The sequence below is a fragment of the Neopsephotus bourkii genome, unplaced genomic scaffold, assembly GCF_033783945.1.
Source record: "Neopsephotus bourkii isolate Nb327-2 ecotype Australia unplaced genomic scaffold, CSIRO-AGI_Nbou_v1 NB_1399, whole genome shotgun sequence".
NCBI classification, from domain to species: domain Eukaryota; kingdom Metazoa; phylum Chordata; class Aves; order Psittaciformes; family Psittacidae; genus Neopsephotus; species Neopsephotus bourkii.
The window spans coordinates 45,864-182,507 of record NW_026901876.1 but is presented as its reverse complement, the minus strand read 5'-3'; the positions used below and the strand labels follow the sequence as shown (position 1 = coordinate 182,507).

The 136,644-nt window shown below is 53.6% G+C and overlaps 9 protein-coding genes across 18 annotated transcripts in view; 5 read left to right on the top strand and 4 right to left on the bottom strand.

Moving 5' to 3' along the window:
- The window catches only part of ARHGEF10L (Rho guanine nucleotide exchange factor 10 like), a 23,303-nt gene extending 17,868 nt beyond the window's left edge, over window positions 1-5,435 (bottom strand). For 2 of the 3 annotated variants that reach the window (XM_061367826.1, XM_061367828.1), the window contains exon 1: window positions 4,646-4,905. The gene's annotated coding sequence lies outside the window, so the exon portion shown is untranslated. Of the gene's footprint in view, window positions 1-4,645; window positions 4,906-5,324 lie in introns of those variants that run through there. The other variant, XM_061367827.1, reaches the window with a different exon arrangement.
- Window positions 5,436-9,964: 4,529 nt separating this feature from the next.
- RCC2 (regulator of chromosome condensation 2) lies at window positions 9,965-20,552 on the top strand. Its single transcript, XM_061367832.1, has 14 exons — window positions 9,965-10,046; window positions 10,127-10,201; window positions 10,982-11,310; window positions 13,453-13,546; window positions 14,184-14,327; window positions 14,429-14,560; window positions 14,666-14,754; window positions 15,038-15,152; window positions 15,415-15,581; window positions 17,183-17,363; window positions 17,443-17,548; window positions 17,650-17,722; window positions 17,857-17,934; window positions 19,125-20,552. Exons 1-14 carry the CDS (start codon window positions 9,980-9,982, stop codon window positions 19,227-19,229), a joined length of 1,755 nt encoding a protein of 584 aa, XP_061223816.1. The 5' UTR covers window positions 9,965-9,979; the 3' UTR covers window positions 19,230-20,552.
- A 1,252-nt stretch (window positions 20,553-21,804) lies between these two features.
- Window positions 21,805-28,157, bottom strand: LOC133220042 (protein-arginine deiminase type-1-like). Of its 3 annotated transcripts, none has more exons than XM_061367801.1 (16): window positions 27,348-28,156; window positions 25,578-25,758; window positions 25,434-25,506; window positions 25,299-25,360; window positions 25,087-25,204; window positions 24,875-25,000; window positions 24,430-24,623; window positions 24,252-24,355; window positions 24,070-24,181; window positions 23,885-23,992; window positions 23,540-23,688; window positions 23,266-23,410; window positions 23,093-23,186; window positions 22,721-22,800; window positions 22,220-22,348; window positions 21,805-22,141 (listed from the first exon to the last, which is right to left on the bottom strand). In XM_061367801.1, exons 1-16 carry the CDS (start codon window positions 27,437-27,439, stop codon window positions 21,908-21,910), a joined length of 2,001 nt encoding a protein of 666 aa, XP_061223785.1. In that variant the 5' UTR covers window positions 27,440-28,156; the 3' UTR covers window positions 21,805-21,907. The 3 variants fall into 3 exon arrangements, with proteins under 3 accessions (XP_061223785.1, XP_061223786.1, XP_061223787.1); XM_061367802.1 differs by having other exon boundaries at window positions 24,430-24,608; window positions 27,348-28,129; XM_061367803.1 differs by lacking the exon at window positions 21,805-22,141 and having other exon boundaries at window positions 22,225-22,348; window positions 22,721-22,828; window positions 27,348-28,157.
- Window positions 28,158-28,684: 527 nt separating this feature from the next.
- Window positions 28,685-39,412, bottom strand: LOC133220043 (protein-arginine deiminase type-1-like). Its single transcript, XM_061367805.1, has 16 exons — window positions 39,289-39,412; window positions 37,109-37,283; window positions 36,582-36,651; window positions 35,254-35,315; window positions 34,451-34,568; window positions 34,237-34,362; window positions 33,454-33,629; window positions 33,265-33,368; window positions 32,833-32,956; window positions 32,219-32,326; window positions 31,982-32,133; window positions 30,410-30,554; window positions 30,068-30,161; window positions 29,899-29,978; window positions 29,262-29,387; window positions 28,685-29,166 (listed from the first exon to the last, which is right to left on the bottom strand). Exons 1-16 carry the CDS (start codon window positions 39,378-39,380, stop codon window positions 28,933-28,935), a joined length of 1,986 nt encoding a protein of 661 aa, XP_061223789.1. The 5' UTR covers window positions 39,381-39,412; the 3' UTR covers window positions 28,685-28,932.
- Window positions 39,413-45,063: 5,651 nt separating this feature from the next.
- LOC133220041 (protein-arginine deiminase type-2-like) lies at window positions 45,064-56,093 on the top strand. Its single transcript, XM_061367800.1, has 15 exons — window positions 45,064-45,622; window positions 47,023-47,209; window positions 47,290-47,359; window positions 47,530-47,790; window positions 48,397-48,522; window positions 49,251-49,429; window positions 49,718-49,821; window positions 49,907-50,018; window positions 50,097-50,204; window positions 52,340-52,491; window positions 52,757-52,901; window positions 53,994-54,087; window positions 54,814-54,899; window positions 55,059-55,187; window positions 55,860-56,093. Exons 1-15 carry the CDS (start codon window positions 45,492-45,494, stop codon window positions 56,091-56,093), a joined length of 2,118 nt encoding a protein of 705 aa, XP_061223784.1. The 5' UTR covers window positions 45,064-45,491.
- A 789-nt stretch (window positions 56,094-56,882) lies between these two features.
- SDHB (succinate dehydrogenase complex iron sulfur subunit B) lies at window positions 56,883-67,911 on the top strand. The gene is made up of 8 exons (XM_061367799.1): window positions 56,883-57,022; window positions 58,161-58,288; window positions 59,508-59,593; window positions 62,456-62,592; window positions 62,887-63,003; window positions 64,983-65,084; window positions 65,264-65,386; window positions 67,686-67,911. The coding sequence occupies exons 1-8, from the start codon at window positions 56,948-56,950 to the stop codon at window positions 67,761-67,763; spliced, it is 846 nt and encodes a 281-aa protein (XP_061223783.1). The 5' UTR covers window positions 56,883-56,947; the 3' UTR covers window positions 67,764-67,911.
- A 2,604-nt stretch (window positions 67,912-70,515) lies between these two features.
- Window positions 70,516-89,123, top strand: ATP13A2 (ATPase cation transporting 13A2). Of its 2 annotated transcripts, none has more exons than XM_061367798.1 (29): window positions 70,516-70,642; window positions 75,428-75,501; window positions 75,908-76,075; window positions 76,322-76,380; window positions 76,510-76,621; window positions 76,714-76,790; window positions 77,361-77,438; window positions 77,683-77,752; window positions 78,723-78,857; window positions 79,082-79,148; window positions 80,150-80,281; window positions 81,958-82,113; window positions 82,657-82,767; window positions 82,885-82,931; window positions 83,046-83,234; window positions 83,314-83,520; window positions 83,637-83,750; window positions 83,877-84,033; window positions 84,393-84,513; window positions 84,679-84,803; window positions 85,230-85,390; window positions 85,774-85,887; window positions 86,052-86,131; window positions 86,874-87,026; window positions 87,147-87,243; window positions 87,351-87,574; window positions 87,723-87,874; window positions 87,958-88,130; window positions 88,292-89,123. In XM_061367798.1, exons 1-29 carry the CDS (start codon window positions 70,636-70,638, stop codon window positions 88,460-88,462), a joined length of 3,531 nt encoding a protein of 1,176 aa, XP_061223782.1. In that variant the 5' UTR covers window positions 70,516-70,635; the 3' UTR covers window positions 88,463-89,123. The 2 variants fall into 2 exon arrangements, with proteins under 2 accessions (XP_061223782.1, XP_061223781.1); XM_061367797.1 differs by having other exon boundaries at window positions 76,711-76,790.
- A 1,395-nt stretch (window positions 89,124-90,518) lies between these two features.
- On the top strand, window positions 90,519-97,521 carry MFAP2 (microfibril associated protein 2). Of its 5 annotated transcripts, none has more exons than XM_061367793.1 (9): window positions 90,519-91,087; window positions 94,616-94,701; window positions 95,663-95,752; window positions 96,141-96,167; window positions 96,247-96,333; window positions 96,433-96,474; window positions 96,684-96,771; window positions 96,855-96,928; window positions 97,129-97,521. In XM_061367793.1, the coding sequence occupies exons 2-9, from the start codon at window positions 94,665-94,667 to the stop codon at window positions 97,230-97,232; spliced, it is 549 nt and encodes a 182-aa protein (XP_061223777.1). In that variant the 5' UTR covers window positions 90,519-91,087; window positions 94,616-94,664; the 3' UTR covers window positions 97,233-97,521. The 5 variants fall into 5 exon arrangements, with proteins under 5 accessions (XP_061223777.1, XP_061223778.1, XP_061223779.1 ...); XM_061367794.1 differs by having other exon boundaries at window positions 90,520-90,974; XM_061367795.1 differs by having other exon boundaries at window positions 90,521-90,974; window positions 95,666-95,752.
- A 3,220-nt stretch (window positions 97,522-100,741) lies between these two features.
- On the bottom strand, window positions 100,742-116,202 carry CROCC (ciliary rootlet coiled-coil, rootletin; the record flags this gene model as incomplete). The annotated part of the gene is made up of 19 exons (XM_061367796.1): window positions 100,742-101,176; window positions 101,242-101,346; window positions 102,493-102,624; window positions 104,406-104,588; window positions 105,078-105,227; window positions 105,312-105,488; window positions 106,339-106,536; window positions 106,602-106,762; window positions 107,672-107,792; window positions 107,877-108,004; window positions 109,267-109,603; window positions 110,479-110,646; window positions 110,736-110,895; window positions 112,454-112,692; window positions 112,761-112,892; window positions 113,566-113,700; window positions 113,776-113,877; window positions 115,032-115,183; window positions 116,035-116,202. Coding segments are annotated over 19 exons (2,999 nt in total), but the record flags the coding sequence as incomplete, so codon positions are not given.
- Between the last annotated feature and the right edge of the window lie 20,442 nt (window positions 116,203-136,644).

Below are 136,644 nucleotides of genomic sequence, written 5' to 3'. Positions count from 1 at the left end.
GCTGCAAAGCCTTGCAAGGAAGCAGAAGAGTCAGTCCCAGGTTGCAGTTTTCACTGCAAATCCACCCTGTACACAGCAAATCCATCCCCTGCATGGCAAATCCAGCTCCGAGCATCAAGCTTGAAGGTCCTGGAGGGTGGGAAGCGCCACGAATCCTCCTTGGGATCGATGGCTCATCCGCTCCCGTAACCAGAGATGCCCTGCACGAAGGTCACCAAGAGGAAGAGGAAGGACAGAGCTGGGACCCCCATGCCCAAGGGAGGATGCAGTGGAGAGAAATGACCCTGAGAGAGGCTGCAAAGAACCAAACTCTGCTGACTTGTTCCTACTGGAAGCAGCAACTGGTGCACAACAGATGCCACCTCCCTGCTGCAGAAAGCCTGACCCCCAGCACCCATTTCTCCCTTGCCTGGACTTCATTCCCTCTGGGAAGTGGATACAGGGGATGCACTGACCCAGGATGATCCTTAAGAAAAGGATCTATTTATTCCCCCTGTACCAAAACCCCTTAAAGCAGGTAGGGAGGTAGAACCCATGGAAAAGGAGCTGTAAAGCCCTTGCACATGCACAAGCTGATGCTGCAACCCCAACCCCATCCCACTGCAAACCCCTCAAAGCATCGAGCTAAAACTCATCCAACCCTTGCCCAGACATCAAACAATGATAAACCTCTTCTTCCCCTCCTTGACCCGTGTTACTGCTGCAGATCCTCTCCCAGCCACTCTTGCAATGAGCCCATTGCCTCCACACACACATTAATAGGGATTTGTTTGGAACCAGGGACACTTATTTTAACACCTTGAATGCTTTTGCCTGCCCCTCGAAGCAGAAAGCAGCTGGCAGCCAAGGCTGCTCTCAGATGTCACCTAACCTGCTTCCCATGAGCGTGGGAGCAGGCGATTCCCTTCACCCTCCCTTTCGCAAGCTCCGGGTTGTATCCCTATGGATGCGATGCCACCCAAGCCATAAATCCACCACTGTGGGGGGCAATATATCCCGCAGCAGTGCCTCCAAAAAAAGAGCAAAGCAAGTTAAAAGCATTAATAAATGGGTAAAATAAGCCCAGTAGAGAGATTCTGATGGGGTTCATCCAGAAACCAGTTTGCTTACTGGTTTTGTTCACCCTTCCAGCACCACGATGGCTTCTGCATCCAGACAGGGGAACAGGAGGCTGATGCACAGCCAGGCCCCTGCAGCTCGATCCTGATTTTATCCCACTAGCAGGGTAGGAGAAGGTCACATCCCATTTTGACAGTTGACATAAGCTCCCATCAGCCCAATTTTGTCCCAGGGCTGGTTATTTTCCCGGCTGCTCCCAAGGAGAATCACCAGGTCTCCAAAACAGCCCCATGACCTTTAACTGGGGCTGGCTAATTTAAGAGAAAAAGGGTTATTTGGCATCATTTGTCACAGCAAAACTGCTATGAGGGGCAGGAACATCCCAGTAGTAAAATGGGATAGGAAGGGGGGGAAAGCTGGTGGGGAAAAGGGGGTGCCCTACATCAGCGAGATGCTCCAAACCAGGCTGAGACAGCAAAAAGGGGATGCAGAATAACATGAGAAGGACGTGGGGATGCAGTTGTAATCCAAGAAGGATGTTGGGATATGAGATCATCCTCGGAAATACGGGTTTCAAGGCAGCAGGAGCTGCTGGGTCCTCACCCTGTTGGCAGCAAGCTGGAGGCAGCATCACGAGCCCTGGTTCAGCCCCGTCTCCCTCCCAACCTGGGTGGGGAGGGAAAATAAATAGATCCTGGTCTAAATAAAGCAGAAAAGCAGAAGCATGTGCAGAGCCCAGCGACCAACAACTATTTGGCTTTAGTTTGGTTATATTTAGCTACCATGACAGAGCGACAGGTCCCAACTGGTAGGGATGGGTGCCAGCCCCGAGGAGTCATCCCCCCCCCCAGGAAAGCATCTTCCCACCAAATCCCCTTTTTCTTTACTATAGGGGCTCCCAAAAGACAAAACAGACTCAGAAATCCATAAAATCACAGCAGGATTTACCCTGGGAATCCCTCCTGCTCCTGTCTGCATCCCCGCCACTTTAATCCCTCCTTATAAATAACCCCGGCGCTATTTATAAGGGATGGAGGGGAGGTAGGAAATAGAAATAAGAATTAGATTTTTTTCTCCCCAAAGTTTCCCCAACTCCTTATAATTTCTCCAAATGATGATCCCACATCCCAGTGGCAGCTTCAAGGCTTATTTCCCCACCTGGATGGTTTTCAACCATCACCTTGGCCAAAGAAGAAGATAGGAATAGAGAAGATAGGAATAGAGAAGATAGGAATAGAGAAGATAGGAATAGAGAAGATAGGAATAGAGAAGATAGGAATAGAGAAGATAGGAATAGAGAAGATAGGAATAGAGAAGATAGGAATACAGAAGATAGGAATACAGAAGATAGGAATACAGAAGATAGGAATACAGAAGATAGGAATACAGAAGATAGGAATACAGAAGATAGGAATACAGAAGATAGGAATACAGAAGATAGGAATACAGAAGATAGGAATACAGAAGATAGGAATACAGAAGATAGGAATACAGAAGATAGGAATACAGAAGATAGGAATACAGAAGATAGGAATACAGAAGATAGGAATACAGAAGATAGGAATACAGAAGATAGGAATACAGAAGATAGGAATACAGAAGATAGGAATACAGAAGATAGGAATACAGAAGATAGGAATAGAATTCCAAGATTTCCAGCACACAGGATGCCAGGGAGAGCCAGAGTAAAGCAGGAATGTTTTTTCCCTAAATCCCAGTCCTTTACATTAATGACTTTAAATAAGCCAGCAAATATTTGCTCCAAGGTAAGTTGTTTCCCAAGCCCTAAGTGGGTCTATGTGGCAACGTTATCTGAGTTCTAAGGGCTGAGTGGTTTCTTTCCCAGTTTTCCAAGGAATCAATTGTGGAGAATTGAAGTTGGCACAGCGGGAATGCGGGCTCCAATGAAGAAAAGTTCTCCTTAATCCTCCAGATTTCCCCAAATGGGGCATTTTGATGTGGCTGGGGTTGGCAGCGATAAGGGATGGCTCAGTAGGTGGTGGGAATGAAACAATAGCAAAATGATGGGGTTTTCCCCCCCAAGATAAGCCAAAAAATGGATTTCCCCCCCAAAAAAAGGGGTTTACCCAAAAAAAAGCCAAAAGAGGGAGTTCCCCCTAAAAAAAACTCCATGAAAATTCAAGATTCAAGGCAATTTTGTGATGATACCTGAAAAACTCCCACCAAAAGGCATCATCTTCAGGAAAAGCTTTTCCCCCAACACAGTGCTTCCCTCTTTCACCTCAAAATGGTTCTTCTGGGCAAATATTCCAACTAAGGACCCAAAACCTGGAAAACTGCCACCATTTTCCCTCTGATTTTCCTTTTCAACATCACTGATGAACCGGAAAAAATCCATCCCTTGTCCAGCTCGTGCCGTGAGTGCAAATGCAGGGGAAAAGGGGGGAAAATCGGCAAAACCCCAGAATTATAGCACTTATATTAGAAGAAAGAGCCCATTCTGCAAAGATTTCTTATCAAGAAACCCCAAAAGCAAGGAAAAGCCTGATTTAGTGCCAAAAACCTCCCCAGTTTGATGCTTATTCCAATCTCCGCCCTTTAATGCTTTGCAAAGCAATTGCAAAGTTCACCCAGTGCAAAACTATCCCGGAAAGGAATTTGGAAGGGGGAGAATTTAAACAGAAACAACAACAAATGCATTAAAAAATGGGGTTTCCCCCCCCTTATTAGTGCTTCCCAAACAATTCCCAACACTTTGGGGTTTGCTTTACTGCAAAGCACCAAATTAAAACCTTTTGCACCCTTTTAAAGTGATTTTAACTCCTCCTGCTGCTCAGGGGTCACCTTCTTATGGCTGAAAAGGGACCCAAAACCCAGCACCAGGCATTGACAGCACCAGATTTGAGCTCATAGACCCCATTAATCTTCATTTCTCACCCTGTTTTGCAGATCCCCCCTTCTGCTTGAAGTATCAAACATTGCTTTTTTGACCTTCAAAATGCATTTGTGCCCCTTTTTAGGCAGTATTTTGGGGCAAAACGTGCTCTTTGCAACCTGCCATCTCCCTAAACCACATGTAATACATTAAACCCCCCTTAAAACAGATGGGAAATGATACTGCAGGTAATTCACCCCCTTTGCAACCTTCCAGCAACGCAACCTTGCGCCCCAGTGCAACCAATATCCAACTAAATCCCTAAAAAGGGGGAAATTCCCATGATTTGCTATCAAAATTACCCTGGAGGAAGCCCAAACCCCCCCTTAAACTGTGTTTCCCCACAGGTGCCGCAAATCCCAGCTGGGAAAACCCCAGGAGAGATTTGCACCCAATGCAGATTTGGGGTGAAAAAGCCCAGGAATGGGTGTGGAATTAGCGTGATGCAGCAGGAGCCACCTCCTCTCTCTTTATTGCTGCTGCTTTGGGCTTAGGTATTTAACAGTAATTTAGCAAATATAAGGTATTTTGATATAAAACCAAAGCACTGAAGCCCCGGCGGCAGTGGGGTGGCAAAGGGGGACCTCCTATTCCTGCAAGAGGATGTGAGCCCCTATGGATACGAGGCTTATCCATATGGAGACAGGGCTTTATGGGCAAGCAAGGGAGGGGAGATGGGGTTTTGCTGACCTGGGAAGGCCGCGGTTCCTCCGGCTTTGTATCCGCATCGGCCGAGCAGGCCCCCGGCGGGGAGGCAACGTCAGGGAAAACAAGGAGAAATCCCCCCTGGATAGGGATGGATCCCAAAGACCCCTCCAATGGGGTGCCCAGGGTGGGTGACACCCAACCGGTACCCACCCCAGCACCCCCAGATCCCAGCAGCCGAGGGCTCGCAGCCGGATGGGAGCCGCGGTCCAGCGGCTGCACCGAGGGATGCCGGGATTTTGGGCATCTCTCCCCCCCCTTCTCCTCCTTCCCAACCAGCTCTGATTTACACCCCTGGTGCTCCCGATCCTAATAAATAACCCCCAGCAGGATTCAGCCCCGTCCTTGCCTTTTAACCCCTTATATGCCAGAGCAACCCGTTAACCCTCTCATTGCCGACAGTGCAAAACCAGCCTGGACCAGGGGGGGATTTTTGCAGCAGGAGCTTCCAAAATGGCCAGGAAAAGAGGCATTTCTCTGGGATATTTTACACCAAAGCCATCAGCTGCAGTGCTCAAAGTCCTGGAATGTGCCTCCACATCCCCATTCAAAAGCATTTCCCCCACACCACTAAAGAAAAACCCCAAAACACACTATATATTAAACCACTGCAAGGACCCCACACCTGTATGTATTTAAATGCTACAAACTGCCCCCATCTTACCTATTTCATCGCTGTTTGGGGCTGTTTTCCCCACTGGGAAAGGAGTTTCCTGCCGCTGCCAAGGCCAGCACACCCCAGCTGCTGTTGCCCAGCCCTGCTGGAAAACACCCCTGGCAAACACATTCAGTAGCTGTCAGGTTTATTCCAGCTTGGAACCAGCCAAACAAGCCCGACAGAAGTAAGTAAATAAGTATATATATATATATATCCCTATATCCCAGTGCCCTTTGCATGACTTGCAGGCAGCCAGAAAAGCCCACCTTTTCCTTTGGGCTTGCTGCTTATGGAGGGGCTGAGCCCTCCCTGCCAGAGGGAACAGCACCCCAGCATCATGGTGGAGAGGGCTTTATCCCCCCCATCCCATTATCTGGAAGAAGACCATTCTGGGGGTCTGGGTAGCAGGAAAAGCATCTCAGTGGCAGTGATTGATAGACATTAAAGTGAGCAGTTCCGAGTTTTCAGGTGGCATTTGAATCGTGAATCAAGCCCTCTCAAAGGAGCAAATGGGGGGAGTTTGCACCCCAAAACCAGCTCTGCACAAGCAAAGAGAAGGGAGCAAAGAGCACCCAAAGCGCCCACCCCTTTTGCAGGCAGAAACACATCCATGGGGTGCGGACAGCACTGAGGAAGGTCTCAGTGCACCCACAGCTCTACATAGGTACCACGTACCTACAGATCCATGTGGATATACAGGGGCTGACCCACCGGTGAGTCAGTGCTGGCTGCCAATGACTCAGTTTGCCACCACGGTTGCATTGGCAAAAGGGGTGAGATCATGCACACATCGATTTAGAGTGCATCCCCCCCCCGACCTGGGCACCCTACACCTGCAGCAGCACCTTACAACCCCCCTCAGCAGGGTGCACCCCAGTGCATTCACCCCCCTGAGCCCCCAAACACTCACCCCGTGCCCAGCAAAGCTGGGAGCAAGCTGGGATTTGGGTGCTCACAGCCGGCGTGTGGGTGCCTGGGAGCACTGAGTCAGGCAGGGCTGGGCCACCCTGGGGTGCTGGGAGCTGAAACACACCCCACCACCCCCGAATAAACCCATTCTAAATCAAAGTAGATTAAATATAAACCATCACCCTGCAGAGCATCTCCTCTGCGAGCCAAAGGGGCTGGGACCAGTAAAAAGCCCCATCAAACCCCACTTCAGCACTGCATCCTTGCACCCTGCAAGGATTAAGGGTGCTTTTCCAGCTCCTTGCATGGAAGGAATCTCATGCACCTCTTTTTAGCCAAAAGAAGTCTATCAACTTGGCTTTATGCATCCACAAGACACCAGGGATGGAGGTTGTGGGGCTGGAGTCACCCACAGTGATTTACCTCTGCCTACCAAAGGGTGCTTTTTGCATCAAGGATCCAGACCTTCACTCCTCCAGGAACAGCTCCATAGGAGATTTGGGCAAGCAAACAGCTTGCTCCCATGCTCAGCCCTTAAATAAGCAGCAGCCTCCTCCCTCTCTTGCAGTGATGCTGATGGAGCCCAGCTGATGGACCCTCATCCTGCCTCAGCTGCTGGTTCTGGGTTTCCAATGCAAACCCCATGTAAATTACCCCTCCTCCCTTGCTAGGTTCACACCCTCCCCATAAAGCTTTCCAATACGTAGCAGAGGAACCCAATAAACCTGTTTTTATGGGTGTGAACAGAGGCTTTTTCAAGGAACTTGAAGTATTTGGTGTTTAAACATCCGCTGGAGCGCGCTGGGTGCTGTGTGTGACTCAGGTGATGTGCATGGAGGGAGGTGGTGGCTTAAATGTAATCAATCTATGTGAATACATATATATATATTTATAGAGCTCGATGTAATTGGGGTGATGGAGCCGGTCTAGGGATGCCCTCTGCCGGCATCCTCCCTGGGAAGGCTCTGGGACACCTTCTCCAAGAGGTGTCCCCTTGGGAAAGCCTTGCAGGGAGCCCCAAAAGCTGCTGCCCATGAAGGAGCCAGAGCTCTCAGTGCATGGCACAAGGGTGCAGCAGAGCAGCAGGACTGGTTTTCTCACCAGTGTCCCAACAAAACCCCCTCAGAGGTGCACAAACCCGCCTTGCAGGGCGTGTGGATGCAAGCTTGGAAGCACGCACTCATCCGTTCAGCTCATCCCTTGTTTCCTCCACATCTCCCATCCATGCAATTCCCAGCAGAATCCTCCTGGAGCCCCATCTCCCATCAGCATCCCGCTGGCCGGAGGCAAACCAGACCTTCAGTTCCCCCCTCACTTACACTAAATGCTTGGGAAAACTCCACGTGCGCTTCACCAGGAGGATAAATCCCTCCCAAAGCACCCAAAACACTCGCTTAAAGACCCCAGTGGTGCAAAAGGAGTCCGGAAAGGGACCTGGATTCATTGCATCATCTCCCATGGGATGCATCAGCTGGTTTCTGGCTCCCTGGCTGCGGGCAGGGCATGCAAATGCCCCTGGATCCCATTCCCACGCCGCACCCTCTCCCCTGGACACCGGGATTCCTGCAGAGCTCTTGCTGCAAACCCCCTTTTCCCATTGCTGTGGGCGCATCCAAGTATCCCCATCCCCAGGGATACCCCAAATACCATTGGCTGGGGATGCAAACGCGGCCGGATTGGGGATTGCAGGAGGCGAAAGAAGGCCAAGGTTACCCAAGGTGAGTGGCTCCCCATCCCAGACTCCCTTGGGAATCAACAGGTAAGACCAGTTTTTCCTTATCCAAGTTACAAACCAGTTTAACCCGCAGCCTGATGCAACTGCCTCCAAACCTTCCCATCCACCCTGTCCAGCCCAGTGGGCATTCTGGGGGGAAAAACCCCATTTTTAGGAAGAACAGCCCAGGTTGCAGCACTGGCAGCAACTGAGTTACATCATGCTGCTATCGGTATCATGGCAAACCCCTAAAGAAACCAAGTCCCCCATCTCCTACTTGGGAGCAACGCTTTAAAGTTTCATTTTTGGCCAGAATTAGGGCTAAAAGCTGCCAAGTAATTCCTAAAATATCCCAGATTTTCAGGGAAAGGGGCGAGGAGGTGCCTGGGAGGGGAATTTGGCCGGGCGCTCGGGCTGCACGCAGCAACACATCCCATAGGTGAGAGGCATCCTCACCACCAAATTACTCCTCAGCAGCAAAAACCCTTTTAAATCCACCAGGTTTTTTTGGGATGCTGAAGGTCTGAGGCGCCTCTTTCCCTCCTTCCCTTGGGAACACATCCCAGATTTTACCCCATCCAACCTTTGATCTTCCAAACCCAGCCGGAGCATCGGAGGTTGCGGCGCTGAGATGCTTCGTGGATGATCTGGTGAGTAGATATTCATTTATTTATCCCCTTTAAAGCACCGAGGAGGTTGTTTTGTTCTGAAGTCACCCCAGGGTTTTCCAGCAGTTGGGAATTTCAGGGGGGGTTTTGCCAATGGTGCCCACCAGCATCCCGTGGGCCTGGGGCTTCACGTTTGAAAATGCATCACAAAGTGCAAATGCATCAAATACCCATAGAATCCTGGAATGGTTTGGGATGAAGGGAGCTTAAAGCTCATCCAGTTCCACCCCTTCCACTGGAGCAGCTTGCTCCAAGCCCCTGTGTCCAACCTGGCCTTGAGCACTGCCAGGGATGGGGCAGCCACAGCTTCCTTGGAATCTTCCCTTGCTTTTGCAAGGAGATGAACGTGACTTTCCTCCTGTAAAGCAGCCTCCCTTGCAGCAGGGAGAAGTGCTCCTTTCCTTTACAACACCATTGCAATGAAGGCAAAAGGGACATTCATTTGCGGAGGGGAACGGGATGGGACGGGACAGAAATACTGCAATACAGCCAATCTGGACACTTCTTTCTCAGGGAAAAACATATTGCAATAAGCAAATCATGCAAAATGGGCATTTCGTGGGGGAAAAAACACTCGGCAATAACAGCAGTGAGTGCATTTATTTATTGGGGGGCACACTCTGCAATAAAGGCAATATGTCCATTTACTTCACAGGGAAAAATCAGTGCAATAAAGGCAATATATACTTTTATTTCATAGGGAAAGATCACTGCAATAAAGGCAATATATACATTTATTTATAAGGAAAAATCAGTGCAATAAAGGCAATATATACATTTATTTATAAGGAAAAATCAGTGCAATAAAGGCAATATATACTTTTATTTATAGGGAAAAATCAGTGCAATAAAGGCAATATATACTTTTATTTATAAGGAAAAATCAGTGCAATAAAGGCAAAATGTCCATTTATTTCATAGGGAAAAATCACTGCAATAAAGGCAATATATACTTTTATTTATTGGGAAAAATCAGTGCAATAAAGGCAATATAAACATTTATTTATAGGGGAAAATCAGTGCAATAAAGGCAATATAAACATTTATTTATAGGGGAAAATCAGTGCAATAAAGGCGCCATGTCCATTTATTTCGTGGGAGAACCCCCCTTTGCACTAAGGGCAGTGTGCTCATGGGGGGGTGTGAAACCCCTTTGCAACAGAGCCTATTTCCCCCTTCCAACCCCCTCCTGCGCTTTTCCCTTGCCGAAACCCCCTTTTCGCCCTTTTCCCTCCTCCGCTCTCGCCCTCGCCGAGTCTTCCTGTCCTAAAGATGGAGCTGTGCGAGCCGCGCCGGACCCTGCAGCCTCTTCCTTCCCTAAAGCAGGGCGATTTCCCCCCCCTCTCCCTCCTTCCCCTTCCTGCCCGTACATGTGTTTCTGTTTTGTATCGCAGCCTTTTGCGCTGCGGGCTCGTATTTACATTGCAAGTGCATCGGGTGGGTGGGCGCCGAGGGAGGGCGAAGGGGAAAAGAGGGGAAGGGAAGGGGAAGATTTACCTCCTTTCTCTCCACGACAGGAAACACCGCCACAAACATTGCAAAGGCCCCGAGTTGTGGCTTGCTTTATGCTGCGCCCATCGCCCTAAAATCAGGTTTGGAATTTTGGGGGTGGGGAGGGGGGAGGGGAGGGATAAAGGGGGGATGGGAGGGGGGAAAAAGGGATGGTGGGGGGTTAAAATCCTGGGAAAGAAAAGGAATAGGGAAGGGAAGAAAGGAGAAGGAAGGCGGATCCACGTGGTGCTGGGGCCAGACAGGGATCCCATTGTTCCCAGCGATAATAAAGGGGAAATCAAAGGAAGAGTTAAAGTAAAGGGGGGGAGGGGAAAGCGGGGCCGCGCAGGGGCTGGGATTGGGTTTGGACCCCCCCCCACCCCAAACAGCATCAATCCCCCCCCAACACCAACCCCTCCACCCCCCCAACACCAACCCAAGCCAATAGCAAAGGGCAGCGGCAGCCGGAGCACACGCGGGGCCCCCCCGCGAGCAGGTGGGGTTTGGGGGGGGGGGGAGCGGGGACCCCCAACACCATGCCCCCCCCCGCACTGTTGGGGGGCGGGATCGTTGCCTCCGGGATGTTTTGTGCCCCCCCCTTTACAAACAGGCTCTTTGCGACCCCCCCGTTAATCGCGTACCCCCAAACCCTCCTTTGCCCCCCTAAATCCTCCGGTTCCCCCCTTTCCCCATCTTTATGGGTTCTTCCCCAAATCCCCCCTTTCTCCCCCACTTTTTGTCCCCATTTCCCCCCTTCCACCCCCCCCCCCCAGTGCAGTTCGGGTCCGGGGGGGTCCCCCCCCTTGTTCTCCCCCCTCCGCTCCGTTCCGCACCCCCCTGGGCCGGGCCGGGCCTGGCGGTGACGGCGGCTCCCGCCGCAGGCTCCATGCCCCGCAGGAAGGCGGCGGGGCCGCCCTGGGAAGCGGCCCCTGGGAACGGGGCGGCGGCAGCGGGGAGGCGGCGGCCGGGCCCGGCGGCGGGAGCGCGGCGCAGGCCGAGGCCTGAGCGCGGCGGCGGCGGCGCAGGAGCGGGAGGAGGCGGCGGCAGCAGCGGCGGCAGCAGCGAGGAGGAGGCGCCCCGGGAGCGGCGGCCCCGGGACGGGAGCCCCGGCGGGAGGAGGCCCGGGAGGCCCGGCGGAGGGGGAGCGGGAGCGGCGGGACGGGGCCCGAGCGTCGTCATCTGCGAGCCCGAGCACAGCAAGGAGCGCATCGTGAGGGACTCGGCACCCCCGGACCCCCCTTGTAACCCCCAGAGCCCCCCTTGTAACCCCCGGACCCCCCTTGTAACCCCCGGACCCCCCCCTTGTAACCCCCGGATCCCCCCCTTGTGCCCCCCCGGATCCCCCCCCTTGTGCCCCCCCGGACCCCCCCTTGTGACCCCCAGAGCCCCCCTTTTACCACCCTGACCCCCCCCTTGTAACTTCCCCTTGTACCCCCAGCACCCCCCATTGTAACCACTCTGTGCACCCCCTTATACCCCCCTGTACCTCCCCCTTCTATCCCTGGTACCCCCCCTTGAAACTCCCCCTTGTACCCTCTTACACCTCTTGCGTCTCCCCTTTATCCCCCTTGTACCCCCCTGTACCCACAATGCAGTCCCCCCATTGCACACCCCTAATGCACCCCTGTTCTGTACTCACTGATGCACCCCTTAGTACAGCGGGGGGGGGGGCCCCCCTGCATTGCAGCCCCCACTGAAACCCCAATACACTCTAATGCACCCCCCCATTGCACCCCTAATACCCCATATGACACCCCCCTTAGCACCCCCGGTGCACCCCACCATTGTACCCCCATCCAATCCCCCCATTGCACCCCCTTATGGCCCTCCCCTAGAGCATCCCATGATGTACCTCCTCGTGCACCCCGTTATAGTACCCCTTAATGCATCCCATTAACACCTTCCAACACCCCCCCAATGCACCCCCCTTTACCTGCCTTCATCTTGTGCCCCCAGCCCCTCTCCCAAGTTGCACCCCAAAGTCACACCCCAAAGTCACACCCCTTTTGCACCCAGTGCTCCCCCTTATTGAGGCACTTCATTGTGCCCCCCCCCCCAAGCCAGGGTTGCAGAAGAATGGGGTGCACTGGCTTTGGGGGTGGTACTGCAGAATGTCTGTGTCCCCCCCATGTCCCTGCATCCCCCATGTCCACAGCGTCCCCTGCATCTGCCTTGTCCCCAATGTCCCAGATTTCCCCCCATATTCCCCACATCCCAGATGTTTCCCAGTGTCCCCCACATCCTGATCTCCCCCATGTCCCTCAGATCCCCAGTGTCTTCCATGCCCTTTACGTGCCTCGTGTCCCCACGTCCCCTCTGTCCCAGATGTCCCCTCCATCCTCTTTGTGCCCCACATCCCTGATATCCCCATGTTCCTCCACATCCCCAGTGTCCCACATGTCCCTCATTATTCCTCATGTCCCCACATCCCTGTTGTCCCCCATGTTCCCTTCATCCTTGATACCTCCCGTGTTCCAAATAGTCCCCATGTCTCCCATGTCCCCTGCATCCTTGATGGTCCCTCATGTCCCCTGCGTCTTCCCAGTCCCCCATATCCCTGATGTCCCCATGTCCCAGATATCCCCCCCATCCCCAATGTCCCCTGTGTCCTCCTGGTCTCCCATGTCCCTGATGTTTCCCCATGTCCACCCCATCCCCAATGTTCCCCCCATCCTCAATGTTACCCATGTCCCCTGTGTCCTCCCAGTCCCATGTGTCCCTAATGTTTCCCCAATATCTCCCCATCCCCAATGTCCCCATGTCCCAGATGTCCCCCCCATCTCCACTGTCCCCTGTGTCCTCCTGGTCCCCCATGTCCCTGATGTTTCCCCATGTCCCAGATATTCCCCCCATCCCCAATGTCCCCCATCTCCCCTGTGTCCTCCCAGTCTCGTGTGTCCCTAATGTTTCCCCAGTGTCCCCCCATCCCCAGTGTCCCCCATGTCCCTGATGTCCCTCCATCCCCAATGTCCCCCATGTCCCTGATGTCCCCCCATCCCCAATGTCCCAGATGTCCCCTCCATCCCCAGTGTCCCCCATGTCCCCTGTGTCCTCCCAGTCTCATGTGTCCCTAATGTTTCCCCAGTGTCCCCCCATCCCCAATGTCCCCCATGTCCCTGATGTTTCCCCATAATGTCGCCCATGTCCCTGATGTTTCCCCATGTCCCTGATGTCCCCCCATCCCCAATGTCCCCCATGTCCCTGATGTTTCCCCACATCCCCCCATCCCCAATGTCCCCCATGTCCCTGATGTCCCCCCTATCCCCAGTGTCCCCCATGTCCCCGATGTCCCCCCCACCCCCAATGTCCCCCATCTCCCCTGTCCCACTGATGGTTTCCTGCTTCCTTGCAGAAGCTCGAGGGCTCCAAGAACCGGGGGCAGCTCCTCATCTTCGGGGCCACCAACTGGGACTTGATCGGCCGCAAGGAAGTGCCTAAGCAGCAAGGTGAGGGCTCAGCCCGGGCCCGGCTCGCTCCTGGAGTCCCCTTTCCCACCCCACTGTTGTTAATTGATGCTTGATTGTGATTTCATTGATACCTGGGGCTTGTTCCTGCTGCAGTCAGGGCCAGCACTTGGGGCTCCTGCAGAGCAAACGGAGGCATTGCTGCTTCTTGAGGCCTTTATGGGGGATTCATTGTCCTGCTCATTTCCAGTGTGTTTCTATTTAATTGCTTTCATTAATTAGCATCTTGGAGGGGCTGTTCTACAGCTGCACCCTGCAGCCTAGGCCAGAAGTTGAGGTGTGCCATGAACTAAAGGCGCTGCTTATTGGGGGGCATTTCTAGTTCATTACTTTCCCTGCTGCATTTTAGTGCATTTTGGGTTCATTTCTTTGTTTCTGCTCATTTTTAGTGCATTCAGACTTGATTAATTCCTTGACTAATTAATTGGGAGGGGAAGTTGCAGTTGCGTGGGCCACAACTCCGGGTGCACCCATCTTCTCCAAAGCCAGATGAAGGCGCTGCTGGTTTTTGATGCGTTTCGATTGAATTACACATTCCCTGCTCCTTTTTGATGCACTTAATTGTAATTATAGTTTCATTAATTAATGGCTTTGGGGTTGGTTTGGGTTCTTTTTGCAGTTGCCTATCGGAATCTGGGCCAGAACCTGTGGGGGCCGCACAGGTACGGGTGCCTCTCAGGTATTCAGGTGCGGAGCGTGGTGTCGGGACCCTGCGCTGCTCACAGCCTGCTCATCACCACCGAGGGCAAGCTCTGGAGCTGGGGTGAGCACTGGTACCCCAAAACCACCCCCAGCCCCCGCTTTGGGCACACCAGGAGGCTTTGTCTTCCCGTTTTGCTGCGAAAAACACTGATTTTGGGTTAGGTCGCAATGAAAAGGGGCAGCTGGGACATGGGGACACGAAGCGGGTGGAAGCGCCGAAGCTCATCGAGGTGCTGGGGGGTGAAGCCATCGTGCTGGCAGCCTGTGGTCGAAATCACACCCTGGCACTCACAGGTAAGGAAAACCCTCTCGTGTTTAGGATCAGTTGGCTGAAATCGGCTCGTTTTGCCCCAAACACCTCTGCTTTTTGGGTCTTTAGTTGGATTCTTTGCCTTGCAGAGAGCGGCTCCGTGTTTGCCTTCGGGGAGAATAAAATGGGGCAGCTGGGGCTGGGGAACCAGACAGACGCCGTGCCCAGCCCCACACAGGTATCACTGCCCCTTCCCGTGCTTTCCCTCACCTTTTTGGGTGAAAAGACAGCAGATTTGGTGGGGGTTTTTCCGCTGAAAAATAGCCTTAGCAGAGCCCAAACCCCTTTCAGAGCATCCCACTGCGGGAGAGATCCGTTTGCACCTGCAGCTGGATAATAAACAGCAGAAACTTAAAATCAACCCCCAGATCTGAGGAATTTGGGGGTTTCTGTGTGGAAAATCAGCTTTTTGCCTTTATCTGCTTGTTTTTCCTAACCCCTTTTCTTGGTTTCTCCCGCAGATCATGTACAACGGGCAGCCCATCACCAAACTGGCCTGTGGTGCCGAATTCAGCATGATCATGGATTGTAAAGGAAACCTTTACTCCTTCGGGTGCCCTGAGTATGGGCAGCTGGGTACGGTGCTCTTTAGGAGTGGGATTTGCTAATTCCTTGGGCTGTTATAGGGTTGGGAGAGGGGGAAAAGCTCGTTGCCTCAGGTTCCCCATCTGGGCAAGCAAAGCATCACTCCTCCCATTCACCCCCAGCAAAAGCAGTGGGGTGGGAGCTGCGACTAGAAGGCGGTTGCAAGAGAAGGGGATTAATGCAGCTGGTTTGGGAGTAGTGGGATGCAGGGCTGGGGATACCCCGTGTTCATCCCAATACTCATCCCCCCCAGGGCATAATTCCGATGGGAAGTTCATTGCCCGGGCGCAGCGGATAGAGTACGACTGCGAGCTGGTGCCGCGCCGCGTGGCCATCTTCATCGAGAAGACCAAAGATGGGCAGATCCTGCCCGTCCCCAACGTGGTGGTGCGGGACGTGGCGTGCGGGGCCAACCACACGGTAGGCATCGGCTGCAGCAGCGCTAAGGAATGGCGTGGATAAAGGCTTGCAGCCTGGATTGAAGGGGAAAGAAACACTTGTGGGAGCTTTTAAGGATAAATGTTAGCAGGGTGTATGGGAGGATAAAGATCCACAGGGTGCATGGGAGGATAAAGATCTGCAGCACATATTTGAGGCTGGAGATGTGCAGTGTGTGTTTTAAGGAGGAAGTTTTGCAGCAGGCACTGTAAGGATGAAGATCTGCAGCCTGCAGTTAAGGGTCGAGACCTGCAGCCTGCAGTTAAGGGTCGAGATCTGCAGCCTGCAGTTAAGGGTCGAGATCTGCAGCCTGCAGTTAAGGGTCGAGATCTGCAGCCTGCAGTTAAGGGTCAAGATCTGCAGCCTGCAGTTAAGGGTCAAGATCTGCAGCCTGCAGTTAAGGGTCAAGATCTGCAGCCTGCAGTTAAGGGTCGAGATCAACCTGCAGTTAAGGGTCAAGATCTGCAGCCTGCAGTTAAGGGTCGAGATCAACCTGCAGTTAAGGGTCAAGATCTGCAGCCTGCACTTAAGGGTCGAGATCTTCAGCCTGCATTTAAGGGTCGAGATCTTCAGCCTGCAGTTAAGGGTACTGAGATTGCAGCTGTTAAGGGAGATTCAGCTGATTTGGTAGATTCAGTGATTAAGGTAAAGTTTTGTGCTGTGTATTTATGGATAGGTGTTTGCAGGGTGCTTTTAAGGCTTAAGATTTGTGGGGTGCGTTCAAGGGTCGAGGTTTGCAGCCTGCATTTAAGGATAAAAGATTTGCAGTGTGCATTTAGACAGATCTGTGTTGTGCATATACGTGTAAATACTTGCAGTGTGGATTTCAGATTTGAGGCCTGCATTTAAAGACTGAGATTTGCAGCCTGCATTTCAGGACTGAGATGTGCAGTCTGTGTTTAAGGACTGAGATTTGCAGCATGAATTTACGAATACATTCTTGCAGGTTGAATTCAAGGACAGAGATTTGCAGCCTGCGATTCAGGACAGATTTGCAGCATGAATTTAAGGCTGAAGATTTGCAGCACAAATTTAAGGACTGAGATTTGCAGCCTGCATTTAAGGATAAAGTTTTGCAGTGTGCTTTTATGGATGGAGATTCGTGTTGTCCATATAAGTATAAATACTTGCAGCCTGCGTTTCATTACTGAGATTTGCAGCCTGCGTTTCAGGACTGAGGTTTGCAGCCTGCATTTCAGGACTGAGGTTTGCAGCCTGCATTTCAGGACTGAGATTTGCAGCCTGCATTTCAGGACTGAGATTTGCAGCCTGCATTTCAGGACTGAGGTTTGCAGCCTGCATTTCAGGACTGAGATTTGCAGCCTCCGTTTCATTACTGAGATTTGCAGCCTGCATTTAAGGATAAAGTTTTGCAGTGTGCATTTATAGATGGAGATTTGTGTTGTCCATATAAGTATAAATACTTGCAGCCTGCGTTTCAGGACTGAGATTTGCAGCCTGCATCCAGCCCTTGCCGTACTCTGCCGTCGATGCCGTTTGCTGTGGCAGCCGCAGCTTTCCCTGCCCCGAGCCGGTTGGGTCTCAGCTGCTCCCGCTCAGAGGTGATGTTTCTCCATCCCCAGCTCGTCCTGGACTCTCAGAAGCGCGTTTTCTCCTGGGGCTTTGGGGGCTACGGGCGCCTGGGCCATGCTGAGCAGAAGGACGAGATGGTGCCTCGCCTGGTCAAGCTCTTCGACTTCCCGGGGCGCGGGGCAGCGCAGATATACGCTGGGTACACGTGCTCCTTCGCTGTCAGCGAGACAGGTCAGGCCTTGGGGGGGGGCTGAAGCATCAATCTGGGGTGGTTTGGGGGTGCGCTGACCGGGGATGCTGGGCTTTGCAGGCGGCTTGTTCTTTTGGGGTGCCACCAACACCTCCCGAGAGTCCACCATGTACCCTAAGGCTGTGCAGGACCTCTGCGGCTGGAAGATCCGCAGCCTGGCCTGTGGGTAAGTCCAGCCCCCTCCCAAACCCCCCCAGCTGCCTGGGGTTTTGGGGTGTGGGGTGGAATGGGGGGACACGGGGTCACCTTGCCTCGCATCCACTGCAGGAAGAGCAGCATCATCGTGGCGGCGGATGAGAGCACCATCAGCTGGGGGCCCTCACCCACCTTCGGGGAACTGGTGAGAAGGGTTTAGTGGGGAACCCCCAACCCCTTGATCCCCAAACCCCCCCTCAGCTGCTAGTGGGAGGGACTGGGTGCTTCCCACAGCTCCTGCATTGGTTTTCCCCCCTCTCCATGGGATGCACTTGACAGGGCTACGGGGACCACAAGCCCAAATCCTCGACGGCTGCCCAAGAGGTGAAGACCTTGGATGGGATCTACACAGAGCAGGTGAGTGGGGGGAACCCCCCAGTAAGTAAGTGCAGTGGCTGAGGCTGTACATAACTCATCACACCCATGGGGTGCTGGAGAGAGGCTGTGTAAGGGCCTCCCCTTGGCTAAATACAGCAGCTGAGGCACACACAGCTCCTCACACCCATGGAATGCTGGAAGGAGGGCACATGAGAGCCTCCCCTTAAATAAATACAGTGGCTGAGGCTGTACAGAGCTCATCACACCCATGGGGCGCCAAAGGCAGGGTGTGTGGAGGCCTCTCCTTGAATAAAGAGGAGGGCTGAGGCCATACACAGCTCATGACACCCATGGGATGCGTTAGAGGGTGTGTGAGGCCCCCTTTAAATAGCTACAGTGACTGAGGCTGTACACAGCTCATCACACTCATGAGGTGCTGCAGGGAGGGTGTGTGGGGGCCTCCCCTTAAATAAATGTCATCTGAGGCTGGAGACAACTCCTCACACCCATGGGGTGCTAAAGGGATGGCATCTGGGAGGGCCCACCTTAAATAAAGGTGGTGGGTGAGGCTGTACACAGCTCATCACACCCATGGGGTGCTGGAGGGGAGGGCACGTGAGAGCATCCCCTTAAATCAGTACAGCAGCTGAGGCCATACACTGCTCATCACACCCATGGGATGCTAAAGGGAGGTGGAGGGGGGTTCCCATTAAATGAACACAGCAGTTGAGGCAGTACACAACTCATCACACCCATGGGATGCTAAAGGGAGGTGGAGGGGGGTTCCCATTAAATGAACACAGCAGTTGAGGCAGTACACAACTCATCACACCCATGGGGTGCTGAAGGGAGGGCACATGGGAGCCTCCCCTCTAAGTAAATATGTCAGCTGAGGCCATACACAACTCACTACAGTGATGGGGTGCTAAAGGCACGGTGTGTGGAGGCCTCCCCTTAAACAAAGAGGAAGGCTGAGGTCATACACAGCTCGTGACACCCATGGGGTGCATTAAAGGCAGGGTGTGGGGGGCCCCTTTGAAATGCATGCAGCAGCCAATGCTGAATGTGGCTCATCACACCCATGGGGTGCTGGAGGTGGGTGTCGGCTGAGGCCATGCACAGCTCATCACAGCGATGGGGTGCTCAAACATGGCCCTGGGTGGCAGGGGCAGGGCAGGGGATGGGTGCTCGTGGCCCCGTGCCTCAGTTTCCCCATTGCCCTCCCGCAGGTGGCCATGGGCTATGCCCATTCCCTGGTGATCGCCCGTGATGAGACCGATGCCGAGAAGGAGAAGCTGCGCAAGCTGCCCGAGTACAACCCCCGCACCATCTGAGGGACCCCAAACCTGCCGGGACCCCCCAAAACCCAACCGGGACCCCCTCAAACCCCGCTTTTCCAAGCCAGCCATGGATTTAACTACCTGTTATCCCATTCCCAAAGCCTTGGGGGGGGTTACTTCCCCCTTCCCATGGCTTTCTGCATTCCCAACCGTAGCAGGATCTTTTGGCACATCCAGGCTTAGTTTTGGGGGGGTTATTTTTTGTTGGTTTTTTTTTTTGTAATTATTTTGATTTTTATTTGTATTTTTTCCCACCTTTTCTTTATTTTCCCTTTTCCCAGCTCCACATTCCCTGGCTGCGCCACATTCCCTGGCTGCGGGCTCAGGATACCATTGGGGACCTGAAGAGCAGCAGCAAAACGCTTTTTTCCCCCTTCTTATATCCCAATCTTTTAGCATTTTCCCATATTTCCCCCTGCTTTGGGTGCTTTCATTTTAGGGGGGGTCCCCCCTCTCTTCCAGCATCCCTGTTCCCGGAGGGATTCAGGATACACATCCCACCCCCCGCAATGGGTCAAACCCATCCCCAGCATCCTTTTGGGGCTCCCCTCCAGCTATCGCAGCCCTCGCCCACCCCAGGGAGATCTCAGGTATGAAGAGGGGAGCCCCTAAAAGCTCGTTCTTGGCATTATTGATTCATTAGGGTTTAATTACTGTTAACTCTGCCTGGTCTCAAGCCCAAAGCCCCTCCTACGACGCTGTGCACTGTGCTGGAGAAACGAGGTGCCTTTAGCAGAGCCTGGCTCTGCCTCCGCGCAACCCAAGGGTGGTTTTGACTTTGAGTTCTGTCTTTTTAGGGGTTCTTTTGAGTTATTGGGGGTGGGGGGTGTTTGGGGGGGCTCAGGGGCAGCATTTGCCCCGTTTGGGGAGTTTTGCAGTAAAACAAAGTGGGGTTTTTTCGTTTCCTTTGGGATTGGGGGTTGTTTTGGAGGGGGGGGTTTAGAGAGCGAAGATCCAGGATTGGGATTGCAGTTGGGTGGAAAAGAGGAAGATTCCACTTTCTTAGCAATACTCATTTTTGGGGGGTTGCGGCACAAGCGGAGCCGCAGCCCCGATAAAATGGGGTGAAGAAATCACCCAAAGCCCCACTTTTACCCCTCCAAAAAGCATCATTTTGGCTCCATCCTGCCCCGCAGCGACATGGTTTTAGCCTGGTTGAACTCCCCTTTCCAGGGAGGAGGCTCCGGGAAGGAGCCATGATCCCAAGGCAGGAGGATGTGGGAATGCAGGGCCTGGGTTAGTGCTGGAATTGTCTTCTTCATGGTTTGGTTTTTTATATTGGAGGAACTGTTTAAATAAAGGCTGTCATTGTGTACACCCCCTGCTCCCCCCTGCTGGTGATAGCGGAGCTCAATGGAGTGCATTGAACCCAAAGGATGTGGGCAGGGGGATGCCTTTTCTTCCCCAAAACCATTAGAGGGCACCATCCTGCTGCGGACAGCACCCTCCATCCCAAAATACTCCCTCCTCATCCACTATTCCATATTGCCCTGTAATAGGCAGGATGCAGACACATCCTGCACACACAGCTGAGCATTGGCATGCATGTGGCTTTACATGCATGTGCTTCTGTGCATGCTTTAGGGCACACAGGCATGATTCCCTGCATGCATGCACAGTGGCTTTGCATGCACAAGTGATTTCTGCGTCCCTGTAGTGCTGTGCATACATGCAGAGGTGATTGCATGCATGTATGTGGGCTTGTGCACACATGCATGTGCGGTTTAGTGCATGAACATGGATCTGTGCACGCATGCATGTGCATTTTGTTGCATTCACATAGTCTTGTGTGCACAGGCATGCGTATTTCTGTGCATGTTTCTGTACACATGCATGTGCATTTTAGGACATCAACATGGTTTTGTGCACACATGCATTTCTGCATGAACATGGTTTTGTGCACCATGAACATGCTTTTTGGTGCATTAACATGGTTTTGTGCACCCATGCACGTGCATTTCTGCATGAACATGGTTTTGTGCACCCTGAACGTGCTTTTTGGTGCATGAACATGGTTTTGTGCACCCATGCACATGCATTTCTGCATGAACATGGTTTTGTGCACCATGAACACGCTTTTTGGTCCATGAACATGGTTTTGTGCACCCATGGACATGCATTTCTGCATGAACATGGTTTTGTGCACACATGCATGTGTATTTCTGCATGAACATGGTTTTGTGCACCATGAACACGCTTTTTGGTGCATGAACATGGTTTTGTGCACCCATGGACGTGCATTTCTGCATGAACATGGTTTTGTGCACCCATGCGCATGCTTTTTGGTGCATGACCATGGTTTTGTGCACCCATGGGTGTGCACTCTGTACATCCACGTTCCTGGCATGCACACAGCTTTGCACACGTGTTCTGGGACATACCCATGTGCACTCTGCACCTGCACCACCATAGCAGCACCCAGGGCACCATAACCCCACTCTCCCCCTTTAACCATCCTCACTTCCTGGCTGTGCGGGGAGCGCGATGCCCACGTGCTGCACCACCACCAAGAGTCACCCCAGGAGCACCCCTTCCCCTTGAGGCCCCAGCTGCAAACCCTGCACCAGCAAGAGGAGAAACCTGCAGCCCTGCTTTATTTCGGACAGGCCGACGGCCACCACCACTGAAGGCACTTGTGGGATGGGGACGGGGATGCGGGGGCTGAAGCCACCTCAAGGCACCATGTGCCACCATTTGAAGGCAAAGGGCTTACGGCGGACGTTGGTGCCGCAATGGACCTCCCCAGAGAGGACATGGTAGGAGAAGTAGTCATCGATGAAGGTGCAGGTGAGGCCCAGGGGCTCCAGCAGCGCCCGCACCCGCTCCTCCAGGCAGCACTGCCCACCCACCTGCGGTCCAAAGGGCTTGGGGATGCCCAAGTGCCTGCCCAGCACCAGCATGTTCACCTGCAGCCAGACCAAAAGCCAGTGTTTTCCACCCAAAAGGGGTGTTTGCAGCAGAGAGGAGGGTGCTGAGGGTCTCACCATGTCTGGGAAGAAAGCTTCAGCGCCATGGGCAGTGTCACCTCGGAAGAGCTGGGGAATGTCGAGGATGTCCGGCTCGGACAGGCCCAGTGACTGCTTCAGGATGTCCCTGTTCCAGTTGATGCAGCTCTGATGGGAGGGAGGGATGGAGAGGTGGAGGGAGGAATGGGTGGAAAGAGGAAGGGATGAACAGAGGGATAGATGGAGGAAGAGAGAAGATGGATGGATGGATGGATGGATGGATGGATGATGGATGGACAGATGGAGGGATACAGGGTTGGAAGGATGGACATAGCAACAGGTGGAGGAATGGAGAGGCGGAGAGAAGAAGGGATGGGATGATGGAGGGACAGAGGGATGGACAATAAGGAATGAGGGGATGGAGAGATGGATGGAAGGATGGGTAGATGGAGGGAAGAATGAAAGCATGGACAGAGGGATGCGAGGACACAGAGGGAGATAGGGATGGGTGGAAAGGAGGACCCTGCTCCCCTTCCTCACCTGCACATAACCATTGAATTTCCGGAGCCCTTCGTCAGCCAGGATCTCGGTTATGGTTGTCCTGGGCACCCCTTCCAGCCCTGCAGTACAACAACTGGGCAGGAATTCCTCCCCCAACACATTTGGGATGAGACTCCCAGCTCTCATCCAAAAGCTCCCCCCGTTTCAGGGTCACTGCAGTGAGCTCCATCCCAACCCAGGACATCAAATCTGTGCAGCTTTAGACTCAGTTCTGCCCCCATCCTTGCTGCTGGCAGCACTTCCCACCCATCAGATGGGCTTGAGGGGGTTGTGCATCCACCCATCTCACTGCACATTGCAGGAAAAAGGGGAAAATGAACCCACCGAGTCCTATTCTCCATCCCCCCCTACCATGGAACATCGCTGCCTCGCCGAATCCCTCCTCTTGCTTCTCCTTGAGGAGCTGGTAGCAGGCGCTGGGGCTGGCCAGGAGCAGCCGAAAACCCTGAGGAGGGAGAAGGGATGAGGTTGGGGGGGGATATAAAGGTTCCACCCCACTTCTTCCCCATCATGGGACTCGTTACCTTCCGATCGGGCGCAGGGACAAAGCTGAGGAACTCATCCACATGGCCAACAGCGAGCCAGTCCGAGAACAGCTCCACCGGCGCCTGCACCTTCTGTGCAGTGAGGAAGTCCTTGACAGCCTTTGCCATCCTCCTGCCACCGAACCTGGGGGCCACAAGGAGGGAGGTGACATTTTGGGGTGCCCAAGGGGATGCTCTGCTTGTATCCAACCTCAAATGGTCCATAAAAGTCTTTTTGGAGGGTGTTTTTCCTTTGCTTTGACCTGCACCTCACCTGGGGAAGCTGCTGCCGATCAGGATGCGGCCCAAGGGGTACTCCTTGCCCTGCACTGTCACGGGTGGGCTCACCTCCAAATTCCCAAAGGAATCCAGGCTGGAAGAACCCTCTGGTGCTTGCCGGGCCACGTAACCAAAATCAGGGCCCTGGATAGGGGGAAAAAGGTGACAAAGGTTAAAAGGAAAGGTCTGTAAGCATCCAAAGTGCATCATTCCCAAATCATTCTCTGTGCTGGCTCTTCCCTTCCCAAAAGTGCCAGAAAAATCGAGATTTGTCACTTTTTTTTTATGGATTTGCAAAGCTTTATGCATTCTGGGAAGGAAGAAGGAAGGGATCAGGTACCAGGATGCTCTTGACAGGGAAATCCTTCAGCCCCCGGTCACGGGGCGAGTCAAAGACGACAGGGAAGGTCTTGTGGGGAGCTTGCACGTAGCCAAATTCAACTTCATCCTGGAGAAGGAAGGGATGGAGAAGGTGGGCAGGAGCTGCTGCAGTGGGGCTGGGGCTGGGCATCATCCTGCACCCACCTGGATCCAGCGGTCCTGGCGGTTCTCCAGCGGAGGGCACACGGTGAGCGGGCACTTGGCTTTCTCGGCCACAGCACCCACAGCAGCCACGAAATCCTCATTATTGTCCACACTGGGAAGGGAGAGAGGACATAGGATTGATCCAGCATCAGGCAGGATGCGGCCACCCACCCAGCACCCACCTGCAGACAAAGACCTCCAGAGGTGCTGCGGTGTTGGGGGTCATGATCCACGGAGCCATGCGGAATACCACGGTGTCCGTGAAAATGGGAGTCTCCAGCAGCCCCTGATGGCAGAGGGACAGCGTTTGGGCTCTGCTGCCTCCAGCATGGCTCAGCCCAGCCCCACCACTGCTGGTACCTTCTCTGGGCTCTCCAGCAGCGTGACGTGGAAAGCCACCAGCCCTGCAAAGCCAACATCAGGGAAGGCGAGTCCCTCCACGTAGAAGATGCTCTCCTCCTGATGCCGGCTGGGTTTGATGGTGTAGGCGAGCTTTGAGCCCCCCAGGACGTGCTTGTACTCCTCCAGTGCAACACTGTCTGTGGGTACAACCCCTTTAAGCAGCTGAACCTCCTTTCCTAATCGTTGTAGCACTATTTTCCTTGCTAAAACCTTCCCCAAAGGGTGTATCTGATCCCATGGAGCATGCACAGTGGGGAGCATCACCCTGTGCATCAGACAAACTCCAGTGTGGGATGTAGGATGAAAGCTGCAGAAGTGGTACCTGCTCTGCTGCAAGGATTTTGCTTGAACCCCAATAATTAGGGGTGTTTCCCCTCCCCAAACCCCAGTGTTGGGCACTCACTGCCGCCGTAGAAAACACCGACTTTATCAGCATCACTGTAATCCACATGGAGGACGAGGCGGTGGCCGGTGAAGATGGTGCGGGGCCCTCGGGTGCGCAGCACCATCTGTGACATGTCCTTCAGGTCTGGGGTTGGGAAGGGGTGTAAGAAAGGGAAATCTGGGGGGCAAAAAGTAGGAAAAGGAGGTTTGTTTCATGGGATGTGCTGGTACCATCGTAAGAGCGGATGGCGGTGTCGCTGTTATCCAGCATCTTGGCTGTGGGATCATCTCGGTCGCAGTTCACCAGCAGGATGGCCCCGTGTCCATCAGGACCCCATGTCCACGTTGCCTGGGGAAGGGATGGGCAAAGCAGGGCTGGGGGGATCAGTCACCACATTCCCCATCCCACAGCGGTCCTTGGGGGCTCCCAGCCCTCTTCGTACCTTATCCAGCAGCGTCCTGCTCACCGTCCCACCGCGGGTGGTGTCGGCATCCAGCGAGACCTCTGCAGGGAGAGGGGTGCTGAGGGGGCACAGCCCCACCAGCACCGCGGTTTGGGGCTCCCCACGCTCACTTACCCACGCAGGTGAGGTACAGCATGGCTCTGCCCACGGGCACCCCGCCGGCCTCCCCGAAATAGGAAATCCTGACCTGCAACAAGGAGCATGATGCTCAGCATGATGCAAAGCAGGGCCGAATCCTGCAGGGGCACCAGCACCCACCTTTTCATCACCCACATCCTTGCTGAGAGCATCCATGGACAGCAGCACCTCGGCACCAGCAGCCAGGGGCCAGCGGCTCACGGTGGAGGGCATCTTGACGCTCTGTGTATCATGCACCACATAGACCTTCACTCCTGGTGTTCCCTGCACGTGGAAGGTGACGGCATCTTTGGGTGCGGATCTGGGAAGGGAAAGGCAAAGTGAGAGCCCCAGATGGGGCACTGAGGGAATGCTGCAGTGTGCGACCGTCTGCAGGTGATGCAAATCCTGCCACAAGCAGGAAATACTGCACTAGGTGAGGAATCCCACAGGGTAACCATTGGAGAGGGGCTTGGGACAAGGGCCTGTAGGGACAGGCCAAGGGGAATGGCTTGAACCTGCCCGAGGGGAGACTGAGCTGAGCTCTTAGGCAGAAGCTCTTCCCTGTGAGGGTGCTGAGGCGCTGGCACAGGGTGCCCAGAGAAGCTGTGGCTGCCCCATCCCTGGCAGTGCTCAAGGCCAGGTTGGACACAGGGGCTTGGAGCAAGCTGCTCCAGTGGAAGGGGTCCCTGCCCCTGGCAGGGGTTGGGAATGGATGAGCTTTAAGGTCCCTTCAGCCCAAACCAGTCTGTATTCTATGACTCTATGAAACCCTTCAATAAGCAGCAGATCCTGCAATGTGCAATGGCAACAAGTCATGCAAAGCACAACTGCAACCAGTCCTTCAACACACAACCCATCCTGCAACAGGCAGGTGCTCCAGGTCCTTCAATATGCACCCAATCCTACGGAACGTGATTACAACAAATCCCACAAAAGGCAACTGCAACAAATCCCAGCAAAGGGGATTACAGCAAATCCTGCTGGAGGCAACAAATCCTGGAGGAGCAATAAATCCCACAATACGCATTGCAACAAACCCTGCAACTCACACAGGACCTTGCAGTATTCAACTGCATCAAATGCAACAACAACTTCCAATGCAATTCCAACAAATCCTGTAGTTTCCCATTGCAGCAATATGGAGCTGTTTGGGAGTTGGTTTTTATGGCATTGGCCTTTTCAAATAGTCACATTTCCATGCCCTGACCAGTTGCATCCCCTTAAGAGCAAAGCAACGCTGCATGGCCACGCAGGCTGCAGCTCGCATGGCTCCTCCCCGGTGCAAGAGACCACGGGCGATGGGCCAAGGAGCATAAATCCTGACCCATGAGGAGGGAAGCATGGCAAAACCCACCGCAGGGGCAGCGGGAGAGGATGGGAAGCTGTCAGCAGCGGCGGCGCGGTGGGTTTGGATGTGTTAGAGGAAAATTCAAACCTCAAATTGGGCTTTGAGGAAGCTGGGGCAGGGCTTTAAGGAAACAAAAAGCAAAGCCGGCTGCTGAAAAGCACTTGAACTTGGGCTGGAGCCAGTGAGGCAGCTGAAACACCCAGTGCCGGGAGGTGACACCCCGGCCAGCAGCTCCACTGTGGTTTCACCCCATGTTCCCCAGAAACAGGGAAATAATTCCTTATTGCAGGAGGCCCCGGGGCTGGGATGTGAAACTGAGCTCGAGGCATCACTTAAAGCTCCCGGGGAGGTTTGCACCCCAAAATCCCCCTTGGAGGGGTCACTGTTGGTGGATGCATCGCAATTCTGAGCATCCCTGTCCTCCCAGAGCTCAGCATTCCCTGCGAAAAACACCCCAAGCAGTGCAGCATCCCCCCCACCTTGCCCTGAGCTGATTTATCAGCTTGATTAATGGGATAAAAGCAAAAGGTTTTTAATGTGTTTCCCCGTTCCCAGCTTACCCGCAGACATCCAGGGAGAGCTCGGTGCCCAGCACGCAGACGGTGCTGGTGGGACGCTGGGTGGAAAGCTGGACGCGGCGCTGCTGCACCATGCTGGCAGGCCCCTGGGGCACCCTTGGGTGCTGGGACGGGTGGCACGAGGGGATTTATAAAGCCTGGCTGCTGGGAGGAGATCAACCAAAGCCTGGCTTAATCCCACCTCCAGGCTTTCAGCCTCAGGGCTGGGTGTGAGCGATGCCCGGCCGTGCTTCCCGGTGATGGAGCATGAATCAGTGCTGGGGGGAAAAGCACCCCAAGACACCCACAAGAGGGGGGGTGCTTTCATAAGAACCTCGGGGGTGTGTTTTTCTCCCCCCTCAGCACAAAGAGACACTGATGTGACCAACCACCCATAAACCCACGCTGTAAAATATTCAGTGTGACACAGGAGCTGAGCTGGGGCCGTGCCAGCACCGGGCTCGGTGGGGTTTTATTTCCCTTCCTGAAGGGTTGCATTTGCTTAGCTGGGAAATGTGGCTTCAATTCTTGTTCTAGGGAGGGTGGAAGGTGCAAGCTGGGTGCTTGCCCCGTCCCCTGGGTGCTGCATGGGCCAGGGGTGGGTAAGTCACCTGCAGTGGGGACAGCCACAGCATTAATCGCCTTTGTTTTCATGGAAGCCTTGTACCGGCGTGGGATGCCCTTTGTGGATGCAGCTGTCCCCCACCAACTCCTGCAGGGTCATGCGCTGCTGGAATTCAATAGCACTCCTTTGGGGCAGGGGAAACACAGCAGAGCCATAAATGCAGGGAAAATGGTGTTAGAAATCATCTTTGGGGCAAAAAGAGGGGTGTAAAGCGGGATGTATGACCTTTTTTGAGGAGCATTTCCCTCTCCATCACTTGTGGCGTCACAGCAGTTGGTGCAGCTGTGCTTTCACACCTCAAAAAAGTACTGCTTTGGAAAGAAATAGCCCCCCAAAAAAATGTGGTTTTAGCCCTATAATAACCCTCAGGGTTGCACAGGGCTAAGTGATACCCAGGCAGGGGCAGGTTCCAGTTCCTGGTGCTGGCTCCTGCTGGGTGAGGGCAGAGGGGCCAGGTTGGCACAGGGAAATGCTGCGTTTGGGTTGTGATGAAAAGGAGAGAAGGAGCAGTTGGGGTGGCTGCAAAGGGAGAAGGTGTAAAAGGATTTGCACAAGGAGGGGGCTCTGCATCCCTGTCATGCTGGAGAGCTGGTCTCCTCTGCTGGAGGTGAATTTTCAGTGGATATAGGGGAGTTTGGGAGGGATTGGCTACAAACTTGGGACTATGAGACCCTTTAACATCAGCATGGGGTCTCAAAACCCCAAAGCTTACTGACTTGCATGCACCATGCTCCAAAAGTGCTGTCCCTACCCCATAAAACCACCACTCCCGTAACAAAAGCCAGGTTTCAAACGATACTTTCAACCCAAGAGCAGAAGATAAAGGATGGGAGACAGGGAAGAGCTGCACCTTTGGTGTTAATGCAGCTTTATTGGTGAAACCCTTGATTTTGCTGCATCTCTTGATGCAGCAAATGCACCTTCATGCTCCAGTTGCAGGACCTGGGCCCTTTGCCAGGTGCTTCAAGGCACCATGTGCCACCATTTGAAGGCAAAGGGCTTACGGCGGACGTTGGTGCCACAGTGGACATCCCCAGAGAGGACATGGTAGGAGAAGTAGTCATCGATGAAGGTGCAGGTGAGGCCCAGGGGCTCCAGCAGCGCCCGCACCCGCTCCTCCAGGCAGCACTGCCCACCCACCTGCGGTCCAAAGGGCTTGGGGATGCCCAAATGCCTGCCCAGCACCAGCATGTTCACCTGCAGCCAGACCAAAAGCCAGTGTTTTCCACCCAAAAGGAGTGTTTGCATCCGGTGTGGGTGGAAAAAGAGGGGAGGAGGTGCCAGGGTCTCACCATGTCCGGGAAGAAGGCATCTGCACGGGAGCCCCTCAGGATGAAGAGCTGGGGAATGTCAACGATGTCCTGCTCGCTCAGGCCCAGCTCCTGCTTCAGGAGGTCACGGTTCCAGTCAATGCAGCGCTGTGGAGAGAGGGGACCTGGAATTGCCAACCCTGGCTGTGCATGGATCCCTGTGTGCCCCACTGCATCCTGTTTGGATCCTCACTTGCTCCATTGCATCCCACTGCTCAACCCATTCCCAACACAAGGAACCTCTTTTTCTGTTGGTTTTGACATCTCTGCAGTCACCTGGGGCATCTCCCATGATCTAGTTAAAGATGTCTCTTCCCCTTGCAGCAGGGCTGGACCAGATGACCTTTGTAAGTGTCTTCCAACCCAAACTATGCTATGATTCTATAATCTCCCACTGGGACAACGAGCTTGGGATGACCCAGCACCCAAAGGTGCCTGCTCCTTCACGGCTGCTCTTCTTGCCTGCCTGCTTTCACACAGCATGGTGTAACTCATGAACCAGTTTCTTGCTATTCCCCAGGATCTCCCAAAATGCTCCCTGGATCCAGAAATTACCCGGCAGCAACAAGCAAGCATGGAGAGAGCAAATGCACCCAAATCCACAGCCGCAGAGACCCACCTGCACGTGCCTGTTGTCATTCTTCAATGCCTCATCTGCCAGGATCTCATCGATGCTTTTCCTCTCAGCATTCCTCATCCCTGCATGGGGATAGCAGAAGAGAGGTTAGGGACATCAGGAAGGGATGCTGCTGGTCCCCACTGCACCACAGGGATACTCAAATCCTTACCAACAAATAGTGTAGCTTCACCATGGCCCTGCCTCTGCTTCTCCTTGAAGAGCTTGTAGCAGGCATTGGGGCTGGCCAAAAGGAGCCTGAAACCCTGTGGGAGGGAGTCTGGGAGTCATCACTTTGCTGTTGGTGACATAGTTTATCCCACCACCCTGCTGGCAAACACCACACAGATCCCAAAGCCAGCCTCAGGCATTACAGGCTACACGGGATGCTATCCAGCGAAGTGACCCCAAAAAGAAGGAGCATCAAGCAGCAGGAGGAGGGAAGACAAGCAACTGCAAAAGAGCTCCTTTAATTTGCATTTGCAGGAGCAGGGATGGCTCCAGGGGTTGGTACCTTCCTATCAAAGGCTGGGACGAAGGTGAGGAATTCATCCACGTGGCCCACACTCAGCCACTCCGAGTAAACCTCCACCGGTGCCTGCACTTTCTGGGCATACAGGAAATCCCTGACAGCCTTGGACATCCGCCGGCCAGAGGCCCTGGAGCAGAGAGAGGAGGAGAAAGCAGGGGGCCATCATACCCCACCCAGAGATTTACCCCCCAAACATCATGCCATGGGGAGAAGGTGCATCCGCACATCCCATTCTTACGGGAAACACAAGGAAGAATCACAGAATAACAGGCTGGCTTGGGTTGGAAAGGACATAGAGATCATTCAGTTCCAATCCCTGCCATGGGCAGGGACCCCTTCCCCTAGAGCAGCTTGCTCCAAGCCCCTGTGTCCAACCTGGCCTTGAGCACTGCCAGGGATGGGGCAGCCACAGCTTCTCTGGGCACCCTGTGCCAGCGCCTCAGCACCCTCACAGGGAAGAGCTTCTGCCTCATCTCCAACCTGAACTTCCCCTGTTTCAGTTTGAACCCATCACCCCTTGTCCTATCACTGCAGTCCCTAATGAAGAGTCCCTCTCCAGCATCCTTGCAGCCCCCTTCAGACACTGGAAGCTGCTCTGAGGTCTCCACGCAGCTTCTCTTCATCTGAGAAATATATCTTTGTATTATATATAATATCTAATATATATATAGTAATACCTAGATATATTAATAAGACAGATATTCATCTTAATACCTCTATTATGCATTATTATGTTTATATTATGTATTAATATATCCCTATATTATGTATTCATATATATCTAGGTCAAACACATCTATAGGCAATTGTGCCCTGTTCTGCTCAGGCTCCTTTGGGTTTAACATCCCCTGTCCTGGTGCATCTTAACTCACTCCTGCAGCAGCGCTTTGCGCGGGGGCGAATGTTTCTTAGACAGACAGCAGCAGGCTGGGAAAGCATTAATTAAACCTCTGCTAATAAGGGATAATTACAGTCCCAGCAAGGCTGGGAAAAGGCCATTTACCCTTTGCTGTAACCAAAGCAACACCCCAGCTTGCAGAGGGGCTGGGATGACAGCATCCCATTTGTTATCCCGCCTCAGACCTCATTGGTCTGGGTTGGCCCCCGTTGTTATTTCTCTGGGAAAACAACCTCCTTTGTGGAGGATTTTGCAGGGTTCTCTTGTTGCTGCAGGGCTGCCAAGCACTGCCTGCCCAGAGCAAAACAATTTCCAGTTATTCAGGGTTTTACCCTTTCCTGGACTTCCCTGCTTTTCCTTTTAACAGGAAATACAAAAATGAAGGACCTGGATGCTTATAGTGCTGTAAGATCCAAGCAGATGCACCAGCAGTTTGGGAAGAGGCAAACATCAGGGATGTGGCATGATTTTTTAAGGGATAACAATGTGGTCTGCATGGTAAAACTGGGATTTGATGGGAAGTGGCCTCAAATTCCCATTTGGATGGAAATTGGCCCCAAATTCTCGCTCTGAGTGGTCCAACCCTTTCTCATACAAGGATTTTTGGTGCTTCTCCACCTCCTGGGAGAAAGGGCTCAAGCCCCCTCCCATCTCACCAGGGCAGGGGGCTGCCAATCAGGATCCTGCCCAAGGGATACTCCTTCCCTCGCACTGTCACTGGAGGGCTGACATCCAGGTTGCCGAAGGAGTCGAGGCTGGTGATCTCTCTCCCGGGGGGCTCACGGGTCACGTAGCCAAAATCCGGGCCCTGGGGGAGAGGGGAGCAGTGACAGGGATGCCCAGGATGGGGGATTTTGTGGGGAGGAGGAGGGGTTGGCATCACAACAACACACCAGGATCTTTTTAAAAGCAAAATCCTTCAAGCCTCTGTTCCTGGGTGAGTCAAAGACGACGGGGAAGACCTTGTGTGGCGCTTCCACATAGCCAAACTCCAGCTCGTCCTGTTGTGGGAAGAAGAAGAGGAAGAGGAAGGCTCCTGGCAGGGTGATAGCCATCTCCGTGTGGCATGTGGCGCGGGTGGAGCAGGAAATGGGGCAAACCTGGCAAAGGCTGACTCTTGCCCTTAACACCAAGAGAAACATCTGCCTTGTTGTCCTGGGGGGTGACACCACAGTGCCTGGCACAAGTCACCCCTGGGTCTATGTCCCATGGAGTCTGTCTTGCAATAGGGTCCCTCTTGCAATGCCCTCATTGGGTCCCTCCTGTAGTGTCCCATGGAGTCTCTCTTGCAATGGGATCCCTCTTGCAACATCCCTGTCTGTGCCAGTTGCCACCACCAGCAGCATTCCCCATGGCTGCCTGGCTCATCTCTTAGTAGCTAGGTGCTTCCCTCAGCAGCTCAGTCAGTCCGTGCCAGGACTGTCACCCCCATTGATGGCACCTTACATGCCCCAGGAGCCTGTAAAGGACCAGAAGTGCTACAATATTACAAGCATCAATTGATGACCTGGATCCAGCGGTCACTCCGGGTTTCCACCTCCGAGCAGATGGTCAGTTTGCAGTTGGCTTTCTTCAGCAGGACCCTGAGTCCTTCCAAAAAGACTTCATTGGAGTCTGAGCCTCGCTGGATGCTGGAGGAAGAGGAAAGAGTGAAGGCTGCAATAAAGGATCATGAGAAGAACCCCAATCTCCAACCACGCAGCCCATTCCTCATTCCTAATAGTGCTGGTCCTGCACGAGGTTAGACCCAGAGAGCATCCTCCAGCCTTTCTCCTTGGGGTTGCAATGGGTGCAGCAGTCCCTACCCAAATACTGCCTCCAGTATAACACGCATAAAGCCTGGTTTACCCTACAGCAGCTACATAGCAAGGAAGGGTTGAAAACTCCTCCTGGAAGAGTCCCCCAAAGCAGGAGAGCAGTGGGGTGACATCCCTCCTACCTGCAGACGAAAACCTCCGTAGGCTGCTGGGTATTGGGTGTCATTATCCAAGGTGCCACGCGGAAAACCACCGTATCCGTGAAAATTGGGGTGCCTGGTGAATTCTGTGAGGGGCAAAACCAGTGAGGAGTCATGGTTAAAACCCCACCACGAGGGGACTTGGCAGGAGATGAGGCAAACCTCACATACCTTATGGGGGACCTCCAGCAAACTGGCGCTGAAGGAAACCAACCCAGAGAAGCCTCTGTCGGGGAAAGCCAACCCTTCAACGTAGAAGGTGTTCTCTCCACTGCCAAAGTGGTCCAGCACGTAGGAGAGCCTGTCCGGCCCCAACACGGATATGTACTGGGGGCGTGCGTCAGTCCCTGGAGAAACACCGAAATACCCAACCCAAAATGGGGTGACCAACCTGTCCACCAGACTGGAAGGAGGCACCAGCAAGGAGGTGGCTGATGCCAGCATGGTTTGCAGAGGAGTGGGTGTGTCTCTTCTTCTCTGGGGAACACACTTGATCTTTCTTGTACAAAGAGGACTCTATACCCTCAGGTCCAACCCTTTCAAGGTGCATGGCTCGAGTTAAGCATCTAATGATACACTTGGGTTCCCTGACCTGATTTTCGGCAGGGAGCTGCTGGGGATACAGCTGCCGGGGTGTTCAAAGTCAAAAGGTGCTGCCTGACGAGATGGGCTGCTTTGGTGGCTGGGTCATTGCCCAAGCCAAAAAGATGCCGGGAGCCACGTGGGAGTTATCCACCCCGTGGGAATGTCAAAATCTCAGCAAGGTCTTTGAGAAAAGCTTTTTTAAACCCTTTTTCCCATATAACCCCATCTTCTACAACTGCTTTGGGAGTACACGAGTGTTTCCAGCAGTTGGAGGTGCCAAGGCCTTAGCCTCAGGGTTTGTCTGCCTCAGGGTCTGGGATATCTAGGATATCTACAGGGATATCTGGCAAGGAAGGAAGAAATACTTACGGATAGCATGGAAAACTCTCACTTTATCTGCATCTGACTCAGGGACGTGCAGAACCACCTGGTAGTCAGCAAAGATAGCACTGGGACCTTGAGTCCGCAGCAGCATGACAGACATGTCCTGAAGATCTGCATTGAGAGGGAAGGATGAAGACAGAGACCATGGAGGTCTTGCAAGGGGGAAACATCCCATTGAGCCCTGCATATCACACCCTACCTGCAGTGGTCCGTATGGCTGCCTGACCACTGTCCATCCCCACCGCCCCAGGGCTGTCCCGGTCGCAGTTGACCAGCAGCACAGCACCTTGCCCATTCGGACCCCACGTCCACTTGGCCTGGAGGAGAAACACCCAAAGGGGATGGAAGTTAGATTTCCCCCATCACAAGCAGGGATGGGAAAACCCCACCACCGCAGTCATGCTTGGAGGCCAACCCACAACATGCGGTCAAGGCTGGTGGGGAGACAGTAGTGATGCTTTCGAGCCACTGAAGTTCCTAATCTCAGATTCTAGTAGGGCCAGCAGACTGTTTCAAACAGATCTTATCTTCTAACAAGCCAGAAAGTACCTTCCAGGCCTCATACGGACACTGTGCCGTTTCTAGAAATGCATCTCATCTGATGCAGAATTTGGTGCTGATTGGGCTGCAGGTAATTACCCGGGTGCAAGTGCTGGGGCAGATGCAGATCTGTTGCCAAAGGGGGAAAGCTCTGCTAAAGTTGCAGGTGACTCATTTAGTGGCATGTTTCAAGTTCAAAAAGGAAGAAGAAGAAAAGGAAAAAAGCAGACTGTTCTCTTGTACATGATCCCTGGGGCTGGATTGGCAATGTAGGAGATTATGGAGTAAGAAAATAATCTTTTCCTCCTCAATGTTTAGGTTGAGCATTTGTGAGGTTATTTCCCCTAATTCAGACACCAGACAAGTCCATCTCCCTCCTGGAGGTTGGTAGGAAAGAGGCTGCAAATGGGTACACCCAGCACTGACCCTCCACACGTTGCTTACAGCAAAGCTTCTCATTACCTTGTCCTTTCCTTTGCTCTTCACTCTGCCACTACGGCTCAAGTCCACGTCCAGGGATACATCTGAAATATCAAGAGAGAACGAAGACATTGGCAGGGGAATGAGCTTTTGGTGGCATTTTGCTTCATCCTTGGAATCAGCAACAGCAATCCCACCTTCACACCCCAAATCTGCTCCAGACCTGTGTCCAAAATGCTGATAGGAAAGTCAAATTGCCGATAGAGAAGCCAACCTGATGGCTTTTTCATGGCTTTTCCCCTTTTATTGCCAGCTGTCTTCATGCATCTTGTTTCACCAGCAGGGATATACCCAGTTCATGGCATATTTTGTGTTTTCACCAATTTCATATTGACTGTAGCGTTTTTCGTGAACCCAAAACATGGTGAAGACATGACAGCTTGATGCAATGTTTGAGAAGAACTTTTCTTTAGACAGCTCTTCTTGCCCCAAATCTCTGCCTCTGCTGCAACAAAGTAGAGGTTTACCTGCAGCAACCTCATCCAAACCCTACCTAAATCTGTATTAAGCTTATCTTAATAGAGAAATTCCTCCAAATGGGCTCTATAGTATGTGCAAAACACAGGCATGGAAACTGAGATTGTCTTTATCCTTGATACAGAGAGGAGGACACAGAACCTGGAAATGCATCTCAACATCTAAGCAAGCAAAGAGCATTTATCAGGCAGAAGCTCTGCAGACAGCGGTGGCTCTAGATGAGCCCATCAGTCGTGGGACGTGGGAAACCATCTTTGGGTGCATATGCATGACTTCAGGACACAGGTCTGTCTGTCATGTGAAAATCCCAAGTTTAGGGTAATTAATGAATCCAAGTGTAAGGCTCTGTATCCAGACTGGTTGTCTAGACTCTCTTTGTAGTCACAGAGGAAAATAGGCATTTCAAGGGAATGATTCATCTCTATCCTAAACTTCTAAAATAGGTCAGACAACTACACTTTGGTGCCTATTCCTCTCCCCTAACTGCAACAGAGGTCGAGGAGGAGGACACCAGGCAAAGCTGGGGGAGATGGTCTCCTTTGGCTCCTCTTCTGCTAACGCAATGGTGCTGGCAAGCAGAGGAGGATGCTTGGTGTGTGCACTGGGTGGGGACATGGCCCAGCCTCTGTCTCTTTTGCACCATGTAAGGCAGCATAATAGCTTTTTAATTATTTCCCTCTTGCTTGTCAGCATCAGTCAACACCCAAACCCTTCATTGCACATCACAGATGGGCAGCCCGCGCCCCCCACTTAACTCCCATCCCAGGAACCCAACTAGATCTTGGCATCCAAAAGTGTGGCTGGGTTTGAACAAGCGATGCTGTAATACCTACCTACGCAGGTGAGGTACAACCAAGCCACTGAAAGCTCATTGTCTTCCCATCCGTAGTATGAAATCTTAACCTGTGAAGACACCACCAGATCATGACCCAAGTCCCATGTCCCGTCATGCTGAGTAGGTCTTTCCACTCATTGGGTTGACCAACCAACGCTATACAACCAGCTCTTGGAGGGTTCATCCAAGCCATTCTCCATTAATCATAGTTCAACTGAACCATTTCTGCCTGCTTCAGCACAAAAACAGGCACAGAAAAAGCCAAGGTTGGAGTATTTTTCACTGCCTGGCACAAGGTTTCTGGCAGCAGCTTTTGCAATCGTGAAACGTGATCTCCTTCTCCTTCTTAGTTTCATTTTTTGGACACACTAATTACACAATTCTGTTTAAATTTGAGGGTTTTCCTTTGAAAATAAGCATGATGTTAGCACTACTCAGAAGTTCTTGAGCCTTCCCATAATCCTCCTTTCTTTCCTAGGAAGCCTGACTTAAGTTTTAAGTTTTAGTGAATGAAAAACAACTAACCTTATTGTCATTGACAGTCCTGCTGATGACATCAATGGTCACTATGACCTCTATATCGGGATCCAGGGGCCATCTGGAGTTAATCATAGGTTTTGTCATGGGGCTGTGGATGATGTGGACCGTAACCGCGGAGGTGGCATGGACTTCAAATGACGCGGCATCTTTGGGGGTAGATCTGAAACAGAGAGCAGTGTGGGGTTAGAGACCAAGTTGTCCCTCCTGTTCTCCTCTGTGGAGCCAAATCCTTGAACCTGGAATTAAAATCCAGCTTTAACTGGATGGAAAGGACTCAAACCATCTTTGGGTGATGAAATGCGTCGCCTGGATTTTATATGTATTATCTCTGTGGTGGCGTTGAGCAAGCAGAGCTCCCACTGGAGCTTCAGCACGTCTGGCCGTGGTTAAGCCCTAGATTGCGAACTGCTGAAGTTTGAGCATCCAACCTCCCTCCACAACAGCAAGAAAACCCCCAGAATTTCAACACCCCACAACAAAACCCCAACAAAGAGCCAGGATGATTCTTTATGTCAGCTGTGCAGGGAGATGGGCATTGCAGGACCATACCCTGACCTGAGAGATGCTCAAACTGGAGCAAAGCCTTAATCCGAGCATGGAGAACCTGCACCCCACCTGCATGACATCCCTCACCTTTGAAGTGCTGCCTGCCTGCTCATTACAGGCCCAGTACCTCCATCCCAGGAGCATGAGTGCTCCGACCTGTCTGCCATCAGGAGCCAGCAGTGCAAAAAGACAGAGGGTGGTAAATTTTAACAGTGAGAACAAAAAACCACCCACACAAGAGATTTATTCCTGGTGCTGCTCTTGGCATGGGAGCCCTGGTGCCTGCAGTGGCTTGTAAGGGGAGATTAAAGTGTCATCTCGCTTGTTGCCCCGTGTGTTGAACATCATGCAACGTCATAAATCCACCTGCACACTGTTGCACACCAAGACTTCTCCAGTTTGGATCTATTTGTCCTGATTTTACAGCCTTCACACCTCACCATCACTACTGCATTCCCACTGTGCTCCATGATCTGCCCCAAACCAGCCCAACCTACAGTCAAAGCTTGACTCATCCATCACCAAATTCCCCCTTGTCACTGCTCTTCAGGAACAAAATGAGCCATTTCTTCTAGTTGAAAGAGTATCCTCTGTCTGCTTTTTTGGACAAAACCTCACATTTTCTACCAAGGAGCCAAATCAGCCCATTTTGGGGCTCAGGTTCCATATTTGAATGGGTCTGAGCTTGCTCCAAGTCCAAATCCAGGGCAAATAATTGCAAATAATAGGGTTTATATATTCCCATCCATTAGAGGGGAAATGTAACACTATTTTAGGGCAGCTAAAGCTCAATGCAAAGCTCTCTGGGGGGACAGTAGCACGTCCTGGCCCAGCTCCAACACACAACCCCAGTAATTACCCCGGATGCGATGCCGACTGGCTTGTCCTGTAGTCTCTATCATTATAAATATGATTTATTAAATAATAACAGTGTAAGGGCAGGGTAAGTACAGCGTCCTATCTGGCCAATAAAGCAACCCCCAGATTTCATGCTGGAAAAATCTCTTTTGGTGAACTCAGCCATGCCAAGCTGCTGCTGGATTGTTTCTGCCTGAGCCACACATTTTATTCCTCACCCCGTTTTAGCTCTGTCCAAGTTGCTCATCTTGAATGGCTCTTGCCCAATGTTTTCAAAGCCAGAAATAGACCTCTCTTAGCCAGGGTGTGCATGGGCTTTTGACTGCAAATCATCATGGCTCAGCTACGCTTTGACACCTCCTGTGTGCCACAGCCAACATCCCTTCTTTGGGTGCAGCTTCCCATGGGACATCCTAAACCAGATCCAGCTTCCCATGGGACATCTCCTAAACCAGATCCAGTGGGATATATCCACCATGCAACAAATGAGCTTGAGTTCATCCCTGGATGAACTTGTAATGAGAGATCAAAATGAGCTCCAGTTTTCCTCCTAGCACCCATTTCTCCTCCAAACACAGAGGAAGAACACCACTGGGCTCTCCCAAAACCCATGGATGAACTCATGATGCAGGCTCAAAATGAGCACTGATTTTCCCCCCAGAACCCATTTCTCCTCCAAACAGAGGGAAAACACCACTGGGCTCTCCCCAAACCCTCAACCCTATGGAAAACCATAGGGATCCCCCCATCCCAAGCCTTACCGGCGCATGTCAAGGAAGACCTCGGTACCCAACACGCAGACGCCATAGGTGGCGTGGCTGGTGGACATCTGCATGACATGACGTTGGGGCATGATGTGCCGGGGACTGCGGCCGCATGTGAAGGAAGCTGCTGCCTGGCTTGGTAGGTAAACCAGCAGGACTGGATTAAAAGGCAGGGGAATTTAACTCCTCCTTCCCTCAATGACGGGGTTTAGGCAGGGGACCCTGATGTCTCCACCTCCGCCACCCAGCAAGCTGCCGCCCCGCTCAAGGAGATGGAGGTGATAAGGCAGCCCCTGGAGGGGGGGGGGACAGGCAGCTTTGGGGAGGGGACACAGAGCAGAGGGGCAGAACGGGGTGGGTGACACCCAGCCCTGCCCTGGGATGCTCAGCATGGGGGTTTATTCTCACCTTTTTATTCCCTTACAGCTCCATATAAGGACTCCAAAGCTTAATGCATTAAACATTTCCACTCCTCCTGGAGTGCAATATGGTTGTTTAGGGTTATTACAATACATGCTATCATTAATATAAAGCGTTTTCCTTAAAACAACCCAAATTTTCCATCTGGCCGCTCTGCAGTTGACTCACGGCCTCAGTTATCCCATTAGGGCAATACCTGAATAAAGCCTAACAAAAGGAAATGTTTGTTCAGGTCGGTCCTTCTCATCATCAGAACTCCTGAGAGCACGACGGGCAGAAACGAGTGCAGGGAAAACTGGTTATTTGGCAGGCAGGGAAGGGGAAAACAACAAACAACAAACAACAACACAACAAGAGCCTTTCAGTGGAAATTAAAAGTCCACAGTGTTTTGTTTGGACCTCGTGTTTGAGGGGTATTGGGGTTTTTGGGGCAGGCAGCAAAGCTCCCACGGGAAACATCCCTATGGCTGGAAGAGAAGATAGGCATCTCTCTCCAGGCCATCCCAGGAGGCTTTTCCTGCCTGTGAAGAAGGAAACCACATGGAATTAATCTTGCTGAAGCCAGGAAAGAGGTCTTCACTGAACTCAGAGGTGGTGCAGCAGCAAAGATGGAGGGAAAAGGCAACACAGGGATGGAGAACACACCAACAACCCCATCACTGCAAGGTTCATCCTCATAGCAAGGAGGACACGGAGTGACATGGTCACGTCAGTGATGCAATGGGCCCAAGAGAGCTGGAGCCAGGAGAATCACACTTTCATGAGCAGCAGGACCCCTTGAAGATGAAAAGGTCAAGGCGAGCTGAGTGGAGCAAGAAGGGCTGGTCCCCATCACTGCACCGAGCTGCACGTCCTCAGCCAGAGGAGCAGCCACCCCCTGTGAGATCAAACCACCTGCTTTAAACATCTCCTGTCTACATTAAAGGGTTCCTTCCACCTTTAATTGCAGCAGGAAAACAAACTCAGCACCGTGTCTCAAACACGAGAACAGCTTTAATAGCACTGGGAGCCTGCCAGGATGCTCTAGTGGGGAACAAGAGTGGCATTTCCAGGCCCTCCAGAACCAATCCTTACTTGAGATTAAGATAAAAACCCATTTCCTGAAACCCAGCACAAGCCAAACTGCTGATGTTCCTAGAGTTGGGAATTCTGTTGGTTCTCAAGCTATACTAGGAGTGAATGAGCCTTCACACACCCCATAAACACATGAGCCTTCACACATGCCTCTGCTTCATTCTTAAGACCCTTCTGGGGTGAAGCAGAGCCAGCACAGTGGGTGAGGAGCTACCTGCATCCCCTCAGGAAGAGTCCGGCCATGGCAGCATCTCTACCAAAGAGAGCTGCAAGTGGGATTTCCCACTCGTGGCTGCTGGTCACACTGGTTTGGACTGGGCATGGTGCTGAGCTTGCTGCCTGCTGTGATTTTAGCACTGTATCCTGCTCGGCTGGTTTGAGCCCTATGCTGGACAGGGAACACACCTTAATCCTCACGGGGTCAGGCTGGTATGGTCTGTAATCTGGAGGGAGGGGGAGGATGATGGTTTTGGGCTCTCAGCGAGCATGAGGGCTTCAGCAGAGGGTTTGGGAGCATGTGCTTCTCCAAACCCAGACAGGATCACACCCATCCAAAATGGATGGAGACACAGTGCTGAAACCTCATCTTCATTTTGGGCTTGGGGTTTTATTTCGGCAGTTTAGTCACGGCACATTTGGAGCCACCACGGTCACTGTGGATGCTCACTCCAGCCCAAAGCACCTCATCTTCGTGGGGTGGTACCTACATTCACCTCTTCTTCCTCCTCCACCTATTAGCACCAACATGCCTGTGCACAGGCAGAATGATGATTTTAAGTCATCTGGCCCATTCAGAGCTGAGTGTTTCTTCCTAATAACACCTTGTCCTGAGAAAGTTGCTATTAAGATCCCTGGTACACGACAGATGGGATCCTGCCTCTTCATCACATTGAGTGAGCTTGGTCAGCCTTGAGATTGGGAGCTCATTTCAGCTTTTGTCCCCAATTTCAGCCTGTTTCTAACCATAATGGAGCAAGACTTGATGCCCCAGTGCTCCCCAGGAGCCCCACTAATCGGCCAGAGCCCATCTGGGTTGTTCCTCCCTCACCCATCCTGTACCACCACTCTGTCAAGGAAAGTTTTATAGTCTCCCTAAGCTGATAATTACACCTTATTTATTACCCTGCATGTGTAATTGCAGGCAGGAGGTTTTAAGAGCCATGTCAGCCTAATTACTTGCAATAGGACAAGCATCAAACCAGTTATCAAGTCCCGCTTGGGTTTACATGAGGGTTTATTTGCTTTAGGCATGTAGCTGTAACAGCAGAGCAGGAGCATCCAATTCAGTTCCCTCCCAAGGACCTGCATTCCCCATCCCACTTGGAAGAAGGGCAGGAGATTAGTTTGGACCAGCAAAAAATTCTTTTAAAGCTTCTAAATGCAACAGAAATCCCCTTTTATCCTTTCTTCTTCCCAAAATAGAGGTGTTTGCTTGCTGGAAGACTTCATAACTAGCAGTGCAAGAGCAATGCACCCCATAAAACTGCTCTTTCACTTGTGGTCCTCCTGCCCACGTTCCCCCCAGCTTTTCATTAAATGTGCTGCCCTATAAATATCTGCCTCACTGAGGCGTGCTGGATGCCTCCTCCATAGAGAGCAATAAAGCCACGGATGGGCTCAGCTTCCCCCAAGCTCCTTCATCCTCACCAGTGGGTCGGTTTCACCTCCAAAACAAAGCCAACACAGGCAGGAATGGGCAGGAACGGGCAGTGCCTCGTGGCTCAATGGAGCCAGGCACCTGTTTGCACCTCCTAAACATGAAAGGTCAGCTTGAAAGGACTCCATGGGGGAAACATTTCCCTCCCACTCTTTGCAATAAGGCACGTGCCTGCAAGAAGGGAGCCACAAAACGACCCCAAAACCTCTCGGCAAGCACCCATGGAGCGTCAAACCTGCATGAAGCCAGCAGCTTGGTGCTGCTTGAGGAGGAGATGTTGGGTGACGCGCACGTGCAAACCCTCAGGAAGCAGCTCGCTGGGGTTGTTTGCAAGCTCCAGAGCTGGGATGAAATAAGGGCAGGCAGGGATCCATGAACACAGAGCAGTTTCTGCAGAGCAGCTTGTCAGCTGCCAGATCTGAGGTTTAAAAAGAGAAGGGAGAACTCCCCTGACCAGATTGACTCCAGCCATGAAACCACGAGCCTCCAGACATCTACGTGTGTGTGTATAAATATAGCTCTCTCTATACACGTCCTGTGATGGTTTACCATGGCTGATCTCCTACCTGATAGCACGGGGCAGAACCTGCATTGCTATGAGGCACTTCTGCCTCCTGAAAAATCCCATTCTTGCAGCATAAACCAAGGTTTATTTAGCAACACACAGGGGAGTCACCCAGGCTGTCATTGCAATGGGGACAGGCAGGTCCTTGCACTTGTCCCCAACACCAGGTGGAGAGGATACCTCAGCTACCTCTCTCCTTCCTCCCCACAGACAACATAGCAATGAGTGGGTGCTTTGCCAAAGCCTATGCAAGTATCTTCCCTGCTGCTGGCACAGCTGTGGCAGCTCCATAGAGACCTCCAGAAGGTTGCAAAAACCCCAAGAAGCTTTGAAAGACCCCACATGGCTTGCAAAGAGCAAACCTGGTTTCCAAAAACCCCAAGAAGATGGCAAAGACCTCATCTTCCTTCCACATTAATGTCTCAAACACAGAGACCAGTGCAGTGGAGGGGAAATGGGCTCTGGCAGCCCCTTCCCCACACAGTCCAGCAGCTCTCCTCCAATTTTGCCCCAAAACAGGGCATTCCCCTCTTCTTTGTTTCACTGTGTGCTCCCAAGGAGGTGCAGGTGAGCTCAAGCCTGGCTGCTCCCTTTGGGAACTCAGGGCCACCCAAAACACCTTAGGACCACCCAAAAATCCCCAGAGCATCCATGGTTTCAATCCCATTTTGCCAGCAGTTAACACTTGCTCCACAGGTTTCCTTCTACCTGGCAAGCTCCAAGGGGTTCTACCCATGCTAGCACCATCACACCATCCAGGCCAGGGGGATATAAATACACTTACATAGGATGTATAAAACAACCCCCCAGTCATGCTGCTTTAGAAGTCACAGTGACCTTGGGGTCTCTCTGTAAGATAGGAGGGATTTGGGGTTGTTTTTGAAGGAAAGGAGTTCAATACCATGTGTTTTCCTCACTGACAACTGAAAGACTAAACCAGAGAAATCAGGAAGTGAAAATGGTCAAAAAACAAGCTGCTTTTTGCTCATTTTCTTCCCAACTGATGGGTTTACACCTTGATTTCCCAGCCCACAGGTCCCAAGAGAGCTCAGGGAGGTGAGGCCCCCCCAGCCCATGCAATGACAGCTTCTCTCTCTGCTTTGGGGTGAAAAGAGGGAAAATAAGGCTCATAGAGTGCTGGAAACAGAGCCTGCTTGTGCAAACATGATGTGGGTTTCATTTGGTTCTTTCTCTGTTTCAATGATTTCTCTTCCTGGTTCCTTTTTCACCAGTGTTTTTTACTACTGGTGGTTTAAATAGGCAGTAAATAGATAAATCATGATGCTTCTCAAAAGAAGGAATGTTTTCCAGCTAGATCATGGTGTCTAAACCAGGTACACAGCAGTGGTGCTGCTCTGACCATGATGTTCCATGAAAGGCACAGAGGTTTCTATCTTCTTCTATAGAAGAATAGAAGGTTAATAGAAGGTTTCTATCTTCTTCTATTCCTCAGGGAGAACAGGATGGCCTTGAATAACACACACACACACACACACCATTGCCCAAACCCCCATTTTCACATGCAGAAACACAGCAAAACTGCCTCTTTTTGTGCTTAGCAACACAAAGTCCTCATTCACATTTGTTCAGGTCATGGCAAACACCCTCCAAAACCAACCAAACCCAATAAAGTAGGATCTGCTTCAGCTGGGAAAAGGGGTTTGAGTTTCTTTCCTACACTCCAGCCACGGAGGGAAGAGAGCACTAAAAGGAAGAGGGAAGAGAAGCCCAAAAGGGATATAAATAGGGAACATCACCCTGAACATTTCTGCTCCTCACTAATTGCCTGTGGCTTTCCAAATCTGGGGCAGAAGTTTGGGGTTTAAAATGAATATTTAGCTTGATGTTAATATATAATGCAAAGGCCTGCGTGGGCAGCAATTGCTCCTGACGTGTGGAAAACCACCTCTGATTTCCCCACCTCAGCAAGTGCTTCCCTACTTCCCTTTGCAAATAAGCAGGGAAAAAATCAAAAGGAGCGTCCTGCTCTAGCCTAAGGGCTGGAAAATTGTGTTTCTTTCTTCCCAAGAGCAGCCAGAGCTTTTCCCTAAAGTGTATACAAAGAATGGATAACCCACAGGTGCAAACACCAGCCAAAGCACCGCAAAATCACCTCCGTGTTGGGCTGCTCGTCCCTGTTTGGGGTCAGGGAGATGCTGGAGGGGAGCTGGGGACAGCTGGGGGAGCTGCTTGCATAGAGCTGGGAGCTGGTTGGGCTTGGCTGCCTTCCCCCTCCATCCCTTCCCTCCCCTTGGAGATCATTTTCATGGGGCTTTAGAGGGTCCAATCCAACTGCTTCCCTCCTTCGGAGCATGGTGGGGGCTGCAGAGTTGTCATTCCAAACTCTGCAGGCTACCCAAGCAGCTTGATTTGCTCCAGGGTCACTTGAGGAGGAGGAGGGAGGCGTTGCCAAGGGGGAAGGAGAAGCAGCTGGGTGCTGCTGGGGGGCTCAGTGCCACGCAGAGCGGGTGGGAAAGGGTGCGTATGCCCATCACCGGGGTGTCTGGGCGGCTGCACGGGGAGATGCCGGGAGACCGCACGCTCCGGCTGCAGCACGGGAACCGCATCGAGGCCCTGTGTGTGCTGGGCACCTGCATCTCAGCTGATGTCTATGGGTGAGTGGCACACCCCAACTCCCCTGTGCTCCTCCATCTCTGCACCCCACCTTCCTGCTTGCCTTCACCCCCCATTTATCCCTCTGCAAATCCCCCCTCCTCATTTTTCCTTCTGCTTCCCCAAACTCCACAGCCCCAACACTGTGATTTAATGCATTTTATGGGCAAAATCCTCCCTGGGCTTTGCAAAGCTGGACAAGACCCAGGAAAGCTTCAAGCATCAGTGTTTGCATGATACAGCACTTATCTGATGGTGATGGGTCTGAGCCATTTCTGGTCAACTGATCCAGTGTCATCTTGGAAAGCTGCTGCAACAGGAGCTACTGGGATGGGCTGCAGAGGAGGAGATGCAGGAGGGAGAGGGGAGGGAAACAAGATGTAGTTAGTGACCAAGCAGCATCCCCACACCACCAACCCTGCTCCCCTAAACCAAACCCTGTACCTCCAGATATATTTCCCACTCTCCAAAGGAAACGGTTTAAAAGCTCATTTCATGGTTGATTCTGGTCTTTGCTGCTTTTGCAAAGCTTACCCTCAATATTCAAGCCAAGCAGCACAGTTACAACTCACTTGGCACCTCTCCAGGTGAATTCTCCTCCCAGTGGGATTCCCAAAACCCAGAAACAAGGAAACCAAACCAGTTTTTCCATGCATAATTAAATGTAATTTAATAACTTCAGAAACACCCAGGCAGCAGCAAAGGAGCACAGATTTCCTCTCCCCACTCCCAGCGCAGGTTTGGGGGGGGTTCTGTTGGCATCCAGAAACCCAATAAAGGATGCTGTAACAGTGATACAGTGTTAGCCCTTGGGTGTTGGGTTCAAAGGGAGCCTGAACCTCATGAGCCACAAATAACAACCCTGGAAAGATGGGGACATTAGGGAAAAGGAGCCGGGAGAGGGGAAAGAGATGCGCAGGGCAAGGGCACATTGGACTGGGAGTGGTGCAGCTCCTGCTTCAGGGTTGACCAAAATCACCCCCACAATTAGAGTTTCCCATGGTGAAGTCCCAGCTGGCTTGTCCCGCTGTTAGGATGAGCTGTTGAATCTTGGGTTTGCCTCAGCTGGAAAATAAACATGGATTTCTCCACTGAAGTATAAACCCAAGGTCAGTGCCAGCAGCTCTGAGTGCTTTGGGCCGGGGTTATTATAGATTGTAATCTGCACCCATGGCTACAAAATAGCCTCATTTTGTTAAAATAGCATGTTCTGTCCTAAAAAGCAAAAGTATAAAGACACTTGAAGCATTCCCAGGCAGGGAGAAAGGGCAGGAAGGTGCCAGCGGGGAGCGTGGCGACGCCAGCGTGCCTGGTCTTGGTTGTGTTCTGGGCAGTGGAATTAATTGCAGTGAGAACCAGGTGATTTTGGTGCAAAGCACTTAAACCAGAGGGGTTTTGGCAGGGCGGCCCCAGCCGGGGCAGTCTCCTTCAGTGTGAAGCACACGGAGGGGGTGAGCGTGGAGGTGAAATGCCAGAGCCCAGCGGAGGTCGGGTCAGCCCCTGGCAGTGGGATGCGGTGGCCGCTGGACAAGGGGACGGTGCTGAGGTTCAGCATGAGCCAGGCCAGCACTGAGGTCAATGATAACAAGGTGAGAAGTGGGGTGTTGGGGCATGGGATCTCCACAGAGGGAGAACTTCCTTCCCAAACCAGGGATTTGGGGGTTTGCAGGTAACAGTCAGCTTTTACGCAGAGGGAGGGCAGCCCATCAACCAAGCTGGGGTCTTCCTTACTGGCATTGGTGAGTACAAAGGCTTCTGTGGAGCAATCCATCTTCACCCCCTTGATCCCTTGGAGGAAGGTGCTGTGATGTGGAGGCGGAGATGGACCCAAGTTTACTGGATCTGGGGAGCTCTTGCACCCACCCAACCTTGCTGTACCCTGGGATGAGGGTGAGTTCTCTCCATCCAGGGATCTCTCTGGACGTCGATGCCGATCGGGATGGCGTGGTGGAGAAGAACAGCCCCAACAAGGTAACTCAGCCTCTTGCACTGCATGGGAAGTCCATGGGCTTGCAGAGCCTGAGCTTACTAAGGCCCAGCGGGGTGTTTCAGGCAAGCTGGACCTGGGGTCCTGAGGGCCATGGGGCCATCCTACTCGTCAGCTGTGACAAGGAGAACCCCTTCACTGTGGCGTCAGACTGTGATGATGAAAGGGTGTTCAGCAGAGAAGGTAACTATAACGTTCTATGTACATATATATATAAAGAAGATATCATAGGAAGCAAAAAATGCTATGCTATTCCCCCTTTTGAACCCTTTTGGAGGTGAAATCTTGCTTGGAAACCAGCTGTCCATGAGCTGCTCTCTAGCAAGCTGCTGAGTAAGCTTCCCGCATGGGAATTCTCCTTGTTTAATGTCATCCAAACTAATTGCGGTCAAGCAGGGCACGAAACCCAGCCAGAAGCACAGCAGAGGTGCCACTGACAGCAGAGCTTGGCCCAGGGATGCTTCACACGGGTGAAAGGAGCTTGGGGCAAGGCATGAGGCAGGAACACACCCAGGTTCCTGGAGAACTCCAACCACCCGGAGCCAGTGCCCATCACCTTTTTGAGGCCAAGGACTGGCTGTGCCAGGGCTGTGAGGGGAGGGAAAGGGGCACTTGTTTCAAAGCACAAGCCCCAGGCTTTGTTAGCAGCTTGCTGTTCCAGCTTGCAAAGGCTGGTAGCAAGGGAAGAGCTTGGTAGAGGAGAGGCAAAGCCCAGGAGGGAGGGTGCAGACCAACCAGAGCTGCATGGTGCAACCACCCACCACCCAGGTCCCTCTTCTTTGCACCCAGATTTGCTGGACATGTCTCAGATGGTGCTGAGGACTGAAGGGCCCCAGCGCCTGCCCCGAGGGTATGAAATCATTCTCTATATTCCTGTCTCCGAAGCTGATAAAGTTGGGGTCTTTCATGTGCAGAGTAAGTCCTTCCTCAGCTCCTCCTCTGTCCCTTCCTCCTTGCTTGTCGTGCTTTTGAGATTCCTGCAAGCTCTTTGCTTTCCATCTCTGCCCTTGTCCTCTTCAAATGGCACTTCTGAAGGCCTCTGCATCCCTTTCCCAGTTTTTTTCCAGTGCTGAATATTCTCTTCTCTACCATACGGAAAACAGGAGATGAGCAAGCAGAGGCCCAGAGCCATAAAGCCGTTTATCAAGCCCATCCAGCACAGGAATAGCAGAAAAAGCCATGTGTCCTGACACCCAGATGTTTTATTACGATCACAACACAGTCTACAGCACATTTCCCCTGCTTGTTCCTTGCTGTGGGCACAGCGATTTATTTCCTGTGACCAAAACCCTCATCCAGCCCAGAAACATGGGTCTTCTCCCTCCATGCAGAGGTAGTCCTTCAGCAGGAGGGGTGGTGGCATTGTCAGTGGGGGCTGAAACAGCAGAAACCCCATGAAAACACCTTCCCAGCAACTGCTCCATCCAAGGAAAGGCTGAGACACTTCTTCCTCACCCTTCTGATGCATGACTGCCAAACTGAAAGCCCCTTCAGGTTTTAAGGTGCTTCCTCCAGGTGAAGTTGTATCCACCCATAGAGGCAGAGAAGCTCCAGCACAGAGGGATGGCGGTACCTCCTTGCACACACTTGAAACCACCACAGAAACATTGGAGGTTGCCACCATCCCCTTTCTCCTCTTGCAGACCCCTTCTTCGGGCAGCGGTACGTGCAGGTGCTGGGCCGCAGGAAGCTCTACCACACGGTGCAGTACACTGGTGGGGCTGCTGAGCTCGACTTCTTTGTCGAGGGGCTCCGCTTTCCTGATGACACCTTTCCTGGGCTGGTCTCCATCCATGTCAGCCTCCTGGAGACGCTGGCTGAGGTCTGGGGGCTCCAGGGAAAGGGTGAAGGTGGGAGGCTGCAACAGGGGCATGGAAAAGGGGATGGGGATCAAATGGAGAATGGTCCCCACTAATTTACCCCAAAAATGACCTCAGGGATTGGGTATTAGTATGAGATGTCCGTGCCCATGGCAGGCGGGTTGAAACTAGATGATCTTAAGGTCCTTTCCAACCCTAACTATCCTATGATTCTATTCTATGATTCTATTTAGGGGAAATAGTGGGAAACAGGGTATGAAAGCTCCCCAGTTTCTGCTTGCCTCCCCCAGGGTATCCCTCATGCACCAATCTTCACTGACACAGTCATGTTCAGGGTAGCACCGTGGATCATGACCCCCAACACTCTGGCACCGGTGAATGTCTTTGTCTGCAGGTAAAGGCCAAGGGAAAAGTGGGGAGGCGATGGGCAGGGGAAAAGGCAGCTTCATCCTCATCCTTCCTGCCATCCACTTTCCCAGCATGAAGGACAACTACCTCTTCATCAAGGAGATAAAAAACCTGGTGAACAAGGCTGGCTGCGAGCTGAAGGTTTGCTTTGGATACATCAATCGTGGGGACCGCTGGATGCAGGTAGGTGGGCACTAGAGTGGGGACAAAGCTTTCCCACCTTGCTGATGTGCCCCACGCAGGTTTTCCTCCCTTTTTTAGGATGAGATTGAGTTTGGCTACACCCATGCTCCCCACAAAAGCTTCCCAGTGGTGCTGGACTCCCCTCAAGATGGAGGGCTGGAGCGATTCCCCATCAAGGATCTACTGGTAAGAGCAGGACAGTTGTTTGTATTCCCTGAGCAGCAGCTGAGCCTATTCCACCACTCCTAAAACCCTGCTTGAGCTTGGCTCCTTGGAGGGCCTACAGTGAATTTGTTTGAAACATGAGATTTTAACACCTCTGCATGGAGATACCACCCCACCCACTTCCAGCTGGGAGGATGCCAACAGCCTCAACCCCTCAAACCAAGATCAGAGCCCTTTTATCCAGAAGGTGCTGCATGAGAGGGAAAAGGAGGCTCTCATGCCTCTGGGAATGAAAGATTCCTCCAGGCCCCAGGAGAAGAGTGGATTTCTTCACCCTAAGTATCCCAGCAACGGGCTGGTTTTAACTTTTCTCCTCTATGCCTGTGAATGTGCAGCAGCTCCCAAGCAGGAGAGGAAGGGAAAACACGAGAGGGGTCAATTTACTTCCCTGAAAGAGAACAAGATGCAGGCAGCTTCCAAACACATCCCTGTGGGGCTGCTTCGCCAAGGCAAAGGGCCAGCCATGGGCAGAGTGTGCAAAGAAAGCTCTCTGAGAAAGCAGTGAGCATTCAGGAAGAGCCCAGGAAAGACAACAGGGAAAAATGATGGATTGAATGATCCCTTTGGGATACCACCATGCAGAAAGGGCAGAGCATCCTCAGATTGCTGCCACATAGACCCAGCCAGGCAGCAGCAGTAAGGGGAGAAGAGGGCAGCTCACTTTGTGCTGCACACCACTTTGGGGCAGGTGAAGAGCTTTCCAAAGCATCGAAATACCTCATTTCTCACCCCTAAAATGAGTACACCCAGTCCCAGATCCATCAAGCAGAATGGGAATGACACACTGATCCCCTCCTATCCATCCTCGTTAGGAATTGCTTTGCTTCATATTTAGCAAGCAATTTCAGCCTCTGGAGCTGCTAACACTATACTCCAATTGCTGCTCTGAAGGCTTCTCTAATCCCCACTCTTCTCTTTCCTATCTCATTTTCCAGTTAGGAATATTTAGCCAGACATGACACATACTGGTCCTGTCCTCACCCCAGCCAAGCCCAAAGCCAGTGGAACCCTATGCCAGGGAAAAGGAGATGAGAGGGAATTAGCCCCTCAAACTCAGTCTGGAACTGATAGGACTTGGATGTGACCCACAAAGCTGGGATGAACCAGGACCTTGACAGTTGGAACCGTACCAGCTCCGTTGTTTATTACACTGATATAAGCTCAGAGCTTGTGTTTCATGCTCAGTCCCCCCTACAGCACCCAGGGAAAGGATTTAATCCTCAGCCACGCACCCCAAAAATGCACAGGAGGTCTTGGAGAAAGGCAACCCTGGTGCACTTTCCCAATCCCAGCTTCTCAAACACATTTGAATAACAAAAAGCAACTTCTATATCACCTTCAGCTCTCTCTGCTCATTTTTAGGGATCTGCGTATCTGTTTTACCCCACAGAAACCCAACACGGGCAAGTGATTGGGACTTAATGCAAACCCAGCAGACACCTGATCTCATCCCAAGGCTGCTGTGAGCTCCAAACCCATACTGACTTGATCCAGAGATCAAGGACAGGTTCAAGGCAGGATTTTTGTCCCACCTCTGTTATTTTCACCCTGTTTTTAGCATTGCAATCTGCCCCTTGGGCATTCCAGCACATCACCACAAGGGTTCATTACCCTTGCATGCACAGTGCCTTAAACCCCAGATATATTAAGTCCTGAAAATCAGGGCTTAAGTAGGATTTAAGTGAAGTGCAGCCCTGATGCCTGGGGTGGATTTCCCCTACGGGGCTGAAGTTCCTCTAGCTCAACAAGAGCCACCCAGAAACTCAGCTTCAGGGCTAGCCCAGCACCTAATTAGCTTAATGCAGACACTTAAAACATTGGCTTTGGGACAGCAGAGACCTGTCCCAGCTCTGCCCCCGGCATTTGCCACTTATCACTGAGCCCAGGCAACCCAGAGACCGCTATCCTCTCACCTTTCCTCTATTCTTTGCCTTGTCTCTGACATTTTCTTCCCTCTCCCCATCCATGGACAGGCTTCTCTCTTCATGGTTTGTACCTACTGGAGTAGGTCTGACCCCAGCAGGAGGGAAAAAGCTAAAGACATGGAGGCAGGGGGGGACCCAGGGCAAAGCTCACAATGATTTCTCTTCCTGCAGGGCCCTGACTTTGGCTACGTGAGCAGAGAGCCCCTCTTTGAAGCCATCACCAGCCTCGACTCCTTTGGCAACCTGGAGGTCAGCCCACCCGTGACCGTGGCAGGGAAGGAGTATCCCCTGGGAAGGATCCTCATTGGCAGCAGCTTCCCCACGTAAGAGCTGGGAAACCATTTGGGAGCAAAGGAGCCACAGGTACCTCCTAAACATCCTCAAAATCATGTTAATGGGCTGAATTAGCTATTCCCTGGTGAGCTGCACATGTGGGTCTCTGTGGGATGGGTGTACTCAACAACCAGTGCTCAATCTCTGCCATCATATTGCACATTCCTTTCTCTTCTCCACCTCGACAGTGATTTATGTGTACATACATATTTATTCCCCTTATCCCTTTCTCTTGGGGATATTCCCGCCCCCCAGCTCTGCAGGGAGGAGAATGACCAGGGTAGTGCGGGATTTCCTCTGTGCCCAGCAAGTGCAGGCTCCCGTGGAGCTCTACTCAGACTGGTTGGCTGTGGGTCACGTCGATGAGTTCGTCACTTTTGTGCCCACCTCTGACAAAAAGGTACCCCAAAACCCCCACACCACCCTCTGCTGTCTCTTCTGAGATACTAATCCCATTGGGACACCTCTAAGGAAAACCCCAAAGCGCGTTTCTTTGATAGACCCAGCCAGTATTTGCTTGGGGATTCACTCCTCTCCCCAAAACTGAGGGTTCTGAAAGTCAAAAGGGACTTGCTGAGATAATAATCAACACAAAGAGGAGAAAAAGGCACCTGCAAAGGCAGTCCAAGAAGTTTAAAGCTCAGGATCCACATGGGCTGGCCAAGGCTCTCAGCTGCTCAGCACCTCCCAGGTGTTCTCAGAAGCTCTTTTCTTTGTCGCTGGTTTTAGTGTTTCTGATACAAGAATTTTCCACCTAAGGAAAAAAACCCACCTTGACCTGGATGGTTCAGAAAGGGAGTATTTATACACACATCCACCCCCCAACCTTCCATGCAAGCTTTTAGCCCTCCCCAGGACTGTACTAAGCCCCCATAAGAGATGCCATCAAGACTACAGTAAGCAGCTTCTAGTGCTCCACTTAGGAGACCGTTTCCACTGGTAGGAAGCAAGTCAGGTCACACATGCCACTCAGACCCTACAAATCCATCATTCCTATGGGATTAGCTTAATAACGACTGTTGGCTTCTCCTGAGGAAGTCAGAGCCTGATTAGTCATTTGTTCCATCCTCCCCCCTGAATTGCAATGCCAGAAACAAGACACAAAACCCAGCTTAAGAACAGCGGTGCTCCTCACCCTCAATCTCAGCTCACCCAAACCCCCATCGAACACACTTTGGGGGTTTATAAACCCCACTTGAGGTGGGCAGGATTGGACCCAGCTGCAGCCAGGCTGCAGTTTTCCTCCCTGCCCCAGCAGCATTTTAACCCCTCAGGGTGTGATCTGGTCCATATTTGCCAACAGCATAAATCACTGAACCTCATTGAGATATATCCTCTCACCATGCATTAAAAAAGACCCTGAATAACACCAGAGACACCCGATTTTAAGAGTCTGAGCTCAGGTTCCTTGCAGAAATAAGCCCCTGAGGTCCCCAGATCAAAGCCAGTTTTGGTGACTGCTCTCCCTCCCCTCTTTCATCCTTGACCCCAGCGGTTCCGGATGCTGATGGCCAGCCCTGCAGCGTGCTACAAGCTCTTTCGGGAGAAGCAGAAGGAAGGCCAGGGTGAAGCCACCATGTTCAAAGGCAAGGGGACAACGGGTGGCTTTGGCCAAGCTTTGGTGTCAGCTGAGACAGCCGGAGCCTCCCCATAGAGCAGCCAGGCTGAGGGCGGCAGCGCCTGTCTGACTGCGGGTACTGGGGGACATGGGGACCTTTTCCCACCCCATTGTCCTTCAGTGCTGGCAAGCGGGATGCCTGCCCACCATTCCCAGCCTCCTCAAGCCCTATTTTGGGAAAGCAAGTGGGATGGGAGGGATAAAGCCCTCTGCATGGAGGGGATGCTTGCTTGGTGGGATGGAGCATCTGTAAATGCCAGCACGGAGCAGGATAAGCACTCCCATGTCACTTGTCCTGCCCTCCCTGCAGCAATGACATTTTGGTCACCAGTTTGAGCACTGTTTAATTGTGGGTTTGAACATCCTCCACCTGCAGTGGTGTGGGGAGAAGGTCTCCATACCTCCATGGGTCGCTGCCATCCCCAAACAAGGAGCACCTCCTTGGAGGTGGCAGCTCCGAATGGAGCTGAATGGAGAACTTTTGCAGACCATGATTCCTGTGGGAGGAAAGGAACTTTCCAATGCACTTTCCAACAGGCAAAGGTTTTCTTCACACCCAGCTTTCCAATAAACTAAGAGCTGGGACCCCAAGCTCAGGAAATAGGGATTTTGGGGACTTTTCCCATCTCTGTTCACCATCTGAAGCCAGGATTCTGCTACCACCACTTCATTTGAAGGGAGTTTGCCTTTGTAGGGTACTCGGGGACAGACACAAAACGAGTCACCATTAACAAGGTCCTTTCCAACAACGTTCTGATGCAGCAGAACCAGTACGTCCAGGTAAGAACTGATATTTCTGGTAAGAATTGCAGTTTCTTGCAATAACTGTCCCAGGGGGGTGCAAACCCTTAAGGGAGGTGTTGAATTCTGGCTCTCCTCCTGTGGCAAGACGCTTTGGGGACCATATCTACCTGTGTCCCCCCTCTCCATCCCCTCCAGCGCTGCATCGACTGGAACAGGGATGTCCTCAAGAAGGAGCTGGGGCTGCTGGAGGAGGACATCATCGACCTGCCGGCCCTCTTCAAGCTTGACAAGCAGGGCAAAGCCGTGCCGTACTTCCCCAACATGGTGAGCAGGGGGGGCCCGCTCCCTGGGTCCTCTCCAAAACCCAGCTTTTCAGTCAGGGTGAATCATAGAATGGTTTGGGTTGGAAGGGACCTTAAGATCATCCAGTTCCAACCCCCTGCCATGGGCAGGGACACCTCACACTAAACCATGGCACCCAAGGCTCTGTCCAACCTGGCCTTGAACACTGCCAGGAATGGAGCATTCACAACCTCCCTGGGCAACCCATTCCAGTGCCTCACCACCCTAACAGGAAAGAATTTCCTCCTTATATCCAATCTAACTTCCCCTGTTTCAGTTTTAACCCATTACCCCTTGTCCTGTCACTGCAGTCCCTAACGAAGAGTCCCTCCCCAGCATCCCTATAGGCCAAATTTGTCCCCATAAAGCACAATATTGACACCTGCCTGGAAAGAGAAAACATCCTCAGCCAGGCCCAGATGAGTTCAAATCCGCTTGTGGTGGGGTTAAACTGTCATTTTGGGGCAAAAAGAGGGGAAATCACACGGCATGGGGTGAGTTTAAAGATAAAAAAATGGGAAAAGAACATTGGGTTTGGAATCCTGGGGGAAGAGCGCTGTGGATTCCCCATTTTGGGGTGAGGGTGATGAGCACCTTCCCTTCCGCTTCATCAGCCCCAGCGCCACCGGGGCCCCTCTCATGTCACCCCCACAGGTCACCATGATCGTCCTGGCCAAGGACCTGGGCATCCCCAAACCCTTCGGCCCCATAATGGGGGGTGAGTGCTGCCTGGAGCAACAAACCCGTTGCCTCCTGGAGCCGCTGGGGCTGCGCTGCCGCTTCCTCGAGGACGTGTGCTCCTACCACGGCAGGCTCGGGGAGGTGCGCTGCGGCACCAACGTCCAGCGCCGGCCCTTCGCCTTCAAATGGTGGCACGTAACGCCATAACCGCGCTGCCGCCTCCTCCTGCTCCTTCTTCCACCCCGAATGGCTTCTTCCGTGTGTGTGTTGCTTGCAATCCAGTTAATAAATGAATTTGCTGTGAGGAAAGAGGTGGGAAGTTAAAGAGTAATGGGGGAGAACTGTAAGGGGAAGGGAGGGAAGCCCTCAGGGATGGGGAGGCAGGGGGATGCCATCTTGGCCCCTGGTGCCCGCCATTTTGCCCTCTGCATGGCATTGGGGTAGGTGGGAGGGTCTGGGCACCTCCCCTGCAAGCAGAATGAGACTGGGAATGAATGGGAGGACTCACTGTTTTCCCACTTCCCAAAAAAACAGGTGGGATCTGGGAATCTAGACCTCATAGCAGCCTTCCAGTATCTGAAGGGGGCCTATAGGGGTGTTGGGGATGGACTCTTCATTAGGGACTGAAGTGACAGGACAAGGGGTAATGGGTTAAAACTGAAACAGGGGAAGTTTACATTGGATATAAGGAGGAAATTCTTTATTGTAAGGGTGGTGAGGCACTGGAATGGGTTGCCCAGGGAGGCTGTGAATGCTCCATCCCTGGCAGTGCTCAAGACCAGGTTGGACAAAGCCTTGGGTGCTATGGTTTAGTGTGAAGTGTCCCTGCCCATGGCAGGGGGTTGGCACTGTATGATCTTAAGGTCCTTTCCAACCCAAACCGTTCTATGATTCTATAATCCCGGCCCCGCCGTGTACCACAGGGCGCGCCACGCTCAACATGGCGCCTCCCCTCAGGCCGCCGCCGCTCCCAAGATGGCGGCGGGCAGCGCCCGGCCCCTCCTTCCCCGTCAGCGGGAGGACGGGAACTTCCTTCCGGTTCGGAGCTGCGCAACGCCAAGATGGCGGCGGCCGTGGTGGGAGTCTCCTTGAGGCGCGGCGTCCCCGCGCGGCTGCTGCGGGCCGGGCCGCGGCCGGTGAGGGGTCGGGAGCTGCCGTGCGCAGGGCAGCGGGTGGGGGGACCTCGGTGGGGGCGAGAGGATAGGGGCTGAGGGCTTGGGGGGAAAGAGAAGGGCCTGGGGAGCAGGAGGGGGTGCAGGGGGGTCTGGGGAGGAGCTGGGGGGCAGGAGGCGGTGCAGGGGGGTCTGGGGAGGAGCTGGGGGGCAGGAGGCGGTGCAGGGGGGTCTGGGGAGGAGCTGGGGGGCAGGAGGGGGTACAGGGGGCTCGCTGGGGGCAGGAGGGGTGCAAGGGAGAGCTGGGGGGCAGGAGGGGGTGCAGGGGGGTCTGGGGAGGAGCTGGGGGGCAGGAGGGGTTGCAGAGGGGCCTGGGGAGGAGCTGGGGGGCAGGAGGGGTGCAGGGGGGTCTGGGGAGGAGCTGGGGGGCAGGAGGGGTACAGGGGGGTCGCTGGGGGGCAGGAGGGGGTCCAGAGGGGTCTGGGGAGGAGCTGGGGGGTGCAGGGGGCTCGCTGGGCGTGTGAGGGGTCACAGAGGGGCCTGTGGAGCAGGAGGGAGTCCAGCATGGAGTACAGGGTGGGAAGAGGGTTCAGAGTGGGTAGGAGAAGGGGGGGGGGGAGCTTTGGGAAAGAGGGTGTGTTGGGAATGTTGGGGAAGGTCTGGGAGCAAAATAGAGTGGGAGAGGGGTTGGGAAAGGGTTATGGGGAGATGGAGGTTGTCAGGAAATGGGGGATCTGTGGGAGGCCCAGAAGGGGGTTGGGAAGAGATGTGGGAGCAGGAGGAACAGGGATGAGGGGTAATCTGGGGAGAGGTAAATAGGGGCAGGTGGCCTGGTGTGGGAATGCTGTGAGGAGGTGCTTTGTGAGCCTGGAGCTGGGTAGGGAAGTGACTGGGAGCTTCTGAGGGCAGTTTTGGGGCAGGAAGGAATGCCTGCAGGCACTTTGCTTTAGCACTGTCTCCTCTCCCTCGTGAAGGAGGCAGCTGCGTGTGCTAGGATCCAGTGCTGCAGCAAAGCCTTGCGAGGACATCCCATAAACTGCCCAAACGCAACGCAGCGATGGCTCCTGCAGCTCTCACCCCAACCGCGTGGCCTCGGGTCCTTTTGGTTCTGGCTAAAAGCCACCCCAAGGGACCTCAGGGCTGCTTTGCTCGTTGAACACAGGTGTGCCGGGGAGCGCAGACGGCAGCCGCGGCATCGCCCCGTCTCAAGAAGTTTGCCATCTACAGATGGGATCCCGATAAGCCTGGGGACAAGCCCCGCATGCAGACCTATGAAGTGGATTTGAATAAGTGAGTGTGGCCCGTTAGCAAGAAGCTTTGCTGCCAGGCAAACGTGCTGGGGCTGCCTGGGCACGCAGGTACCTGACAAGTGATAACGGAGCAGTGCTTGAGCTGGCAGCTAAAGGTGTCAGCAGTCTCATTAAGCTTAAACTGTGTTGGAGTGGCCAGGAAGGTAGTGCCTCAGCTTGTGTTACAGGGCACCTTGTCCTCAGCACAGTTGAGATCATCGCTGCTTCCTCATAAATCTTACTAGCATCATGTGAGATGATTGCCCCTGCCTCATCTGTCAGTGCTGGGTGTGATGAATTCAGCTGTGCCCTGAAGGCCAGTGTCTCAGTAGCTGTCAGCACTTTGTTTTGTCACTTCTATGAGGGTTTTGCTGTGTTCCTGAGTTGTTTTGAAGGCTTGAAGGTGTTTGTGGCTTTGTTAAGCTTTCTTTACATGGAAAATCTTGGGGCGTGTTCCATAGGTTTACGTATAGCTGGCAATCCCAAACCTGCAGATAAGATGGAAGCTTCATCCAACTCTTCACATAGTTTTCTTCCCACTTAGTTACTTCTGATACATAGATCACATTGAACTTGTAGTAAAGACCTGCACGCCTTGGTGTAGCTGTCACCCGGAAAGCTCTTCTCTGTGGCCCTATGAAGGGGTACAGTCTCATCTGTGGTGCAGAAACCTTCACATGGGCACGTGTGCCTTGATTTCCCTGCGCTCCAGTTGCTGCTGTGCCTTTGCCAGAGGGATTCCCCTTGAGTCCTTTCTGAAAGCTCCACATACAGAGCCACCCAGCTCCCTCCTTAAGAAGCACATGGTGGAGAACTCAAATTTTGGGGTAACTTGCATCAGTTAATCATTTGTTGGGGGTGCCTTCTCTGCTCTATCACATAAGTTGTCCAGGAGTGTGCTTCTGTGCACAGCACTGCCTCTTGTGACCAACAAGGACAGGCAGACTTGTTCAAACCTGACCCAAAAGGACAGGACTGGTAGAGAGGTGCTTGCTTTCTAGCTGGGCCGTGTGCATTGGCAAGAGAAAGGGCTTCTTTCCCACCAGAGGCACATGGGCATGTGCTGATCAAGGGATTTCTGTCTTGGCGCCTGGGATTGGAAGAGCAAGTGTGGTTTTAATTGTAGTTGATAAAAGTGTTGCTTAGTTGGTGCCAGAGATCTACCACTGAGGTGGGGAGGGGGAGTTATGCAGCCTCACTGACTCTGTTTTCTGCTGCAGATGTGGACCTATGGTGCTCGATGCTCTCATCAAGATCAAAAATGAGATAGACTCCACTCTGACCTTCCGCAGGTCGTGTAGGGAAGGTAAGAAGGATTTTCCCCCTGCTACACTGGAGCTTGTCCTCTCTTTGTTGTGACAGCACCCCTGTAACCACTAGAAAAGTCCAGGGCAGATGGCAGTGTGCTGCTGGTCTCTTCAGCTGCTGTGTACAAAGCCCCCAGTGAATCAAGTAGTAAAGTTAAAGCTCATCTTTGTAGGGTGTAATCACACAACACTGAGCCATGAGCAATGTGTTTAGACAGCCCCAGTCCTTCCAGTTTGTCCTAATCTTGTTCATCTCACTGCCCTCCAGTGATGGACTGCATTGGGAATTCCAGCCAGGGAGATGACAGCAGCAGGATTGAGGGGGCAGACATGAGTGGGAATGAATCCTAGGGGCTGCTGAGGCAATAAGGAAGGGTGTAACTGGAAGAGTACTTAGGACTTCTAGGAATAGCTTCAGGAATCTTTTTTTGGCCCTTTGACTAAGCGAAAGAACTGATGGAGGAAGAGGCCATCTGGTGGTTTTCCATGGCAGAGCTGGTCCTCAAGCAGGTACCAGTCAACATGTCTGCATAAACTGCATTGAAACTTGCCTGTAAAAACTACCCCGATTCATGGGTAATGTTGGGAAGCTCAGCTTAAAATGCTAGCTGAGAAAGTGCAAGAAGGGAGGATTCCTTTACGGCTTGACTTCTGATTTAATTAGGTGGGGTTGGGAGTATGAGAAATTGAGGTGCAGTTGATGCCTTAAGATGTTTTGACTTGGATCTCAATGAAAAGCTGCTTTAAAGCAGCAGTTTCCTGTGGAATCTGCATAGCAGGTGGAGGAATTCCATGCACTGTGGTTGTTCCCAGAGTCTGATGTTGAGATAGTCACCAGCTGACTTGCCCTGAATACTTTACTTTGAGAACCTGAAGACAGATTTTCAAGCTGGGCTGGTTCAGTCTTGCCCCTTTTCTGCCATGCGGGGTTAAGAAAACCACCTGATCCCACATTCCTGTTGCATACTTGTGGGGCTGTGTCTGCAATCCCAATTCTCTCTCCAGTTGACTGGAAAAATACTTGTAAGCATCTCTCGAGTGGGAGGAATAACCTTGTTCAAGTGCCAGCCTTTAGCTGGCAGCGAGGGAAGGCCAGTGTGTCTGAGGCTCATCAGGGTGAGGAGCAGTGGCATTTCTCTGACTCATATCAATTGATATGTGGCAAATCCCCTGAAATTAGAATTTTGCCCTTTCGACATTTGTCTTTCTTCTAATATGATGATTTCGGCATTGATCGGAATTGGACACCCGAGCTCCTGACCTGAGCAGTATCTGTGACAGTTCTGGGCTGCTGCTTTTTTTTCTTGTAAACCTTGGCCTTTCCTGGGCTTCATCTGATCCTTCTGTTACTGGGACATCATTATTGGTGTCATTTAATCCATTTGTTAAGCTATTTATATGCTGTTTGTTCTGATGAGTGCCTGTCCTCTCACCTCTGAGAGTTAATAAATACAGTTTATGACACTGCTCTACCCTGCTACAGAAGGCACAGAGAGAAGCTTCTGGCTTAGGGACTTTATCATATCATAGAATAGCTTGTGTGGAAGGGACCTAAAAGCTCATCCAGTCCCAAACCCCTGCCACGGGCAGGGACCCCTTCCACTGGAGCAGCTTGCTCCAAGCCCCTGTGTCCAACCTGGCCTTGAGCACTGCCAGGGATGGGGCAGCCACAGCTTCTCTGGGCACCCTGTGCCAGCGCCTCAGCACCCTCACAGGGAAGAGCTTCTGCCTAAGAGCTCAGCTCAGTCTCCCCTCGGGCAGGTTCAAGCCATTCCCCTTGGCCTGTCCCTACAGGCCCTTGTCCCAAGCCCCTCTCCAGCTTTCCTGCAGCCCCTTTAGGCACTGGAGCTGCTCTAAGGTCTCCCCTTCAGGAGCCTTCTCTTCTCCAGGCTGCCCCAGCCCAGCTCTCTCAGCCTGGCTCCAGAGCAGAGCTGCTCCAGCCCTCGCAGCATCTCCATGGCCTCCTCTGGCCTCGCTCCAGCAGCTCCAGGTCCCTCTTGTGCTGCTGCCCCAGAGCTGGAGCAGGGCTGCAGGGGGGGTCTCCCCAGAGCACAGCAGAGGGGCAGGATCCCCTCCCTGAGCTGCTGCTCACGCTCTGGGGGTGCAGCCCAGCACACGGGGGGGTTCTGGGCTCAAGCACTCACTGAAGCCGGGTCATGGGGAGCTTCTCATTAACCAGCACCCCCGAGTCCTCCTCAGGGCTGCTCCATCCCATCTCCCCCAGCCTGTAGCAGTGACTGGGATGGCCCTGACCCACATGCAGGACCTTGTGCTTGGCCTGGTTGAATTTCATGAGGTGTGCACAGTCCCACCTCTCCAGCCTGTCATGATCCCTCTGTATGCATCCCTTCTCTCCCTCCAGCGTGTTGACTGCACCCCACAGCTCAGTGTCATTGGCCTTGTTTTATGTTTCTGACCTTCAGGGGTGCTTTTGACCATCACTGTAGGGTAGATGGGGGATGCACCTCATTCCCATGCTATAATCTTGATGTTTGCTGCTTCACATCGATACAAGCTTGTGCTTCAAACTTGTGAATGAAGCCGAATGGTTTCTCCACCCTAAGTAGCACGTACAGCTAATGAGTGATGCGAAAGGGATGAGGTGTCCAAGCCACTTGTTTTCTGCTTTGGAAGAAAGCTCAACATTGAGGATGAGTTTTGGCTTTAATGAAAGTGACTCCTGTGTTTGTTTTTTATTTAAGTAGCAACATGTTTGGGCCAATGGCAACTTCTGGCGTTTTCCTTGTCACGTACAGAGTTTCCTGAAGACAGCCTGGGGGTGTGCTTGGGGCCGAGAAGATCTTTCTTGAGCAGGATAAGAGGGTAAATACCTGATGCTTTACTCTTTTTCTCCCACTCAGGCATCTGTGGCTCCTGTGCCATGAACATTGCTGGTGGAAACACGCTGGCCTGTATCAAAAAAATTGACCCTGATGTCAACAAGATCACTAAAATCTACCCTCTCCCCCACATGTATGTGGTGAAGGACCTTGTCCCAGTGAGTATCTCCCTCCTTCAGCTTGCCACCAAGGATGGTGCTGTTCCAGGCGGCATGGGGTTTGGATTGGGTTGGACAGGGAGGTGCCAACAAGATCAGGTCTCACAGTTCACGTGTTACTCCTGTTTCTTGGCTTGGGTGGGTCTGAGCCTCAGAGCAGTGACTAAGTCTGGCCTCACTTGGAGGAATGTGGCAGGTTGAGGTTGAAAATGCCACCTTCCAATGGAGGGGTGGCAGGTGTTCAATGTCATGCATCAATTTACCTTAATAAATGTGACCTCTTTTGACTTCTAGGACTTGAGTAACTTCTATGCACAGTACAAATCCATCGAGCCCTACCTGAAGAAGAAGGATGAGTCGAAAGAGGGCAAGGAGCAGTACCTGCAGTCCATAGAAGACCGTCAGAAACTGGTCACTGCTTCTTTTCTACCCTTGAAATCCCTTGCAGATAAGACCTGGGTTCTACACTAACATGCAGTAGTTTCTAGTTCCTTTGATGACCAAGCTGTCTGGTGCAAAACGCCACGTGGGTGGAATCTGCTCCTGCAATGCAGCATCCTGGCACGTTGGTGTTGTTAAGGATAACATCTGCTAATGAAATGCAGTCGTGGTTGTGATGAGCACTCTGATCTCATTTCCACTGTCTGTACAAACACTATAAAAGCTACAGGCTTGTAATATCCTAGTGGAGATAAGGCACTGCAGTTCATGCTGGCATGCAGGCTGTCAGGCTTGGCACTCTTGTCTAGCTGCAGCATGCTAAGCAGTGCTTTCATGTTGCTGCTTGCTGGGTTTTACCCTAAAAGCAGTTTTACCCTAAAAACTAATGGCAAACAGCTAAACCCTTTTGGATGTGGAGCACAAGCATGATGTGTTTGTGCATGAGTTAAATGTCTGGTTTTTGAGGGGATTTTTCTGGGAATAGAGTGGTGTTGATCCAAAGCCTCTGCAGAAAGTTAAAGGGTGGCTGAGGAACAGCTGAGACATAGCTGCCTTTTTAAAAAGCTGGCAGTGTGGGTAAGTTCTTGCCTGGATTTCCTTGGCTGCCACAGGAGGTAGCAGTAAATCAGCAGTTTCTCTTTTGCCTCTGACCTGTCTTGATCCATTGCTTCATGGATCAAAGCTCTGCCTGTCACTGCGTAGGCACAAAGCGGGCAGGCAGCCTCCGTTTTGGCAAGTGGTAAAAGGTGAATATGAACAGCAGAGAGGAAGGCTGATGAAAGGAGATGCAATAAAAACCCATGAGCTGCACTCATCTTGAAAGTTTTCCGTGAGGGGTGTGCTTGCTGCAAAGCTACAGGGCATGAACAGACCCATCATGTGCCCCAGATGTCGCAGTGTCATGAGACCGGTGCTGTGACATTCTCAACAACCACAGGGTCTTACAGTCTGAAAGAATCTTTATCTGAGGGCACCAGATAGTTCTCCTGCACCACTTCATGGTGTTATCTGATCTGTTTTATCTTGTTGCTGAAGTTCCTCTTGCTGTGAGAACAGTGCAGGAGAAGTGTGGATACAGCTGGAAAACCTCCACCTTTTCCTTTGAATCATCAATGATTTGAAATGTTACAGTGAGAAATAAGACAAATTTGGGGTGAGAAGGTAACCCTGGCATGCAGAGCTCTGGCAAAGCTTTGTGAAAGACTAATGCAGGTGACTTGTTAAAGCTCTGAGGAGTTCTGGCATCAGGTACTTTTCGAAGCTAAATGTAATGATCCTTTGGCCCCAAAACAACATCCAGGTACATAAATTAAGGTGGACTGGACTCTGGCTCTTAGCCTGGAGGGTTGATTGAGCTACTAGGAGGCTTGGGAGAGTTCGTCTTCTGCCCAGTGTCACTTCCATGTAGGTCTTCAGTGCCTTCATCTCTGTGTAAATGATGATATGGCTCAAGGCTCGCACCATTCCCATTCTCTAAGTGCTTGGGGATGCCCTTGAAGCACATGCTAACCTAGAGCTCTTCTCCCTGAGGCTGTGGGGCACACAGTGATCTTTTTTCTACAACACTCCTTGAATCATTACTTGGTAGCACATTATTCCTTTCCTCAGCCACTCTCTGGGACAGACTGGAAGGATAGAATGCCATAGGATGAAGCAATTCCCTCAGTTTTCTTCAGTTTATGCTTTTTCCCCCCCTGTTGTCACAAACCCCTGGTTTATTATAGGGGTTGAGTTGGGACGATGGAACATGGGGAGGACCTGCATGTAGGAATTGCTCTCTTCCAGCTGTACTGCTTCAGTGTAGGGTTTTCAGAGCCACTCTGTTGCACCAAGTCACTAGAGGGGAAAAGTGGTGAGGGAAGCACATGCTTTTGTAAATCCCCTCTTTAAAAAAGGGCTTTGTCATGGGTTTCTGGAGTGACTTGACTGCGGCCTCCTACCCCATGCAGGACGGGCTCTACGAGTGCATCCTGTGTGCCTGTTGCAGCACGAGCTGCCCCAGTTACTGGTGGAACGGGGACAAGTACTTGGGTCCTGCTGTGCTGATGCAGGTAAGGACGGATCCTGTTTGTCACATGGGGCTGCCTAAAAGCAGGACAGATAGGTGGGACAGTATTGCACAGTCCACATTTTGGGCTGGAATTCCTGAGGGAGGTGTTGCTTTTAATGCTTCCCACTGGTTACAACACCTTGAAGAAGCATTTGGTGTGTCAATGGCTCTGACTTCCAGGCCTATCGCTGGATGATTGACTCCAGGGATGACTACACAGAGGAGCGTCTGGCTCAGCTTCAAGACCCGTTCTCTCTCTACCGTTGTCACACTATCATGAATTGCACAAGGACTTGCCCTAAGGTATGTGTGCATCCTGTCTGTGTCCCTTGTAGGGTTCCTGGATTGTCTCCAAGCACCCTGCTTGAAAGCCAGCAGGGAAACACTCACTTAAGCTTACTTTTCTCCTCAAGCTTGCCTTGGCTTGTTCAGCCTCTTGAAACACAGCGGGTTACCAGCAGCTGTGCTTACAGTAGTGGCTGTACAAGAGGACCAGGCAAAGGCACTGCAAGAACATCTCTTCCTTGTGAGCAAAGCTGTGACTTTAATAACCTGTTTCCAAGCTTTAGAGTGTGACAATAGGGCGCTGGTCATGACAGGGACACTGACAGAAATGGTACAGGGAGGTTTGTGCTGTGTGGTCCAGTCAGTGGTGTGAGCACCACAATACTCTTAACCCTCCACAGTGCAACCTTAAACTCCAATAGTAGCAACTACCCCTGGTGTATTGTGCAACTTGTGTAATGGAGAAGGCTACAACAAGCTTTCAACACCTCAGGGGGACGTGTTTTATGCTGACATCCTGCTGTTAGGACATTTCCCAGATGGTCTGGTTCTCTGGTATTTCTTTTGAGAACTGAGTAAGCTTTCCCAAACCAGAGCGTGCCTCTTCCTCATCTTGCAATGACCTTGTGCCTGTTGTTAGGCAGATTATTGAGTTTTGCTTTCCTGCCAGCTGTGCTTTGCACAGCCTTTGCTTGCACCTGGTGGTGGAGTAATTCCTGAGCTGTGAACTAATACGAAGGTAAATATTGGAGCAGATGACAGATGGGAAGGGGAGGTGATTGAGATCTGGGCTGACACGGTGCGTGCTCATTTCTCCATGTGTTTCTCAGGTGATGCCCTGACTACAGACAATTCCCCCTTTGTGAAGGGAGCTAGCTCCTGATCAGTGTCAGCTGTTCAGCTGAAGGTGAAGGTTCAGCTTGAACATCTGGCTGTATGCAGGAATGTACACTCTGTGAGGAAGCAGCTCGTGGCCTTAAGTTTGAGACACCTTTGTGGTTAATAACACACTGCCCCCCACGTGCTCTGATCCTGTCAGTTGTCTTCATCAGCCCTGACAGACTGCACGGTGAGCTCTGCACCAGGGGCAGTTCCTGTTCCATTCTCAGCCATACTCTCACCTTGAGGTTAGCCATGCTCAGTTTGATAGCAGTGCTACAGGGTGAAGGGCCTTTGTGACTTTGATGTGTCTATACTGTAGGAAAACCTCCTCAGGAAAGCTTAGCTGGCTGGTGTGAGGAGCATTTACAGCTGGTGACTTTGCTCTTGCTCACTTCCCCAGTGCTCTCCAAAAGAGTTTTATTTCTGGTAAGGAGAAAAGCCACATCAGCTTTTCCCCGTCTCAGCCTGGAGAAGAGAAGCTGGGTGGAGACCTCAGAGCAACTTCCAGTGTCTGAAGGGGGCTACAGGGATGCTGGGGAGGGACTCTTCATCAGGGACTGGAGCGATAGGACAAGGAAAAAGGAGAGGTTTAGGTTGGAGATAAGGCAGAAGCTCTTCCCTGTGGGGAATGTTGGAAAAACATCACCCTGTTCTGGAATCTCCTGGGAATCCCTTGGGCACCCTGGGTGCCCAGAGAAGCTGTGGCTGCCCCATCCCTGGCAGTGCTCAAGGCCAGGTTGGACACAGGGGCTTGGAGCAAGCTGCTCCAGTGGAAGGGGTCCCTGCCTGTGGTAGGGGTTGGAACTGGATGAGCTTTAGGCTCCCTTCCAACCCAAACCATTCTTTGTTCTATGGTCTCTTGTACCGTCACTGTCAGGTTTTACAAGGCAGTTTCCTGTCTCCAGAACTCATTATAACCCCTATAAAACTGTTGAATTCCGCCCTGCTTAAGCTTTGTTCGAAGTTCCTGTCCCTCAGCTGCTCACTTCTCTTTGATCCTCGAGTTGCTGATTCAAAACCAGTCCTCCAAAGTCAAATGAGCAGGGACAGTGCTGCTGGCTCAGCCTGCAGGTGGAGGAGGTGAGCTCCCAGCACTGCTGCTCTACTCCAGACTGCCTTTTACCCTTGTAAATTGAGCTGGAGTGCAGCAAACCTGCAGCAGCGTGCTCAAACCCATGGCTCTGCATGCCATGCTGCCTGGCCTGCCTGGAGCCAGCTCTTCAGTGCTGCCTCTCATTATGCTTTAACCTCCCAGCGTTGAAAAGGAAGCACAAGATTAGGCTGGACTCCAGCTTTTAGGGGGGGAAAAGGGTGCTAAGCACCTCCTCTGCCAGCTGTTTGTGTGAGTAGCAGCACATGTGTGACCTTACCAGGACTTAGATTGGGGTGAAGCAGGACGTGGGGGCTTTAACGTGCTGGTTTTCCTACTTTTTAGGGTTTGAACCCTGGTAAAGCAATTGCTGAGATCAAGAAGATGATGGCAACTTACAAACAGAAGGCGACTGCTGCGTAATGCTGCTCCCTAACTGGAAGTGGAACACACAAACATGCTTTATCTGAAAGGAATTTATACCTGATTGAGCAAGAGAAGGTTCCAGCAGGCAGTTTGGTGTTTTCCCTATAGGTTTGCACGTACAATAAATACTGTAAAATACAAAAAAGAGCTGTTCCTTTATTAACAATATTGAACTGATGCTTCTGCCTCTGGTGTAGCATCCCCAGGCTCTCTGGGATGGGGTTTTGAGTGTCTGAGGAGTTGGGGTCACCTCTGGGGCTCTGCTGTGGATGGGGATATGAACGTGGCCCCATGGCAGAGATGAATAGAGACAGAATATCTGTGGTGACCTTGATCCCATGTCTTGAAAGCGAGTGCATGTGTGGGAAGAGACCTGCAAGTCATAAGCCCTGTGGCAATGAGCAGGGAAATGATGGAAGTGGCTGGGAAAGGGGAATGTTGGAAGAATCTCACCCTGTTCTGGAATCTCCTGGGAATCCCTTGGGCACCTTAGTGAGGATCTGGAGCTCCCAGAGTCAAAGGCCAGTGGCATTGCTGTTAAGACAGAGCTGTCTTACCACTGCCCTGCTTGTTGGGCTTACTTTCTATTCCAACTCCTTAAGCAGATTTACTAGAACAGGGTTGGATCTTCCTCTTTGCTCCAGCACAAGTGGTTTTGTAGCTCCTGATTGCCCCAGTTTGTGATGCTCAGGGTGGGTTGTTGCTTGAAGCAGCAGTTTTTGGTCTTAGGGGGATGGAGAGTGGGGAAGTGCTTTGTTCTGCCCTCTAATAGATAAATTTGTATCTAGATGGAGTAAACACTTCTGGAAATGTGATGCTGCTTCTGAGATGTGCTGTGCTCACCAGGATGCTACCAGCGGGCAGCAGATGAAGACACAAGTGGCAGAAGAAGCTGTCTGCAAGGCTTAATCCCCAAATGACCAGGGTTGGTCCCTATAGCTAGCTGCCCCACAGCAATGGAACCTCCTGGCTGCCTCAGGAAGCTCAGCTGATGTTGCTGCCTTCATAGTTGTAGGAATACTTGGGGGTGCAATTCTGTGTCACTGAATTGCCCATCTTCTCTGTGTCTTGAATGTCAGAGCAAGCTGCTCTAGTGGAAGCATCCCTGCCCGTGGCAGGGGTTGGAACCGGAGGAGTCAGGGAAAACATTGCCTTTATCTCCCTGGTACAGAAACCAAACCTCCCATGTGCAGGGATGGGGGCACGGCTGCATTTGGGGTGAGGGGGTCATTGCAGCCCTGCTTATAGCATTGGGTTTGCAGTGGTTGGAGCCCACAGAGCAGAGCTTTGGCTGTGGGGGGGTTGTGCTCTGCTCTAGGGGAGCAGTTTGGGGCTGCACCCGGGTCATGGCTTCAGAATTCCCCTTGGAGCAGCTTTCCAGGAGGAAACCCTGCACCAGTGTGCAAATGAGTGGAGAGAAAAGGGGAGAGGGCTGCAAACCCCCTTTTGGGGGCATCCTTATGTGGGGTGCAAGCCCCCTTTAGGGGCACAGAGCCCATTGTCTTCACTCGCAGGATATGGGGGTGCAAAGCCTCATTTGGGGGGCAGAGCCAGTACGTTTCCTCGCAAGATGTGGGTTACAAAGCACCCTTTGTGGGGCAGCCTTTTGCCTTTCTTTGCAAGATACGGGGATGAAAACCCCTTTTGGGGGGCAGAGCCAGTGCATTTGTTTGTAAGGTGTGGGGGTACAAAGCCCCTTTGATGGGGCAGAACCAGTGCATTTCCTTGCAGGATATGGGTGTGAAAACCCCTTTTTGGTGTGCAGAGCCTGGTGCATTTCCTTGCAGGATGTGGGGTTTAAAAGCACTTTTGGGGTACAGCCCTTTGCCTTTCCTTGCAATATATGGGAGTACAAAGCCCTTTTGGGGGCAGAGCCAGTGCATTTCCTTGCAGAATATGGGGTCAAAGCCCTAATAGGAGCTAATCCCAGGTTATGCTGGGATGCTGCTTTGCTTGGGGGGGGGTAAGTGACTACAAGTCCCAGCATCCCCCATGCTCCGCCCTTCCGGGGCTCCCGCCCGTGTCCGCCCGCCATGAGCGCAGGTCGGGGGGGGTCCCACGCCGGGTGTTTGGGGGTGCAGAAGGGATGCAGGGACCCCCCCCCCTCCGCTTACCCCATAGGGGTTGGCGCATCGCGAGTGGCCCCGGGGTTGTACTTTGCTGTGCGGGTGCCTTGGGTTGTGCGGGTTGGGGGTTGCGTTAGGGTGCAAGGGGGGAGCGCACCCTCACTCTATTCGGCGTTATTTTGCCTTTTTTTGGCCCTAATTTGCAGCATGGGGAGGAGGTGGGGATGATGCAGAGCGGGGTGCGCCCCCCCCCTCATGGATTTGGGGGGTGTCAGAGAGAAGGGAGGAGCGCAGCATCACCCCCGAGGAGCCTTTAGCGCACGCTGGGGTGCTGTGGGTCTGGCAAGCGCGGATCCCGATGGTCCGGGCTTGTGCTGTTACGGGGGGGGCTGCTGCTGCTTTTAATGGGTGCTTCCTTACCGCAGAACCGGTTTGGCTTCACCTCCCGTCGGGACACGAGCGCTCAGCCCCGCTCCGGCCGGCACCGCTCCATGGGACCGTGTGGAGAGGCTGCTGCTGATGAATCCACCCGCAACGAGGGGAAACGAAACCCGAAGTGAGGCTTTCGGATGCTCCGAAAGGCTGCGGCTGGATCCCTGCGGCACAGCGGGAGCCGCTTCCCTGCCGGCAGGTTATTCCCACTCGGGGTTAGGGGTCCTCCGAGCTCGCTGGGACCCGCAGCCTTTGGTGGGGTCATCGTGCAGACGAGGTGGATATTGAGGTTACAAAGGACCACGCTGCCTGGCTGACCCGGCGAGCCGAGCATCCCGGGGTTGTCTCCCGTCGGGAACGGACGTGATGCAATGTCGGGTGAGTGAAGCCTCAGTGTTTGGGCCGGCTGTGGCTTGGCTTTACAGCCAAAAGACCCTTTGGAAGGTGGGGAAAACGCATCCAGGTGTTCCGAAGAGGCTGGGGAATGCAGTGTTGAGGTGGAGGAAGCATCCTTGTGTCTGTGGCGTATCTCATTCTGTGTAGAACCAGTGCAGCCCTTCCGACCTCCTTGTTTCCTTTTGAATTTGCCCTGGTTGACATGGAGGAGCGTCTGAATGAGAAAGGAAGGGCTTTATGGCAGGAAAGGGAAGAGGGCAGCACCCGTTGCAGGGCTCCTTCGGTGCCTGGCTGTGCCATGGCTGTGGTCCCTGCCACCATGGTCGCTGCCACTGTGTCCACCCCACTTCCAGCCCCTCAGGCCCCCTTTGCCCCATCTTTTGCTCCAGATCCACAGCATAGCAACACTCGGGGGGGTTAAACCTCAACCCTCTTAATCCCAGACTGGTTTGGAAGGGACCTTAAAGCTCATCCAGCTCCAACCCCTGCCACAGGCAGGGACCCCTTCCACTGGAGCAGCTTGCTCCAAGCCCCTGTGTCCAACCTGGCCTTGAGCACTGCCAGGGATGGGGCAGCCACAGCTTCTCTGGGCACCCTGTGCCAGCGCCTCAGCACCCTCACAGGGAAGAGCTTCTGCCTAAGAGCTCAGCTCAGTCTCCCCTCGGGCAGGTTCAAGCCATTCCCCTTGGCCTGTCCCTACAGGCCCTTGTCCCAAGCCCCTCTCCAGGTTTTCAAGGGGGCACCCGGCTTGAACACTTCCAGCCACGGGTGCTGGCTCCAGAGGCAGGAAATGCTCTAATCCTGCCTTAACACCTCAAAACAGGGGTGCTGGGCTGCAAGGAGCACACCCCTCCTCTCCCTCAGTGCGATAGAGCCCTTTATTTAACCAGGATATGGGGAAAATGTGGGGTTTGGCTCTAAACAACCACTTGCTGCATGGCCAGTGGTTGCTGAGCGAGGATGCTCCCTGAAGCACTGGGTGCTTCCCTCTGGCTTGTGCCATACAGGGAGCTCCTGCAAGCCTGGGTAAAGAGAGGTCAGCGTGATCCCTGCCCAGCGTGGGGCAGAAACCTGCCTTGCTGGAAGGGTTTGACCACATTACGCTGCCTTAGCTGGTGGTGTCAGCTTGTGGTGAAGCAAACACTGATTGTGTCACCACCTTCATCAGGGACTGTAGCGATAGGACAAGGGGTGATGGGTTCAAACTGAAACAGGGCAAGTTCAGGTTGGAGATAAGGCAGAAGCTCTTCCCTGTGAGGGTGCTGAGGCGCTGGCACAGGGTGCCCAGAGAAGCTGTGGCTGCCCCATCCCTGGCAGTGCTCAAGGCCAGGTTGGACACAGGGGCTTGGAGCAAGCTGCTCCAGTGGAAGGGGTCCCTGCCTGTGGCAGGGCTTGGAGCTGGAGGAGCTTTAAGGTCCCTTCCAACCCACACCATTCTATGAGTCTGCAAATCCATCCAGGAACCAGTCTGAGGGGAACAGAACTGCTGGGTGAGCACTTTGCCTACAAGGACTTGATTCCCTCACCCATCTCCAGGGCTGCATGCACGAGCACGGTTCCCCTTGGATTACCGGTGACGGCAGAGCCCAGATCTCCCTCTTCCACATCCCCACCTCATATGGAGCTGTCTCCTTTTGTTTCTCCCAGCCTTGGGCTGTTCCCTCTGGTGGCTGCTGCCAGGTCTGGGTAGGACCAGACCTCCTGGTGGAACACGTTTGCTCCGGCTCCAGCGTGTTCTCAGCGCTTGGCTCATGGGGTTGAGTTGATGCTGGCTGGGTGGGAAGGGCAGGAGGATCAGCGCCATCTCATCCCAGCCCTCCCTGGGCCTGGGCATGCCCCTGCCCATGACGTCTCCCATCCCAGGGGAAAGCCTGAAGGCTGCTCTGGAAGTTCCTCACGTTGCCCTACAGGACCCAAGCACCGTTCTCCTTTCCCCATGCCTCCTTCCTTCCTTTTGCTGTGTCTCCAAGGGCCCAGATTGACCCTGCCAACCCTGTCCCATTGATCAGACAGCACCATGTGGATGGAGGGATGGAGAAGGATGAAGGGAGGATGGTGGGTGGATAGATGGATGGATGGATGGATGGATAGGTGATGGATGGAGAGAGGAGATGATGGGATGATTGGAGGATGGTGGGTGGGTGGATGAATGAATGATGATGGAAGGATGGATGGAAGGATGGATGGATGGATGGATGGATGGATGGATGGATGGATGGATGGATGAATGATGATGGATGGATGGATGGATGATGGATGGATGGAGGATGGATGAATGATGATGGATGGATGGATGGATGGATGATGGATGGATGGAGGATGGATGAATGAATGATGATGATGGATGGATGGATGGATGATGGATGGATGATGGATGGAGGATGGATGAATGAATGAATGATGATGGATGGATGGATGGATGGATGGATGATGGATAGATGATGGATGGATGGATGAAGGATGGATGAATGAATGATGATGGATGGATGGTTGGATGGATGGATGGATGGATGATGGATAGATGATGGATGGGTGGATGAAGGATGGATGGAGGGATGGATGGATGGATGGATGGATGGATGGATGGATGGAATGAATGAATGAATGAATGAATGAAGGATGATGGATGGATGGATGGATGGATGGATGGATGGATGGATGGATGGATGGATAATGCTGCTCATTATGGAGCATTGAGCTGGGAGCACAGGGAAATCTGAGGGTCCTTTTGAGGTTTGTTTGCTTCAAGACAGGTGTTTGTAAAGGGCTGTGGCTGCAAAGGGAGCTTGTGGAGAAGGTCTCTGTGGCCAGCACACATCTGCTTTCAGGATGGACGTGCTGCTGGGGAGAAAGGCTGCATCTGGGGCCAGAACCCTGGGGCAGGGACCAGCGCTGGTGCTCACAAATGGTCCCGGGCTGGGGCTGCTTTGCAGGAGGTGTTCAGTGCCATGAAATGTGTGGTCCCGAGGTTTCCAGCACTGCTTGGATGCCAGTACCTGTGCTACATGTGGGGGCATCACAGAATCCCAGACTGAATCACAGGGAAGAGCTTCTGCCTAAGAGCTCAGCTCAGTCTCCCCTCTGGCAGGTTCAAGCCATTCCCCTTGGCCTGTCCTCACACATCCTGATGCAGGTCCCTCTCCAGCATCCAGTTCCTGGCTCCCCTCTTCCCTTTGCAGCCACTCCTGGCTGTTGTCTCCCTCTCGATCCCTGCTCAGCAGCAGAGGGAGCAGCACATCTTGTCCCAGGGCTCTCCATAGAGGCTCAGCGGGTGCCCTGTGCTGTGTTTGCCCACGAGGTGTGGCCTCTGCTCCAGGATTCAAACCGGTGGCGCAGCTCCGGCGCGCTCTGCCCTCCCCTGCCCGGGTGCTGCACGGATCCCATCCCCGCATCCCAGCCCAGCCGCGACGGCTCCGGTGCAGCCGCCGCTGGGGTGAGTCAAGGCAACAGCCCCATCGCTCGCTGTGCTCTGGGGAGCAGCCGGGATGGGAGCAGGAGGTGAGGAACCCCATGGGGATGGGATGGTGCAAGGATGGAGCCGGCTGCGGCTCCTCCTAAAGCTTTGCTGCTTGTAAGGTCTGGAAGTGTTGTAACAGCAGAGTGCAGGCGGAGACGTGGCTGTGCTTGGATCGTAGAATCATGGAATGGGTTGGGTTGGAAGGGAGCTTAAAGCTCCTCCAGCTCCAACCCCTGCCACAGGCAGGGACCCCTTCCACTGGAGCAGCTTGCTCCAAGCCCCTGTGTCCAACCTGGCCTTGAGCACTGCCAGGGATGGGGCAGCCACAGCTTCTCTGGGCACCCTGTGCCAGCGCCTCAGCACCCTCACAGGGAAGAGCTTCTGCCTTATCTCCAACCTGAATCTCCCTTGTTTAAGCTTAAATCCACCCATCCGGGCGGTTTTCCCAGCACAGCTCCCACCTGGCATGGGACTGGTTAATCCTGTGATCTCCTGGAAACAAGAACCTGCCCCGACCAGGAAATTATCCACATGCTGCAGGGCTGGGAGCTCGCTCCTGGGTTGGTGTTTGTGCCACGTGTTATCTCCCTGCTGCTGCTGCTTTCAGATCCCGGAGCTGGGACGCCACAGCTCGTAATCCCATATGGATACTGGGATAAAGAGCAAGTTCAGCTTCATGGCGTGGAGGGTAATGATTAAAATCCACCTGGGATAATCCCAGTCTGTGGCAGGGGGTTGGAACTGGATGATCTTAAGGTCCTTTCCAACCCAAACCAGTCTGATGATGGTGATGCTTACAGTGATCCCCATCTCCCCAACTGGGGATCAGCAGGAATTGGAGGTGCTGAGCCACACTGGGCATCCTTAAAACTGGAAAACACCGATGTTGTGGCCACCTCCTCATGCAGGGAGGAACACAAGGAGCAAACAAGCATGAAAAGTGCCTGAGAGAGCTCTCCCTGCTCTTGGCCTGGCTCTGGACCAGCCCCGCTCCCTTCCCCTGGCTGCTAAGCTGCTGGGTTTGTGCCAGCTTTTCTCCTTGGGCTCCTTTGACATCGTTCGTGTGACCATCACGTGCCACAGGCAGGTGACTGGGAGGTCCTGGGGTGCCCCGTGCCCGCAGCATCCCCCTCCCAAAGCAGCTTTGCCGGGAGCGCGGATGGAAGAGGGGACACGGAGCCCAGCCACCTCCTGGGGTTGATCCAGGGATGCCATTGCTGCAGCCGGGAGCCCATCACCGTGGCAGCTCCTAAATAACCCCCGGGATCAGCTCTCTTTATTCCCCCCCTCCCTGTTCTTTGGCTTTGCAGACAGCAGCAGGCTGCTGGGGAGCCAGCGGCCGGGATACGGGACGCTGCGGACGGACACGGACGCATCCCGCATGGTAGGTGTGGGGAGGGAGCAGCGCCCTGCTGGGCTGCCACCAAAACTGGGTGTTAGTGCAGGATCCCAGCCTGGTTTGGGTTGGAAGGGACCTAAAATCCCATCCAGATCCAACCCCTGCCATGGGCAAGGACCCCTTCCACTGGAGCAGCTTGCTCCAAGCCCTGTCCAAGGAGAACTTGTACCCAGGAGCTCATCTGGCTGGTTAAAGCCATTCCCCTTGGCCTGTCCAACACCAGCACCAGACAATGGTTTTTCAGCCCCAGATTTACTTTGCTGTCACCTGCCTGGTGTTAAACCATGCCAGGACTCAGGGCTTCCATCAGTGCAGGATGCAGATGCTTGCTGACCTTCGTTTCAGTTTGTTTTATGAACAAGCATTCCCATACAGGTCTCCTTTCTTCCAGGAGGTCACGGGCTACCAGACCAAGACGTGGCGGGTGGCCCTGTGCCACATTGGCTCTGTGCTGACAGCAGGGCTGCTCCTCATCCTCTTCCATTGGAAGCCAAGCCTGGAGGTGCAGGTGAAGTGCAAGCCCTGTGCCCTCAGCCAGGCCGACTGGGTCATCATCAGAGTAAGTCCTGGGAAGGTCGGGGCTTGGGCTCTGCTCTTGGCTTCCCAGGGTGTCCTTGGGCTTGTTCCTTCCTGCTTTCCACAGCCACCAGCCTGGCTTTGTGGTTCTCTTCATTGTCCCTGCAGCCCAGCCAGCATCTGGGAATGGGGCTCCCTACCTGGGCCGCTGTCCCTGTTTGCAGGAGCAGGGGGGATCCGTGGGGAGCTCCCCCATTCCCCCTGCTCAGCCCCTGTGCCTTTGTTGCAGGACAGGTTCGGACAGTGCTTCACCACCCGTGTGTGCACAGAGGCGCTGGGCGAGGGCAGGTCAGTTGGGCTCACATCTGGACATGGCAAGGGGCTCACATCTGCATTTGGCTTCCAGAGAGCCGGGGCCGCTTACAGCAGAGCTGGTGGGATGGGGAAGGCCTGACCCTCGTTTTCCATCCCGAGCAGCCTGGAGCATCACCCCGGGGCCAGGCTGGAGGACCGCAGGACCAGCATCGCTATCGGTGTGTCGGAAGAGGAGGAGAGCCGGGACACCATCCGGCTCCATGAGAAGGAAGAGGTAAGACTGGTGACCTTCCCACCTCTGCCTTGCAACGCCTCTCCCTCGTGTCCTGCTGACACCTTGTGCTCCCATCCTGCCCTGCTCAGAAGAACGTCCTGCGGTACTACCTCTTCGAGGGCATGCGCTACGTCTGGATCGAGCGGCGGCAGATGTACTGCAAAGTCAGGTACTCCTCTGTCCCCTTTGCCGCAGCCAAGCTCCTTGCACTGGGATGCTGGGGAGGGACTCTTCATCAGGGGCTGGAGCAACAGGACAAGGGGTTAAGGTCTTTTCCAGCCCAAACCAATCTGGGATTCTGTGATCTCTCTGCTGCTCCCTTTGGCCCCTCAGCCCCCTCCGTGTGGTGCTGACCCATCGGGAGGTCACACAACCACTGGAGCTGGAGCTTTTCTCTGCACTGCAGAGCCTTTGGCGACCATCCCCGGGTGCTGGGTCAAGGAAGCCGCTGCTGTTCCCCCGGTCTGTTGGTGCTGCTTGTCTTTGTGAGCAGAGGAAACCAGGCAAAGCATTTTGGCAGCCGCCCCATGCTGGATGCTCCTCTCCGAACTGTGCCCTTTTGTTCCTGCCCCTTGGCACCCGCGCGCTGCAGCAGGGGCCGAGGAACAAGATCCTCTCCCGTTCCCAAAGGGTTCTTTTCTGTCAGCGAGGACTTGGACGTGGTGTTTGTGTCTCTGGGCCAGGCTCCTGCTGGTTTTGACTCCGTTTCCCTGTTTTCCTTTCCCCTGGTGCTTGCCAGCATCTTGGATGAAGGCTGGACCTGCGCAGATCTGCACCTCTCGCAGGCTGGGCTCAGCCAGCAGGACCACAACACCAGGTAGGGATCTACCAGCTCTATGGGCCACGTGGGGAGCACAGATGGGGCTTTTCCAGGGGCCAGCAAATCCCGGAGCCTGGGTTCTTCCTGCATTCAGCCCTCAAAGCAGAAGTGGGCTGGATTGCCCTGGCTTGACTTCTCCATGTAACCAAGCTCCCAAGGAGGTCTGGGCAGTGTGAGGGTCCCTCAGCATGGAAATGCAGCTTTTCCCTAGCATGGATTTACTTTCCTGTCCCCTTTACAGAAGGAAGATCTATGGAGCGAACCTCATCGAGGTACCGGTCAAGTCCTACGCGAGGCTGTTGGTGGAGGAGGTGTGTGTGCATCCACAGCGCTTCCAAAGAGCCTCTTGTCCCAGGGCAGATCCTGCTCCAGGTCCCTCCCTGCCAGTGCTTTGCAGGCCCTTCCTCTTGGGTAGGGAGGAATTCAGAGAAGGCAGAGCTGGTGGAGGGGATCCATCCTGCCCCTTAGCTCAGACAGGAGCATCCCAGCTGGCTGCAGAGGTGGCTGAGCATCCTCAGGAGTACCGGCCATAAACCAGGCCAGGGAGGATGGCGGGTTTGCAAGCAGTCAGCTGGTGCATCCCTAGCCCCAGGGAAGGGCCAGCTGCTCCTCTGCATCAGCAGCTGGTCCTCAAGCAGCTGGAAGTCTCACAGTCATAGGGTCATGGAATCCCAGCCTGGTTTGGGTTGGAAGGGGCCTTAAAGCTCACCCAGCTCCAACCCCTGCCACGGGCAGGGACCCCTTCCACTGGAGCAGCTTGCTCCAAGCCCCTGTGTCCAACCTGGCCTTGAGCACTGCCAGGGATGGGGCAGCCACAGCTTCTCTGGGCACCCTGTGCCAGCGCCTCAGCACCCTCACAGGGAAGAGCTTCTGCCTTATCTCCAACCTGAACCTTCCCTGTTTCAGTCTGAACCCATCACCCCTTGTCCTATCACTCCAGTCCCTGATGAAGAGCCCCTCTCCAGCATCCTTGCAGCCCCCTTCAGACACTGGAAGCTGCTCTGGGGTCTCCACGCAGCTTCTCCTCTCCAGGCTGAGCAGCCCCAGTGTTCTCAGCCTGGCTCCATACAGGAGCTGCTCCAGTCCCTGAGCATCCCCATGGCCTCCTCTGGCCTTGCTCCAGCAGCTCCATGTCCTTATGTTGGGCACACCAGCACTGCACACAGTGCTGCAAGTGGGGTCTCATGGGAGGAGAGCAGAGGGGCAGGATCCCCTCCTTCAACAATGAGCTGGAGGAAGCTCTTCCCCCAAACCCGTCTCACCTTCCTTGTTCCCTTCTAGGTTCTCAATCCCTTCTACATCTTCCAAGTGTTCAGCATCGTGCTGTGGGTCTGTGACGCCTACTACTACTACGCTGCCTGCATCTTCCTCATCTCCACCATCTCCTTAGGGCTGTCCCTCTACGAGACAAGGAAGGTTGGTGCTGGGCTTATTTGGGACCAGCAGCTCTGGTGACACAACCTGTTCTGTGCTGCTGGTTGACCTCTGTGCTGATGTCTGAGCCCAGCTGGGTGAGGACAGCCCATGCTCCCAGTGGTGCAGCAGGTTTCCTTGTCCTTCCTCTGTGATCCTGAGCCTTCCAGACCTGTTTTATGGATGCTTTGCTGTGCTTTCTGAGCTGACTGCTCCCTCCCTTGCAGCAAAGCACCACGCTGCAGAACATGGCCAAGATGTCAGTGGGCGTCCGAGTCCATCGCTCCGGTGGAGGTGAGTGTGGTGCCTGCGATGGGTGAGGGCTCCCAGCATGGATTTGGGATGGGGATGATGTGAGACCTGTTGAAAGGGCCTTCCTTGAACCCTTTGTGTTGGATCAGCCTGTCAGTGTCCCAGTCTGTCCACAACCTGGTGTGGGGATCCTACTGGACAGCCCATTGTGTCAGAGGGGGGGATTCAACCAACCTGTTGGGATCTGCAGTGATGGCGTCACCAAGTGCCTTATTTCAGTTCTTCAAATCTTTGGAGATTCACACAGAAAAGGGCTTCAGCTGAAGGATTCCCTTACACAAAAGGCAGGTTTGTGACAGGATGAGGGTCAGTGATAGCACATGGACTGTGAAATCAGCCTGGAGCAACAGGCAGCCAGACTGTAACCACTGGAGAGGGGCTTGGGACAAGGGCCTGTAGGGACAGGCCAAGGGGAATGGCTTGAACCTGCCCGAGGGGAGACTGAGCTGAGCTCTTAGGCAGAAGCTCTTCCCTGTGAGGGTGCTGAGGCGCTGGCACAGGGTGCCCAGAGAAGCTGTGGCTGCCCCATCCCTGGCAGTGCTCAAGGCCAGGTTGGACACAGGGGCTTGGAGCAAGCTGCTCCAGTGGAAGGGGTCCCTGCCCGTGGCAGGGGCTGGAGCTGGAGGAGCTTTAAGGTCCCTCCCAACCCAAACCATTGGAGGTTCATTCCAGGACAGCTGCTCTGTGGTTTCTCAGCTGCATGGTACCATCTGGTTCCCATTCCTGCAGGGATTACAACAGAGCCTGGCTGTGGGGTCTCCACTCCACCCTCCATTACTCCTCTTAGCATGTGCTAGGGTGGCAGCTTGCATTGCCTGGGGAGCTGTAGTGGAGCAGACAGTGTGTGTGCCAACACCCTGGAAGCAGCAGCTCTATTTCACCCTTATAAAGTCTCCAACTTCCATTAGGTCCCAGTTTTCCCTAAGCCCCCCCTCCGAGTCCTTTTCCCAAAGGTATCTGAGCAGGGCCGTGCTCTCTTGCAGAGGAGATGGTGGTGAGCTCTGCAGACCTGGTGCCAGGCGACTGCATCAGCCTCCCTGCGGATGGGATGCTGGTCCCTTGCGATGCTGCGCTGCTGACGGGCGAGTGCATGGTCAACGAGAGCATGCTGACGGGTGAGAGCTGGAGCTGGGGGCACGGAGCAAGCCCTGCATCTCCTTGGGTGCTCCTCCATCCCTTTCCCATGCAGGCCTGTTGGGTCCTGACCCCCCCTCAGGGTGATAAACCTCCTCCTATGATGTTCCTCCTCCCTTCCATGATGTTCCTTTTCCCTCCATGATGTTTCTCCTCCCTTCCATGATGTTCCTCTTCCCTTCCATGATGTTCCTCCTGCCTTCCATGATGTTCCTCCTCCCTTCCATGATGTTCCTCTTCTCTTCCATGATGTTCCTCTTCCCTTCCATGATGTTCCTCTTCCCTTCCATGATGTTCCTCCTGCCTTCCATGATGTTCCTCCTCCCTTCCATGATGTTCCTCTTCTCTTCCATGATGTTCCTCTTCCCTTCCATGATGTTCCTCTTCCCTTCCATGATGTTCCTCCTGCCTTCCATGATGTTCCTCCTCCCTTCCATGATGTTCCTCTTCTCTTCCATGATGTTCCTCTTCCCTTCCATGATGTTCCTCTTCCCTTCCATGATGTTCCTCCTGCCTTCCATGATGTTCCTCCTCCCTTCCATGATGTTCCTCTTCTCTTCCATGATGTTCCTCTTCCCTTCCATGATGTTCCTCTTCCCTTCCATGATGTTCCTCCTGCCTTCCATGATGTTCCTCCTCCCTTCCATGATGTTCCTCTTCTCTTCCATGATGTTCCTCTTCCCTTCCATGATGTTCCTCTTCCCTTCCATGATGTTCCTCCTGCCTTCCATGATGTTCCTCCTCCCTTCCATGATGTTCCTCTTCTCTTCCATGATGTTCCTCTTCCCTTCCATGATGTTCCTCTTCCCTTCCATGATGTTCCTCTTCCCTCCATGATGTTCCTCCTCCCTTCCATGATGTTCCTCTTCCCTTCCATGATGTTCCTCTTCCCTTCCATGATGTTCCTCCTCCCTTCCATGATGTTCCTCTTCCCTTCCATGATGTTCCTCTTCCCTTCCATGATGTTCCTCCTCCCTTCCATGATGTTCCTCCTCCCTTCCATGATGTTCCTCTTCCCTCCATGATGTTCCTCTTCCCTTCCATGATGTTCCTCTTCCCTCCATGATGTTCCTCCTCCCTTCCATGATGTTCCTCTTCCCTTCCATGATGTTCCTCTTCCCTCCATGATGCTCCTCTTCCCTTCCATGATGTTCCTCTTCCCTCCATGATGTTCCTCCTCCCTTCCATGATGTTCCTCTTCCCTCCATGATGTTCCTCTTCCCTTCCATGATGTTCCTCTTCCCTCCATGATGTTCCTCCTCCCTTCCATGATGTTCCTCTTCCCTTCCGTGATGTTCCTCCTCCCTTCCATGATGTTCCTCCTCCCTTCCATGATGTTCCTCTTCCCTCCATGATGTTCCTCTTCCCTTCCATGATGTTCCTCTTCCCTCCATGATGCTCCTCTTCCCTCCATGATGTTCCTCTTCCCTTCCATGATGCTCCTCTTCCCTCCATGATGCTCCTCTTCCCTCCATGATGCTCCTCTTCCCTTCCATGATGTTCCTCCTCCCTTCCATGATGTTCCTCTTCCTCCATGATGTTCCTTCTCCCTTCCATGATGTTCCTCTTCCCTTCCATGATGTTCCTCCTCCCTTCCATGATGTTCCTCCTCCCTTCCATGATGTTCCTCCTCCCTTCCATGATGTTCCTCGTGTAGGGGAGAGCGTGCCAGTGATGAAGACCCCTCTTCCGGATGGCACCACCGTCTATTCCCCGGAGGAGCACAGGCGGCACACGTTGTTCTGTGGGACACAGGTCATCCAAGCCAAGTCCTATGTGGGTAGGGAAGTGCTGGCTGTGGTGACCCGCACAGGTAAGGGATTAAGGGATAAAGCCAGGATTAAGCTGCATCCTTTGGAACAGGGACCTTAGGGGCCAGAGAAGGGAATGGAGCTGGTGCAGGGCCTGGAGCCCAAGTGTGATGGGGAAGGGCTGAGGGACCTGGGGGGTTCAGATGGAGAAGAGAAGGCTCAGGGGGGACCTAGTCGCTACTTACAACTGCCTGACAGGAGGATGGAGCCAGGAGGGGCTGGGCTCTGCTCCCAAGGAACAAGGGATGGGACAAGAGGAACCGGCCTCAAGCTGCACCAGGGCAGGGTTAGATGGAGCTGAGGAACAATTCCTGCCCAGAGGGTGCTCAGGCATTGGAACAGGCTGCCCAGGGCAGGGCTGCAGGCACCGGCCCTGCAAGTGTTCACACACCCTCAGTGCCATGGGGCAGTGGTGGCCTTAGCAGGGCTGTGGTAATGATTGGACTGGGTGAGCTGAAAGGGCTTGTCCAACCTGGTTGATTCCATGATTCCATCATTCTACTCTATGCCTTTGCCCATGGTTACCTCCTGCCCCTCTCCCACAGGGTTCTGCACAGCCAAAGGGGATCTCATCAGCTCCATCCTCTACCCCAAACCCGTGAGCTTCAAGTTCTACAAGGATGCTGTGAAGTTCGTCCTGTTCCTCGCTGTCCTGGGTAGGTTGATTGCAGAGGCACGGCCAGGAGCAGCCAAACTCCTCTGCCATGGGTGAGCTCACCCTTCAGCTGCTTTGCTTTGTAACCAAGCCCGTTCTCCTCCCTCCTCCTGCACAGCTTTTATCGGCACGCTCTACAGCATCCTCATCTTGGTTAAAAACCAGGTAGGGCCGTGGGGCTTGGGGGTCCTGGAGCACGGCCTGGGACCATCAGCAGATGCGGGTGGAGATGGGTGAGCGCTGTCAGGATGCCCACCCCTCCTCCTCCTCACCTACCAGGTCCCCGTGGGGCAGATCATCATCCGTGCCCTCGACCTCGTCACTGTCATCGTGCCCCCGGCTCTCCCGGCTGCCATGACCGTGGGCACCATCTATGCCCAGAACAGGCTGAAGAAGCAGGGCATCTTCTGCATCAGCCCTCCCCGCATCAACCTCTGCGGGAAGATCCGCCTGGTTTGCTTCGACAAGGTGAGGCTTGAGCATCACCACGGGACCGGAGTTCCTGTGTCCAGGGGCTGCTGTGGACCCTCCATCCTCATCCCCACAGACAGGAACCCTCACGGAGGAAGGGCTGGATGTGTGGGGGGTGGTTCCACTGGAGAACAACCACTTCATGCCCATCGTGCACGAGCCCCGCTGCCTGCCCGCTGGTCCCTTGCTCTACTCACTGGCCACTTGCCACACGGTCTCGGTGCTGCAGGCACAGCCCATCGGGGACCCTGTGGACCTCAAGATGTTGGAGTCCACTGGCTGGGTAAGCAAAGTGATGGGCAAGGTGCCTGTCCGTAAAGAAGGAGGTGGGACACAGCATGAGAAGGGGTGTTTGGAACCATCCATAGGGTGGATAGCATCTCTGTATCTTGCTTTCAGCGCCTGGAGATGATGGAGGAGGAGGAAGGCGAGCTACCTGCCTCCCAGCAGTTCGGGATGAAGGTCTTGGCTGTGGTGAAGCCTCCACCTGAGGAAGAGCAGCCACGGGACAGGGTAAAGCCCATGGAGCAGTCGCTCCGGGTCCCCACACAGCAAAGGGTGGTTGTGCTCTGTAGCCACAGAGGTTGTGCCTCCCACAGGGGGTCCTGCCTGGCCCTCACACCTTCTCCCTCTCCACAGAAGCACCAGTTACCTGTGGGGATCCTCCGGCGGTTCCCCTTCTCCTCCTCCTTGCAGAGGATGAGTGTCCTGGTGAAGCTGCCCAGTGAAGCCTCAGCCCATGTCTATGTCAAGGGTGCTCCGGAGATGGTGGCCAGCCTCTGCAGGAAGGAGACTGGTACGTGATGGAGATGGGGGTTCACTGTCACTGCCCTGGTCCTGCTGCTCCATCATCCATCTGCATCCCTGCAGCTCACCCCAAAAGGGAATTCTCCTTGGTGATGCTGTGGGGCAGTCCCCAGAGGGACTGGGCTTTGGATTAGCTTCATAGAATCATAGAATGGAGAGGGTTGGAAGGGACTTTCAGGACCCTTAAAGCTATATGGGGGGAAGAAAACAGGAGCTAGAAGACAGGGACTGGAGGCTGGATGAGCATCCAAAGCCCCTCAGTCCTTTGGGAGCTTGAGCCTTGGGTCTACACAGCCCAGGTTCATCCAGGAGCAATCTTGACCTTGGTTTTCCCCTCGTGGCTGGCAGTGCCCATGGATTTCTCCCAGATGCTGCGGCACTACACCACGGATGGGTTCCGGGTCCTGGGTCTGGCCTCCAAACCCCTGAGTTCAGTGACCACGTTCGAGGAGGCCCTGCAGCTCCCCAGGTTGGTGCCAACAGCTTCTGTCTCCATTTACACCTTGTTTGCACCAAGCATTTCATGGGATGCTCCATCCCAGCAGCCTGCAGGGAGCTCCTTCCGAACCCACCCTGGGTTTTAGCTGGTTGTAGCAGTTGATGCTGGTGTTGAAGGGCTCCTTGTACCCACCAGGGAAGCTGTGGAGAGCAGCCTGGGCTTCCTGGGCTTCCTCGTCATGAAGAACGTGCTCAAGCCAGAGTCTGCGCCCGTCATTCACCTCCTGCGCAACGCCAACATCCGCCCCATCATGGTGACAGGTGACCCTGCAGGGGAATGGGGACACAGGGCTCGGGAAGGGATGGGACATGGTCAGCCCTTGATGTGGTGCAAGGGGCGGAGGGTTCTCCCCCAGGAATCACAGAACCCCAGCCTGGTTTGGGTTGAAGGGACCTTAAATCCCATCCAGCTCCAACCCCTGCCATGGGCACGGACCCTTTCCACTGGAGCAGCTTGCTCCAAGCCCGGCCTTGAGCACTGCCAGGGATGGGGCACCCCCAAGCCCTTCTCCTCAGGGCTGCTCCATCCACTCCCCACCCAGCCTGTAAGGAACGAGCTGCCCCCCGACACGCAGGGAAGCGAAGGGCTCCCCAGCACGGAGCCTGCGAGAGGGGACAGGGTAGGTTTTATGGTAGGGGACACCAGTGGCTGCTGGTGCCCGCTCATCGCCTCCGTCTCTCTGGCAGGAGACAACATGCTCACAGCCATCAACGTGGCGCGGAGCTGCCGCATGGTGGAGCCCAAGGAGCGGGTGATCTTCATCAGCGCCTCCCCTCCCAGCCACCACGAACCCGCTGCCCTCAAGTTCATCCCGGCCGAGCATTCCCAGGGCGAGGAGCAGCCGGAGGTGGGTCCCGGGGCAGCGCCTCATTGGGGTTTGTGAAGCCCGAAGCGCCCGTGAGCTCGGGGGGCTCCTCCAGCATCCCTCAGAGCTGCCCCTTAAAGCCTCCATTAGGAGATGGCCCGCTCCTGTTTCTCCCTATGAGCACATCATGTGGTTGAGCTGGTGCTCCAGACACGCTCAGCAGATGCAGCCAGCATTCACATGAAGGGCTTGCTCCCACAAGCTCCTTATCCCAAATCCCATCATTTGTATGCTTGAAATGGAGCTTTAAGGGACGCTGTTTACCTGCAGTTCCTTTACCCCCTGCTCTGTGCGCATTGAGGATGCTGGTTCAGAGCCTTGCCCCGGGGCTGGAGCTGTGGGATAGGAGTTGTTCTCCCTCGCAGGGTCTGTCCCAGCCAAGGGATGGGTGTTTCCTGCAGCCTCAGCCCTGCCACTTCGCCCTGAACGGCAAATCCTTCGCTGTGCTTTGTGAGCACTTTGCTGAGCTGCTGCCCAAGGTGAGTCCCATGGCTGGGAACCCCCCCCTAACCGAGTGCCATGGGGGGGTTCTTTGCTGGCGCAAGGTGCCTCTGCCCTACTGAGCTGGCAAAGCTCAGGGTAACCAGGATGGGCAGGGGTGAGGATGCTGTGGTACAAACACAGAGCGTTCCCTTGGTTGCAGATCCTCATCCAAGCCACCGTGTTTGCCCGCATGTTGCCCGAGCAGAAGACTCAGCTGGTTTGCAGCCTGCAGGAGCTCGAGTGAGTCCCCCCATGGATGGAGAGGAGAATAGCAGCAGCTCAGGGAGGGGATCCTGCCCCTCTGCTGTGCCCTGGGGAGACCCCCCCTGTAGCCCTGCTCCAGCTCTGGGGCAGCAGCACAAGAGGGACCTGGAGCTGCTGGAGCGAGGCCAGAGGAGGCCATGGAGATGCTGCGAGGGCTGGAGCAGCTCTGCTCTGGAGCCAGGCTGAGAGAGCTGGGCTGGGGCAGCCTGGAGAAGAGAAGGCTCCTGAAGGGGAGACCTGAGAGCAGCTCCAGTGCCTAAAGGGGCTGCAGGAAAGCTGGAGAGGGGCTTGGGACAAGGGCCTGTAGGGACAGGCCAAGGGGAATGGCTTGAACCTGCCCGAGGGGAGACTGAGCTGAGCTCTTAGGCAGAAGCTCTTCCCTGTGAGGGTGCTGAGGCGCTGGCACAGGGTGCCCAGAGAAGCTGTGGCTGCCCCATCCCTGGCAGTGCTCAAGGCCAGGTTGGACACAGGGGCTTGGAGCAAGCTGCTCCAGTGGAAGGGGTCCCTGCCCGTGGCAGGGGTTGGAGCTGGGTGAGCTTTAAGGTCCCTTCCAACACAAACCAGGCTGGGACTCTGTGATCCTATGCTTAGTGCAGAAGCTGTTGGCAGCTGCAGATCACATCCTGCCCTCTCCCAGATGTGGGGTGATCCTTGGGGGGTTCAGTCTTGCAGCCCCAGCACTTTTCCCCCATCCCCTCATGGTCCCTTTTCACCACAGCTACTGCGTGGGGATGTGTGGGGACGGTGCCAACGACTGTGGGGCTCTGAAGGCGGCCGACGTGGGCATCTCGCTGTCGGAGGCAGAGGCATCGGTGGCTTCACCCTTCACCTCCCATGTGGCCAACATCGAGTGTGTGCCCACTGTGATCCGGTGAGCTGCTGGGACCCGCATGCTGGGGGATACAGCCAGGGTGGGAGGTCTGAGTGCCTCCAACCCCTCTTTGGGGCAGGGTGCTGGGCCTGGTGGGTGAATCCCTCTTTATCACTGCAGGGAGGGCAGGTGCTCACTGGTCACCTCCTTTGGTGTCTTTAAGTACATGGCCCTGTACAGCCTGGTGCAGTTCGTGTCCGTCCTGCTGCTCTACACCGTGAGTCCTGCGGTTGCCCAAAAGCCTTCGGGTCACCTCATCCCACCTGGGTTTTACCCTGTCCCTTTCCTATCCCCACCCTGAGACCCGAGGTTTCTGCTTCCCAGATCAACACCAACCTGAGCGATTTCCAGTTCCTCTTCTTCGACCTCATCATCACCACCACGGTGGCCGTGCTGATGGGTCGGACCGGTCCTGCCCAGGAGCTGGGAGTGGAGCGCCCGCAAGGGGCATTGATCAGTGTCCTCGTGCTGGGCAGCCTCCTCCTGCAGACAGCTCTGCTCATCACCGTGCAGGTCCTCAGCTACTTCATCACCGTCTCACAGAGCTGGTAAGGGACCCAGCTTCACCTGGGTTTGGTGATGGGAAGGATCACATCGAAGCCCAAGCGTTTGGGCTTGCTGTTGGCATCAAGGATGCATCCAGCCACGCTGCGTGGCTCCTGGCTCACCCTCTGCCTTGTCCCCTGCCTGGCTCAGGTACGTGCCACTGAACAGCACGGTGACAGCTCCCCAGAACCTACCCAACTACGAGAACACGGTCCTCTTCTGTGTCACGGGCTTCCAGTACCTCATCCTGGCCGTCGCCATGTCCAAGGGGTACCCGTTCCGGGAGCCGCTCTACACCAATGGTGAGGGTGATGATGGTCATGAGGGTGAAGAGAGACATCAAACCTTCATCCTGCTCCTCAGCCCTCTTCTTTCTCCTCCTCAGTGCTGTTCTTGGTGGTCCTCATCCTCCTCTTTGGCCTCATGATATGGCTGACCCTCTACCCACTGGGCTTCCCCAAAACCCTGCTGAAGCTGCAGAGCATCGATGACTTGGACTTCAAGCTGCTGCTGCTGGGGATCGCTGCCCTCAACTTCTTCACTGCCTTCGTGCTGGAGGTAGGTGGGCACTGGGAGCACAAGGGACAGCATCATCCCTTTGGCTCCATTCAAGCAACCCCTTCTCCAGGAGCCATGGAGGGAGCCGGGCTCACCTTGGCATCGGCTCTGCCCTCCCTTTGGCATCCCCAACGCCTGTTCTCCCCCCATGCTCCCTGCAGACCGCCCTGGACCACGGCCTCCTCGGCTGCCTCCGCAGGCTGCGCCGCAGGAAACCATCCAAGAAGCTTTTCAAGCGGCTGGAGAAGGAGCTGAGGCAGCAGCAGCCGCCCTGGCCCCCCCTCAACCAACCGCTCTTTGCGACACCCAAGATGTCCATCGCTGTGAGATAACACGGGCCGGGTGCTGCTGCCCTCAGCCCAGGGACACTGCACTATTTATTTATCCTGGTAAAGGGAGGGATGCGGCAGGAAGGATCCTGCGGGAAGCCCCTCGGCATCGTGGCTGTGGGGGGGAAATGGTGGAGGAGTAAACTGGGGGGAGAAGGTGCAGAAGAAGAAGAGGAGAAACCATCTCAGCTCTTCCTGCAGGCCCTCTCCTGCTCCCATGGACCCACCTCCCCGCACTGGGCACCAGTACTGTTAGGGGGATGCCACCTCCTTTTCCCTCTCCTGACTGTCCTAAACCACCAACCCTGATGCTCTCATGGTGAGGACACCCCCTGCAACCTCCCATCTGCTCACTGTGACAGAAAAGCCCTGCAGCCTCCCCAAGCAAGCGCCCTGGATGTGTAGGAACTGTTTACAAAGCCCCCCCATCCCCAGCTTGCAAAGGATGCTGCTCATGCCCCAGGACCAGCCATGGGCCCCCTGCGCTTGTGATGCTCCCCCAGAGCAGTTCTGCTTTTGGGTTATTGGACCTTTGTAGCATTAAACCCCCCCAAATCTCTGTATTTTTTAACTCCCCTGCAGTGCATTGAGGTGAAAGAGCAACGTTTGGGTCCTCCATGGTGCTTCCTGAGCGTTCGCTAATAAATTAACACTATTTTCTTGAGCACTTGCTTGTGCTGCCTCTGTGGATGGGGCAGGGCAAGGAGTGGATGGGGGAATGGAGAAGGTGAAAGAGGTTTTGGGGTCCCCCCGTTCTCCATCTGGGCTGGAAGATGCGGTCCTCAGTGCCCCAGAGCAGAGTGACTCCAGAGCCGGCACCGCTGGGATGGCAGCAGCTCCGTCTGTGTATAAATAACCCCCGAGCCTGTTTCCAGCTTGAATTTCCTAGAAAACCATCGTAATTGCTGGAAAAACCCAGGTGTCCTCGCCAAGGCTGCAAAACCTCGCTCCTCCAAGGGCGGAAGAGCCAAGAGATGGAGATGCCGCATCCCAAAAGGGGCCGAGCCGTGCCCCTGGGGTGCCTGTATCCCCTTCCAAGGGGGGGGGTTCAGCCTGGCTCTTGGATCGAGGGCTGGGTTCTTGCAGGGAGTCTCCTGCATGGAAAACCGAAGCCCCTGCGAGCGCCAGCGGCGCCTCTGCCCTCCGGGAGCTGGGGATTAGATCAGGAAATGAGGCACAAGCAGAGGTAAGAGGTTTCCTGACAGCCCAGCCAAGGCTGCAGTTATTAAAGCAGGCTTCCTGAGCTTGGGAACGAGCACAAAACACACACAGGGCCCCGAGCCCTGGGCTTGGTCACTCGGAGAGCAAAAGGGGACCCTTTGCCCCCTGGTTTTCCCCCTGCCCTGGGGTGTTTTGCTTGGCTGCTCCTGCTCTGGGGGGTTGCAAAGTCTCTTTGATGATCAACAGGCAGCTCCTGCCCTTGCTTGGAGGTTAACAGGGCTGGGGACAGGGACAGTGCTGGGGTTCGGGACAAGCAGGAGCTTTATGGGAGCAGCTTTGGGGTGTTTGGGGTCATCGGGGTGGTTTCATCCATCCTCCAGCCTGGGAAACCAGGCTTGACAGGAGATGGGAGCGCCTTAAAAATGGCCCTTCTAGTCTGGAACTGGTTTGAGAGCAATCAGATCCCCTTTGTGCTCACACCTTGGCACGAGCGCCTGTGGGCAGTGGGTGCAGTGGGTGCAATGGGTGCAATCCATCTCCGCATTGCTCATCCCCATCTCCAGAGAGCCTCTCCCTCCATCCCAGCCCTCGAGCACCCTCTCTTTGCTCCATTGCTGGCTTAGAACACCCTAAAACGTGCAGGATTTCACACACACCCCCGATTGCCTCCCCCAGGATCAGGGGGTTTATGGAGCATCCCATGGCCTCACTGGGATGCAGCCGGCATCCTGTGTGCTGCGGAAAGGCGCCAGCAAGCCGGGGGAAAGAGGGCCCCACGGTCAGGAGAGCTGGCTCCAGCACCACACAGGGGCTGCGGATCCGCTCCGGCATCCTCCGATGGGGTGGGGAAACAGGGAATTCTTGACTTATTTTCCCTTCATCCTGGGATAAAGCTTTAAATCTGCTGCGGGGTTGCAGCATCCTCACTGCTTCAGTGGGAGATGGAGCGCTAATGCCAAACGTGGAGTGAGGAGGAGCGATTTGGGGTCCCGGTATCCCAGTTTTGGGGGGTTTATCTCCATTTCCCCAAGACACCCGGGATCATAGAGCACTGCTTTGACACGATCCCTTCATTCCCCCCCACAGCAGCACAAAACCCAGCCTAAACTGTGCTCGGCGCTGCACAAAATCCTCCTCCCTCCTTGCTTTCACCATCAAAGTAACTTTAAATCCATTTCAAACTCATCCATCCGGGAAAACCCAATCCCTATCCCTGATGACCACTGCATCCCTGTGCTCTTATTGATCCGTTTGGTCTCATTCTTATCCCCCTCCTTCACAGGCGGCCGTTGGGGCGGAGGAAGGGGCTGGCTCAGGTGTGGCATTAGGACCCAGCGGATCCCCCATGTTGGAGGTAGGAGCTTGTGCTTTTTGGGTTGTTTTTTAGGCTTTTAACTCATTTCGGAGTTTTGGGAAGTGCGAGAAGGGACCCGGCCGAGAGCAGAGCCAGCACCGACCCCGCGAGCGGTAAGGACCAAGCGAGAGGGACCCCCCCATCCCAACCCCTGCATCCCGCATCCCCCCCAGCACCCCATGGGACCAAACCCCATCTTTGGGGCTTCTGAAACCGCCTTAAAACTGCATCAGCCTGGGTCGGAAATCTGCTCCCAACCTTTAAAGCTCATACCAAACAAACCCACCTCATTTTTGGGGTGCTAAAAGCCACCAGCCATGGGGGGGGGGGGTATTTTCGCAGCCTGACAGCTGATGGAGTAGATTTTTAACCACTTCAGTCGATTTTTAACCACTTCCAAGGGTCCCAAACTCCCCCAGTGCCTGAAGGGAGCGGCATTTTCCCTTTTTCCCTCCTGGGATGAGGCTGTCGGAAAGGGATATTTCGGTATTTCCATGTATTTTGTGTGTGTCCCCCGGGTGGGAACGGGACCCAGATGAAACCGCGATGTGTGCAAATGGGAATGGGGGGGGGGAAAGAAGGGGAGGGTTTTACCTTTGGTTAAAGCCGCCCCCCCTCATCCCAAAGTGAATTCTTTTCTATTCCCTTTGTTCTCCCACCCTCTGGCAACCGGAGAGCTTGGGGGAAAAAAAAGGAAAGAAAGGAAAAAGGGGAAAAAAGGGATCTGGGGGAGGGGGGAGAGGCTGGGGGAAGGTGGGGTTTAGCAGAATGAAAGAGCGAGGCTGTGCTGTTCTTTCCTCGGGGTTGATTGTTCCCAGATGTGCAGTTGCAGCAACATCTGGCGCCGCTGGACCCCTGCACGGAGGGGAATGGGGCTGGGGAGGGGACCGGGGGCATCACACACACACACGGGTGGGGAAAGGAGAAGGAGGAGGAGGAGGAGGAGGAGGGGGTGGCCCCGTTGCTGCTTGGACACCCGGGGGGGGAGGGGGGTGAGGACGGTGTTGGTGACCCCCAGCATCGCTGCCGGGGGGCTCCGGTGGCCTCAAGCCGGAGGAGAGGAGGTTGGTGCGGGCCCAGGGCCGACGTGAGCCGAGTGTCCCCGCTGCGGGCCAAGAGCTCCGTGCTCGGGGGGCGCTCAGGGGGAGCTGGGCCTCGGGAGAGGCCGCGGGCGCTGCAGACGGAGCTGGGGAATGAAGGGGCCGGGGGGGGTTCGTTAACCCCGAGCTGCGGGGCCGCATCCTTGGAGCCTTGGCCCCATCCCTGGCAGTGCTCAAGGCCAGGTTGGACACAGGGGCTTGGAGCAAGCTGCTCCAGTGGAAGGGGTCCCTGCCTGTGGAACTGGATGAGCTTTAAGGTCCCTTCAACCCAAACCAGGCTGGGGTTCCGTGATCAATGGGGTGATGGAGGATGATGTGGGATGCCTCTAGAGGTGGGCATCCATCTGCCCCACAGCCTTGCCCAAGCTGTCCGGGTGGGATATGGACACCAGGTCAGGGTGATTTGGGGCTGCAGAATGTTGGTGCCTTTAGGATTCCAGTATCCGGACACCCAGCAAAAGCTGGGATGGGCATCTCCAGCCCCTTTCTGGCACCTTGAGGTAGCCGCAAGCTCCCCTGGTTCCCTGTACCCATCCCATCCTGGCCAGGACCCAGATCCAAGGCAGGATCTAAGCAGCTTGATAAAGCCTCCAGACCCTTTCCAAGCACCCACCAAACCCAGGTCTGTGCCATGATCCCGCTCACCCCTCCGCAATCCCTTTTATCCCAGGACACAGTTAGCCTGGGTTAAACCCGGGTCTGAGGCTTCCTTTGCGGTGGGAAGCAGATGGGGCTTGCAGGGTCCCGCATCCCACCAAGATGCAGCTGTGGGTTGGTGATGGAGCCAGGCTGGGCGCTTTGGTTGGCACCCACCAAACTCTTGGTTATCAGATCCCAGCTCAGGCAGGGACCAACTCTGTGGCTTTCCCAAGGCTGGGAAGGGTCTGGAATCAGTTGTCTGGATGGAAGAGGATGTGGTGCCCAAAAGATGCAACGATGGTGGCTGCATTTTGTTTGGCATGGGTTAGTGGTGGCTTTGGCAATGCTGGGCTTGATGAGCTTGATGGGCTGGTTCTATGGTTCTGTGCTAGAAGGTGCTTTGGTGATGGTGAGGATGTGGTGGCTAGAAGGTGCAGGGCTATGTCCCTAGAAGATGCTATGCTTTGATGATCTCGAGGACATGGTGGCTACAAGGTGCAGCACTGGATACAGCTCAAGACGTGGTCACTAAAAGGTGCTGCGCTTTGGTGATGGTGAGGATGTGGTCCTTAGGAAGTGCAACACCACGGTGGTGGTGCAGGACAATGTCCCTCGAGGAGGCCACACTTTGGTGATGGTGGGGACATGCAGGTTCTGCACCTCGCTGATGGTGCAGGATATGGTCTCTAGAAGGTGCTGTGCTTTGGTGATGGTGAAGACCTGGTTGCTACAAGCTATACTTTGGTGACGTTGAGGACATGGGGGCCAGAAGGTGCGACACTAGGGTGATGGAGCAGGATGTGGTCCCTAAGAGGTGTTACACGATGGCGATGGTGCAGGATGGGCCCACCAGAAGGTGATGGTGAGGCCATGGCCATACAGAGCTGCCATGCTCTAATGATGGTCCCACTGACCCCACCTTCCCCAGGGTGGTCTCAATCCCAGCAGGGATGGGGAAGCCACATTCCCATCCTGGGTGCTGCACCCAGCCGGGAGCTGGTGGGATCCAGGAGCCTCCTGATGCTCCCCCCCTGCACAGCACCAGGGGCAAGACACCAATGGAAACCAATGGGTTTTGTCATGTCCACCCGTGCCTCAGTTCCCCTGCTCCTGGGGGGTGCTGGGAGGGATGCTCCATCCCCACAGCATCCCAGTGCACCGGGAAAGCCGCCGTGCTCCATTCCCAGCAGCCAAACACGTTAACTTGGAGCTTAAAGGAGTTTTGTGGGAGAAGTTCTCCTTCACCCCCCCCACCCCAGTTTTCCCCCTGGAGCTGGTTTGGGATGCTGGGAATTGCGCCGGCGTCCCCACCAGCCACCACTGGGACCGGGGTTCCGGCACAGCCGCCCTTGGCCCGTGCCCCCACCAGGGCAGACAGACCTTGACATGGAATCTCGCTTGGGAAGAGCTGGGAAGCCGCAAGCAGCCAAAGCTGCCAAACCCAGCGCGGGATTTCTCTTGAAAGCGGGTTTTTCCCTCCCCGGATCTCCCCATCCCATTGGGTTTAGGGCATTCCCAAGCACGCAGAGCATCCCCCAGCAGCGCGGACCCCCCACAGAATCCCTTTTCCCAAGGAGCAGGGCTGAAAATCCTGGACATGGAGCCCCAAGCGAGTGGAGGGGATCCAGACCCCCCCATCCCCATGGCGGTGATTGAGACATTCCAGCGTTTCTCATCCCCCCTCATGCTGCCCGCGGGATGTTTGAGGGCTTGGCCCTTGCAATTCCCACGGGAAGCCCGGTTTGGGGGAAGTTTCTTCATTTTCCTGGGGTTTGGGTGGGTTTTTGAGCCAATCCCTGAGGACAATGGAGGGGGGGGGTGGTGCTATAGGGGATGGAGACTGGAGGGGATCTGTGTGCCCTATTCCCTAATCCCTTTGCTTGTCCCCTCGGCCCCATCCAGACTCCGGCTGCATCCCGGCCCGTGCTGCGCCTCCATCACTGCTGTCAGGATGAGAGCGGTCGGGCTCTTCCTGCTGTGTGTGCCAGGTGAGCGTCCCCAAGGCGAGGTGACACCAGGACCCCCCATCGCTTCCCGCACCCCAAAACCAGCCCCAAACCCCAGTTTAGGCTCCTCTTTATGCTTCAGGTTGGGGGGTACCCGGGGTCTGGCACCAAGCGCATCCCTCCTGCTTGGGGACATGGAGGTGGCACCGAAGGGGCACCTCGGGGCTGGGATAACAGCCAGGGAGTGGTGGTTGGTGACCCCCGGAGGGGCTGGCGAAGGCGGGATGGAAACAAGGAGGGAGGCGACGGAGCCTGGAGCCAGGAAAACTTAGGGTGAAACCAGCTCCACACAAAGGGGAGGGAGCAGATGGAAAACATTAAACAGTTGAGGCTGATGGAGCCTGGGAAGGAGGGGGCAGCATGGGGGGGAGTGGGCAGAGAAGATAAGTCCCATCCTAGCATCATTCCCACTGCTGATGGATGGAGGATGCGGAGGGATGCGGCATCTGCAGGGGCATCACCCCATGTCTCTGCCATGCCCTGGGGATGGGGGTGACCTGAGCCCCACTTCCAGAAGCATTCTGTCCGTGTGATCCCATCATCTCATGCACAGTGGCCTCTGAACACCACTTTCCCCCCTGGATCCATGCCTGGATTAGCTCCCAGGGTCTCCATAAGGGTTGCAGGGGATGCCTGGGGTGTCAGGAGCATCACTGGGGTCAGCTGGATGCAGGATGGGCAGGGTCCTGGTACCCAGGTGCTGCAAGACATTGGGATCGTGCCCAGCTGCGCCTGGACAAGGCAGGAATCACTGCTCGCCCATCAGTGAGCATCCCACCCTCCTCTCCCTCCTCCTCTCCAGGCAGCGTGTCCCTAAGGACAGCTCTGGGATGGTGTTTTGGGGGGATGATGCAAAGGAGAAGAGGTGGAGGCAGAGCAGGGACCCCCCATCCAGGCTGTGCCCCTCTAAGTGATGCTTCTCCCCCCGGCTCTTGCATCCCAGCAGCGCTCCTGGTCCAGGCGCAGTACAGCAGGTTTGAAGGCATCACCTACCCCGAGCCGGTGCAGTATTCCCAGTATGACCAGCAATCAGGTTAGAGCTTCACCCACCTCCCTCCTGCTCCTTTTCCTCCCTCTCTTTGCTTCTTCTGGCTACCACCACCAACCCAATGCCTCTTCAATGCTCTTTGCTCCATCCCTTTCCTCCTTATACTTCCAGCCTCCTTCTAACACATTCCCACCTCTCTCCTTCTCCTGTCCCCATCTACCAACTGTTTATTAAGCCTTTATTAAGCTTAACACCACCACCACCCCCCCCCGTGGGATGTCGCCCCATTCCTGGGGTGCCTCGGGGGGTGCTCTCCCATCACTCAGACCGGTTGCAGATATAGGAGGGGCTCATGGCTAAACCAGCCCCGATGGGGGCTCCTTTGTCCCTCAATCCCACCCTCAGCCCCTGTTTTTTCCGTTTTATTCCCCAGAAATCCAGGATTACTACGACTATCATGGTAAGTGCTTTCCCTGCGGGATGTCGGATGGGGGGGAGCGGGATTTTGGGGGGTGCCCGCACTGTCCCTCTCCCTGCAGATGTCACCCCCCGTGCCCCTGAGGAGCAGTTTCGGTACCAGTCCCAGCAGCAATCCCAGCAGGAAGTCGTGCCGGCTCCAACCCCAGGTGGGTACCACCATAAGGATGCTCCAGCCCCAAAACCCAGGCAAAGATGCTCTGCTCCATCCCTAAATGTCTTCCCCCCCTCATTCCATCTCCCCACAGGTGCTGTCCCAGAGACTGAGCCCACAGAGCCAGGACCCCTTGGTGAGTCCTTGTCCCCCCCTCCCTGGTCCCCATTTGGGGGGGGTTCATCCTCCCTTTTATCCCATCTGGGGTAAGGATGCGCTTCCGCGCTCACACCTCATGTTGAAGATGAGGACTGGGAGAACATTGGGTTAGAGTTGAGTGGATGCTGAGCCCATCCCCAGGGTGTCAGGCCTCATCCCTATGGGTTTTCCCTTTTCTCCTTGCAGACTGCCGGGAGGAGCAATACCCTTGCACCAGGCTCTACTCCGTGCACAAGCCCTGCAAGCAGTGCCTGAATGAGATCTGCTTCTACAGGTGAGCTTCCCTAACCCCCCAATCCCTCTATTTTGGGGACCCCCCCCGTTCATTTACACCAACCCCATAACCCCTTCATCCAGCCTCCGTCGGGTTTACGTGATCAACAAGGAGATCTGCGTCCGCACCGTGTGTGCCCATGAAGAACTGCTGCGAGGTAAGGATGGGCTCATCCCCATCCCAATCCCCCTTTTTCCCCATGGTGATGCGGGCTGGACAACCCCAACAACCACCAAATCACACCCCATGGGCTGCATCATTGAAGGGGATGACCCCCCCCCTTTTTGCACCGTGACATCCCAATGGGATGCGCGCTGTTATTCCCACCATTCCCGGCTGATTCCCACTCTCCCGCAGCCGACCTGTGCCGGGACAAGTTCTCCAAGTGTGGGGTGATGGCCACCAGTGGGCTCTGCCAAACCGTCGTCGCCTCCTGCGCCCGCAGCTGCGGTGGGTGCTGAGCTCCGGGGGCCCCCCCCATCACTGGGACCCCCCTGAAACCCCCTTCCCCATCCCTGGATCCTGGTTCCCCCCATCCCGCTCCGCAGCCTCCTCACATGGTGCTAACGAAACGGTGCATGAAAGAACATAAGAAAAGGTCCATTTTTGTGCACATAATAAGGAAAAATAAAGGGGGGGTATTATTTTTATGACTTTCTTTATTATATTGTAAAAGGGTGGGCGGCGGCAGCCCCCGTCACCCCGTTTTCTATGTAGAGTATCCAAGAGATAAAGTGGAAGGGTCACTTGGCTCCAGACTCCTTATTGGGGGGGGAACCTCATATTTTGGAGTGGGGGGATCTGATTTATTTGAAGGAGGGGCTGATTATTGGGGGGGGTCCAATTTGATGGGGAGGGTTCAATGTTGGGGGGAAAGGCTCTGATTTTGGGGGGATTTCTGATTATTTTGGGGGAATTCCTGATTTTTTTTGGGGGGGGGGATTTCTGATTTGAGGGACCCATTTCTGGTTGGATTTCTGATTTTATGGGGGATTTCTGATTTACTTGGAGGGGGTCCAATACTGGGATAGAAGGCTCTGATTCTGGGGTGAATTTATGATTTTTGCAGGGTATTTCTGATGTTTTGGGAGGATTTCTGATTTTTTGGCGGATTTTCAATTTATTTGGGGGGGTGTCCCTTTTTGGGGGGGGTGATGGCTCCAATATTAGGGGAAAGTGCCCTGATTTTCAGAGGATTTCTGCTATTTTAGGGGCATTTCTGAATTTTTGGCAGGATTTCGGGGTTGGGAAAGGGAATTCCTGTATTTTCGGGGGGATGGTCCAATTTTTGGGGCATTTCTGATGTTTTGAGCAATCCCAGCCCTGTGCACAGGAGGTAGGGCTGGGGGGCATGAGTCTGGGGTGCTTTAGGGTGTTTTGGAGCATCTGAAATGAGTGATTTGGGGGTGTTTGGTGGGGAAATAGCACCATTTGGAGGGGGCTTGGTTTGGTATAGGTGTGTTTGGGGCACGTTTCTGAGTCTCTTAGATCAAATAGGGGGTTTGGGGTTGATTTTGGGGTGCCACCAGTTCCCCCTGGACCAGGTGGTGGTGGGGTCTCTGTTTGGGTGTCTAGGGTTTGGGTTCCCCTATAGATGGAGGGTGCAGGTTGGGGTTCAGGTCACTTACAGGAACTAGTGTGGGCAGCTCTTCATATATAGTGCATAGTTCATATATAGCATTCAGTTCTTCATATATAGTGTGTAGGTCTTATATAGCACACAGCTCTCATATATAGCATGCAGCTCTTCATATATAGTGTGTAGGTCTTATATAGCACACAGCTCTCATATATAGCATGCAGCTCTTCATATATAGTGTGTAGGTCTTATATAGCACACAGCTCTCATATATAGCATGCAGCTCTCACATATAGTGTGCAGTTCATATATAGCATGCAGCTCTCATATACAGCATGCAGCTCTTCATATATAGTGTGTAGGTCTTATATAGCACACAGCTCTCATATACAGCATTCAGCTCTTCATATATAGTGTGTAGGTCTCATATAGCACACAGCTCTCATATATAGCATGCAGCTCTTCATATATAGTGTGTAGGTCTTATATAGCATGCAGCTCTCATATATAGCATGCAGCCCTTCATATATAGTGTTTAGATCTTATATAGCATTCAGCTCTTCATATATAGTGTGTAGGTCTTATATAGCACACAGCTCTCATATATAGCATGCAGCCCTTCATATATAGTGTTTAGATCTTATATAGCATTCAGCTCTTCATATATAGTGTGTAGGTCTTATATAGCACACAGCTCTCATATATAGCATTCAGCTCTTCATATATAGTGTGTAGGTCTTATATAGCACACAGCTCTCATATATAGCATGCAGCTCTCACATATAGTGTGTAGGTCTTATATAGCATGCAGCTCTTCATATATAGTGTGTAGGTCTTATTTAGCATGCAGCTCTCATATATACCATGCAGCTCTTCATATATAGTGTGCAGTTCATATATAGCATACAGCTCTTTATATATAGTGTGCAGCTCTCTTATATACCATGCAGCTCCTATAATAGCATGTAGCCCTCTAACATAGCTTGCAGCTCTCATAGCATGCAGCTCATTTCTACAGTGCATAGGTCTCGCATTGCATGCTGCTGTCTTATACAGTGTGCAGCTCATCTATAGGGTGAGCTTTCTTATATAGTAGGTATCTCTCAGATGTAGTGTACAGCTCTCTTGTACAATGCATAGCTTGCTCATATAGCCTGCAGCTCATACATGTGGTGTGCAGCTCCTATACAGTTCATAGCTCTCAGATCTAGTGTGTAGCTGATATAGTGTCTTATATATGCTCTTACACAGTGTGTAGCTCTATTACACAGCGTGCAGCTCATGCATAGTGTGCAGCTCTTGTCTATACTGTACAGCTCTCCTATATGGTGTGCAGATCTCCTATATAGTGTGCAGCTCTCATACAGTGCATAGCTCATGTACAGAGCATACAGCTCTCACACAGCACATATAGGATACAGTTCTATAGCACGCAGTGCTCTTCCTTACCATGCATTGGGTCCATACAGCTCTTGTATAGCTCTCTCACTGTGTGGTTCTCATATATAATGTGCACCCTATACTGTCCATACCCCTCTATTGAGCAGCTCTGCATGGTCAGATCTCCCATAGTGTGCTCTTATAGCACATAGCTCTTATATAGAGTGCAGATCTTACACAGGCTGCAGGTCTCATATCATATAGAGCCCTATAGTGTGCCTCTCTCTTATGTAGGGTGCAGTTGGTCTATATTCCAATTCTCCTATAGAAAGTAGTCTGGGAGGGTCTGCATTGAGTTTTCTCTGACATTCTCCCCCATCCCATCCCATTCCTATCCCCATCCCCATCCCCATCCCCATCCCTATCCCCATCCCCATCCCTGCACAGCTCATGGCCTCAAAGGCACAAGGGATTCATCCTTCTTTGGGGCTCAGTCTTCCCCAGAGGCTTAAAACAAGGAAAGGGAGGGCAGCAGCGCCCCAAAGGATGCTGCTTAATGGCTCCAGTGCTTCTCTGCAGCTCCCTTCTAATGTGGGGGTGCTCATGATAATAATAATAGCAAAATACTAATTATTATTATTTATTTATGCATCTTATTATTTATTATCGCTTATTATTAAGGTCCTGAATTAATCCCACTCTCCTGATGGACATCCCTTTGGGCATCCCCAAAACACCGTTGTCTCCCCCCCAAAAACCCTCTTGGGGTTCCAGTTTGGGGTTATCCACATTGAATAGGGACTGACCAGGATCAGGGCAGGGAGGTTTTGGGACCTGACCTCAGGCCATCCGGTAGCACCAGTAAAAACCTCAAACTCCAAAAATAGTGGTATAAAAATCCCTCTATTTCCTAAAAATCAGATCAAAAGCACCGACCTAGAGGAGTTTTTTTTTGTTAGAAAAAGGGGAAAATTAGGATCCAGTGAGTGCTGGGAATTGTGAAACAATCAAGTAGCTTGGCTGGTGAAGGGACAGGGCTAAAAACCAGGAGTAATTCCAAACCTTTTGTTAAAAATAGCCATAAAAAATGGGAAAACCCACCCAATTTGTATCAAAAATACACAAGTGTCATCTTGTTGGGAAAGTGCCAGAAAAAGGGGATGATGAGACACAAACAGATGAGGGCTTGAGCATGGGGATGGGGAGTGCTTCCTCCCTCACCCGTGTGATGAGTTGTGGCCGGTCTCTGCAGGCGGCAGAGCATCACAGAGCAGTTTGGGTTGGAGGAGACCTTCAGAGCTCATCGAGTCCAACCGCCCTGCAACGAGCAGGGGCATCTTCATGTCGAGCAGGCTGCCCAGAGCCACATCCCATGGATGGGCCCATGGAAGCTCCTCAGATGCTGGTGGGGTGCCGGTGGAGCTCCTGCCCCTTCAGCAGCGCGATCTGGAAGGTGGGGTTGGGGTGAGATGGGCACATGAGGCTGTGCCCCCCGGAGTGCCCCCCCTCACCTGCTCCTCCAGGCCACGGATGCGGTGGTGGTGGATGCGCTCCCGAGCCTCCAGCTCCGGAGAGGGCCTGGAACTCGGTGGGGATGGGTGCTCCAGTGCCAGTGCCTGCATGGGGAGAGGTGGCGTCACCCCAGCCCCAGCACAGGGCAAGCACCAGCATCTTTCCAACAGGGAATGAGCCCAAAGAGCCCAGCCACATCCTAGGGCAAGTACCAGCATCCCTGGGAAGCACCCCTAAAAGAGCCCAGCCCCATCCCAACAGAAGCACCACCATCTCCCCAGGGTGGAAGAAGTCCCTGAAAGAGCCCAGCACCATTCCAAGGCAAGCACCAGCATCTTCATAACCTGGGAAGCACTCCAGAAAGAGCCCAGCCCCATCCCAGTACAAGCACCAACACATCCCTTCACGCTGGGATGAGCCCAGCACTATCCCGGGGCAAGAACATCCTCTCCCCAAGTTGGAATAAGCCCCCAAAAGAATCCAGCACCATCCCAATGCAAGCCTCAGCACCTTCCTTCATGATGGCATAAGCCCAGCACCCTCCCAGTACAAGCACCAGCACCTTCCCAGGCTGGAAGAAGCCCATAAAGGCCCCAACACCATCCCAGGGCAAGCATCAGCACCTCCCTTCACGCTGGGATGAGCCCAACACCATTGCAGAGCAAGCACCAGCATCTCCCCAGGCTGTGAAGCACCCCAAAAACAAGGCCAGCCCCATCCCAGGGCAAGCACCAGCACCTCCCTTTATGTTGGGATGAGCCCAGCATCAACACAGAGCAAGCACCAGCATCTCCTCAGGCTGGGAAGCACCCCAAAAATCAGCCCAGCACCATTCCAGGGCAAGCACCAGCATCTCCTTCATGCTGGGTTGCGCCCAGCATCATTGCAGAGCAAGCATCAGCATCTCCCCAGGCTGTGAAGCACCCCAAAGATGAGCCCAGACCCATCCTAGTACATGCACCAGTATCTCCCCAGGCTGGAGGAAGCCCATAAAGGGCCCCAGCATCATCCCAGGGCAGGCACCAACATCTCAGTTCAAGCTGGGATGAGCCCAGCATCACCCCAGTGCAAGCACCACCATCGCCCCAGGCTGTGAAGCACCCCAAAAACAAGACCAGCCCCATCCCAGGGCAAGCACCAGCACCTCCCTTCACGCATGGATGAGTCCCCATCCCCACCCTGCTGCAAGCCACCGGTGGGGCCGGGGGCTCCACACCAAGGGTGGGCAGCACCCGTTGCATGGCACCCACCTGCAGCATGCGCACACGGTGCTGCGCCTCCGCCAGCTCCTGCTGTGCCGTGCGCAGGGAACGGTGCAGCCGGCCCTGCTCTGCAGAGAGCCGCAGCGAGGCCTCCTGAGCATCCAGCTTCTCCCGCTCCACCTGCAGGGATGCATGGGAATGGAGCAGTGAGGCAGGCATCGGGACATGGGAATGGAGCAGTGAGACAGGCATCGGGACATGGGAATGGAGCAGTGAGACAGGCATCGGGACATGGGAATGGAGCAGTGAGACAGGCATCAGGACATGGGAATGGAGCAGTGAGACAGGCATCGGGACATGGGAATGGAGCAGTGAATCGGGACATGGGAATGGAGCAGTGAGACAGGCATCGGGACATGGGAATGGAGCAGTGAGACAGGCATCGGGACATGGGAATGGAGCAGTGAGACAGGCATCGGGACATGGGAATGGAGCAGTGAGACAGGCATCGGGACATGGGAATGGAGCAGTGAGACAGGCATCGGGACATGGGAATGGAGCAGTGAGACAGGCATCGGGACATGGGAATGGAGCAGTGAGACAGGCATCGGGACATGGGAATGGAGCAGTGAGACAGGCATCGGGACATGGGAATGGAGCAGTGAGACAGGCATCGGGACATGGGAATGGAGCAGTGAGACAGGCATCGGGACATGGGAATGGAGCAGTGAGACAGGCATCGGGACATGGGAATGGAGCAGTGAGATACAGGACATGGGAATGGAGCAGTGAGACAGGCATCGGGACATGGGAATGGAGCAGTGAGACAGGCATCGGGACATGGGAATGGAGCAGTGAGACAGGCATCGGGACATGGGAATGGAGCAGTGAGACAGGCATTGGGACATGGGAATGGAGCAGTGAGACAGGCATTGGGAAATGGGAATGGAGCAGTGAGACAGGCATCGGGACATGGGAATGGAACAGTGAGAGATAAAAGACATTGGAATAGAGTAAATGAGAGATGCGGGACATGGAAAATACAGGAAATAATGTATATAGTACATATGAAATATAGCAATTCCATATACATTTTATATAATATAAAATATAGCAGATTGACTAATATATAGGAGATTATACATACAGAATCACAGAATCATAGAGTAGTTAGGGTTGGAAAGGACCTTAAGATCATCTAGTTCCAACCCCCCTGAAAGTTTATATATAATGTAAAATATATTTGGTTATTTGTAACATATATAGCAGATAATATGGGATATAAACCACATAGATTCTATATAAAATACAGCAGATTGCAGATTTAATGTTAATATATATTACATGTATATGTACATATATATACACATATATTTTATATGCATATATATATTATACATTATATATATTCTCTATATATACATATATATACACATATATATGAATGCATTATAGATCTATAATAATGTATATATCATTACAATATAAAATAGAGCAGATTATATATACTAGAGAGTAAATAATATCTATAAAACAGAGCAAGTAACTCATATAGAATATAGATTATAAATAATACAAAAATAGATCACATATATATTATATAGCAGATAATGTATATAATAAAATTGTAGCAGATGGTATATATACACATGAGAATGCATGGAATGGAATAGAATGGAATGGAATAGACATAATACATATAATATAAAACACCACAGATTATATATATAAAATATGGTAGATTAAGATAGATATTTCACATATTTCATATATATAATACATATGTAAGTGCATACAGACCCTGTGCCTAGTGGAGCAGCACACAACATGCATACACAGTGCATTGCATATCTGCATCACAAGCTGGAGCTTGGGTTTGCCTTTGCCCCTCACCCAGCCCTGGCACACGGGTGCGTGTCCCAGCACCCCCATGGGTGCGATGCCCCCGAGGTGCCCCTCACCTTGTCCAGGGTCTTCTTCAGGGCCCCCTTGTCCTTCTCGAGGCGCAGGGCAAGGCGCTCGGCCTCCCGCCGCTCCCGCTGCGCGCGGGCCAGGGCCTGCTGCAGGCTGCTCACCCGCTGCTGCAGCCCCCCCTGCTGCTCCTGCAGCCCCCCGTGCTCCTCCTGCTGCTGCTGCAGCAGTGCCTGCGGGCGGGCAGCGTGGCCATGGGCATGGGGAAAGGGATGCTGGGCTCTGGAGCGCTCCAGAGGGTGAGCAAGGTGGGGACAAAGGATGCTGCATGGGGGTGATAGGGTGCTGGGATGAGCAGCATCCCTTCCCTCCTTTCCTGGAGGGGTTCAAGGTTGCTGCATGGGGGCAAGAGGGTTCTAGGGCTCTAGAGGAGTGCGCAGGCTGATGCAAGGGGAGACAAAAGGTGCTGTATGGGAGGGCAAAGGGGTATAGGTGCTGCGTGGTAGGGTGTGTATGGGGCAATAGGGTGCTGCATGGGGAGGTTAAAGAGTGTACAGGGGAAAAGGGTGCTGGGGCTTTAGAGGGGTCCATAGGGTGGTGATGCAAAGGATGCTGCATGGGGTCAAAACAGGCTGGATGGAGCAGGCGATGCAGCTGCATGGAGGCAAAGTACAGCGAACGTGGGGAACCATGCATGGAGGGGAGCCCCCCCTGGCCCTCACCTCCTGCTGCTGCCGGACCTGCGCCTCCAGCTCATCCCTGCCCTGCTGCAGCACCTCCCGCTCCTGCCGCAGCTCCTGCAGCTGCTCCCGCAGCGCCGCCTTCTCCTCCCTTGCCTCGGCCAGCGCCCGCCGCGCCACCTCCAGCCCCTCCTGCAGCGCAGGGACACGGCAGTGACCCCCCCGGCACAGGCACCCCGCGGGTACCCGCACCCAAGGGTGCTCACCCCACCCCACCTGCAGCGCCCGGCGGTCCTGCTCGCCCGCAGCCAGCGCGCTCCGCAGCTGCAGCAGCTGCTCGTGGACCACATCGGCCGCCGCCGCAGCATCCCTGGAGCCGGTGTCCGTCAGTGCCGTGCTCAGGCGCTGCATCGCTTGCTGCAAGGTGCCGGCGCGCTGCTCGCTGTCTGCCAGCTACAGCCAAAACAGCAAGAGAAGTGAATGCAGCAGATAACGTTCATCTGTGCCATGGGGATTGAGAGGAGCTGATGAGGAAGCCGAGTGTAAGGTGCTGCATATGGGTAGGGGCAATGCCAAGCATAGCGAAAGCCTGGGAGAGACGGGATGGAGCAGCCCTGAAGAGAAGGACTCGGGGGTGTTGGTCAATGAGAAGCTCCCCATGACCCAGCTTCAGTGAGCGCTTGAGCCCAGAACCCCCCCGTGTGCTGGGCTGCACCCCCAGAGCGTGAGCAGCAGCTCAGGGAGGGGATCCTGCCCCTCTGCTGTGCTCTGGGGAGAGCCCCCCTGCAGCCCTGATCCAGCTCTGGGGCAGCAGCACAGGAGGGACCTGGAGCTGCTGGAGCGAGGCCAGAGGAGGCCATGGAGATGCTGCGAGGGCTGGAGCAGCTCTGCTCTGGAGCCAGGCTGAGAGAGCTGGGCTGGGGCAGCCTGGAGAAGAGAAGGCTCCTGAAGGGGAGACCTTAGAGCAGCTCCAGTGCCTAAAGGGGCTGCAGGAAAGCTGGAGAGGGGCTTGGGACAAGGGCCTGTAGGGACAGGCCAAGGGGAATGGCTTGAACCTGCCCGAGGGGAGACTGAGCTGAGCTCTTAGGCAGAAGCTCTTCCCTGTGAGGGTGCTGAGGCGCTGGCACAGGGTGCCCAGAGAAGCTGTGGCTGCCCCATCCCTGGCAGTGCTCAAGGCCAGGTTGGACACAGGGGCTTGGAGCAAGCTGCTCCAGTGGAAGGGGTCCCTGCCCGTGGCAGGGGTTGGAGCTGGAGGAGCTCTGAGGTCCCTGTGGCTCTATTTTACTCTGTCCCTGTTGGGTACCTGTTTCTGCAGCAGCTCAGCACGCTCCTGCATCGCCTGCACCTCCGCCTGCCGCTCCCCCAGGGCCATGCGCGCGCGCTGCAGCTCCCCCTCCAGCACCTTCTGCTGCAGCTCCAGGCGCGAGCTCCTGCTCTCGGCCACCTCCAGCCTCCTCTTGGCATCCCTGAGCTCCCCGGCTCGCTCCGCGCTCACCCTCTCCTGCGGGATGCAGCACTCAGGGATGGGGATGCAGGGCAGGATGCAGCCCGCACGCTGATGCTCACCTGCACGGCGCGGCGCTCGCCCTCGGCAGCGCGCAGGCTCTGCTGCAGCGCAGCCACCTTGTCCTGCAGCGCCCGGCGCTCCCGCTCGCCCCGTGCCAGCGTCTCCTCCTGCAGCAGCAGCGCTGCCTGTGTGCTGCTCAGCTCCCCGCCGCTGCGGCGCCCTGCAGGGGTGGGTTACAGTGCATTGGGATCGATGGAGCTGCACCGGGGGGAGTCACCACTCCCAGTGGGGATGCAGGGATTTATAGGGATGCTCATGGGGATTTACCCGTTTTTCTGGGGTTTTCATGGATGCAAAGGGGTTTATCGGGATTTATAGGGGATGCACAAGGGGGTTTACCCATTTTCTGGGCTTTACAAAGGATGCACAGGGGATTTTACCCATTTGGTTGTGATTTATAGGGGATGCACAAGGGTTTACCCATTTCGGGGGGGATTTACAGAGTCTGCACAGAGGGTTTTACCAGCTTTGCTGTCTTTACAGGGATGCAGGGGGGTTTACTAGGATTTATGGGGGATGCACAGGTGGTTCTACAGCTTTCAGTGGGGTTTAGAGGGATGCACGGGAGCTTTTACCACTTTTACTGGGGTTTAAAGGGGATGCAGGGTTGGTACTGGGATCTATGGGGGACGCACAAGGATTTTACCCATTTTATTGAGATTTAAGAAGTCTGCACAGGAGTTTTACCGGTTTTGCTGGGGTTTACAGGGATGCAGGGGGGTGTTACTGAGATTTATGTAGGCTGCATAGGGGTTTACCAGTTTCTGTGGGTTTTACAGTGATGCATGGGGGCTTTTACCACTTTTACTGGGGTTTAAAGGGGATACAGTGCAGTTTCACCAGGGTTTACTGGGCATGCACTGGGGTTTTACCAGGGTTCATAGTGTTTCCAGGGGGGGCTGACCCCCCCAGGATTTTGAGGCTGTGCATGGAGGAATTCCCACCCATGTGCTACCCTCCCTGTGCCTCAGTTTCCCCACTCCCTGGTGAGGCTCCAGAATGGAACAAATCACCCCAAACCCCACAATTTAGAGGGGATTTCCCCCCCAAAACCCCATTTCCCCATCACCTTCCTCACTCTCATCCACCAGCTTCTGGAGCTGCTGCATCCGGGCGCTGGTGCTGTCCCGCTGCTCCTCTGCCTCCGCCAGCCGCCGGCCCAGGCTGCCCACCTGCACCCGCAGCTCCTCCTGCGGCAAGAAAATGGGGTGAAAAAGGGGCTTTTTGGGTGTGATGGGGAAGGGAAGGGGAGGAAAGGGCAGCAGGGATGGTACCCGCTCCCGCTGCGCATCCTGCAGCTCCCGCAGGAAATCCCGCAGCGCTGCCCGCACCGCCTCGGGCTCGGATGCTGCATCGGGGTCCAGGGATGAGCTGGGGCTCAGTGACCCCTCCAGTCCCCCACCTGTATGGGGACAAGCAGGGTAGAATGGGAACAACAGGGGCAGAGCCCAAGGGAGGGTGGCAAGCTGGAGTTGGATGTGCCACAGGGGGATGCACCCATGGGATACAGGGATGTAAGAGATGGGTCCCCCATCACCCCGCTGCTCCAAGGGATGAAGCAATGGGGTATAGGAAACCCCAGGAATGCAGGAGATGGAACAATGGGGTGATTCAAACCCAGGGATGGAGCAATGGGTCCTGGGGGATCCCAGGGATGCAGAGGATGGGGCAATGGGGTGATGAGGGACCACAGGGATGAAGAAATGGGGTATGGGAGACCCCCACGACTGGAGGGGACACAGCAAGTGTGATGGAGTGCAAGGGATGGAGCACCTGATGATGGAGATAGAGGAGATGGAGTACTATGGGAAAGGTGTTATGGGAACCCCCAGGGATGAAGCAATGGAGCACAGGGAACCCCAAGGAAGCAGGGGATGGAGTTATAGGGTGATTGGGGAACCTCCAGGGATGCAGGGGATGGAGCAGTGGAGAACAGGGGACTCCCACGAATGAAGTAATAAGGTATGGGGGACCCCAGAGATGCAGTAAACACAGCAACAGAATGATGGAGATGCAGGTGATGGGGCAACAGCATGAAGGGGATGCAGAGGATAGAGCAACAGGGTGATGGGGATGAAGAGGATGGAGCAACAGGGCAATGGGGACAGAGCAACAGGGTGATAGGGATGAGAAGAGGATGGAGCAACAGGGCAATGGGGACAGAGCAACAGGGTGATAGGGATGAGAAGAGGATGGAGCAACAGGGCAATGGAGATGCAGGTGATGGAGCAACAGCATGAAGGGGATGCAGAGGATAGAGCAACAGGGTGATGGGGATGAAGAGGATGAAGCAACAGGGCAATGGGGATGCAGGGGATGAAGCAACAGTGTGATGGGGATGCAGGGGATGGAGCAACAGGGTGATGGGGATGCAGGGGATGAAGCAACAGGGCGATGGGGATGCAGGAGATGGAGCAACAGTGTGATGGGGATATAGGGGATGGAGCAACAGGGTGACAGGGATACAAGAGCTGGAACAATGGTACATGGGGAACTCCCAGGGATGCTGGGGCTGGAGCACTGCAGCAGGATGCACTGCAGCAGGATGCACTGGAGCAGGACGCACTGCAGCAGGATGCACTGCAGCAGGATGCACTGCAGCAGGATGCACCCCTCTCCCCTGTAAGCAAGGCACAAAGCACCGGGGTCCCCGGAGCCCCTCACCCTTGCCGGGGGAGCCAGCCTGAGCGCGGCCGATGCCCATGGTGCGGCGCAGGGCGGACTGGATGCCCCCCAGGCGGCTCTCGGTGGCCCGGCGCAGCTCCTCGCCGCGCGCCAGCTCCGCTTCCAGCCCCTGCGCCCGGCCCTCAGCTGCACTCAGGCGCAGGCTCAGCTCGGCCGCTTCGCCCCGCGCCGCATCCACCTTCAGCTGCAGGTTGCGGGCATCGGCCAAGAGCTTCTTCTCGTTGCCTCGAGCCTCCTCCAGGCTGCGGGCCAGGGCCTTCTCCCGCTGCCGGAACTCGGCCTCAGCCTCTGAGAGCCGCTGCTGCAGGTGCTGGAGCTGCGGAACACGGGGGGAGATGGGGTGCAAGGGGTGGGGTAATGGGGCAATAGGGACCCCCCAGGGATGCACAGAACACAGCAAGAGGGTGGACACACAGGGGATGGAGTAATGAGGTGATGGGGAAGCCCCAAGGATGCGGGGCACACAGCAGCAGTGTGGAGATGCAGGGGATGGAGCAACTGGGGTGATGGGAATCCCCAGGGATGGAGCAACTGGGTTAATGGGAAACCCCACGGATGGAGCAATGGGATGATGGGGGACTACCAAGGAAGCAGGAGACACAACAGCAAGGTTGAGATGGAGGGGATGGAGCAGTGGAGTGACAGGGACCTCCAGGGATGGAGCAATGGGCAGATGGGGACGGAGCAGTTGGAGCATAGGATAACAGAGATGGAGGAGATGGAGGGATGGAGCAATGGGGTGATGGGGGAACCCCAGGGATACAGAAGATAGAGCAATAGGTGATGGGGATCCCAAGGGATAGAGCAATGAGATGTAAGGAACCCAAGGGATGCAGGATGGAGTAGTGGGGTGATGGAGACACCCAGGGACACCAGACCCGGAGTTAGGAGACAATGGGATTGCAAGACACAAACCAACCGAGGATGCAAGGGGATGCAGGGCAGAGAGCAAAGGGTGACTGAGCAATGGGGTAATGGGGACACTCAGGGGCACGGCATCAAACAATGGAGCAGTGGAGACACTGAGGGACACAGTATGCCAGTTATGGGGTGATGGAGATGCTTGGGGACAACAGGCACTGAGGTATGGGGGGAGGAGAGAGGGGCACTGGATAGGCTGGGCACGGAGCTGTGGGGTGATGGGGATGCAGAGCACCGATAAACAGGGTTCTGGGGGACCCCCCCCCCCACCTCCTTCCTGGCAGCCTCCGTCCCGGCCTCGCTCTCTGCCACCTTCTGCCTGAGGCCGAAGGCTTCGCGGCGGCTCTCCTGCTCCCGCTGCTCCTCCAGGGCCACGCGCGCCTGCAGCTCGCCCAGCTCCCTGCTCCTGCGGCTGTTCTCACCGTCCAGGTCCTTCACCTGCCCACGGAGACACGGGCACGGTGTGGGGACACCCGCGGGGGATGAAGGGGGGAGTCCCACACCCTCCTCCTGCTCCCCCTGCTCACCTGGCGGCGCAGCTCCTGCAGCTCCCGGCGCGCATCCAGGCGGGCGCGCTCCAGCTCCCGCAGCGCCGCCCGCAGCTCGGTCACCTCCCGCTCCGCTGCCGCCCGCCCGTCCTCCACCAGCGCCAGGCGCTGCTCCTTCTCCTCCCCGGCTCGTTTCAGGCTGCGGGAGAGGGGAGGCAGGGCCGGGTCACCCGCAGGGGCACTGCGGTGGCTCCAGCATCGCCCTGTCCTGAGCATCCCGCTCCAAACCAGCCCCATCCTCCAGCGTCCCTCTGGTTCGGATACTCCTCCCCGGCTACCAACTCCATCAGGGCAGCCTCCACCCTGAGCGCTGCCACCCTGAACACAGAATCCCAGCCTGGTTTGGGCTGAAGGGACCTTAAAGCTCATCCAGTTCCACAAGCAGGGACCCCTTCCACTGGAGCAGCTTGCTCCAAGCCCCTGTGTCCAACCTGGCCTTGAGCACTGCCAGGGATGGGGCAGCCACAGCTTCTCTGGGCACCCTGTGCCAGCGCCTCAGCACCCTCACAGGGAAGAGCTTCTGCCTAAGAGCTCAGCTCAGTCTCCCCTCGGGCAGGTTCAAGCCATTCCCCTTGGCCTGTCCCTACAGGCCCTTGTCCCAAGCCCCTCTCCGGATTTCTCTGTCCCCAACAAGTCCCTCTAAGGCACTGCCCCATCCCAAACACCGCTCACCTCAAGCAACCCCTGTACTGAGCATCTTGCTCCAGTGCATCCCATCCTTACGCATCCCTCCCCATGCCCAAACTTCCATCTCCTTGTCCCCAGACATCACCCTGACCTGGAGCACCACCCTCCAAGGCATTGCACTAACTCATAGATTTCCCAGCCTGAGCATCCCTGTGTCCCATGTGTTATCCCAATCCCAGACATCATTTTCCAAGGCAACACACCACCCCGAATATCTCCTAACTGGAGCATCCCCTTGTCCTGAGCATTATCCCATCAGCAAGCACCACCCTCCAAGGTGCTGCATCACCCCCTGCATCTCCCAGCTTGGGCATACCTTTCTCCCAAGCATCACCCCAACCCTGAGCACCCAAAACACTGCATCACTGCATCTCATGACCCCAAGCATCGCACCATCTCCTGCATCTCCCACCTTGAGCAGCCCCTTGTCCTGCACATCACCCCAACCCTGAGCACCCAAAACACTGCACTATCCCAAGCACTGCCCTTACCCTGAGCATCACACCACCTCCTGTATCTCCAGACTTAGGTGTCCCCTTGTCCTGCACGTGACCTCGACCCTGTGCATCACCCCAGCACCTCCTTGTCCTGCATATTACCCTGACCCCGCTAATCACCCCAACTCCTGCATCTCCCAACTTGAGCAGCCCCTTGTCCTGCACATCACCCCAACACTGAGCACCTCAAACCTTGCACTATCTCAAGCACTGCCCTGACCCTGAGCATTGCACCACCTGTATCTCCCAACTTAGGTATCCCTTTGTCCTAAGCATCACCCTGACCCTGAGCATCACCCCAACCTGACCATCACCCCCAACCCCGAGCACCCAAAACATTGCACTATTCCAAGCATTGCCCTTACCCTCAGCATCACACCACCTCCTGTATCTCCAAACTTAGGTATCCCCTTGTCCTGCACATGACCCCGACCCTGTGCATCACCCTAACCCCTGTCCTTCACATCATCCCGACCCTCAGCATCACCCCAGCTCCTGCCTCTCCCCCCTCACCTGATGCGCTCGCCCTCAGCGCGGCGCAGCGCCGCCCGCAGCTCCTCGTTGGACCTGCGCAGCGCCTCCTTCTCCCTCGCCTCGTCCCCCAGCGCCCTGCGCGCCTCCTGCGCCTGCCGCCGCTGCGCTTCCCGGCCTTCCCGGCTCTCCCGTGCCTCCCGCTGCGCCTGCAGCAGCTCCCGCCGCCCCGCGGCCCGCGCCTCCGCCACCAGGCGCAGCTGCGCCCGCGCATCCTCCGCCTGCGCCGGAGGGGGGGTGTTAGGGGTCGGGATGCTCGGGGCGGTGGGCAGGGGCCGGGGGGGGTCACCTCCCGCAGGGCTCCGTCCCGCTGCTTGGCCGCTGCTGTCACTTGGTCACGGAGGGTTTTGGCCTCCCGTGCGTGGGTCGCTGCTGTCTCCTCTGCCTGCGCCCGCAAGGAGCGCAGCTCCGCTGCCAGGCTCTGCATGGGGGCACAGCCCGCTGAGCACCTCTGCCCCGCTTGTGCGGGATCCCGGGGGGATTGTGATGGGGATGGTGCAGGGATGAGGATGCTTGGGTACCACACCTGAGCATCCCCATCGCCCAGGGCGCTTGCAAGGGGCAAACGGGGCCTCACAATGGAGAGCCTGAAAGATGGGGGAACACTGCACGAGCTGCAAGATGTGGGGGAGTTCTTGGAATGGAGGGGGTGAGCCTTGGTAAGTGGGGTTTGCAATAAGGGGGATGTCCAGGAAAGGGGGATACCTAGGCATGGCGGTTTGCAATGCTGTAAGGGGGGGGGCATGGGGGAGCTGCAATGATGGGGATATATGTGACATCCAGATATAGGGGGTTGTAATGGGGGAGCCATGGGAGACACCCAGGCATGGGGGGGTGGCAGCAGGGGGACATAGAAGACATTCAGTGTTGCAATGGAAGGGGATGCTTAGGCATAGGGGGTTGCACAGAGAGGGGACACCCAGGCATGGGGGATGCAGTAGGGGGACAGAGGGGACATTCAGCGTTGCAATGGAAGGGGATGCTTAGGCATAGGGGGTTGCACAGAGAGGGGACACCCAGGCATGGGAAATGCAGTAGGGGCCACGTGGGGCTCTGCGCCACCATGGGGGGGTCCCAGGACCTCCCACACCCACCTCCTCCTTCTCCTGGTGGCTGGAGACCTCCCGGCGCTGCTGCTCGAGCTCAGCCGTGGCCTCGGCCAGGCCCCGCTGCAGCCGCTGCATTGTCTCGGACAGAGCAGCCCTCTCCTCCTCCTGCAGCACCAGCGCCTGCGGGGACACGGACGTGGATCAGACCCAGGGGGACACCGGGGCTGAGGCTGGGGCGCACATGGGGACACCCACCTGCTGCTTCTCGCTCTCGTGCTGCTGCCGCACCGAGGCCAGCTCGGCTGCCAGCACCTCCTGCTCCCGTGAGAGACGGACCCGCTCGGCTTCCAGCTCCTCCTGAACCCACACCAACAGTGAACCCAAACTAACAGTGAGCCCAAACCAACAGTGAGCTCAACCCCAACAGTGAACCCAAACTAACAGTGAGCCCAAACCAACAGTGAACCCACACCAACAGTGAGCCCAAACCAACAGTGAACCCAAACCAGCAGTGAGCCCAAACCAACAGTGAACCCAACCCCAACAGTGAGCCCAAACCAACAGTGAACCCACACCAACAGTGAGCCCAAACCAACAGTGAGCCCAAACCAACAGTGAACCCACACCAACAGTGAACCCAAACCAACAGTGAGCCCAAACCAACAGTGAACCCAACCCCAACAGTGAGCCCAAACCAACAGTGAACCCAACCCCAACAGTGAGCCCAACCCAACAGTGAGCCCAAACCAACAGTGAACCCAACCCCAACAGTGAGCCCAACACCAACAGTGAACCCAAACCAACAGTGAGCCCAAACCAACAGTGAGCCCAAACCAACAGTGAGCCCAAACCAACAGTGAGCCCAACCCCAACAGTGAACCCAACCCAACAGTGAACCCACACCAACAGTGAGCCCAAACCAACAGTGAGCCCAACCCCAACAGTGAACCCAACACCAACAGTGAGCCCAAACCAACAGTGAACCCAAACCAACAGTGAACCCAAACCAACAGTGAACCCACACCAACAGTGAACCCAACCCCAACAGTGAACCCACACCAACAGTGAACCCAACCCCAACAGTGAACCCACACCAATAGTGAACCCAACCCCAACAGTGAACCCACACCAACAGTGAACCCAACCCCAACAGTGAACCCACACCAAGAGTGAACCCAACCCCAACAGTGAACCCACACCAACAGTGAACCCAACCCCAACAGTGAACCCACACCAATAGTGAACCCAACCCCAACAATGAACACAAACCAACAGTGAACCTCCCAAAAGAGTGAAACTCCAAAAAATCAGTGAACCCCAAAATCACCAGCAACCCCCAAAATCAGCAACTTTGCACTCCAAGAATCACTGCACCCAAAAAATCTTCGTTGCACCCCAAAAATCAGCATCACACCACCACCATCAGCATCACGCCCCAAGAATGAGCACTGTACCCCCAAAAACCCCCATCCCCCCAGCTCTGCACCCCAAACCCAGCCCCCTGTGCCCACCTTCTCGTGCTGCAGGCGGTCGAGCTCGGCGCGGTGCCCATCGCGGGCGCGCTGCAGGGCCATGGTCACCGCTGCGGTCTCGGCTGCGGCCACGGCCTCGCGCCGGCTCTGCAGCTCCCGCTCCCGGTCCAGCCGCGCGGCACCCAGCTCCGCTGCAGGGCACCAGCAGTGGGGTGTCAGTGGGGACACCCCGGGGTGCGGGGGACAGGAGCAGGGGCACAGGGGACAAACGGTGGTGAAGAGCTTGTCATGACCCTGCTGCAGGTGGATGAGGATGGAGGAGGATGAGGATGGGGATGGACAAGAGTGAAGATGGTGGATGGATGGAGATGAAACTGGGGACAAGAGAGGGATGGAGTACAGACGGATGGTGTGGGAGATGAGGATAAACATGGGAAGGACAGGGATGAGGATGATGATGGGGAATGAATGGGGATAAAGATGATGAGGGGGAATGAATGGGGATGAAGATGATGAGGGAGAATGAATAGGGATGGTACTGGAGATGAGGATGAAGACTGGGATTAAGATGGAGATGGTGTTGGAGATGAGAATGAAGACAGGGATGGATGGGGATGAGGATACAGACTGAGATGAGGGTAGAGATGGGGATGAATATGGGGACCAGGGATGAATATGGGGACCAGGGATGAGGATGGGGAAGAGGATGAAGATGGGAGGTGGAAGGGGATGAAGATGGTGGATGGGGATGAAGATGGTGCATGGATGGAGGTGAAATTGAAGATGAGGATACAGATGAGGTTTGAACAGGGATAGTGTTGGAGATGAGGATAAAGATGGGGATGGACAGGGATGAGGATGGGAAGATGGTGATGGATAATGGATGTGGATGAAAATTAGAATGAAGATGGGGATGGACAGGGATAAGGATGGGGATGAAGAGAGTGACTGAGGTGAGGATGGCGATGAGGATGTGGAAGATGAAGCAGGGATATAAGAACAGATGGAGATGGCCGGGGTGATGGGGACAGGGACCCCTCACCCTCCAATGCCTCCTTGGCCTGCAGCAGGCTCCGTCCCTCAGCCTCCAGCTGTTGGTTGCGGGCATCGAGCTGGGTGAGCTGCTGCTGCAGCTGGAAGATGCTGCTCTCCAGCCCCTCCTTCTCCAACCTGCCACAACAGCACCAGTCCCAGTGCCCACAGCCACAACAGCACCAGTCAGTGCCCACAGCCACAACAGCACCAGTCCCAGTGCCCACAGCCACAACAGCACCAGTCCCAGTGCCCACAGCCACAACAGCACCAGTCCCAGTGCCCACAGCCACAACAGCACCAGTCCCAGTGCCCACAGCCACAACAGCACCAGTCCCAGTGCCCACAGCCACAACAGCACCAGTCCCAGTGCCCACAGCCACAACAGCACCAGTCAGTGCCCACAGCCACAACAGCACCAGTCAGTGCCCACAGCCACAACAGCACCAGTCCGTGCCCACAGCCACAACAGCACCAGTCAGTGCCCACAGCCACAACAGCACCAGTCCCAGTGCCCACAGCCACAACAGCACCAGTCCCAGTGCCCACAGCCACAACAGCACCAGTCCCAGTGCCCACAGCCACAACAGCACCAGTCAGTGCCCACAGCCACAACAGCACCAGTCCCACTGCCCACAGCCACAACAGCACCAGTCCCAGTGCCCACAGCCACAACAGCACCAGTCACACTGCCCACAGCCACAACAGCACCAGTCCCAGTGCCCACAGCCACAACAGCACCAGTCCCACTGCCCACAGCCACAACAGCACCAGTCCCAGTGCCCACAGCCACAACAGCACCAGTCAGTGCCCACAGCCACAACAGCACCAGTCCCAGTGCCCACAGCCACAACAGCACCAGTCCCAGTGCCCACAGCCACAACAGCACCAGTCACACTGCCCACAGCCACAACAGCACCAGTCCCAGTGCCCACAGCCACAACAGCACCAGTCACAGTGCCCACAGCCACAACAGCACCAGTCCCAGTGCCCACAGCCACAACAGCACCAGTCCCAGTGCCCACAGCCACAACAGCACCAGTCCCAGTGCCCACAGCCACAACACACCCAGTGCCCACAGCCACAACAGCACCAGTCAGTGCCCACAGCCACAACAGCACCAGTCCCAGTGCCCACAGCCACAACAGCACCAGTCCCAGTGCCCACAGCCACAACAGCACCAGTCCCAGTGCCCACAGCCACAACAGCACCAGTCCCAGTGCCCACAGCCACAACAGCACCAGTCCCAGTGCCCACAGCCACAACAGCACCAGTCAGTGCCCACAGCCACAACAGCACCAGTCCCAGTGCCCACAGCCACAACAGCACCAGTCCCAGTGCCCACAGCCACAACAGCACCAGTCCCACTGCCCACAGCCACAACAGCACCAGTCCCAGTGCCCACAGCCACAACAGCACCAGTCAGTGCCCACAGCCACAACAGCACCAGTCCCAGTGCCCACAGCCACAACAGCACCAGTCACACTGCCCACAGCCACAACAGCACCAGTCCCAGTGCCCACAGCCACAACAGCACCAGTCCCAGTGCCCACAGCCACAACAGCACCAGTCCCAGTGCCCACAGCCACAACAGCACCAGTCAGTGCCCACAGCCACAACAGCACCAGTCCCAGTGCCCACAGCCACAACAGCACCAGTCCCAGTGCCCACAGCCACAACAGCACCAGTCACAGTGCCAAAAGACCATTAGATGTCTGCCTTGGCATGTAGATGCCTTTGGAAAGCCAGAAGTAAGTGAGCCGAGGCATAAGCCCCATTGTACAAAGAACCTGAGATCCATGGAGGTCTAGAGACAGTGCTGCTCTGGGGCCCAGGGATGTGGACAGCGGGGTTCCCCCCACAGAGAGGTGGGGAAGGGGCTCAGCTATGGGCAAAGCCCCAGTACCCGGCTGGGAACAGGAGCTGCTTTGCTTCTGTCCCATAATCCCTCCTGAGCAGACAGATAGATAACGTGGCTTCAGGACCACAGATAAACAGCACCAGCAACCAGCCCTTGGGAGAAGAGTGCGCAGCAGAGTAATCACAGCCAGTGCCTCTGGAAACCAGCGGGGCTCAGGCTCCTGGGTGGGTGCAGTCTGCTGCTGCTCAGAGCAGGTTAAACTGCTCACTGACTGCCTTGAAAATGACTCTGGGGTTCCTAACGCACTTTAGCCACCCTCAGTGTGCTACCCTGGTCAACTAGGGACATGCTTTCTATGATGCTTATGAGCAGAACAGCATGGCAAATCATTCCGGGGGATTAAAAGCAAAGCAGCAAACAGAAAAGACCAGCTAACTGAAATAATTCTGCTGGGATCATGTTACTGAACCAACATGGGCACCTTTAGACCCCTAAATATCACTGAGACGTGCGCCCCCCTGCCAGTGCTCTCCCAGGATGAGCTACCCAAGACCTGAGTAATAAAATAAGAAGGGCAAGAGAGGGACTTTGAACAGATTTACAGGAAACTCTAATTGCTGCTACACATGACTGAAACTATGCAACTATTTAGAAGCAAAACACATGCTCAGCCCTGTCCTCTTGCCGCTAATTTCGAGGACACATTATGGAGGAGAATGTGCCACTTCCTCGTAGCTGCATTTCAATGGAGAGGCGTCGATTTTTTGCCATCTCCTTTGGAGTGCTGCTCCTCTGAAGGACCCGCAGCAGTGCATTATCTCTGCATCTGACGGCACCAAGTCAGGTCTTCAGTGGCACCCTCAGCTCGTCTGCATCCAGTTTTCCCAGGCAATAACGAGAGGTCAGTGATGTGGTTTGAGAGGAAATGAGCCTGTTCTGGAGTATTCCAAAGCCAGCGGTGAGCTCCATGTTGGAGGTAGTCAAGGTGGGGGAAGCTCTGACTGGAGCATCCCATGCACTGCTCCTGGCAGAGCCAGGCAGCAACAGTAAAGCTGCCGACAGCAGCAACAAAGCCACAGGCAGCGCACACACTGCCCTCCCCATGCCCTGTGTCTGCAGGATGGGAAGGGAGAGGGGTGATCCAGCCCCGCAGGAGGCTCTCAGCAGGATCAGCTTGTGGGAAGGGAGGGAAAACTTTGACACCCACAGAAGCTGTCACTTTTCACTGGAGACAGGATTTCCCACGTTTGTTCCCCTTCACACCCGCATCCCAGCTCCTCACCAGCCACACACCAGCTGCTGGCATGATCCTTGTGCCCCTGAGCCCCAGCACAGGGGTGAGAGGGGATGCTGGTGTGGATGGGGATGCTGGTGTGAGCAGGGATGTTAGTGTGAGTGGGGATGCTGGTGTGAGCGGGGATGTTGGTACATTTGCAGTCTGCCTGCTGCTTCTGCAGCTCCATTGCCCTGTATGGCGCAGGGTGGCTGCACTGTCTGTTCCAGGCTCCTGTGTCTTACCCCATCCCATCCTACTGAAGGGGTTTCACCCCAAGTGTGCTGCCTGGGCTGTTTTGTCTTTGTAAATGAGAGATCAGTCACAGGATCATTTGATCATTGCAGGCAGTTCTCTTGTGGTGTCAGCCCTGGTGCTTGTTCCTAATCACTCAGGAGCCACTGCACCCTGGCTCTCCAGCACCAGCCTGGCAGAAGCATGGGTCAGTAAAGCCTTGCCTGGCTAAGGCAGCAGCTCTGCCGTAGGTTCTGCTTGTCCCCCTGTGCTTTTTGAACCTGCATTCTTTCCCTCTCTTTCCTACTGCAGTTTGCACTTATTTCCCTGCTGATTCTATCACTCATGTTAGTCCTAGCTGATGCCCATCAGTTCTAGACACAGGTTTCTTTTGATTTCTTACTTCACAAAGAGTCATATAGTATTCTCTATCTTAAAACAGAATAATCTCATTTCATTTGCCCTGTATGCTTTCTGGATGGAGATTAAAAAGTAGAAGAGATGTGGAAGAAGAGTCTGCAGAGTTCATAAAAAGGGAAGGATGAAAATGTAGAGCATCTCTGGGCACAAAGTTGTTCTGCACCTTCTAGTCATTGATATGCTGTAAGCATAAGTTGCATCATGTGGAGTACACCCATATTTGCTGCTTAAATTATGCATGGATACAGATACATAGATAAAATTCCCTGTAAGCTGGAGATGCTGATTCAAGCCAGAAAAGCCTGAACACTCATTAAAGAGAAAACACTGCTAACAATCTGCTTTTCCTCCTAAGGATTCCATGCAGTTAATGCTGGTGCAGATTGAGCACTCATACACACATCACAGACCCATCAAATCATTGCTCCTTCTATGCTCTGGGGTGTGACTGCATCCCGGTATTCCTACATCTGAGAGAGAAACACTGTCCTTAGCCTTCACCGCTCCTCCTGCTACAGGAGCAGCTGATGTACAGGCTACAAAGCGATCCTGTAATTCAATTGCTGGCACATTAGGTTTTTTGACATTAAGACTTGCACTATAAATTCCAATTCTGTATTCTGTCAGAAACTAACAAATGCTGAATTATCTCCTTCTTTAGACATACACCATTGGAATCCATTTAAAGGGCTTAATGATGTATTAATAAAGCATGATTTTCCAGCAGAGCTTCTGAACTGCAGCTACTGGCGCCAGGACAAGCGCTGCCAATCAAATTAGAGTGTCATCACTCCTCAGTAAGTAAAGGTTAATTGGATGTACAGTATGAAAGGCTCGGCAACGCAAGACATCTACGGCAGGTTTGTTCTTACTTGCAAGTCTGATGTTACATCCCCGCTCCCCTGCTCGCTGCTCAGGCTCTGCTGAGGCTCCTGTGCCTGTGATTATGGGCCCTGCTGGGTGAGAGCATCCGTCACGTACTTGGGATGGTTGAGAAAGTTCACACACAAAACATATAACAGATCTGGGGCTCCTGTGACCTGTGCATTTCTAGAGAGGGCAGGATCTGAAGAGATAGTCACTGCCAATGATTTCCATACAAGGCCCTACAGGAACACTGCTGGTGTGGGCCATTACCTGGGTAGGTGACAACATCCCTTCCCATACACTGGGGGGACAGAGCACACCCCTCTTCTGTGGAGTGCCTCATGTGTGCAGCCACGCAGCTTCCCAGGATCACCTCCTCCTCCAGGACTCCCAGCATGGGAACCCCACAGATATGGCAGTGCTCCATGGCAGGGTGCTTCCTGTCCTGGAGCTGTGAGATGCTTCTCACCCAGCTGCTGCTGTGCTGCCTGTCACCGCTTCCCACACGCAGCACCATATCCTACCGCCAGGCACCATATCCCACTGCCTGCACTGCTTCCTACCACCTGGTACCATATCCCACTGCCAGGCACCATATCCCATTGCCTACCACTGCTTCCCACACCCAGCACCATATCCTACCGCCAGGCACCATATCCCACTGCCTGCACTGCTTCCTACCACCTGGTACCATATCCCACCACCAGGCACCATATCCCATTGCCTACCACTGTTTCCCACCAGCTGGCACCATATCCTACTGCCAGACACCATATCCCATTGCCTAGCACTGCTTGACACCACCTGGCACAGCATCCTACCACCCAGCACCACTTCCCACCACCCGGCACCATATCCCACTACCTGGCACTGCTTCCCACCAGCTGGCACCATAACCCATCACCCGGCACCATACCCCATTGCTTAGCACTGCTTCCTACCACCCGGCACAGTGTCCTACCATGTGGCACCACTTCTCACCACCCAGCTCCATATCCCACTGCCTGGCACTGATTCCCACAGCCTGGCACCATATCCCACTGCCCAGAACCACTTCCCACCACCTGGCATAACATTGCATCCCTCCACCTGGCACCATACCACACCACCCACCATCACTTCCCACCACTTGGTATCACTTCCCACCACCCAGCCCTGCATCCCACCACCTGGCACAGCATCCCACCAACAGCCATCACAATGCACCACCCCGCACCTCTTCCCATTGCTTGGCACCACTTCCCACCACCCGTCACAGCATTCCCACCACCTGGCACTACTTCCCACCACCTGGTGCTGCATCTCACCACCCAGCACAACATCCCACCACCTGGCACAGCATAGCTTCCTATGAATTGGCATCACTTCCCACCACCATGCCCTGCATCCTACCACCGAGCACCACTTCCCAGCACAACAGGAGGGATTGTGGGGTGACCACCTTGCCAAGTCATCCCAGGATGGTCCAGGTCCTCCAAGGAGCCTGTTACAAACCATACCAACACAAGCAGGTGAATAAGCACAAACCCACACTGACATTAGATAATGCGAAGTGCAGCTCCTGCTGGAACTTCATCTCGGTGCATCAGGGATTTTATTACGGAAAAGTCCATCCTGTTTCCCACCCCCCTTTAATGCATCTGAAGAGGCTTTCTCCTTCAGAGACTCTTTCAAACTCAGGCCCTTTGTTTAGTCTTTCATTGCTAATTAACCCTCCTGAGCTGTTTGTTCCCTGCTCGGCTCTGGAGGCCTGACCTTTCATTGAATACACCCGATATTGTAAAGCTCTGATTAAAATATTGCCATTAAGTGCTTTTGCAGTGAACAAAGAGCTTTTGACAGGAACAAAAATGTGTTCTCTGAAATATTTGGTTTTGCTGAAATGTATCAATTTGCCACCAGATTTTTAAAACCCATCACTGCAGTGGAAAGGTTTCTGGTCTCTGCTGCTTCTTTATAGATGTTAATTGGAAATGTATCAGTAATAACAGAAATATGGAAAATGCAAGTGAGTTATAACTGCCTCAGTAAGGAAAGCTCTCTCACAGTTCCCATTCCTGTTCTGGGGAAGCTGCCTGCATTTTGCCTGTTATTCTCCATGTCTTCAGTGTGGGAGCCCCTTGCTGGGTGCTGGCCCTCCATGACTGCACGCACACAAACACAATGGGTTAATCATAACCTTGGCTGAGCTTCTCTCTTCTGCCTTCAAACATGCATGTCCTGGGCTGCTCCCCAAAGCAAATGAACTGATTTTCAGTAGAAGAAAGCCCTTGGAAAACAATGGGTTGATGCCAAAACATTTCCAGCTTTATCATAACATAGAATTAAACTATTAACCAAAACAAGAAGGTCTGACAATGCAACAAAACCAAAGGGATGGCTCCAGTAACAAAGGGAAAAGAGACAATGGAGGTGCCGTCTCCTGGTCTGGAACACAGTAAGGGCACACGCAGCTAGTGTGTACTGATACCACACCACCAGTGCCCCTTGCTGTCGGTGCTCCTGTCGTGACTGACACATGCTCATCAATGGGCAGGGTTGTGGGCAGCTCAGCACACACCAGTCTCCCGGCCATGTTTAACATGAGGTGTCATTTATCCCACATTTTCCATATCATTGCTAAGCGCCACTCACATCAGCAAGGATAATGCAAACCAAAGGCAGCAGTTCCAGGCTGACTCTGGTCAGCTACATGAGAGGCACCTGCCTGGGAAACCATGGCTGAGTTTCTTGGTTTCCACAGATCATGGATACCACACAAAGGCACAAGGTGAGCACATAGTCACCAGTCGTGTGTTTTAGAAGCTTTTACCATATTTCAAAGGGTTTTCAGGTGCTTGTTACTTCCCCCCCCCCAGCATTTCAGAGCTAGTGATGATGGGGATGTGTGTGAAGGAGCTGGGATGTTGAGGCATCAATCCATAAGTCAGGTTGGACAGGGCTTGGAGCAAGCTGCTCCAGTGGAAGGTGTCCCTGCCCATGGCAGGGGGCTGGAACTGGGTGAGCTTTAAGGTCCTTCCCAGCCCAAACCAGTCTGGGATTCTGTGATTCTGCACTTTACCAAAAGCTTCCTCTTTCATCACCGCTCTTCTCCATTGCCGACATCTCCCTGCCCTCTGCCATGCCAGCTCAGTGCCTATCTCCTCTGCCCCAGTATGGTGAACTCTTCAGCACTTAGAAGTGTATTAAAGCCAGCGTGTGCAGGGATTTAGGAACCAAGCTCCTCAGTGAGAGAAAGGCTTGCTCAGAGGCGATGAGTTTCTGTCAGCTCTGCCGATGAGGAAGGTCTTTGGCAGCAGAGGTGACGTGCTGGTCTGGCACCTGAGGCACCCCATAATGTGTCCCGAGCACTGCCTGCATTATTCCTTATTTTCCTTACAGGAACACTTGTGCCTGCTTGTATGGGGAACCTCATTATTGTTTCCTTGCCCGTGCTTTAAAATACGTATTTTCTATTTCATACATTGCTGAAGCTGCCTTCAGGAGCGATGTTCTTCCTTTTTGTGCAATATTCTCCCAGCCCATAATTGCATCAATCAAATCCATCACAAACCATTCACCTCCACCTGGAAAGACGGATGGCACTGCGCAAGATCACTGCCATAGCAGGAGCTACAGACTTTGCTGCCCTCTGTTTATCACATCCCTCCTCCAAATTGTTCCTCACTTTCATCTATTCTTTGCCATCTCTTCCATAGTCACACACCAGGTTTGCATTTTCAGATGCATTGCTTTCTCTCTCCCAACTCCCCATATCCCTAGGCAAGAAGCTAACAGTAACCTGCAGTCACTTATCCAAGGAGGAGCTGATTTCCAGCATGGGTGTTTCGTGGTGAGGCACTAGGTGCTGCAGAGGAGTCATGGATAGCTCTTGTCCCTGCAGATGAACACAGGTACAGGAGTGGCTGGTGAAGGAAACCAAATATTGGCCTATGTAGTTTTAATTCACTTAATGAAAAGATAACTTCTGGCCATTTAAATCAGATGGTGTCCAGCCCGGCTGTGGAGTGGATGGCAAAAGTAACATTCCTAAATATACCTGTATCTGTGCTGTAACCAGAAACAAGAGAAAGAGTCCGGGTTCAAGACCCTGTTCATTTTTATAATGAAAGAAGGAATAAACAATGGGACATAACACAAACACACAGGTTTGGACTCCTTTTCCTCGTTATTACACCAGTGCCAGAAAAGCAAAGGAAGTGTCAACATCATCACACAGTTGTGTGTCCACAAAAAACAAGTGCTTTACTCCCATTACCAGCAGCGGGTGGTGCTATAGTAAAGGCACAACCTGGGATTTGGGCTGGCTGGACTAGCTCTGCCGTACGGCCCAATGTAGGCAACTATCAGGCTGGAAGATGCTCCCCATCATGGCACATGCTGTGCCACGTAGCCGTCCTGTGCTGCAACGCTGTCTGCTTTCCTCCAGAGCACTCAGAGATAGCCAGAAACATGTTAAATCTTCCAGCCATGCCGGGAATAAAAAGGAGATAAGAAGAGTCAACTGGAGTGGAGATGTTTTTCCCCTGCCACACACTCTTTGGAAGCTGAAAAATTGACTTCCATGTCATCCATTTTAATGCTGACGGGTAGCTGGCCACGGCCTGACTTCAGGATCTCAGTGCTTTGTCATTCCAATGCTGCAATTTCAGAATATATGATGGAAAGTCATACCGATGCCAGATCCTGGGTGAGATTTTGATGACAGAGAGCTTACAGGGTCTGGAGCGAAGGTCCAGGGCATCCCTTCTTCCCTGCGCAGATGCACTGTGGCAGGGCGGCAATACCAACAGATATTCTGGTGCGTGCAGTTAATTTCAAAGCAAGCTGTTTTTAAAGCACACATCCGTCCCTGCTTCAACCTCCTTGTCAATTCTGCATGCAGCTCCTCTAGGGAAGGAAATCCAACCATTTCCATTTCAGGGTATTTGAAGATAGGCTCAAGTGTCAACATTTAGACCCCAGCCACCACCACTCAATTTTGTATACCCAGATTTGCATTCCAGTTTTGACGTTGCAAGTTACCTAATTCAGGACAACTAACCATTTGCAGAACAGGGGTGGTGCTGACTGCTCCATGCTGAGCAGCATGGAGAGGTGCCTTAGGTCATCCCCACCAAACCTGTCCCTGCCCACATACATTTGTGTCGGGTGGCTCGGGCAGGCAGCAAGACCTGGAGGAAGACTTTCCATCACTGCCAACCCAGATGAGAAGCAGGACCCCAATATGGCCACCCTCTGGAGCTGTGGGCCTGCACCCATCCCAGAGCTGGTGGGCTGCTGGAGCACCAGGAGCTGGACCTGCTGCCAAATGAAGCCCAAACCACCTGGATCATGCTGAGAAACCCACCAGACTGGGGAACTGGATCTTATGGTAAATGAAGGCAAGTTCCCTCCTCTGCCCATTCCCATCTCCCTCATTTGCTCTTGGCACCCTCCTCAGAAGTGCATTTCACTGGGATCCTGCTGCCCCACTGTATGGTTTCTGCCTCTCCCCTTAACTTCATTTATACAATATTCCCAAGTCAATAGGATTTCCCTAATGTATTTAAAAATACAGAATTAAGAAAATATTTCATATTTCCAAGACCCGTTTCAAAAGCTGTTTTGATCAGAGGTGGGTGCTTTCAGGTATCCTCTTTTTAGGTATCTATTCTTTTCAGCATGTGGGAGCACAGAACAGACAAGTAGAGGAAACTCTTTAGGTTTTTTTCCCATCATTAAAGTCCTACTACTCCAGAGAACACAAAGCACAGTCAACAGAATGTCGTCTTCTCTTTAACCATCCTTTCATGATCATAATGCTGTCATTAACAATGTCTTTCAAGTGTATGTGTAACTGCTTAGGAATTGTCACCTATAACAAATCCCTACCTGGGACTTGTTTAAATATAACAATCTGCCTTCTGGGATCATATTTGATCAGTGACTACAAACTACTCCTTGGAATTAGATTTGTATAAGGAAAGATTAACATTGTATAATGTAATGTTAGGTTTTGTTGTTCTGAGCTATACTAAATGTAAATCATGTCTCAGATACAATAATAATTCAAACTGGAAATGCAAAAGAAAAGACATAAATATGAAAAAGATAGGCTATATAGGAATACAGTGCATCTGAAACTTGTTTTGAAAGTCAAATACATCCCTTTATTTACAGTGCTCTGGTACCATTCACTTACACAATGAATTTCTGTAGAATGATGTAAAATATGCATATTTCGGAATAGCACAGCTGGAGAAGGGTGAAGGCGAGAGCAGGAGCTCAGACCTGCCAGAAGAGCACCCCCAAAGCAGCACTGCCTCTTCCACCTGGGCAGAAACACAGAGACCTAGGGGTTTGTGTGAATTCCCGTTGGAGAAAGGGCTGAAGAAAGTAATGCAGAATGAGTAACGCAACTCGTGTCTGAATACTGCTTTTATAGAAAACTAATTAAAATGGAATTAAAGTACAACACAGAGGCAGAACACTTTGACTACAAGCTTGTTACCTGCAGCAGATAGGCAAGCCCTTCAAGCCAAGGATGCTTTCTCCAAACAGAAAGGCTACCTGTGCTGTGAAGATGCAGATGCTGCACTTGTAGGTGGCTTAGGAGCAGCATGTTCGAAAACCTCCTGTAGGACAGGCAGACATAACCTTGAAAGGGAGAGTAGAAGCACTGCAGGCTGCCACCATGAAGGGCAATAGCTCCTAGCAGGAGATGGAGCCCATCCTGAGAGCAGGAATCAGTGGAGCAGCCTGGCTGGGGCCAGCTGTGGAGCATTAAGTGATTTCCTCGAGGAGGATGCAAAAGGAGTGTGGCCAGGAGGGGTTGGTGGTGAGTGATGTGGGAGTAGGTAACATGGTCTGGGCTGTTTGCAGGCTCATGTCAATGTGGGCAGCACATGGAACTCAGGTAGGTACACAACTTCAGTTCAACTTGACTTAAGGCTAGTCTTTGCTCAGCTTTAAAAATGTGCTTGAGCTATGGTGAAGGCATTTTAAGTTCACCCTGTAAGGCTCCCACTGTATTTCTTCCTATGATCTTGCTGTTGGTCCCATGCAGGTCTATTGTGTATTGAATCCTGCTCCATGACCTGTGTGGCAGTAGGAAAGCTGCCTGCTAGAGCTTTGGCAGGCTTTGCTTCCAGAAAGCTCAATAGTGGTAGAGTTGGAGGTGTTCCCATGGGAAGGAGGAAGAGCAGGTCCCTGCAGGGAACAATGGATTACCATGAACTGCAGCATTTTGGTCACTGGCTTGGTCTGCAGGGGCACAGGGATGGTTTAGCAGCAAGGCTGGTCTGTGAATGCCCTTTAGTGGAAAAGCATCACAGCACTCTGTGCAGCCTTCTCTTAGATGCTGGGCATGGGGCTTGCAGCAGTGTCCCCACTGGTGTGGTCCATACCCTTCTCTTGTTGCTCATCTGCTGTTTTGGTCTCTTCCCACTTTGTTTGCTGGAACATGCAGCTCCTGTGCTTCTGAGATGCTGTAATGCAGAGCAAGAGCAAAAAGGTCTGGAGGGGCCAGTGGGATTATATTAAGGCCTGTATCAAGAATAAAGATCTGGATTGGCTCTAGTCCTTGTTCTGATAAAGGGCAAAAAGCTGTATTTTCCCCTGTAACACGATTGCTTCCCTAATGATGCACAGTTTGGGTTAGTAAGAGCACTAACTGGCTCTCCTGTGTATCGAGAAAATCAGCCTTCCCCTCTCTAAACAGCAGTTTGTACAGATGTGTAAATAGAAAACATTGTTTTGCTTCTCAAGGGAGCTATTGTTTGGTGGAACAATACTAATGGTTTCCAACTGTATTTCAGCATTAAAGCTGTGTGCGCTCTCAAAGCCCAGCGTTGTTACAGGAACACAAAACCTCGCAGTGATTACCAGGAAAAGCTGACTCACTCTTGAAGATGTCTCTATAAGAGCTAAGATGGAGCTCTGCAGGTCATGGGCTGTGAAAGTGGCTCTGATGTGGCAGCATCATTATTCTGGGGCTTTCCAGAGGCCTGAAATCATCTTGGCATTCCCCTTTAATATTTTGTGGCATGCACTGAGTGTTCATCTGTGTGATGCTGGAGGAGAGTGTTTGGTGCTGAGTGTTACAGGAATAATGGGGAGGCCAACAAAATGGGATGGTGGGAAAACATTCCCATGCTTCCAGGACAATCTGAGCTGTAGAACTGATTTGAGGTTTATGTGATACTGGAGGAGCCAGGTGGGGTTTAGGTTATTAAAACGTTGTTTGGGCTTGAGCAGGAGTTAGACCTGTAGCCAGCATGCACAAAAGCTCATAGCATTTTGCTAGTGGTGATTTGGACCTCCAGCATTGCAGCTTGGATGGCTTTCCATAGTGAAGGCTTGAACCAACTTGGGTATGTGTTGACTTTCCTCTTCATGTCTGAACCAGAGCTGATGGGATGGGGGGCGGTCACGAGTGGAGCTTCTGCTGCTGCGGTTGCTTGAGAGCAGCAGATAGAGGATCAGTTTAATCTACCCACAGCTGGGAAGTGATGGGAAGGAAGGAACATGTAGCCAGCTTATGAAGTTGGTATCTTTTGAGCTTGTTTGGTAAAGTTTAAACTGAAGTCTTATTATTTCCTGATCCAGTATACTATGTCATGTGCAAATGAGCCACGATTTCAAGTGGTTTGTTTATTTAGGATATGGCTGGCCTGCATCATATAAGCCCATCCTACCAGGTTTGTCCTGTTCCCTGGGGTGATCTGACCTCACAGCAAGCAGATCACCTGCTGTGCTGGGGCACAAACATCACTGGTAGCTCCAGAGAGCATCACTGCATTAATGGTTACTGTGTTTGCCCTACTGCTCTGTGGCTATCATCTCATGATCCATCTCCTGTTGTCTTGCTGCGTTTCTGACACTCCCATGAGTGGCAATAGGAGAGGCTCTAATTGTGTCCACTTTGCTCATTCTTGTCATAGGTGCTAAACCCCATTGCTGTAGTCTTATAGTTTCATGGCCACAAATCTCTTTGAGAGCCCTCTTTTGGGGATTGCTTTCAGATGGGACTTGGGTTACTCTTTCCTAAGATGGCAACAGCTGTACATGGTTTTGCATGAGCAGAAGACATTTTGGTTTCTGTTTCTCACAGGATGCTCAGCCATGCCCTTGCTCATCCCATTCTGGTGCACAGTACTAGGGTCTCATCCTGTCTCCATTGCTATGAGCTGTGGTCAGTTGTTTTGCCTTAGGGGTCTCTGGAGGGAAAACCCTTCTGCAGTGGGGTAGAGCAGCTTCAGTCCTCCTTCATGAGAGCCAGCTAATCCTGTACCTTCAGCAGACCTAAAATCAAATCCCCTTATGAGTCTTTGAAAGAAGGTGATTGTTTTCCTGCAATCTGGAGCAAAGGCGTGGAGTGCTATTCCCATGGTTGCAGATTGAACTCTCTGACCAGATGGCAGAGCAATAGGAGAGGCTTTGGGCAGCTGCTGCTCCCCTGCCGACCGGAGGGACAAACAGAAGGTGGGTGCCTGCAGAGCCAGGTCCGCGCAGGACTCCAGGGTGGCAATAAATTAAAGGGAAGAGTTGGAGCAAGGCCACGAATGAGAATTTAATTGCACATTTCTTGTGCTTCCTGGGCCTGGATTAGGCTGGCCAGGAGACTTCTGGAGGAAATGAGAAGCTGATACCTGGTGAAATATTGCTGCGAGAAACCGCACGCAATGAGTCCTGTATTGAACAAGCTGCTCTGTTAATAGAGGTGATGGCTGGATCTACATTTTTGAGGCTTGGGTGCCTCGAGTATTTGCTCAGCAATAATTCCTCACCTGAGGAACACCGCACAGAGCAAGCACGAGCAGGCTGTGACCACCTTCTCCTCCTGCTGATCAGCAGAAGATGAAGCAGGCAGGGGGTGACCAGGAGTACTCAGCCCAGGTATGCAGGATCCTGCTGTGCCTGACCTCCATGAAGTGAATGCCAGGCTGAGGAGCTGACCTGTGCAGCCTGGTGAGCTCTGCAGACCCACAACCCCCAGTCCTCAACCACCCCGCTCAGCATGTGTGTGGAGGTGAAGCACCAGCCAAATACCCCCTCACAAACATCGGGGCTTCAGACAGCTGGAAACGTTTGTCAAATACCTGCATTTTCTGCCTTTATGGGAGATGGGAAGCGGAGGAACTGGTGGAAATAACCTCTCAGTGCTAAGGAGGGCTGGCTACTTGACTAAAAGCCCCTCTTTATCAGTAGACAGACAAAAAAGAACATGCAATACTGGATAGATTTTACCTATTAACTCCTGAGCCCATTGGTACACTTAAGGGAGAGTCAGCATTCTAATGAATGTCTTTGCCATTCCTGTGTCAGCTCTCTCATGAGGTCCTACAGAGCCATGGTGCTACTTTTCCATAACCTTGGCTAAGCTTTTAAGGCTATCACTAAATTCTGGTTTATTTTCAAGGATTAAAGCAACTCAACTTGTTCAGGATCTGCAGAATTGGACATTTTGGGGACTGTGAAATATGTGTAAGGAGGCTTTTAAAATACCCCAGGTGAAAACACTCATATTAAAAAAATGAGACGGATAAATATGAATTTGAATGCAAGGTCATGGGGTTATTTTTGCTTCAACTTTTAAAGGTGATGCAAGCACACGGTAGCAAAAGCCAGCACTTTTCCATCTCCACGGTACCCATCTTTGGTTAGCTAATGCAGAAAGCAAGTGAGTCACAGGAGTAAAGTAACCACTGCTGTCAGGGGACAGCACAAGCACAGTTTTGAGCTGCTCTTGTGCCACCAACAGAAAAGGGACTGCAGGAAGTGTGGTGAAACTGTACAATACTCTGCAGGCCTGGAGAACAGATACCATCCCTCATCCCCATGGCGTGAAAGGCAGCCCAAATACCCACAGTGATGTGAGGTTAGTATCAGGTCATGATGGTTTTATGCTCTCCTGACCTCTAAGAACATGTCCCTCTTGGGCTGAAGTTTTCTGGGCTGGATCTGCCTGTAGGGAGTGGTCTTGGATGTGTTTGTTTCTTCTCTTTTACTGTTCCCAGTGACTGTGTGCTCTGAGACTGGGAGGGGGAGAAATGTTTTTATCACAACAATGAACACGCCTTTGGGAAAAGGTTGTGGTGAAAGCGGTCAGTGTCTAATGGTGTTACAGGCAGCAGCATCCTGCATGTCACTGAGCTGATTTCTCAGCATATTGAGCAAGCTCGAAGGAGGTGATCCTGCCCCTTTATTCTGCTCTCGTGAGACCTCACCTGGAGCATTGTGTGCAGTTCTGGTGTCCTCAACATAAAAAGGACATGGAACTGTTGGAACAAGTCCAGAGGAGGCCACAAGGATGATCAGGGGACTGGAGCACCTCCTGTATGGAGACAGGCTGAGAAAGTTGGGGCTGTGCAGCCTGGAGAAGAGAAGGCTACGTGGAGACCTCAGAGCAGCTTCCAGTGTCTGAAGGGGGCCTGTAGGGATGCTGGGGAGGGACTCTTCATTAGGGACTGTAGTGGTAGGACAAGGGATAATGAGTTAAAACTGAAACAGGGGAAGTTTAGATTGGATATAAGGAGGAAATTCTTTCCTGTTAGGGTAGTGAGGCAGTGGAATGGGTTGCCCAGGGAGGTTGTGAATGCTCCATCCCTGGCAGTGTTCAAGGCCAGGTTGGATGAGGCCTTGGGTGATACGGTTTAGAGCGAGGTATCCCTGCCCATGGCAGGGGGTTGGAACTTGATGATCTTAAGGTCCTTTCCAACCCTAGCTATTCTATGATTCTAAGCTGTTTAACCTGGTCTAGTGGAAGGTGTCCCTGCCCATGGCAGTGGGGTTTGGAACTAGATGATCTTTAAGGTCTTTTCCAACTGAAACCATTCCAGTTCTAACTTCCTTCTGTCCAACTGGGACAAGGACGTATTGTCTGAATTTCAGAGTTAGCCTCTGTGAGGCCAGACAAGACCAAGTCATCTCTGGTATTTGACATGCCCAGGATCCTTAAGCTTATCCCAGCCTCTTCGTCATGTACCACACCAGTGCTCATCCTTGCCTATCACTCCATGTTGATTTCAGGAGGCTCAGGGGACTCAATGCTTTCTCGGAGGCTTTGCTCCAGTAGTGAATTATTTCCCACTGCTGGACAGGGAACAACTGCTCATTTTCCCAGGCATTCCTCTCCAGTGATTTCTTTCGCCATGGTTTCCACAGGTATACTAAAAGGCACTTCAGTACCCAGTCCTTTCTCTTGAAAGCATTTGGATGCTGTAATTCAGTCATTTGCCTAATTGGAGGTAACCCCCAGAGACTCCTGAGCTCTTCAGGTCCTTGACTGTGCTGTGCATTTTCTCTGCCTCTCAAGCTATTTCTGTAGTTATCTTATACACTTCATCTTTGCACTCCTGGCTGGTTGCATCCTCATAGCAGCTCCAGTGCCTGAAGGGGCTACAGGAAACCTAGAGAGGGGCTTTGGACAAGGGCCTGTAGGGCCAGGCCAAGGGGAATGGCTTGAACCTGCCCGAGGGGAGACTGAGCTGAGCTCTTAGGCAGAAGCTCTTCCCTGTGAGGGTGCTGAGGCGCTGGCACAGGGTGCCCAGAGAAGCTGTGGCTGCCCCATCCCTGGCAGTGCTCAAGGCCAGGTTGGACACAGGGGCTTGGAGCAAGCTGCTCCAGTGGAAGGGGTCCCTGCCTGTGGCAGGGGCTGGAGCTTGAGGAGCTTTGAGGTATCTTCCAAACCATTATATGATGCCTTCCTACACTGCTGGAGGAGTGGTTCCTATGAAGGTAAGGTGTTGGTCTTGGCCATTGCAAGACTGTGAACAAGAGGGCACCCTCTCCTTCACCCCATGCCAGCAAAGCTGCCTCTAGCCCTGGTGCAAACTAATTTTTAGATGTTAAGGATGATGACATCAGTGGAAAGAGCTATTTGTGTGAATTTTATTCCTTAATAGGGAATAGTTGTAAACGTTTAATTTGACCTTTTTATGAGTTAGGAGCAGACAAGTAGACAATGTTTTGTATTATCACTTAGAAGTATCCTACCTGCAGTACCTGACTCCCACAAATAATTAGAGAAGAAAGGGGTAATTATCTGAATCTATTGATAACAGCATTTGGCTTAGACAATGCCAGAAGAGAAACCATAATTTATACTTAACGTGTGCTATAAAGTTGACCAAGAAAATGGTAATTTATGTAAATTCCAATATACAGTTTCTAAGGTTCTAGGATACGTGGGATGCACATGTTTGTGACTCTCCTATAGCTTCAGCTCACCAGGCTGACTTTTCAGCTTGAACAAATTATTTCCTTTGGAGAACATCCTCTTCAAAACAGCTTTTACACTTTTAGTAGGGTCAGAAATAATTGCTTGTGATTTGACTGAAACTTTCCATGCATCCCACCATTTATCCCAAGAAGAAGGAAACTCTCACTGGAGTGCTTTGTGAGCATACAGTGACCAGGAAGGCAGGTGGGGTATTGCATGTGGTGCCAAGGTCTTGTGTATCTCTCCCATTTTCCTTTCCTTATTGTGATCTTGGTTTGGGGGCTGGGGTGTTGAGCAGACACTGATGTGCTGCAAAGCACAGTGTTGAGTCACTAGCACAATTAAACACTAGCAGCATCGTCAGAAAGCAGAGGAGTTTCTAATAGGTGGATACCCGATGTGCTCTGGCCCCGGGTACCTCAGAAATGCACATTTCTTCTCTTGAGGGCTGTACATTGATGCCATCTATTATGGGGTGGGCAGACTGGCAGCTACAAAGAAGGAAGTCCTCTGAGAACACAGGTAATGGGGAGGTCTGCGGGGGGCTCAGACCTAATGGAAGGGCTCTGGGGTCCACACACCAGCCATGAGGGGAGCACCACAACATGTGCTTTACTGGATCACTTACATGTGGAAAGCTCAGTGTGTCTCACTGTTTATTCCCTGTTACATCTATTCTCCAATGCAAGGGGAAGTGTTCTGAAAATGAGGTGAAAGCCTGCAAGTGGCCTTCCACAGCAGTTCCTTGGTGTTTCCAGTTGCCTGTGTTTTCAGTTCCTGTTTTCTGCTCACTTCAGCAGGAAACAGGAGCTTTACCTGGATTTATTGTTTGCAGGAGCTGCAGCGACCTATGGCCAAGAGGATGGACTCTATTCCATGGACAGAAACCTACCCAGACCCAGTCCTGCTCCAATTCATTCTTGGAAAAATCTTTCATTTACTTGAAAATTGCATAACCAGGTTGGAAGTTCCCAGTGTGGAGCTGGCTCCTGGCTCTTTCCACGCTGCTGTCTCAAGATCAAGGCCCAGTTTAGGTCTGAGAAGCTGAATTTTTGGTTTAAACAAGAGTTGGAACAGCGTGACCCGTGTTTGAACCCAGCTTGAATTTTAATGTCAATGACAAGGAGAAGAGTTTGTGGGACAGTTTGAAAACTGCTGACCATCAGTAACCTCGGATTTGTACCTGCGTGTGGAATCAATTACAGAATATAACTGTGGCTTCGGTAAAATCCTGCTCCAAATGAGGATTTTGGTCTGGAGAACAAGACCTTGGCCCTTTAAGTGCCGATAGGAAAAGGAACTTCATCTGTTTTTAAACTTATTCTTTAATCTGCCAATTTCCATTCTCATAAAAGTCTTTTCTCCACAGTTATTGAACATTTTTGTAATGTAAAAAATGTAATAACCTTCATCACGTGCGGCCTTCAGCCAGGGCATGCTCGTGAATACAGGATTCCCAATTGAATTTACTAATCTCATGGAAAAAGGACACTTTAGCAAACATTGCAGTCCCAGTTTACACTGCCACGGCAAGGCAGGAACAGCTAATGCCATCAAGTAACAGAATAAATTATACATCCTCTCTCCTGGTTGAGCTGAATCATTGAAATCTGATTTTTCAGCTGAGTCTGATTTTCAGAGAATCATTGAAAGCTTTTTGGGTAAAACTAAAGGAAAACACCAATGAACCTGCCAGCCTCCGCCTGCTGTGGTCGAGGACTTCGCTCTCAGGTTGATGGGACAGAGGCTGATGATTCCTTGGCAGATGGGGCTGGTGTGAGGCAGGGATAGGAGCAGTTCTTTGCAGCTCGATGGGTGCTGTACACACAGGTCTGTGATGCCATTCCCCTGCGCACAGCCGTGCTCCTGCCTGGCTCTTGGGCAGGGGTGAGGTCCTGGCCAAGCAGAGCTCCCATGGTGAAACCATCGTGGAGCATCTCCAAGGGCTGCTCAAGTGCGGAATGCTGTTAACGCCCCTGGAATCGGTTCTGTTCCCAATTCACAACATTCCTTCACAAACTGCAGGCACATTGAGGTGCTCTGCAGAAGGATCGCTACACATAAGCACATGGACATCAGTGTGTGTTTGTATACAGTTATATATACCCTTATATATTGTCAAAATCCGTATTTGCCCCCAGCAGTGATGTGAAGACAGTGCCACTTGGGTATACTGTGATAAAAAGACCTGATTACCTCTGTCTGAATCGTAATAATCGTGGTGGCTTTGAAGTCCAGGTGTCAAACTAGAGTGTTACAGTCCTCTGTGATGTCAGTTCTTTTGTTGTTTTCCTACTGCAGAAATACACAGCTATCTAAAACATGTATAAGCCTGCAGGTGCTCTGCTCCCTGCAGGTCCTGTTGGCAAGTTGCTGGATGTTTGAGGCTGGCTGGGCCATCAATCCATCCCCTGGGGATTGCAGTCTGTCATTAATCTGATATGTTTGCTCCTGTCAAGATTGAAGTTTTTTGATGGACATTCCAGAATCTCTCTTTAAACTCAGAAAGGTCCTCAGAAAAAAGGATTTGGTCCAAGAGGCCATGGTCACTAGTGTGAGGTTGAGGGGGTGTGGGGGTTGTGGGTCTGGAGGTGGCTGGGGTAGAAAAAAGATGAAATCCTGATTCTCAGGAGTGAATGGGCAGCAGAAACAAAGCCAAGTGCAAGGTCCTACACGTGGGTTGGAGCAATCCCAGGCACAGCTACAGGCTGGGCAGAGAAGAGATTCAGAGCAGCCCAAGGAGAAGGACTTGGGGGTGCTG

Bases quoted from the DNA above. Each gene is read 5' to 3' on its own strand.
- RCC2 (XM_061367832.1), top strand. From the start codon at position 9,980: ATGTGTTTCTGTTTTGTATCGCAGCCTTTTGCGCTGCGGGCTCGTATT. The intron at 11,311-13,452 runs GTGAGGGACTCG...GCTTCCTTGCAG, and splicing joins AGCACAGCAAGGAGCGCATC to AAGCTCGAGGGCTCCAAGAA. The intron at 17,723-17,856 runs GTGAGAAGGGTT...TGCACTTGACAG, and splicing joins CACCCACCTTCGGGGAACTG to GGCTACGGGGACCACAAGCC.
- LOC133220042 (XM_061367801.1), bottom strand. From the start codon at position 27,439: ATGGTGCAGCAGCGCCGCGTCCAGCTTTCCACCCAGCGTCCCACCAGC. The intron at 24,624-24,874 runs GTGAGTGCCCAA...AGCTGCTTAAAG, and splicing joins CGGTGTTTTCTACGGCGGCA to GGGTTGTACCCACAGACAGT. The intron at 23,411-23,539 runs GTGAGGTGCAGG...TGTGGCCCCCAG, and splicing joins ATCGGCAGCAGCTTCCCCAG to GTTCGGTGGCAGGAGGATGG.
- LOC133220043 (XM_061367805.1), bottom strand. From the start codon at position 39,380: ATGCCCCAACGTCATGTCATGCAGATGTCCACCAGCCACGCCACCTAT. The intron at 37,284-39,288 runs GTAAGGCTTGGG...TCTCTGTTTCAG, and splicing joins GTCTTCCTTGACATGCGCCG to ATCTACCCCCAAAGATGCCG. The intron at 29,979-30,067 runs GTAAGGATTTGA...ATCCCCATGCAG, and splicing joins TGAAGCTACACTATTTGTTG to GGATGAGGAATGCTGAGAGG.
- LOC133220041 (XM_061367800.1), top strand. From the start codon at position 45,492: ATGCCCATCACCGGGGTGTCTGGGCGGCTGCACGGGGAGATGCCGGGA. The intron at 54,900-55,058 runs GTAAGAACTGAT...CATCCCCTCCAG, and splicing joins AGCAGAACCAGTACGTCCAG to CGCTGCATCGACTGGAACAG. The intron at 55,188-55,859 runs GTGAGCAGGGGG...TCACCCCCACAG, and splicing joins TGCCGTACTTCCCCAACATG to GTCACCATGATCGTCCTGGC.
- SDHB (XM_061367799.1), top strand. From the start codon at position 56,948: ATGGCGGCGGCCGTGGTGGGAGTCTCCTTGAGGCGCGGCGTCCCCGCG. The intron at 59,594-62,455 runs GTAAGAAGGATT...TCTCCCACTCAG, and splicing joins CCGCAGGTCGTGTAGGGAAG to GCATCTGTGGCTCCTGTGCC. The intron at 63,004-64,982 runs GTCACTGCTTCT...TACCCCATGCAG, and splicing joins TAGAAGACCGTCAGAAACTG to GACGGGCTCTACGAGTGCAT.
- ATP13A2 (XM_061367797.1), top strand. The intron at 78,858-79,081 runs GTTGGTGCTGGG...CCTCCCTTGCAG, and splicing joins CCCTCTACGAGACAAGGAAG to CAAAGCACCACGCTGCAGAA. The intron at 80,282-81,957 runs GTGAGAGCTGGA...TTCCTCGTGTAG, and splicing joins CAACGAGAGCATGCTGACGG to GGGAGAGCGTGCCAGTGATG.
- MFAP2 (XM_061367793.1), top strand. From the start codon at position 94,665: ATGAGAGCGGTCGGGCTCTTCCTGCTGTGTGTGCCAG. The intron at 94,702-95,662 runs GTGAGCGTCCCC...CTTGCATCCCAG, and splicing joins CTTCCTGCTGTGTGTGCCAG to CAGCGCTCCTGGTCCAGGCG. The intron at 96,929-97,128 runs GTAAGGATGGGC...ACTCTCCCGCAG, and splicing joins CCATGAAGAACTGCTGCGAG to CCGACCTGTGCCGGGACAAG.